This window comes from Thermobia domestica, chromosome 6, assembly GCF_964235325.1.
Source record: "Thermobia domestica chromosome 6, izTheDome1.hap1.1, whole genome shotgun sequence".
NCBI lineage: Eukaryota > Metazoa > Arthropoda > Insecta > Zygentoma > Lepismatidae > Thermobia > Thermobia domestica.
Window position 1 is genome coordinate 159,050,898 of NC_137459.1, and position 144,179 is coordinate 159,195,076.

Genomic DNA, 144,179 nt, shown 5'->3' on the forward strand with positions numbered 1-144,179 from the left:
ATCCAGACAGAGAACTGGTATCGCACAGCACAGTCGCACACGTGATCACCAAATTCCAGGAGACTGACTCTGTTGAAGATATGCCAAGTAATGGGCGACCAAAGACTGTCACCACTGAATAAACAGTAAGCCCGGTGATAGTATCATTTGTGAAAAGTCCTAAATGCAGTACCCATCGTATATCATTGGAATGTGGAGTAAGCCAGCCCTCCGTGATCCAGATATTGCACATCTATCACTGGCATCCTTACAAGCTGCACATGCTATATAAACTTAACCAGGATGACCCTGATTGCCAGTAGGAATTCTGCACGTGGGTTACCAAACAACAGGAACGGGATCCCTCGTTCCAAGGGCATACTGTTCACTGATGAGGCGTACTTAACTTTGAACGTTGAGGTCAATCGACATAACAGTCGATACTGGTGTGAAGTAAATCCGCACTGGGTTGACCCGAATAGAGAACATAGTCCAAAAAAGGTTACGGTGTGGTGTGGCATATGAGACACCCGCACCATTAAGCCATTTTTCATTACCAACACCTTAACGGTACAACAGTATCTCATATTGCTGCAGAACCTTTGTTTCCTTCCATATTGAACGTTTTCCATCTTATTTCCAGCACAATGGAGCCCCCACACACACAATATGGAGTTGGTGTACGTGAATAGTTAGATACACAACTTTCAGAGAACTTGACTGATCCGTCGCTGTAGTCCTGTGGAGTGGCTGCCCAGATTCCCTCCCCTAATGCCCCTTGATTTTTATATGTGGGAACATGTTAAACCGGTTGTCTATGCTGAGAGAATCCACAATTTGAGACACATTGAGGCACGCATTCAGCACCCCTGTGATCAAATTTCACCAGACATCCTCCTCCGTGTGCAGTCATATGTGGTTGTGGCGACTACAGTTACGCATTGCACAGGATGAACACCACATAGAACTTGAGTTATAGCATGCACTTGAGAGGCAATTTGCCAACTTTGGGCCTTTATAACTCCCTAACCCTCCCACATTGACCAAAAAATACACCACTGTATTCTTGAGCTTGAGCTAGTGTTATTTAATATGCCCCTTTCCTATTAAAAATCAAGTTGAATCCAAAACGACGGCTTTCAAGATGGTAGCCATGATTGACATACACCTCAAAAGTTGTGACCCCTCACTCAATATCAGTTATAATACTCACTATTTACTCGTTCCCTTCCGGCTTCAAATTATAAGGAAGGATTATTGACTGATCCTATATATATATATATATATATATATATATATATATATATATATATATATATATATATATATATATATATATATATATATATATAAGTTTTTAATGTAAAGTGCTGGGTATCCAACTATCCTACGTTGGAATTCCTGCTCTTGTTCGGTTTTAATCTGAATATTTTACCCTCAGTATTAAATTAAAACGCAACATTTAATTACGCAAGTGACTGCAGGAAAGCAATACGTTCAAAAGGCGTTTCCTTCGAGAAATATCTTTTAGTGCACAAGAACTCGAAATAAAACAGTGTCCTGATCTGTGTGAAAAAGTAATACTTTCAGTTGATAATTTACTAGTTAAAATCCTCCGTCTTCTCAAGGAAGGAATTGGGTTATGGAATGTATGTGAGCCTCTAACCCATTAGGATACCCATTTCAATGAAAGTGTAATGATAAGAATCCGTTATGTTGCTATTTTCCCGCCCACAGTCTCCACATGCCATCGATAATGCCGTCCCCACATCTTTACTAAAAGCAATGGAATAGGTCAAATAGACGATGAAAAGCAACGCCTTTGGCGTTGTCTGCCATGTAGATTACCAGGCCAGCTGAAACGCACGGGAAAAATATGAGATGAGAAACACCTTCAGCGTTTCCATGCCCACTCGTTCGATGAAAGTTCAGAAATCAGTCAAATAAATAACGAAGAGTAACGTCTTTGACACTGTCGTCCCTGTCAATGTCGATTCCCTAGCAATACCGAATGAAATGCATTAAGAAGAGTAACGCTTTGGCGTTGCCTCTTTAGAGATAAAGAAACGTGTAAGTAAATAACGAAGGGAAACCCGCTGGTGGTAGCTTCTGTCAATTCCGAGCCATCACAAACTGAAAAGAGCAAGAAGGAGCATCGCTTTTGGCACTTCTCCTTTTAAAGTAAAGAAACAAGTGAAATAATAACGAAGAACAACTTTGATATTGCCCCTATCAATTCCCGGGCAGCTTCAAGTGAAATGAATAAGGAACAGGAGTGTCTTTGGCGTTGCTCTTTTGAAAGTAAAGACGAGTGAAATAACGCTGCCAATTTGCGGTTCCCGCTGTCGACTTCTAGTCTACCTGACATGCATCTTCTTGCCTAAACTTAGGCTTAAATTGCATCAGTAATATCACAAATCATCTCAGCAACTCCAAAGTCCATGGATTCGAAACTATATAGGTCATTTTCTATTATTTTTGCACGCGTCTCCTTTTCACCCCGTAAGGGTGCTAGAGGTGCATAACTTAAATTTGGCCTTAAATGTTCTCATAAGTGTCGTCAATTATTTCGTCAACACCAAAAACTGTAGATTCGACACTAATATCGGTCTCGTCTTAAACAAGTTTCCATACGTTAAGTCTCAGCCTCATATCAATTTATAAGCCTAACTGTTCGTCTCTATTTTCATACCATTCCAACACACCATCTTAGGCTTTAGAGTGAGCACTCAATAACATAATGTAAAATTAGCCTTAATCGAATACGAAAATGTTGTTTCATCATGAATACTACATTGTGTATAGTCCGTATCAAAATATACACTCGTATATAGGTAATTTATAGCAAATATAGAGCGGAGCATAACACTGCATAACCATCTGGTAAATGACATGTCATTGTTCTGTTATGCAGTAATAATAAAAGAAAGTACATTGATTTTGTTGTGCGTTCTAAAAAGGCGCGAAGAACAATTGAAAGTGTGGGTCGCGTGTTGTGTCGGTGCTTCGATGAGTTAAGGAAGAGCGGCATGCAAGAAGGAAGCCCTTAAATCATGCAGAACTTCCTGTTGAGGCTGGGAGAGCTGCTTGCCCACTGAGTCCCCCCATAAACTGCGGCAGCTGATAAGAACCTTGTTAGTGGCTGACGGCTCTATTAATACTTGGCTCTTAGATAAGTATGACGGCCATCTAGTGTTACGAACAAGAAACAAATAACAGGAAACTTTGGGAAGCTCTAATCTGTTTGCTTTTCTCAAACAGAGTGAATCATGCTCCATGTTTTAGCTAGAGAGAGAGCGGATGATGTAAAGCAAAAGAAAAAAAAAACAAGACTCAGAGAAGGAGAATCATATAGAGAGACGGACGGAGGGGGAAACAGAGAGAGAGAGAGAGAGAGAGAGAGAGAGAGAGAGAGATGCTCTTTTAACGAGAATGGTTCTCTTAAACATCAAATCAAACATTGTGAATCTACAAGTTCAATATTTTGAAAGATTCTTCCTTATGGAAATGAACAATGCTTTGGAAACGGAATGTGCCACTTGATGCAGAAATTTGAAACTAACTAAATAAAAGAAGAGAAATTGAATATTTAAGTACTACGCACGTATTAAATATGGACTCTGAACGTAAAATTCTCTATGCAATTTTTGCCTATCATATGTTCCCTTTATTACTATATTCGTAAAATACAGATAGAAACCAATTGAATTCACAGTCAAGCTGTTAGCTCATTCATAATACAAGGCGGGCACTGTGACTCTGGTACGTGGAGTCCCTTGTTCGATCCCCGCTCAAGTAAGTTCGTGATGGACAGCATCATGTCCGTGGATTTTCTCGGAATACTCTCTTTCCTCCCACATTCTTATTCTACCAATTCTTCCATCATCATTCGCTTGCTTTATCATCATCTCCCATAGCCTCAAGGGCTAATCGTGTGATGTTAAACTAAAGATTTCATTCATAAGACACATGGTATTGAGTCATACTTTGAAGATTCTCAAGTGGATCCAGCGGAAGGTCTGAACCTAGTTTCAATGGATTGTGATCTTGGGGTCTAGATGACCCGATAGGTTATTTGTTCTGATTATTATCGTGAAGCAACGCTACAGTCACTACGTATGATGAATGAAAATTGTAAAATGTATCGGGAAATAAAATTTATTGAGTTAAATTCGTTCAAAACTGTATAATAGTGCAGATTTTGTTGAGCATATATATATATATATTAGTTCACTTTAAGCATTTTGTGAAGATTGATCTCTTATTCTTTATAACATAACCTATCAAAAATTCCTATCTTTAGCTTCACATGTTGAATGGCTAGTTTTGGAATCTTCTTGACAAGATTTCGTACACATGATCATAGTAGGTATTATGTCATTATTTGGCATTCCACTTGTCTCAAACAAAGAAGCTACATGCAACATGGTCTTCAGCTAAACTTTTCGTCTTCAAGAAGGAATTTTCGTTTTAACACCGTCGATCAACTATAGTCTCGTTCGCCTTCTCCTTCCTTTTCCTACTACCATACTTTCTAGCACATTTTTCATGATACATTTCCTTCTCAATTAATGTTCCAATCACTTTTTTCTTCCTTTTCCCCATTATATCTAAAAATAACCCCTATTCCCTCTACTATTTCTAATACATCCTGATTAGCTTTCCATTCGACTTTCGTACACATGTATTTGTTTAAGGAACACAAGTGGAACAAGGAGGACTACGGTATTTTAAATTTATATCGTTTTCATTCAATTTTGTGGTGTCACATTAAGATTAAATTCCAAATTTCGTCCAAAATTATATGACAGACCATCTATCTATTAAAATGTTACAATAGCAACTAAAACGTATTTTTCGTAATAGTAAAGGGTTAGGGATTTAGGGAATTCTCTATTCATCATTTGATTTCATGGGGATAATATTCCTAGCCCTAGCCATTAGAGGGTTACGCCCTCTCTTTGTCACAGGTGTTATTACACATTAGTTTTATTGCATTAGTTGATGGACTATGTACAATTGTGAAATGAAAGAGTTGAAAAAATATATAAACATGAAATCGTGTAGAAAAAAATTAAATATGAGTGCAGAAAAAAGAATGTATATATATTTATATATATACAATAAACATACATACATAAGTGCTGCAAGTAGGAACATTTTTTTAGTATGACTATTTAGAGAAAAGAGTATATAAACATAGAGTTGTGTTTTTAGGAATAAATATAATGCAGATGAAAGATAAAGTGCAGTGCATGCACGACACAATCACAGACACAGCGTTAAGAAGACAAATGCAGATTAGTTCTTCTTTCTCGGGGCTTCTCGAGACTGATGGTGACATGGGGAAATCCCAATGCTAGTGCTGAAATTATACATGGTGCAAAAGATGGAAACAAATAAGGAAGATAATCTGGTATATGATAAATATGGAAGATATCGCGCTCGTCGGCGGTAGGATGCTCAGTATTGAAATACAAAGTAAGAAGGACATTCAATGCTGTATGCAAGTACCTATACGGGGCGTCAGTTTCAGCATCAGCCTGTAAAGTATCAAGAAAAAATGGGTGTGAGACTGGCAGACGAGAGAGTATGTATTTCAAAAGGATATCGGCGAAATGTTGAGTCAGTTGAGGAAAATCGATGTGCTCATAAGTGAGAAAGTTGGGATATGGCAGCCTTATGCGATGCGCAAGTCGAATGGTATGACGTTCGAATATTGACAACCGGTCATAGAATTTCGTGGGAGCGTTGCACCAAGCTGTGTCCAAAAGTTAAGATGGGCCGAAGGAACATTTTATATGTATTTAGTAGCAATGGCGCGTTTAGGCTCCAAGTAGTCTCAGTTAGGTGACGTAGAAGATTGAGCCGGATAGTAGCCTTGTGGGATATTTTCTCAAGATGAGCCCTCCAATTTAGTTTGGAGTCGAATACAACCCCAAGATATGTAGCCGTTGAAGTAGGTTGAAGAGGATGATCATTAAGTATGATTTTGAGGTTTCGCGGATTGCGATGAACCTTGGAGCGGCGTTTCTGGGGTAAGAAGACCAACGCTTGTGTTTTCTCGCTATTGCTAGTAAGTTTCCAAGTTGTGCACCACTGCATAAATTCATTGAGAGAGGATTGAAATATCGTGCTGATCTGATGCACAGTCTTGCCGAGAGCTAGAAAAGCCGTGTCATCGGCATATTGAAATAAAAACACGTTTTGCATTGGTTTAGGTATATCAGAGGCATACAGTATATATAAGAGCGGACTGAGGGCGGGACCCTGTGGAACGCCACAATATGGAAATATAGGAAGTGAAATAGCAGATCCTATGTAAACATATCCTATACGATTAGTTAAGAACGAATATATAAAGCGTAAGTAGCAGATCGGGAGGTTAAGTTTCTGTAATTTTGAATAAGGCCATAATGCCAAACTTTATCGAAAGCCTTTTCAAGATCCATTAACACTACAGTACTCGCATGAAATTGTTGAAACATGAGTGCTCGCGCGGATTACTATTATAGTCCATTTGATAAATACATATATCTTAGTGGTTATCCAATCGGTATTTTTTAATTATTTTTGTGGGTTTTCACAAGCAATAAAGAACACAATTCAGTGCCAACATTTTGTTTTTTAATGCACAAAAAGAATTAGAAGGCAAAACTTTAGAATGTGTATGTAATTTACTATATTTTTGTAAATGTTCGTTTATTTTCTTACTATTTGATTAAAAATTAAAATAAAAGAGGAAATTTGCATTTAAAGGGTTAAAAACTGTTATGAAAAATAAAAAGACGTTGTTAAATTGTTTGCAAATTTAAATTTTACACTTGAAAACAAGGTCAAATGTAGGCAAAATTTTGGGTGTTTCAGTGATAAGAGTCAGTGCAAAGAATGTGCTTGTAGTCAGAGCAGATCCACTTACTGCACCTGAAACATCTTTTTTTTTGGGGGGGGGTACTCTTGTTTCTTCATCTTCCACAAAGAGGTTCGTAAAGTTCCATAGCTACAGATTGCAGGAAGTCTCTACGGTTGATCATAACATCATTGTTATTTGGTTTGAAAACAATGAGAGTGTTTACTCCAGCAACGTTTAACACGTGGAAGTAGGGAGTGAGTGGCCATCTCTGAGAATTCCTTGCTGTATAACACTGCCGACACAATTTGTCCAATATGGCAACTCCAAATGTAGTGTTGTTCTATCTTAATAACTATGCAGTGCAGGTATGATGTTATGACGCTGTGTTCGCATATTTCTTGGGTGCACTAGATCAATATACCATCTGGTAATTCTGTCCTTTCCGATGTAAAATTCTCCGTGAAACCTGTCTTCCTGTAAAACACCGTTCCTTAATTCATCCTCTATTTCTTCCAAATCGTCACTACCACTTTCTTCAGAGTCACTACTCGACAACATTTTCCTCTATTTCATCTTAGTCTTCTATACTCAAAACACTTTCGTCGTCACTTTCAGTTTCTGTTAGCCACTGTCCTATCTGTTTTTGTTCTGACATTTTAAACTAACATATATCACATTTATTTGAGCGAATAATGTGAAATAATACATTCAAAACGAGAACAGTTATAACGTTAGCCAGAAAACAAACTATCACGTCAGTACTCGCATGGATTACAATAGTAGTCCATGCGAAAATAACAATCCGTATAACATCAGTGCGTTGACTTTGGGTGCTATCATTCGACTAATGGTGCTCTAGGAATGAGGGAAGAAGGTAGACGACCGCTCAAGGTCACAAGTGTTGCCAACCCTCAGATACCAGAAAACTGAAACCCAGTGGACTACAATAGTAATCCGCGCGAGCACTGTAGTGTTAAGACGAGGCTAGATGGATAAGCCTTGTTATATTGATTTGTGATTATTGTAGAGCCGAAGCAACCGATCGTTAATGGGAAAGTATGGTCCAAAACCTGCTTGGTGTATGGGCAGTAAGTTATGCTCTTGGATATGTAAATGGAGCCGCTGGACAAGAATTTTCTCAAACAGCTTACTGAAGACTGATGTCAGTTGTATTGGGTGGTAAGACGTCACGGCGTGTGCAGGCTCATGAAGCTTAAGAAACATGCAGATTTTGGATACTTTCCAATCCACAGAGTAAAAGCCTGTATGGAGGAAAAGTTGTAGAGTGCAACAAGTAGTGTAAGTAAAGGGAGAGGAGCTTCTTTAATTAGCCGGTACGAAATATGATCGATGCCGGCTGCAGTATTTCGTTTCTTGTGAAGTGCACGTTGAAGTTCATGGGTAGTGATAGGTGCTGTAAGAGGATGATCGATATCTATGACGTGTGAGAGTGGTGGTTGTAAAGTTGGAATAGAAGACAGGTCTGTGAGTTGGCGAGGATTATATGATATTGCAGGCGTAAAGACTGACTGTAATTTGTTGCAAAAGCATTAGCCTTATCTTGGTCTGTAAATAGAGGAACAGCATTGTCCAAGAGAGGGTACGATATTTTAGTGCTTTTGCCCGTTAGTCTATGGAAGGCTTTCTAATAACGGCTTGGTGAGGCTTCAACGTTGAGTTTATTACAGGCGCTGATCCAAGTGCGACGTTTGTATGCTGAGATAATTTGTAACAGTCGGTTACCATTGTCTGTGTTAATGAAGACATTCTTCGTTGCCCGTTCGTTTATATTCTCGAAACTGTTGTCGTGATTTCTTTATTAGAAAGAGATAGTGTGGAGGCAATTTTGGCTTAGACGGATAAATTTTCTCCACAGGTATAGCTTGTTGAGCACCGCTACGTACGGCGTCTGTGATATGGTTGACAATATTATGCATTTCAGTTTCTGAAGTTGGTGGTTGAAAAGTGGAGACACTGATATTGACGGTGTATCGAAATGAGGAAAATCAGCTTTATCATATCGGTGGATAATATGATGTTGTAATTTTGATAGAGATGGACGAATCTTTTTAATGGTGAGTTTGATGGAACAGTGATCGCTCCCGATCGTGTCAAGAACCTTCACCTTACAGCCGTTCATAAGCGTGAGGGATGTGATTACTACAGCCGGGGTTGTTTGGCTAGCTGGTTGAGTGGGACCAGGAAGATTATGAATGTGAAGTTGTAATGTATTTGAAACGAAGTCCATAAAACGCTGTTTTTCTCTAGCGCTTCTGCTATGAATATTTATGTCAGCCATAATGATTATATTTTTAAAATTATGGGTTATATAATCGAAGAAAGTAAATGGTATTGGATGACCAGGGCGGATATATATGGAGCTACATTAACTGTAAGAGAAGGATAATATATGGAGAATAAGAGGTGTTCAGGAAGGTGTGCAAACGCAGTAGGATTGTACTGTCGATAAGGACGTTTGGGAGGAAAATCAATCAACACTCTTCCTTGAGCACGTGCGTGTATATCAAGCACATCGTTCACGCTGGTAGCCAGAAAGTTGTGTTGAAGAGCCTGGTTTTAAAGCTGTTTCGTTAAGGGCTACGATATCGATTTGTTCTTTAGGCTCCAGAAGTACTTTATGTTGATGGGAAGATCTGATGTTAAGAAAAAGTAAAGTCAGAGCCATAATATGTATTGCCATACTGGTTTTAGACTGCTGTTTCTAGAGGTGCGATGTGGAAATGAACGAAAGGTCCTGAATATGTTGCAGTAAAGTTGAGGATAAAGAGAGATTTGGCTGATGAAATGGCAACACGAAGTATGTGCTCAGGCTAAAAAGGAAAAGCATTTTGTAACACAAGGGTGATGTAACGAAGATCTTCGACAGAGAGAGGTTTTACGAGAGATTGTGAGGACGGAGTTGTTTTGCAAAGCTTTGAACTGGCACTGTTAGTTCTGGTCGCTCCGGTTCTGCACGAGAATTTCCCTTACTGCGGTAGCTGTATGTTGGGTGATTTTCGTTACAGGTAGAACAGTTCGGCTGTTGCTGTTGATTTTTACATGTCTTTGTGTCCTGAGGTTGACCGCAATAGCCACATTTAGATGGATTAGGGCATTGGTGGGTAAAATGAGCGTTATAAATTTGGCATTTCTCACACCGAAGTGGCAACGGCCCTGGTATCTTGGAAGGCTCGACACGATGAAGATAAGATCTCGGAAACTACAGAATCTAGAAAGATGACGTTTTCACTGATTGATTGCAAATTTTGTGTAGATTGTCCAGTTCTAATTGAATATTTAAAAAACATGGTCATTATTTCTTAATTACGTTTTCACGGGTACACTGGAAGTGTTGAAATTTAAAAAAAAAAAACTAAAACATCACATTCTACGCATTATACATTCCAACACCATATTGTTGTATATAGGGGTTTTATATATCTCAGGTGTTTGTTTCATGGCCAAATAATAATGAAAAAGGAAAGATAACCATTTCTCCAGTCTAAGATGAATCTTTATTGTTTGGAGTGTTTTGCCCAATGAACACCATATATAACTGACATTATAATTAATTGTATATATAATGTATTTGCTTATTACATACTGCATGCAAGAAGAAAGAAACCACTGGTCATACATGAATTAGAAACTCCAACCGAAAGTAGGCTCAAATCTTGCAAACGGTGCGAGATATTGAGAAAAAAATAATCGAAAAAATCTCCCCTTTATGATACCCCTTACCGATTTTTTTGTCAAGATGTCTTTCACATGTGTCTGTAAAGGGACATGTACAGATGTTGCGAGGAATGAGAAGGAGATTCATGCTCATATGCGAAACATTAGCTGTGTAGAGAGCGCAGGTTCAGCTAGTATATATATTAAAATGCTAGGTTTATATGTTTGTCTCCAAAGACAAGTTTATGTTTGTATCCAATATTTTCGACAATGAGATCTCGAAAATCACAAGTGCTAGAAACTTGTCGTTTTCGCTGGTCGATTCCAAATTTTGTGTAGATTGTCCAGTTCTAATTGAATATTTTTTTAAAAGACGTAACCATTATTTTTTATTACATTTTTTAGTAGTACACTGGAAGTGTTAAAATTTTAAAGAAGTAAACATCATATCCTACAAGTTATGCATTGCAACACAACATAATTGCATATAGGGGTTTTATATCTTTCAGGCATTTGCTTTATGGCCAAATGATAATCAAAAACGATGAATAAACGTTTCTCCAGGCTAAGATGAATCATTATTGTTTGGACTGTTTTGCCCAATGAACACTATATACTATTGGCGTTACAATTAATTGTGTATGTAATGTATTTGCTCGTATTACATACTGCTTGCAAAAGAAAAAAAACAAAACACTGATCATACATGAATTAGAAAATCCAACCGGAAGTAGGCTCAATCTTGCAAACGGTGTGAGATATTAAAAATTAATTTAAAAAATACACTTTATGGTACCCCTTGCCAATTTTTATCAAGACGTCTTTCACTTGTGTCTGTAAACGGACATGTACATATATTGTGATGAATGACAAAGAGATTCATGCTCATATGTGAATGATGAGCTGTGTAGAGCGCAAGTCCAGCTAGTCTATATATTAAAATGCTCGGTTTATATGTTTGTTTCCAAAGAAAAGTTTAAATGTTTGTCTTCAATCCTTTCGACAATGAGATCTCGAAAACCACAAGTGCCAGAAACGTGCTATTTTCGCTATTCCAAATTTCGTGTAGATTGTCCAGTTCTAATTGAATATTTAAAAGAAATATGGACGTTATTTCTTTATTGCATTTTTAAGGGTACACTGGAAGTATTGCAATTTTATAAAAAAGCAAAGCATCATATCCTACGAGTTATACATTCCAGTACCCCATAATTACATACATGAGCAGTATACCTCTCAGACGTTTGTTTCATGCCCAAATTATAGTGAAAAACGAAAGATAACTATTTCTCCAGTCAAACATGAATCTTTATTGTTTATATTGCTTTGCCCAATGTACACCATACATCACTGACATTTTGCTTATTACGTACTGCATGCAAGAAGAAAGAAAACACTGGCCATACACGAATTAAAACTCTAACCGGAAGTAGGCACAAATCTAGCAAACGGTGCGAGATATTCAAAAAAAGATCGGAAAAGTATCCCCTTTATAATACACCTTGCCGGGTTTTATCAAGACGTCTTTTACTTTGTCTGTAAAAGAACATATACAGATGTTGTGAGAAATGACAAGGAGATTCATGCTCATATGTGAATGATGGGCTGTGTAGAGAGCGCAGATTCAGCTAGTCCCTATATTAAAATGCTACGTTTATATGTTTGTCTCCAACGAAAAGTTTATATATTTGTCTCCAATTTTTTCGACAATGAGATCTCGAAAATCACAAGTGATAGAAACGTGCCGTTTTCTCTGTCGATTCCAAATTTTGTGTAGATTGTCCAGTTCTAATTAAATATTTTTTGAAAGTCGTCATTTCTTTGTTACATTTTTAGATGTACACTGGAAGTGTTGAATTTGAAAAAAAAAAAAAACTAAACTAAAATCATCATATCCTACGAGTTATACATTCCAACAACACTTAATAGCATACGAGAGTTGTATATCTCTCATGTGTTCGTTTCATGGCCAAATGATAATGATAAAGAAGGATAACCATTTCCCCAGTCTAAGATAAATCTTTATTGTTTGGTGTGTTTTGAACAATGAACACCATGTATCACTGAGGTTGTAATTAATTGTGTATGAAATGTATTTTTTTATTACATACTACATGCAAGAAGAAAGAAAAGCTGATATACATGAATTAGAAACTTCAACCGAAAGTAGGCTCGAATCTTGCAAACGGTGCGAGATATTGAAAAAAATCTCCTTTATGGTACCCCTTACCGATTTTTATCAAGACATCTTTCACTTGTGTCTGTAAGACAGATGTTGTGAGGAATAACAATCAGATTCATGCTCATATATGAATGATGTTCTATGTAGAGAGCTCAAGTTTAGCTAGTACAATTAAATCATATATTCTTATTAGTGTTACTTGGCTTTGAAGAGAGCTACAGTATAGAAAAATATTAATTTTCATCCAGAAACCAAATACAGTACATTGACTTTACGATTGTATCAAAAAAAAAAAAAAGAGTTAGTTATTGTAGTCACGGAAAGCTCAATTGTATTTGAAATTAAGTAAAATCATAAGTTTAATTTCCCAGAGCTATGCTCTGTAAGCTAAAATGATCGGTTCATAAATATAGGTGAGTGGCAACGCAAGTATTCATGGAAACGAGCTAGTTGGAACAAATAGGAGAGAACCCTAGGTCCTGTTGTCAATTAGAAGTTCATATGATCCAGGACCAAACCAATGACACTTCGAATCAGAGCTAAATCATCACGAGCTGCCGTATTGATCCCAACTCAGGCACAAAGGAGAGTAGATGTGTGCCGACAGCTGCTGCAAAATTCGCGTGATATGTGTTTCCTGAAACTGGTTGTCATATACGACGAAAAGTGAGCAACTTTTCGAAATCTGGGTATGCAAAAACAATGGTTGATCAAGGGCCAACTTCCTGAATCGGTCGTCAAGCAGGGCCGTTTCGAAATGAAAAAATGAAATGAAATGAAATCTTTGAGTTTTACGTCCTACGGTTATGCCGGTTAGGCTAAAGGAGACGATGATGATGAGAGATGAGTGAAATGGTGGAATGATGAAAGTAGGAAGAAACGAGAGAACCCCGAGAAAACCCACGCTCACGGTGTTTGTCCACCAGAAAGTTCACTTGGCTGGGATCAAACCCGGGACCCCAAGCACCAGAGGTGAACGCTCCACCACTGAGCCACCGCGGCCCCTAGGGCCGTTTCGAGTATAAAGTCATGCTCTATTTGGTCTAACTATGAGGGCGTAATTCACTTCATTCCTAACGGTCGTACCATCAATGACGATATTTATTCCAAACAGTTGGAGAAGATGTATCATAGTTATACCAAAAATATCGTGTATTAGTGAACCGAAAGCGCGCTCTCCTGCAACAGGATAACGGACAACAAAAATTTGCTCAAAAACGTAATAAAAAATTCAGGGATTCGACGGCATCTAACTGATGCACACCCGGTACATAGTCCTGACCTTGCTCATTTGGACTGCTCCTGTTTCGGTCCATTTCCTGAAGTCATGATGCTTCACCAATCAGCAGGAGGTGGAAACAGTAGTGACTGACTTCTTTGTCTCTAAGAATAAGACATGGTGCCGGCGTGGAATTTTAGAACTGGCAGGAAGGTGGCTTCAAACAGTCCAACACCCAGGTCTACTTTGAATGTTAACCTGCTTTCATGGTAATGAAATAAATAGGCGTATAGACATGTAGTGCACCAAAAAATTGTAAGACTTATGACTCATACTTGCAGATTTACAAGGTTTGAGTTATATACGGTAATAGACATTGTATTCTTAATAAAAATCAAACATAGGTGTAGTATACTTGCATGAAAGGCTGCGTAATGACAACCTTAGTTTCTTGGAAGATATATGAGAAGCTTGTTTCCAAAACCTGCTATTTGCATTCATTGCGATTGTACAGGACACCAAAAATTTTCCTCCTCTTTTCTGACGACACAAACTAATAAAATCTTTGGATTTCTTTAACGCACGTACAATTATTTGTTAGTATTGTTATTTTCAAGCATATATCTACTCATTTATATACTTATTATGTTCAAAATTCGGCATAGCATGTTTTGGAAATAAAATTGGCCTTTAGCATTTTTTTTTTTTTTTTTTTTTTTTTTGGAAATTAATATAACAATATTAGAATGTTTTGGGAATAATTGTATTCAAAAGCACTACTATTTACTTTCAAAGAAAGATAAGACTCTCGTAATACATTAATGTGTTGTTAATAACAGTAAATTATAGTTAATATAGAAACTGAACATCTTTCATGTTTGAGTATAATTCTTTTTATATAGCAAATTAATATATATATATATATATATATATATATATATATATATATATATATATATATATATATATATATATATATATATATTCATTTAAAACTTCTACAAAACAAAGGCTCTTCTTTCGACACAAATTTCAAACCTCCTTTGGGTTATACTGTATTTTTTTAAACGTTACACTGTGATATAGGACAAAGTTCGAGAAGGCAGTTACATCACAGTGTTATTGAAGTCACTGAGAGACGGGCCAATCAAAACGTTGTGGTGATAGTTACAAGCAGAGGGTTTCTGTAGAAAAGGACAACAACATTATAATATTGCAGCCTTGTAACACATGTACAAAAGTGTTTGACAACCGAGGTGGGAGAAGCCAGGAGCGGTGTCTGCAATGCACTAAGCAGAGTAGGTCGGTGGGCAGTAGCGTACGCAGGAATTTATTTCGGGAGGGGTCCAAACTCAAAGTGAGGTTATTTTATATTAAAATTCTTAAAATTGTCCCTCAAATTAGGCTAAATTTACACAAAAGTCGAAACTTCGGGGGGTTCGGACCCCCAGGACCCACCCCCTGCGTACGTCCCTGTCGGTGGGTCATGGTGGATCGGTGGGTCAGAGTGGGTCGGCGCGTAGTAGTAGGTCTCGATTTGTTTGCAGTGCGTCACGTCCTGTTGCCCCACGACCCACTCACAAACATTGACCTACTTGACCCACTTGACCTACAACCCACTGAACCATTCCATCTCTGTTGTGTATTTCATTAAAGTTATTCAACTGATTTGAATAATTATCACAGCATAGGTAAATACTGGAATTGAACCAAATACTGTAATTTCAAACTAAAAATTGATTTACACGTTATTGAATGATACAGTTTAAGTCTACTACACAGTCGAAATTTTTAAGTGCCGTGTAGCCTACATAAAAATAAACTATGATTATTTATTATTAATTCAATTTTTCTTTCTTCTTGAATTAGAAAATTATGGATTAAATTTACGAAATAATTCTCAGGCACATTTACATTATTATTATTAAGTAGTCTGGCTTGCGGCAGGTCTGGAACTAATGAGAATCTTTCTCTCCCCACTTTCTCCCGCTGAAGTTAGAGTCTGAAAATGATTCTTCCACGTTTCTCAATCTTCAGCTTCCATACCACATAATAATAATAATAATAATAATAATAATAATAATAATAATAATAATAATAATAATAATAATAATAATAATAATAATAATAATAATAATAATTATTATTATTATTATTATTATTATTTTATTATTATAGGTATGACTGAAAATACAAAGTTTCCTTGTGTAATGCTTTCCAGTGGTTAGGTCACTAGAGAGCAAGATCCCAGGTTCGATCCTGGGTGACGATACGTGTCTCGAATAGCAACCTAAAAAGTGTTTGAATCTCATCTCTAAGTCTCGTGAGTCCTGAAAAGAGTCAAAGCAATCCAATACAGACTGTATTGGATTGCTTTCCCCCACTTAAACTCAAAGCAATCCAATACAGACAATATAAGTGGAAGAAACCAAAAACATCAAGTACAAAATAAACTTGACAATTAATTTCTTTCTGTTTAAAGTTAAAATCACCTTTCTTAAAGTTATAACATCATAAATATGACTGAGAAATAAGGAAAGAGACCTAACTTTATAAAAAAAGTCTTTCCTATTGAGACAGGTCATGAAGGACCAAGAGGTGTGTGTGCAAAAAATGAAATGAAATTTCTTTGAGTTTTACGTCCCACGGTTATGCCGGTTAGGCTAAAAAAGACGGTGATTATGAGAAATGAATGAAATGGTGGAATGAAGAAAGTAGGAAGAAACGGGAGAACCCCGAGAAAACCCACGCACACGGTGTTTGTCGACCACAAATTTCACTTGGCTGGGATCGAACCCGGGACCCCAAGCACCAGAGGTGAACGCTCTACCACTGAGCCATCGCAGCCCCAGCTGTGTGTGCAGATGAATGCCCCATACTTTCTTGACTTTGATACTGACGAAAGTAATCTATTCACCGAGTCTTTCATTCCTCAGGTTGTCCCAGATACGCATAAAGAAGTAGGGTGAACCTCAGAAACGCATTGGAACGAGGAAAGAACGTGAAACAATTTCCTACCCGAACCGGGATCGAACCCGGCCAATCCAATTGGCAGATGGACACTTACCAACTATCCTACTGCGACTCCATGGTAATATTAACGCTAACAGCAAGAGATGAACAATTCGTGTTTCCATATACTATTATTTTAAAGTAAGATAAGTTATGGGCAAGGTTGTACATAAAATGCCGTACCATTTTCTCTGTTTCTAAAGATGCAAATGCTAAATACGTGTGTCATGAACGATGAGAAAAAAAAATAGTGTATTAATCTGATAAAAGTGTGGCAAGTGCAGCTTCCAATGCACCCTCTTGACTGGAAGTTTCTAAAACCAAACGATAAACAGCGTCATCCATGATGAATTCTTACTAAAAGTTGTGTATTCTTATAGAGTTGTGTACGAGATGAGACAAGCCAGAAGTTTCGTGACGAGATTCGAGGCGAGATAAAAAGCTTCCAATAGAAACATTACGAGGAGCAGTAGAAAAGTTTCCGGAATTTTGCTCTGGCTCTCTATTACGTGAGTACACATTTACTTAATGCTACAATGTAAGTACACATTTACCTAATTGCCTTCAAAGTAGGCAACTCCGGAACACATACACTTGCTCCACCTCTCCAGCAATTGCTGGAAACACCGACGAAAGGCCTATTTTCGATCTTCCGAAGTTCAGCCGTCGCGTTGATTATGATGTCTTCTACGGTGACGAAATAGGTGTCGATGCTGTTTTTCTTAAAACACTTTCACCGTAAATTGACTTTAAGGCTATTAAAGGAGGTATACTATCTGAAGCAAATTTTCCGAACTTGTATAAAAACTTGATGTTAGCACGTTGCTCGAACTGCGATAATGCACTAACTGACCACCACATAACTCCTCCGTACAGCTATACCACTCGTAAACTGATTGTTATGACCTGTTCACACTTGTCACATTCATAAATAGGGAACCTAAAGACTGCACTGTACAAGATTCATTGTGATTGCATCACAAATGTCAAAACTATGACAACATTCCAGGAACTTTTTGACTGACCCTCGTACAATTTTAATGACGAGATATCCTCAACTTTTGTTTTGTACGCATCCCTGATTCTTACAGTAAGAGGATCCTTCCTTTGTTTCTGAAAACTTTCCTCTGATAGTGTATTATCAAGAGAGCTCAATCCTAACAAAACATATGAAATGAAACTAATTCTAACATCGTTTTACAATGTTCTTTGAAATTAAACAGAAAGATGAAAGTTAACAATAAAAGAAGAAATCTCAGTACTGCTCATTATATAGTTTTGAAACTGCATAGGGGGTCTATAACTTACATAAAAATAACATTGTTACAATTTGTTAATAAACAATTTGTTAATAATAAGCGCCTGCTGTTTTTTATGAAATGAATAATTGAAGTGGACACACAGAAATTATATCTACACATTTGGTTGATTAATGACAGTAGAAAATTACTTTTACAGTAGTGTTTGATGCTATTTTTTTAAAAATAATTATATATCATTAACAGAAATAATGGAAAATATATTTACCCTTCATTGTATGTTTAGTGTTTATACAGGGTGTTTCGAAACAACACCGGTAACGTTTGGGAGGGACTCCTGAAACCAAGATATGACAAAATTTATAGACCAACCTGGGTGCACAAATGCTTCCTTCCGGAGTTATAGGCTGCCGAAAACATGAAAAAATGAACTTTAAAGTTCCATACCTCCAATACAATGGGACATACCGAAGTCGGGTCAAGACTTCACTGAAGAACTAATGTATACGCTATCCAAAAAATACATGTTTCAGAATCCTACGATACTCATGCTACAATTTTTATAGAGGGAGTTTGGCTACGAGCATATTATATGAAGTAATCACCAACTACCTCTATAAAAATTGTTGCAGGAGTACTGAAACTTGGATATGTAGAGAGAGCATCCTACTAATTCCTAAGTGAAGTATTGACCCGGTAGGTCCCATAGTTTTGAAGCTGTTGACCTATAAGGTTCATTTTTCATGTTTCCGGCGGCCTATAACTCCGAAAGGAAGCATTTGTGCACCCACGTTGGTCTATACTTTTTGTCTTATCTTGGTGTCATGCATCACCTCCCAATTTGTCGGTGTTGTTTTGAAACACCCTGTATATTTTTCAAAATTTTTGAGTAGGCCCGTGCCTTCCCGCTAAAGCGATCACTTCTACGGATCTAGTTTTAAAATGTGAGTGTGGTGGACAGCATCGTGTCCTTGGACTTTCTAGGGGTACTTCGATTTCCTTCCACACTATCATTCCACGTCTTCCATCTTCGTTCACGTACCTTAATCATGCGTCCCCCTTAGTCTTAAGGGCATAGTCGTGGGACGTTATACTGAAAGATTTCATTTCATTTCATTTTCAAAAATGTCAGATACAGATTCAAATTAATTTAAGAAGTCAATAAAACAAGTTTGGTATATTATATGTAACGTTTCTGTGTCCTCAAAGTGAATGTAATTAAAAGGAAATTTTCAAGTAGTGCTTTAAAAATACGTTCAGAAAATTGGAAAATTATTATTTCGTCAAAGAAGATATGCCATTATCAGGAATGGAAAAAGTGGCAAAGAATTCTCTCATTTAAACTTTAAAATAATTGGCCCTTTCAAGCGAGATTACATAAAAGCAAAAGTAATTTGTTTCGTCTCAACAGGTGTATTTTTAGTGGTGTCAAAGTTGAATGTTCAATGTACATTTCTAATTTATTAAGTACCAGTAATTTAATGTATCACAAAAAGGAGCCACTATCGAAATTTTGCTTCTGCCTTTTATTTTCTGCCTCGAGATGAAAGCTGCAATTTCTTGAAGTGAGTTCGAGAAATATTCATGGATCTGTCATTCTTAAATCGTGTTGAACCACTACTCCTAGCGTGTTGGCGACCTTAATTATACCCTGGAGACGTCTTGTACAGCTGGCGGCGGGTGTTTGCAGGTTTCATTCCCTTGGGGGCACGAGCAACCGAGCTGCGCCGCTTGCCACGTCTTATTCCTTTCTCCATGCCGCAGTTTCCTCCTGCTAAGTGCGCAGTCGTACCATGCACGTTGATTGGCTGCTGATCCAAGTGAACAGACGCTGACTCGCTTGCCGATTGGCCGATCTGTGTCCAACCGACAGCCACTCACAGTGCGGGGCTAAACAACTACGGCGCAACAAAATGTCTCACGCTTGCCTTTACCATCCACCAAGATAGATGCTTTTTTCTTTTCTTTTACCCTTATGTGAAGTCTAAGTTTGGCGAATGTAAATTTCATAGACCACTTATTTTCCTTACAGACATACTTTTAGAGTTGTTTCATATGAAGCACTTCAATATTTTAGTAGTAATTACTTGCTTGAAACTAAAAATTACTTATCCGAAAGTCGGAGAAAATAATCTACAACCTCTGTCGCGAAATTTAAAACTTTAGAAGATCTATTCGTTGCTTATTCGTTGGAGTCTAGACGGGGCAAGGGGATGCTATAGGGGCGTGAAATCAGGGCCGGCGAATGGGAGGTGAAGTGTCGTGGCAACTACAGACCGGAAGTCACCACATCGTGACGTAATCAGACCTGGGACAAGTTTTTCTTGATCTCTTTTTACCCCTTACTTTTTCGGGATTTATGTGTGGATAGTTTGTAGTGTCAGTTCGAACGAAAGCAGTGCAACCACGATCTCTGCAAACACGAGGATAAAGTGAAGCTATCAACAAGCATTGTTCACAAGGTGAGTGCGACGTCTTATAAACACGTACAAACTTAAGAAAGTGTTTCTTGAAAGAAGTTTGCTACATATTAATTGAATTTGAACGACACCTATAACTGTCTTGTAATTTTTATAAGTATGTACGTTATAGCTGCGGGTTCGGTTCTTATTACAATTACTTTCTGTCAATCAAACAAATAACGAAAAAAGTTCCTAATATTATTCAATATAAGATTTTTTGTCATGATTACGTAACTAATTATAAACATTACACAGTGTGATTAAATTTCATTGTAGGAATTAATATAGCCTACAATATTTAACTAGTCTAGGTTAAATTAAAACTAAATTTTAAAGGACATTTCAATATTTAGAAATTATACTGTCCAAAATAAACAATGACGTAATCTTTCTACTGACAACAATATTATCATTTGAAAATATGAATATGAAAGAGACGTTGCTTTAATTATAAAATAAGTATTATATAATATAATTGATGTTTATGTTATGTTTTCTAACTTACTTTTTTTAAAGAACACAATACATTTTTTTTAAGAATCTTGTAATTCCATCTGTTTGAAATTTTAACACAAATAGTTTATGAGCAATATATATATATCAGTACACTTGCCTAAGTTTTTCTTGTATGAATCACGCAATTCTAATAGTTTGAGCCTATTTTTTAACTTTTGGAGCGCTCAGGTGGAATTTAGCCAGTTACTTTTCCGTTTTTGTACGTCATAGTGCATAGCCTATCCATCCTTTAAATACAGTGAAAAATAATAACAAATAATAATAATAATAATAATAATAATAATAATAATAATAATAATAATAATAATAATAATAATAATAATAATAATAATAATAATAATAATAAATTAAGGCAATTAAAAGTAGAAAAAAATGTGCAGACCTAGTACAAACAAAATACTTGCGATACAAAATAAAATAACTCTTCAAAAAAAAAAAAACTTATAGCAATGAATTTAGAAATTTTGTTTAGTTCCCGGGATGTAGGTACCGGTATATACTTTACAAAATGGGGAGGGGTTAATAAAGAACTGTATTATTATATTATTAAAATCAAAAAGAAATTCAAGTCATTCACAAACTTAATATGCGCAGCAGAGCAGTAGGTTTTCAGTCTATTTTATTTTTATTGCTATGTTTTCAAATTTAGTATATTATTATTATTATTATTATTATTATTATTATTATTATTATTATTATTATTATTATTATTATTATTATTATTATTATTATTTAATTTATTAGATCACATGTTAAAATTATAGTATAGTTTTATATAAAACAACAGTAACAAATTTACACACCTTATTTATTTGTTTAATCATATTGCGCAAAGAACAAAACAAAAAAAATCCGACGCTTCGTCCAAAATACGGAAAAGAACACTCGTAAGTTTCTAACATGAATCGATACGGGTAATCTTGCGGCAGAAGTTTGTTTAAAGCGATAAGTCGTCTAAATGCACGTTTGTCAATGGTGAAAGCTGCAGTGGGGCAGTCTGTAAAATTACATGCCATAGTAGATAATAACTCTCGATAGCGCAGGATCTGATCAAACGGAGGGGAAAAATAACGGAAAGTTTTGCGTGGCCCGGGCTCATAAGTTATTACCTGTGGAGGAGATAACTGTTGGTTACCCTCGGCAGCCAAGAGCGCTTCTTTCTTCGACGGTAAATGCAGAGACGGCCAATAAATAGCTTTTACCAGCGTCCAACAAGCTGTGAAATGTAAATATACATAGATATATAGATATATATAACGCAGAGTAGAAGCTATGTTTGATTATAACAGTTAAAGTAACATCTCCAATATTGTTATCATTATCAGTCGTTAACATATTTAACACTGAATCCATAATACTTTACCATTACTTCGTCTTTTTATATGACATCCAATGACAAAAGCTTTATTCTTTGAATTGCGATCCAATTAATAATAGACCCTATATAACCAAAACTCGACACTATTTGTTTTTTTTTTCTATTGCTTAAATAAGATTGTATGTCATCTAGAAAAAAGAAAAAAGTAAAAAAAAAAAAAACTGTGTTGTCCAAAATTAAGGTGAGCATGTCTTCAGAACTTTTGTCACTGGTTTTACATCGGTAGTGAACATTTTGTTCTGGTTGTGGAAAACATTTTACGGTATATATTTCTTTTCCTTCTTTATCTTTTCTACTATTGATCTAGATGTGAAATAATATAGTTACTATTGTTAATACATTTAAGCATAAATTAATATGTGCGTAATGAAGTTAATACTAACATATTTGTCTAGGTTATAATGAGGTGTAATATTTTAACCGCCTAAAGAATTGATAAGAATACTTATACACAACATTGAGACAAAACTAGAAACTAAGTACTTTTTATGTATGTATTTATTTACTTATTATCATCTGTATATTGTTAATTACAAATTTTTTAAATAATCATGGATTTCTTACCACTAAACATGTATTTGAAACAAACTTTCTGAAAGACAAGCTAACTTGGCTTGAGGTCACATAATAGCAATAATATAGGCTTAATAATAATAATAATAATAATAATAATAATAATAATAATAATAATAATAATAATAATAATAATAATAATAATAATAAACTGTGTTAAGCCCTTCGCACTGGTCTAGTGGCTAGCACGTGCAACTTTCGTACACGTGGTCCCGGGTTCGACCCCCGGTAGGAAAGCATTACATTATGGTGCTTCGGATTCCAATTTAAACTGTAGTTCTCAAGTCTCATATAGTCCCGCAACTGAAAAGAGACGCTAAACTTCAACAAACAGACAATAAACTGTGTTGTGATTTCCCGTATTTAATTACAAAGGAAAGTTTTTTATATTAACCGTGCACTTTGTAAATCTTGAAGCACCCTTATTTAGCTTATTCACAATTTAGATTTCAACCCAAAACGTATTAAACAGAAGTTCACTCTTAATCTCATATTGATGTAACGGTTATAACAGGATTTGCCAGCAGTCGTTCCAGACGCTGCAATTATTACATCGAAGTTCTATCTTTTGTCAGTTTCAGCTTATAACATTAGTGATTTAAAAAAATGAAATATTAACATATATAAATGTGTAATCATTAGGTTCGTTAGATGTAAACGAATGAGTTGCTTGGAACAGATCTAATAAGCCCAGGCAGCTTATGTAAATAGTTGCGTAATTTAGGTTATCGAATATGTGCATTTTTTTAAGTCTTAGGGAACTGGCAGTATTTTTATGAAAGGGTATGATGCCATGTTCTGGTAGCTAGTACTCTTTTTTCCCTTTATTATTTGTAAAACGTCTGTACATAACAAGAGATTTAATATAAGGAAAACCATAGAATATAAACATGAATTATTAGCAATTCATTTCATTACATATAGGCGTTTGATTTGACGGAACATGTTCCCCATCATAAATAAAACAAAAATATTTACCTTTGTTTTGTAATTCTTTAACTTGGATCCGTAAATAGAATAATTTGATATGTGGGTCTTCTGTACCAAAGGAAAACGACAGATAGGAATGAACGAAGAGCTCTAAAATATGTATACGAGCAAAACAATTCACTTTTGGTTTCGTTGATTAGATGATTAATTAGAGTTTGGCATTCCACTCAGCAGCGAGGCTATATAAGATTGAACGCACGGGTTAAGTTGGAACCCGAACCACATGAACTTTCATCGGGATTAGAAATTTGGTCTTCCGCGCCAAAGACGCTTGCGCTAATGATATAGCTACGAGAAAGCTTAAACAACCCAAGTTTTAGGAACCATTCAATAGATCTTGATAATATTTTTAGTTTATCGGAATAGCTATTTTTTATACGAATATAATATAGAAAGTTATTTACTCTGTTTCAGCTTTCGTGAATAACTAGGTATATAAATATATGTTAATGGAATACTAATATGACTACTAAAGATTAAAACTACCTGGTGTTTACAGCCCAACAAGGCTAAATGGCTTATTACAAAACTGGGTTAAAAATAAATATAATACATCGGCGTTTTAGTAGGTGAAACCGTATGTTTTAATCAACAAAATTGACTACTGAAAATTATTCGAAATATCAATTATAGTTCAAGATGTTTAAAATAGCTGCTCTTTTGTTAGTCCGTAATAGATATATTACATAGAAAGAAAACTTGACATGATTGCCTATAAACGTACATACTGACAATTGTATAATGAATTATTTATTGGTTTCTGAACTGTCAGAGTGTAATCAAAACTAAATGAAACCAGTTTCATAACTTATATGGCGATATGCGTCTATCAAAATAGGCATACTACCACATAAACGTTTTTTTTAAATATTTTTCAGTGCATATGTAAAAATTTGGTTTGACTCTCGTTTAGAACTTAAATTCACTTACTCGATTTCACTATTCTTATGCAATCCATTTTTTTAATTGTACAGTTTATTGTGTTTTAATAATATAATAGTAGGTATTGAAAAAATAACTTTTATCACCATTTAAGATATTTAAAAAAAATAGTTATCTGTACAAATTTCCTTGCTAACAACGTGAAAATCGTATTATAAAATTCTTTAAAATTATACTACCATATAACAATAATATGAATAAATATTATGAAAACTAAAACAGAACAATGTTATACAAACTCAAAAACTTATGACGATCTTGAAATAGCATTTACGCAATGGAAATAAACAGAACTGTCCTTGAATTATATATATAAAAAAATAATCCCGATATTACTTCTAAATTTAATAACGACATGTGAGCAATTTTCTTTCTCTTAGAAACAATAATGATCATAAAGCATACTGTTTCTTCGTTAATTGATACATAAACATTATTTGTCTACGTTTCTTCATAGTTTCTTGTCTCTTGCCAAGTTGCAGCTAAGTTTTGTCGGCAAGTTCCGAGTCCCGTAACGCGCAAGGCAGAACATCACGCGCAGCGCTTATATTGGTCATATATTTTTTTTTCAAGAAAGTAGCAATCATTGAAATTCATGAATTACGAATTCTTTCAGAAAGCAGTATTATTTTTAAAATAGTGTATTTACTAACAGTCTAATTATGTTTTTATTTTGTACTTATTCTTAAGACCTGCAGAATATTTTCCTTCTTTACTGTGTTAATTTATTTCTACATCTTAACAAGTACGTTAAGTATCAGAATTAATTAACAGAAAAAAATAAAGTTGAATGAAATTAGCATAACATGACATTTAATTAGAGATGACACACATATAGGTTGCACTATGAATAAGAAAATAAATTGTAGTAAATTCAATAATCCAAGTTACTCAATAAACATATTTTAAGACTGATGTTTTTATGCAAGTAGGTTGAATACATTTATCTGGAATCACCAAAAACTTTGACTCCACAACAGAAATAAATTGAGAACATTAATTTAAATATTTTTACTTTTTAAAAGATAGCTAAGAAACATTACTTCTGTCATAAACTAATATTATTTCTGAAGTATGTGGAAACTTAACTTTATATTACACGAGTGATTGTCGGCAGCTAATTAAAATCAGTAATATAATTAAGGCGAAAATTAGTCTCTATAGATTTTGTAACAATACTAGTCGAAGAGGTACTGCAAATGTGATCTTAGTTATTTTCTTTCGTTATCGGTACCTAATTACTCATATTTCTGTATGAGTCACACTCAAATAACTACATTAACAAATAGTCTAAACTGAAATTGTGCTTTCAATTACAGTAGTGCAATTAGTTGATTGCTGAAACAAATTTTACTTGCAAAATAATAATAATAATAATAATAATAATAATAAATCTGGTTTTTCATATCTTAGCAAACTATAAAATCGTTACCCTACCTTACATTTTGCCATCTTAAACAACTGTGAAAACAAGTCTGACATCGCATAATAATAGTTGGTTGTTAACATAACCAATGGAAGTTCAATTTAAGTGTGTTAATAATTAAGGAAACAAAACGTGAAAGTAAGTTGTAAACAGTAATATCTTAATATTTTCCTTTTTGATCCATGGCTATTAAGTGTATTTTACAAATAAAAGATAGGCTCTATATATAGCACCCTCGTGTTCGACTTCTGAATGTCTGAATGATGAATTAAGTTATCTATAACAAAATAAAATGTGGTTAATAATAGCAGAAATATAAGCCAGTGTTAGTTTCTAAAAAGTAAATTTGATAGGTTTGTGAAAGTAATATATTAATTAAGGTTAATTAATCCTATAATCAAAACATCATTTTTTCAATAATAGGCCTAATTAATATTACAATATTGATATAATAATACTAATATGTTTTATTTTATTACAATATAAGTATTGTTTATAGAAAATACTAAAATCAAACATAATGTTTCTAGAAGTATCTAATAACTCTTTTAGTGCACATGATTCGAAGTTGGGTTCAGTATTTATTAGCATATTGCCCATGATTATAAAAAGTAAAACGAAGCAAATAAAAAGTAGTGTTCTACTTTCCATATTTATTTATTTATCTAAGCACAACTCTAACAGTAGTGCTATATTATAAGTGAAATATTAACAATGGAAGGTGGAACAGAACTTTCTGAACAAAGTTGAATAAATCACGTATATCAGGTACAACTTCAGCATTTATGCGGTGGAGCTCACAAATTCTCACTGTCAGAACAAACCTTAGTACCTTCAGCCGCGAGAAACGAAATACTAAATTCTTTATTACAAACTGTAATGTTTTCAATTGTATCAGCTTTGCTTATTGCATACTATAATTAAAAATAAACTAATCACTGAAGAAAGCAATTTTATTTATTATTACGAAGCTAATATCTTGTGACAGTTTCACCAAATAACCAATTGGCTTCATCAGGTACTATCTATGGGTTTGATGAAGCCAAGTGGTTAGTTGGCAAAACTGTCACAAAGTACTAGTTTTATAATAATAATAAATTGGCTTGCTTTAGTGAGCAATTAATTTATTTTTAACTATTAACTATTAGGTTGTAATTAATTAATATCAGTCATTATCGTTAAGTAGTATAACATTCTTCTATAAATATAGTGTCTAATGAATCTTGACACACCAGCTTCATTTTAGAAATTTGAAAAATATTTATTTGATTATTTGATTACATTTTAACAAAATTGTATAACTCAGCAAGCACGTGATTAGTTAGAATTCTTGTTTCACAATCAGAATTCTGGAACCGGTCTCACTAACATGGGTTGTCTGAAGGATTGTTGAAAGTCATGCCAGAAGAATACCGGGATGATACCTTTAAAATATGGGCTTTGGACGACTTACTTCCAAGGTTTCCTTTCCCCTGTTAATGCCTAAGTTATTGTTAATAACATTTAATGTTCCAGTGCTGTTTCAAAGGTGCTGAAATATTGTTAATGTATTTTTTTAAAAAAACAATCAAAAATTTAAATTCGCGCAGTCCGAGATACATTGTATAAAACACTGGAGCATTCAACTTTCTTATGGTAAATAACTAAATGATTATAATAATAATAATAATAATAATAATAATAATAATAATAATAATAATAATAATAATAATAATAATTCTACGAATGTATTCCGTCAATTGTAATACTGTAAAATAAAACTGAGAGGACTACGTAAAATGTTTCTTACTGGTTAATATTTACTGAGAATGATTGTATTTTATAGCAAACAACTGCATTAATATTGGCCTACTCATCTTAGAATAACAAAATTAGAAATTTAATTATGCCTTATTAAAGTAAAATTTGATCAAAATGTATCTATTTTAGCAGAATGTAAATTTGCAATTAATGCAACGTTAATATGTTACTAAAAAAGTTTTATTTTGTTGTTTTGTCATTTTTTAATTGTATATCGTTATGTACTTGTTATGAATTTAACAACGTCCTTTGCAACACAAAGGTTTTGAAGGACGAGATCAGCTATTCAAGTAGAATCTAAACAAATACTCAGGTTTCTGTACAACAAGCAAGAATTGAACTTAAGAATACAAACATTGATAGCATGTAGTATAGTCATGATGGTACCGGAAAATCATTCTTTATCAATTTATGTATGAAATTGAAATAATAATAATAATAATAATAATAATAATAATAATAATAATAATAATAATAATAATAATAATAATAATAATAATAATAACCACACAGTGTATCTTCTGTACTTGCAAATTCTCATACTAAAACTAGTTTTCTCTTGTTGCGTGAAATCCGAAGTGTGTAGATGTACCCAGGGCCGGATTTAAGGGGGTACACGTGCACTCCCCTTCGTTTTAAATATACACTATTTAAAAGTGAGAAGCTAGCAGTGAAAATAGCAACACTTTTCGAAAATTTCTGCTGCCATATTTCCGTTTAGGGCTTAAAAGAAAGCGGAGATTGCAAAAGCAATAGTTTAAAGTCCATTTTCTGAAGATAGAAAGAAATTGATTCACCGAGAGCTGACATTTAGTATTTCCAGGACAATTCCTCATTCACACCACAGAGGTCTAAAGGCATTTAAAGACTTGACATTTAATTCTAATGTACTGGTAGTTATTGTTGCACCCCCCGTCAGAAAATCCTGGATCCGTCCCTGGATGTACCTATACCGTAGAAAGGTTTAACATATATTTCTGTAATCTTTAGTGAATGAAAAACTAGGCCTGTTGGCGAAATTTGATTTTGTTTGTACACAAAGTTATGTATTCTCTTTTCATCGTTGTACTCAACAAGACGTTCACAACAAGACATACATCTTTATGTAATATAAGGGACGATATTCTTTCAGAGAATCATGAAAACATAACAAGCAAAGTAATTGTGAAGTGTGATGAGACAATCCCTTATAGATGTTAAAAGTTACTGGCAAAATTAACAAGCATAGGCCTGAGTTATAAAATGAACAGAAATGCATAATTTAACAAGTTGAGCTAGTAAGGAATTGAAAATAAATAGAATTAGTTAGAAATTAGTCCATCAGAGGGAACTTAGCGCCACTGACGATCAGTGTCACTGGGTGATCAGTGAATGAAAAAGTGTCATCTCCAGATTACTCATTAAATAGTCCTGCGTAAATGGGGAGGGGAATCTCTGCACAGAGTATACGTAACAAGGATTGTGATGGGAATTACATTACTTCTTATTCCCTTTAACCATTTTCTTTCTCCCTTTCCTTGATGTTATATCAAATTGAGTAGCTGAGTCGAAATAGCGTTTAACAAAAAAGTGTTCGAACGTGAGACCTATTCCAATTGATAGTTCTCAGTTAACTGAACAAATTGATATGAGTGGTTGGAAATCCTCATGCGCAGTTTTCGAGAAAATGTTGAAAAACTGTTTTTTGTAAACTTAAAATTGATTAACAGTACCCACACAACTTATTAAAATGAAACTTATACTGAAGCACACACTAACCAAGCACTTTATTATGACGCTAGCAAGACAACAGTACATAGTATACTTAATAGTATAGGTCTATAGGCCTACACCAAAATTATGATTACCTCTTAAATTTCGATTTTAATTTAATGATAATAATGTATTCCAAAGATAAAACATAGCCTTATCAATCAATAGGGGATATGAAGCTGAATAAAATGGCACGCTTGGGGGTAAAAACTCATGCACAGTTTGCGAGAAAAATGAAAAAAAAAATGTATGGCGTCAAAATCGAACTTGTTCGTTGACAGTCTGCTGCAGTTGATAGTTTCTATTAGAATATATTAATTCATTAACGGACTGTGTATGGAAAATGTATATTGTTAAGTAGATTTTTGTTCGATTATTGGGTTTTCTTGGTATACCGTGCTCGTGGATTTTCTCGGGGTTCTCCCGTTTCCTCCCACTTTCTTCATTCCACCATTTCATTCATTTCTCATAATCAACGCCTCCTTTAGCCTAACCGGCATAACCGTGGGACGTAAAACTTAAAGATTTCATGTCATTTTCTTTAAACGTTGATACATGCTCTCCATTGTGTTCGTACAATCACTTGATCAGCCTATAGTTTCTGTTTTGCTATGAATCATGTAATACGAAAACATTGTTTGAGATCTAAGTCTTACTTGAACTACAGTATTGCCCATGAGACACGGAAAACTTTTCGTTCCGTCTCGATTGCCGTCCCGAAAACAAGACAAAAATTGTCATGATTTTCGTCTAGTCTCAAATTTAAAAATGTACTTCCCGTCTCGTGGTTAACATTGTAACGTAAAATAGAAATCCCTAAATTAATAAGTATACCTGACAACAATGCAGCTAAAACGTATCATTCGTAAAAAAAAAAAATGAAATCTTAGAGTTTTACATCACACGATTATGCCGGTTAGGCTAAAGGAGACGGTGATGATGAGTAATTAATGAAATGGTGGAGTGAAGAAAGTGGGAGGAAACGGGAGAACCACGAGAAAACTCACGCACGTGGTGTTTGTCCACCACAAGGTTCATTTGGCGGGGCTTGGGATCGAACCCGGGACCCCAAGCACCAGAGGTGAACGCTTTACCACTGAGCCACTGCGGACCCCCGTAGCATACGTATTTTTTAAAATAAACATTTCTTGCACATATATTTTTATTATCTTTTCTCAAATGAATGGGACACTGAGCAAATAAAAAGGTTATTTGTTAGTTGCTTTTGCAACACGAACAAAAATTTGCTTCTTTCTTTTTTTATATATATTAAAAGGTTTCAACAAGAAATACTATTACATAGCCTGAGTTTTCGATATTCCTTTCATGTTCAATTAAGAGACAGAGTCAACACATTAATATCGGGTTGTAATGTTAGGAAAGAGCGTGGTCTAAAACGTAAGCTCGTCGAACAGAATTCACGTTTGCGCATTTAATAAATTATTCCTTGACTTTTTAGTTTCAATTCAAATATGACATTGCTTCAGTTTTTGTTCTAGCGACTTAAGGAAAATGGGATGACTGTGCAAATTATTTTTTTTTCTATGCTACCTCAATATAATTGGTTCTTTTTCTTCTTGTCCAAAAATACTAATACGTTGTGTAGAATACATAACGTGTTAGTATTTTCTGAAAGTCTCCTGATATTGTTTTAACCAACAAGAAACAAATGTACCTAATATACGTAATTGAAATGCACTAAAGTCGAGAGTTGTTTTGGTGATGGTTCCCAACTAAAATAGACAACGCAATTACTAAATACGTTGAAATGATGAAATTATTAACTTCATATGTATAGCACTTTTGAAAAATGAGCGAACTTGACGTGATAATGAGGTTATCCTGGCGTGTGTTTAAGAGAGTGTTGATTATTAATCGTGTAGCACTCTGCGGCTCTTGAGGGATGTGGTTACGAGTATTCGCTGTGCTTTCTTTCTTCTCCTCTTCAACTTTGTCTTCAGCGGAGAAATGAATTGCTCTCACGCAGTCTCTTGACATTTAGGAAACACTTGATGATGAACCATTTACGTTGTGAGAAAGGATTCCATTACAACCAGGAAATTTCTATGGAGAAAGTAAGAAATGTTATTTGCAATCTTTATATGATATAATATTTGAAAACGACTAACATAAAGGGTATCTAAGAAAACCACATTTCATCTAATTTAAGGTGTTAGACAGTGATTTCTGTCATTAGTATTCCTATGTGACTACTGGTAGTTTTATTTATTTATTTATTTATTTTTGAAGGGAACACATCTTATCAATCCGCTGGTAATAAGCCGTTGATGGGATATAGTACCATCTATTGAAGAAATTTTGTATCACTTTCAACTGTCTGGTTGCATTAGTTTGTTGAAGGCAGTCATTTGAACGAGTCATTGTGTGTTGAGATCAAATAGTGCATGACAATTGTCCGCTCCACATTGCTGTTGTTGGAGGGACTGTGGCCTTGACGACATTCAGCTCCTACCCTACAACTCAGATTTAGCACTACAGCCTTAGCAAAATCTACGTGTGGACCGGAGAATTGTCATGTAGTATACGAGTTCAGCCTACAGTGATTTATTCAAATGACTGGTTGGAACGAACTAACTCAGCTATACAGTTGAAACTCATACATATATTATTCCATAGAAGGATAATGATTAGAAATTAGATTTCTGGGCTTTCGGTATCTATGGCCATTTTAGCCCGTCAGGTATGAGTGATGATGCCCCTCGGCGATCACACTATCCAGGAAATTGGGAAAGGAAGGAAGCGCCTTGGGCCATTGTGTTAGGTACTATCCCGGGATTTCTCTGATACAAATGACGAAAACCCAGGGAAAACCTCACTCAGGATGACTGGACAGAAAAGACTTTTACACCTTTCCGACCGAGTGTCTCCAACGGGAATCGAATCCGTGTCTTCCGTTGAAGGCACTACACGTATATCCCATGGATTCATACCAATGGTACGATATTTCAGTTCTTTAGGCCAAAGAGTTTTGGAAGTACAATCGTAGTTGACAAAAATAAACTCTATTCTATCAACTTTTATATAAAAATTAACACGTTTTCGTGTCATTGTGTTTTAATGCCCACATGACGTTTAATGCCCGAATCACATGAACTATTAATGTATAACAGTATATAGGCATCCAACGGACTTCAACGACAGTGCATTTTAAGATTTTTGAAGTAACTTTAATCAAGATAGGAATGTAGTGAATAACACAAATAACTTAGTAAATAGGAGAAAGCTAGTGCTACTCTCTTTACAGTCAAAAGCTGTGAAATTCACTAACAACGTCATCACATGTTTAACGTATTGTTTCTTTTATTAAAATCACACAGTGAGATTAATAATATTGTGTTTAAGTCCGTCCGTTACTCCGCACGATAATTCTTGTAAAAATGTGATTTTTTTTTAAAAAATATATATGTTTTTTGTAAAAGATAGCTAGAGTGATTATCTTGAACGAGTCAATCTATTAACATATTAATGGGTAACGGTGATTTTCACGGTGGCTATCTATAACCCATATTGTATACATTGAAGCTAATCTTTGAATTACGTTTTCTGCAACATATAGTTAGAGCGATTATCTCGACCCCATTCGTTAACAAAATGAATCCGTTAACATTTTGAGTAACGACGACTTTAACGGTGGCTATTTAGCTATGTCTCACAACCCATGCATGAAAGCAAATTTTGAATTATGTTTTTTGCAGTAGATAGATAAAGCGATTATCTCGGCTGATTTCGTTAATCGAGGGAATCCGTTAACATCGTAAGGGATAACGGCAACTTTAACGCTGGCTATCCATATCTCATACATGGAAGTGTTTACGCGATCCTCTCTACTGTATTTATTAAAATTTATTTATTTTGAATTTAACAGTAAGGTTATATGAGACATAAACCCGATGTGCAATCACGACCAAAAGTTTATTTCAAATATACATACGTTAATTTTTATTTTTATTTTAAGCCCTTAACCCAAGAACTTTGAGTATATATAGTTAACACGAAATGTGAACCAAGTAAGTTCCTATCAGAAATTGAAAGCAGGGTCCCAGCACCAAAGGTTTCAAAAATTTTCAGATTTTTTTTATTGATTTATTAGAGTTTAACAAGCGTTTTCAGGAGCATTGCGATAAAGAGCCACGTGATTCCATGTAACAACATTGATTTAATCACATTATAGGACATTTTTATGGTATTATAGATACAACTCATTGCTATATGACCTGAGACTAATTGCTTAAAAGGAGATCAGAATCACTACACGGATTTTTGTCCGTGGCAAGCACTGTCACGAAAAAATGGAACCCGGGACCATACGCGCGAAAGACATAGGCTACATATTCGTCACTTTTCCACTAAGGGGCAAAAAAGGATTTTCAGCTGAAAAATAACATTGCTAATACATGAAAAACAAGTTTGAAAATTTATTTTACGATTTAAATTATCAGAACTTGAAGATAAATATATAACAATAAAATTTGACTTTTTAAACTCAAAATGTTATTTTCTTATGTAGAAAAAATGCCATAAATATAAGGAAATATAGGGTTTAGCAAATGCTTTATTATGATGTTCAACATTCTGAAGTATTCATGCTATAATATTTATATTTTTCTATAAGCTGACCATTGTGAAATCTCTGATGGGTTGTATTACACATGAAAAAATATTTGCTTTCCTCAGTCAAAATTTCAATGAAGAACTGGTTTACCCTTCTAGCATAAAGGCAGCTATTGTTATAAGTCATGATCTAATTTCATAATTTTCAAAGTAGATTAGTACATTTTCTTAATCTCCAAGGTGCACTTAATTGTTTCATATTACCCTTCTTACAGAGTACTAGTGATAAGATTTCTCAAATTTTTGAAATTGAATAAAAATAAATCAAAATATGGAAAGAACTATTAAGTGATACAGTAAAACGGAGATGATTTTCTTGTCGTGTTAAGATATTTTCCCATTGAAATGTTTATATGCTGTAAGTGGGAGTTCAATATATATATATATATATATATATATATATATATATATATATATATATATATATATATATATATATATACATTGGCGGATCCAGGATATGATCAAGGGAGGGGCTAAATCATAGTTTGCAGCTTTAGCTAGTGTAAAGCAGGATTGAAGCCAATTTTACCCAGTGTTTACCTGAGCGTCAAGGGGAGGCTATGGCCCCTACAGCCCCCCTTGGATATATATAAGGTTTTCAAATAGGATTTGTAGATTTAAAGGTATGATTTAGTTATTCATATAGAAGAACTGAAGAAAAATCGTTGAAAAACTTATGGTCGGTCACGGTTCGGAACTTCCTGGCGATCTCAATCAAAATATGTCTCAACCACCTTGTTACTGTTTTGCAAGTATTTCATACATAGATGTGTAGATGGCAGAATGCTCTGCCACTTGTGGCGCCATTGCGACAAGATAAGAATTAAGTGATTCCATGTGATGTTGATGGCGACAGAGGTAGCCATTTCTTGATCATGAAGCAATAGCGTTAGTCGTTCATCTACCAGATCTGAATGTTGTTATTCATTGTCACTTATTGTTCCACGCACCCTGTGCTCCCCAGTTGTACTGCACTAAATTATAGAGATGGATTACGCTATGAGAATCAGGGAGAACGAAGATGCTTTCCTACTCAGCAAAAAAAAAAAAAAAAAAGTATATGCATACTAGCAGGATGTCGTATTGGAAATTGTTGCTGTATTAGCCGTTATGCCTAATAACTTGCTGGGTGTTTCTCCTCTACCTGATGTAAGGTTTTCCCCTACCTCATTTCACCTGAATGACTTTGCGCTCTACCGAAAGCATGGCTGCTCGCGGAATTTTTCGCCCCCGTCAGGAAGTTTGTCCAATTGAAAAAAAAAAGAACGCTATAAATGGAGGAATTTTCCTATGTCAGCAGTCCCCGCTTAAAATCCATCGTGTGTGTAGGAACCACAGGGATTCACGTACCCCTGAATGGATCCAATTTTTCCAGACGAAGCAAAGCTACATCAAGCAGTTATTTATTCTTCTCGGGAAATACCATCGCTGGTTTCACTCAACCTCTTCAAGTAACAATACATTTTTAAAAAGAGAGAAAACAGATATACCTTTTTTTAAATGTAATTTGAAAAGCGCAAATTCAGTATTTCTTTTTAGTTTTGTTTAAATCTTTGCCTATGCACACTATATACTTAGGTAACAATATTATTTCAGCAAACCACGTCTTTGTTATGCACTTTTTAGCTCAAGCTTTTCCAATAGAGCAACCTAGCAAATCTACAGTTAAATATTATTTTCTATTTATTACATATAGTTAGAACATGATGTTAAGAGTGCACTTTGGAAATCTTTCATTCCGTAGTCATTTAAGTCCAATATACCATTCAGCTCATTGGTCTCTCATCGTATAAAGTAGGCTCTAAAAGCAGTTTTTCCCCCAAGAACTAGCTATATGTGAAATAATAATAACAATAATCACATCATTGTTTTCTGTTGAAGTTCCTTACCAGTTTGATATATTGTGCCAACCTGCTTATGTAGAAGAATCTACCTAGTCAAATAAGAAGAATTTTAAAATGGTTGTCATGTTATTGATGTAATCTAACAGATCTCCCTTCTCCTTATTTAAGTATCAGGATATTTTATTGCTTCTTGTTATAGCCGGTTTTTGGTTTATGTAGGTGTTCATAATCATTTGTGGACAACCTTGATTTTTTTTTTTTTGTGTGTGTGTGTATTCATTATAAATGTAACGCCAGTACACGTATTTCGATTTCTTCTGAACCTATACATTGTTGGTGGAAACAATTTTCAGATCCAGTTCCCTTACCATGTAAGTATATTTTCAGTTGCGATCTATAAGGTATCGAAATATACTGTAAATACGAATATATGAAGATTTAAAAAAGTCGTGCAATTGGAAAACAGCAGTGAACGGTAGAACCTCGAAAAACACACGAACAAGCCAACGTCTGCCACGAGTTTACTGGCGCGAGAGATCCTGGTTTGATTCCCGGTGGGAGCTCATGTGGTTCAGATCCCACGTTAAGCTATAAGCTCATTTCTCATACAGCTTCAGTGCTAAAAGAACACTGAATTCCAAAACAACCGATAAAGCTACAATTTCACATTAGATAGCATAAAATCAGCAACCGCTTGAACCAGAAGTGGAATCTTTACGACTGAGCTGCCACGTTCCCTTGTTCTTCAAAATAGCACGTGATACCTGTAAGGATGCGCACGAGACGAGTCGAGACAGGATTTTCCTGACAAAATTCGAGTCGAGACACGGCTCTTCCAATTGAGCAATATACAGTTTTCGAGTCGAGACATCACTTTTACAGCACATTTTCGAGACGAGACAGCCACAAATCTTGTCTCGTTCTCATCCCTAGAAACCCGGGGACATATCACATCAACCGCAATATTGAGGCAAGAATTGCTTAAAAAGAAAAGTAGGATTTGTGTTTAACAATAAGTAGCAGGTGTAGATACTGTTTTGTCTGTTCTATAATATTTATTATTATTCCAGTTATTCATGATAGTAATTGTCTACATGACATAATCATGCACGCTTTTGCTAGGATATCAACATATTCACGCATACAAATTCGACTCACGCAAATCTCATGTTCTGCGCGGCTTAGTTATGAATTAGGTGTTTTTATCTTTAAGTTTCACACGCATATTGCTCGCGCTAATTGAAATCATTTGGCGTACAATTTCAACGTCAACAAGTTGTCATTTTTAACATGCTTTGACAAACGAAGTGCTACTCGTATGAAAAGCTGCGTAGTCACACGAGTACAGCTGATGGAGTCGTAGTTTAAAAAAAGCATTGAAGTTTTGAAGTTAGATATGTTTATATACAAACTACATATATATATAGTGTTCTAGAAATGGTGCGTATGGACAACAGAGCGCTTTTCTTCATGTCAAAATAAATAATAAATGGTATACAGTATAATGGTATACACTCCGAAGCCTCCTTTGGCCAATGGGAGATAAAAAAATTTCACTGTGTGGCAATGTCGTAGATTTACTTGGAACTATTAGCTTTACTCTATGAGTTCATCAGGCAGTTATCGACTACCTGCCATCTATAAAGAATCGATGTAACTATTTGATAGATTGGTAGATTTATCTTATGGCTCTTTGTCTGCGACGTTGCTACATAGTGCAATTCGCATCTCCAGACGGTGGTCCGAAACGTATTAATGATATATATGTATTTCCTTTTATTTTGAATTGTAGAACAGTGCTCTGTAGTCCGTGGGACTCATTTTTGGTCGCCTACGCCAAAGGTGCATACGCTAACCGCTTAGCCACGAGGGAGCTCAGCTTTGAATTCTCATATAATTGGCATCATAATCATAATCATAATCATAATTTATTGCATCCGTTCATCGTCATACAACGAAATTGGACATGTCATTTATATATATATACCAGTATACATAAACATACATACTATTATTACATATAGATTCTTATGGTTTCACTAATTTACTTACTATACATTTAATTTTACGTATACGAATTATTTTCTACATATTCTTCAACCGAGTAAAAGCAATGTTCTATCAAGTACCTTTTCAGTTTGGATCTAAAGCTATTGACAGAGACCTGATTTTTTATACATGATGGAAGTAGATTGTATAATAGAGTACCTTTGTGCGTAACTGATTTATTGTATATATTTGTCCTATGTGCATGCAAGTGAATGTCGTCTTTACTTCTTGTGTTATAACTGTGAAAGTCTTTGTTAACAATAAATTCACTACTATGTTTTTTCAAATACATTAATATTTCGAACAAATACATTGAGGGAAGAGTCATTATTCCAAGTTCCTTAAAAATATTTCTGCAAGAAGAGTTCCATTTAACTCCTGCAAGTATTCTTACTACTTTCTTCTGTAGTCTAAAGATAGCAATACATTTAGGTGCCTTTCCCCAGAACATCAAGCCATATTTTATTGTAGAATGAAAATTTGAGTAATTTATACACTTAGCTGTTTTTACATTAATCTTATCTCTTACACATCTAATTGCATAGCATAGTTTGCTTAGCTTACTTCTTACATGTTCTATATGTGGTTCCCAGTTGAAATTATTAGATATTTTAACTCCGAGAAAGGCAGCAGTTTCTACATATTTAACTGTTTTATTATTTATTTTTATTATTGCATTGGCTTGATTACTTTTACCATTGTTAAAATTTAAGGCACATGTTTTATTTACATTAATGATTAGGTCATTTTTATTCATCCAACTTGAAAGTTGGTTCATTGCCGTTTGGCAGTTTAAAGCTAATTCGCATCATGTAATCTTCACATGTAAACAAAGGAGTGTAAAGTACATATTAAACAAACTGAAGTACGGCGTTTCATTGCCGCTCTTCCCGGACAATGTTACTTTTTTTTTTTCATATTGAAAATTTTCTTCTGAAGCTAAGTTTTCGTTCTTCGGTCAGAAGTTCATCTTCACACTAAGACTAAAACACCTGGCTTTACAGCTCATGAAGGATTGCCCAGACTATGTCCAGACACATTGTTTTAATTTAAGTAATGTTTGGTTATCCCATCAAATTCCATCTCAGTTATTTCATGCTTTATAGACTGGAATTTGATCCTTCTTAATTCAAGTTGCCCCCAATTGTCTCACAATGCTGAATGAATACAGACAATTCTTTGTTCTCAATGATAATCGAGCACGGGGCTATGCGTGTCAGTACCAAAGACGTATTAACAGCTTGGCTACATACGAAAATATATATATACTTTTAAAGAGGTACGTTTGGCACGTGTACCTTTCCATGTTTATAAAACGATTTTTATGCCCTATTTCTTAATTTTAAGTACATTGTCACTGAATTTTAGAATGGTTTTATGTCTAAGAAAGATTCATACCTATGAGTTTGGAAATTATATGAGTGTTTAGTCTTAAACGTGAAAACGTTTACTATTTAACAGAAGTTATTATTGAACTCGTAGAGACATGAAAATTAATATGCAGGGTAATGTGGAATGAAGGCGAACTCTAGACCTTCCTGTTGTAATGGAGGATATTACTAGTAATGTATACGTAGCAACTTTTATATTTTTCACTTCTTTGTTTAGAAAAAAGTAACCGACTGAACGTATATTATAATCTGCTGTACTTCTTCTTTTTTTAAGGTAAAATCGGAATTTTCTAGGTACAAACTAACGTGAGAGATGGATGGACTTGCGTCAACGTGGGTAAGCATTTAATTGGTTATTTCACGCGACGCATGTTCGGATAAACGGCTATTTTTTTACACCAAGTCTAGGTGTTCGTTTCTTTTTTTTTTCTGTTTCACCCTGCGACCGACTATATACTTCCCCTAGCGATAGTCAATGTATAAATTTATCATGCAGTTAAAACAATATACCATTGCAAGGAGGTTGGACGCTATAATAACCGTAGCAGTTATCGTTGAGGTTACCCTTTTTAACCTTTGTTTCCATAATATGTTTATTCTAGCGTTACTCATGGAGTCCGCGGAACTCCTGAATGTTAATTTCAAGTATCACATCTTGTCAACGTAACTCTCACCAAGGGTGATTTATGCCTACCGTTCACGTGGACCCAGGAGCTAGTATCTTGTCAGAATCAAAGAGAATTATGGGTGGAAACGGGACTGTTCCGATGTGGAAGTTGATTAGGAGAGATATATATTGAAATCTTCCGTTTATCTAGTCTCCGAGCGCCGTGGTTTGCGTGCGTAAAACTCACTGAAGCATTGCACCTCTCTGCCTTTCCATTTTGCTCAAACTGCCGAGCGAGTTGTGGGGGAGAAGTACCTTCCCCTTTCTCTCCCGACCAACCCCTTCGCCTGTCTTCCTCAACTCGTGCACCTGGCACGTCCGGAGAATGAGCAGTCGGTCAATTAGAGCAGCGGGGCAATTTGGATTCGGTTGTCCATTGTTCAACTACAGAGGTCGGAAAATGTTTTAGAAATATGTTTTGTTGATATGGCCTCCTTGGAACCCCTTTCTTGAATCCTAGCTAGAGAGAAAAATTACACTCTTTAAATATTCGGGTTTCTGATTGTTTTTCAAGTGATTACAAAAAAAAAAAAAAAAAAAAAAAAAAAAACAGGAGTAGAAAAGCAGTTGACAAGAAAAGAAGGAAACAAACATTATTTTTAGCATCGGTTTGCCATCACAAAGACAATCAATTAATTCTAGTTCGGTTTGGTAAGTAAGAGTGTGCTAGGGAACGTATTGTTGGCATTGTGTTTAAATTCTAAGATATGAATTTATCCTAATGTTAAATATTTTATCGCTTCATAAAGTAAAATATTAGTAGTATATAACTTATTCTTAACACTTTCTGAACGACCGACGAGCTATGCCCATCGCGAAACTAATTCACAGTAGGACAAACGACGGACATAACCCGCTCATTGCTTGACATTGCTATTGCGAATGAAATATCGGCTATACTTGCAGCGTATCTAATGTGTACATTTATTGTAACAACTTTGTTCAAACTTGAGCCGCTAGATAGCACTACTATATTTTGTCAAAGAGGAAACTTATTTTAACACGTGTCTTGTTCCCTTTTATGTTGAGAATGGACCAACAGAATAAAGATTACTTGTTGACAATACCTGCGCAATACGCATAAGTTCCAATACAGTGTTGTAACTTTCTTTCTCAAAAAGTGTTAACAAAACAGGTTTCTAGAAGTAAAACCATCATTATAGGTAGGCCTATAACAAGTCATACATCTTTTAAAAGAGGAAGCTTTTTAGTTTTCAGAAATGTTCCTGACATAAAACAACTCTTTTTTTTAACGAATTTTCCAATTTTCGAAAAACACCAGACATACTTCGTCTACTGAAAAAAAAAAAGGATTTTAAAGTCCATCCACAAAATGCTTAAGAGTAGGTCCACGTGTCATATAGCATTTGTGCTGAACGGGACGCTAAATTCAAATAATAATAATAATAATAATAATAATAATAATAATAATAATAATAATAATAATAATAATAATAATAATAAATGATATATTTGAGTTTTACGTCCCACGGTAATGCCTGCGAGGCTAAAGGAGACGGTGATGATGAGAAATGAATGAAATGATTGAATGAAGAAAGTGGGAGGAAACGGGAGAACCCCGAGGAAACCTACGCACATGGTGTTTGTCCACCACAAAGTTCACTTGGCGGAAGCAGGGTTTGAACCCGGGACCCCATGCACCAGAGGTGCGCTAAATTCATATCCAATCAACATGATAACTAACAAGTAGTTTGGCGGGCTGGTTGGATAGAACTCTTTGTGGTTTAATAGTATATGAGTTGAAGCAAAGTTTGGCGAACATTAGATGATATAGCTTTTCGGCGTATTATAAATATTGTAAAAGGTATTTTTCTAATTAAGGTTTATTTTGACTTGTAGAATAGTGCTCTGTGGTCCATGGACGCCATTTTTAGAACACCCCATACATACATACATACATATATATATATATATATATATATATATATATATATATATATATATATATATATATATATATATGACATGATTCAAATATTTTACCATGGAGATAACATAATTATCTTAAATCTTGTTTTGGGAAAACAAACAAAAATAACTCTAATTCAGTTCAAATAAATGGTTCCAGCATCGAAGAAGGAAATGACGTGACTCAGAAGTAGCTAGTATGTGCCGCCATTCAGAATCATTCGATTAAAGCCTAACGTTTGTCATCGAAAATTTTCTCCCTCAATCTGATAAATGATCAGAAGTTCAAGATACAACTTGAGTAAGTTTTAAATTTATTAATGTTGTGTTGTGGAAGTAAACTGTATGTTCACATCTAAACACATTATACTCGTTTATATGTGCTAGAATGTTAGTTCAATTATGTAATGAATGAACTATATAATACAGAACTATACATAACGTCAACAATTCGGAATGTTAGTAGAGCATCTTTGCATTGAATGTTGAAACCCTTCTGCTCATAGTTCACGCACACAAAGCGGAAATGTTTGATTGGAGGACAAACTTCAGACTATTTCCGGTGTTGAGATTGTATGACGTCATCAGAAAACAAGAGGGAGGGAATATGTGGTTACGGCAAGGGAATAATAGACTTCAGCGAGCGATTAACGAAATTGGTGTGTGGTCTTTCATGCCCTCAAGCGCTCGGCTTCACTACGTTATCAAATACCTACAAAGCTCTACTGTTTTACCACACTATTTACGCTGTCACTTATGTTACTGATATTAGGGTAAGCATTGATTTAGCGCACTATATACATTTTGTAACGAAGGTTGAAAAAATGTGTATGTGTGTGTGCTTAATAAATGCTTGAACATCAATAAAATCTATAGCTTTCTAGCATTTATCTTAGTCGACTTTTGTTGTTATTCATACGCTCTGTCTTCTTACATAGATTATTGCATGTTTCTATATTCATCTTATCAAACAAATTTACTACTACCACTACTACTGCTGCTAATAATACTGACTACTACTACTACTACTACTACTACTACTACTACTACTACTACTACTACTACTACTACTACTACTACTAATAATAATAATAATAATAATAATAATAATAATAATAATAATAATAGGAGCTCCTCCTTGGCTAAGCGGTTAGCGTACGCGCCTTTGGCGCGGGAGACCCGGGTTCGATTCCCGGTGGGAGCTCATGTGGTTCGGATTCCACGTTAATCAGTAGGTCCACGCCTCATATAGCCTCGCTGCTGAAAAGGGACGTTAAACTCAAAATCAACTCAACTCAATAGTAATAATAATAATAATAATAATTGATGATAATAAAAGAAGCAAGTCTTTTCCTATTAACAGTTTCCTGATACTGTTTTAATAATTAATTTCATTTCAATTCATCGAAAAATTTAAAACAGTCGGAAGTAAGAGCTTTTTTTTTTTTTTTGTAATGAGATGAACTCTTTCAGATTAACGTCCCACGATTATGCCCTTTAGGCTAAGGGAGATGGATGGTTAAGGCAAGTGATGATGGAAGAATTTGTGGAATGAGAATGTGAGAGGAAACGAGGGTACTCCTAGAAAACCCACGGACACGATGTTGTTAACTATAAACATACTTAGCCAGGGTTCGAACCAGGGACCCCACGCATCAGATAATTACTATACTACTGAGTCACTATGCCCCCTTCTTTTTTTTAATGTTACTGTGCCAGAATAAACTTTCGAAAGTTTACAATTATTACTGGAAAGTAAAATAACATAACTTGCAATGTATTGACATTTTATTTGTTCTCGATAGGATGAAGCGTTGTAAATAGTTGAAAATTTCCATAATTGTTCTCCAAGTTGATTTGTATTCAGTATATGACTACCGCATTTTCCTTAACAAGTCACTCTTGCTAAAACATTCAGAACAGACTTACTGTAATCAAAAAGTAGAATATTCCACCGAAACAGCTATCGTGCTTGGAGGGAAGGGCGACAATTTATGGAAATATAAAATTATTATTTACTGAGATGTTCCTCAGACACTGCTCTTCAGATTATATCTTATCAAAACTAGTATAATAATAAGATAAAATGCATATTTGGAAGTTGAAATAAAACAAATAAAAAAAATAATAATGTAACCCGCAATAAGGAATCTTAACTTGCTGTCCTGCAAGTAATAGTTGAGCGCGGTCTAATTCAGTATTAATTACGCATTTATTTTTATAAGAATAATTCTTATTCGGTCAAGTTGATAATCAAGTGTTCATTTTAATAAATAAATAACTTGCCAGGTATTCTGGGAAAACAAATATACTATTTAGAAGAAATTTAAGATAACCTATGAGGCTCATAAAAGTGAGTTGTTAAGTTATTCACCGAAATGAAAATCTAGTGTACAAGTGGGTCAAAAGTATTAGGATAGTCAAATAATTAAAAAAAAACACGCAACAGACAGGAATGAAATGTCCCTACATATGTTGTAGACAAGGGGAAGGAATGTCGCAGATCACACCACGTTTCCGAAGGCCACCTTGAAATCCGCCATCTTGAATTCAACTTCAAAATTTCAAATGAAAAGGGGTGTGTGTGCGACATTACATATCACTAAAATTTGCTCAGGAATTCATATATATGGTTATTATTTTTTTTTGGCTAACTATAACGGCTTTTGAGATTTTTTTTTTTACGGTATTTCCCTTTATTGTTCGTTTCATCTTCACTAATTGAAGGTTGTTCTCATGAAAGCTGAACGCATAGATATTGTTTTTATGTCAAATGAACGAAGTGTGAGAGTCGTTGCAGTTGATTTCAACCATTGCCATTCTGAAAGAAATTCTATCTTACACACCACAGCTGCTATCCTCTTATCCAAACTCAGGAATACAGGAGCTGTTGAAGACAGGACTCGGCCTGGTAGACGAGAAATGACTACTGACGAAGCAAAAACAGTAGCAGTATTGGAGTATTGGTGACTGTTCACAAAAGCCTTCAGTCAGATGCTGCAATAATTGCAACTTGTACGGGTACCATTTATTAAAGATTTTTCTTACGGAGGTACTACTCACGCCACTCTCTATGCACATACGTCGTGTGCTTCTTTGTGACTTATCTGAACAATCGCCAACACTGCTATAGTTGTTGCTTCGTCCATATCCGTTTTAGGTCTACGCGCCCGGGCCTTGTCCTCAACAGCTCCTGTATCCTTGAATTTGGATAGGAGAGTAGCAACTGTGTTGGGTAAGGTATAATTCCTTTCAGCATTGCAATGGTTGAAATCATCTTCGATGACTCTCACACTGGTTTGGGTACAAAACCTCGCAGCGACAACCTCGCGGACCAAAACCTCGCCTCCCAAAACCTCGCGGTCCAAAACCTCGCCGGGCCGAAACCTCGCCTGGCCAAAACCTCGCCGCCCAAAACCTCGCGGGACAAAATCTCGCCTGCCCAAAACCCCGCCTGGCCAAAACCTCGCCTCCCAAAACGTCGCTGGCCAAAATCTCGCGGGGCCAAAACATCGCCTGGCCAAAACCTCGCCTCCCAAAACCTCGCGGGCCAAAACCTCGCGCCCCAAAATATCGCCATACCCAAAAACTCGCCTGACCAAAACCTCGTTGTAATGATCTCGCGACACAGAATCTCGCCTGGTCTAAATTAAGCGAGACGTAGTGTCGCCTGGGAAGAAATGTCGTCACTATAAAACTTCTTCATAACGACTTCTTCAATGTAGAATGTTCTATATATTATTATATGTATATATTTAGTAATAACACATAATTACATTAAAATAATGACAAGAAAAATTCTAATGCATGCTTTGGAAATCTATATATATAGGCCTATATATAAATTAAATGACTATGTTTGTTACATTATACCTCTTGAGCCATACTACCGATCTCAATCAAATTTTCAACATAGATGAGGTTCGAGCCTAGGATGTCTTTTATAATTTCACTTTGTCGGCACAACAAAAGGGAGGGGGAGTGGGATATACATATACAGAGGTTTTGTTCCGGCGAGATTTTGTCCCGCGAGGTTTTGGGCGGCGAGGTTTTGGTCCGGCGAAATTTTGTCCCGCGGGGTTTTGGGCGGCGAGGTTTTGGCCACGCGAGGTTTTGGTCCGGCGAGATTTTGTCCCGCGAGGTTTTGGGCGGCGAGGTTTTGGCCACGCGAGGTTTTGGGCGGCGAGGTTTTGGCCACGCGAGGTTTTGGCCCGGCGAGATTTTGTCCCGCGAGGTTTTGGCCGGCGAGATTTTTGGCGGCGATGTTTCGGCCGCGAGGTTTTGTCCGTATCCCTCTCACACTTTGTTCATTTGACGTCAGAGCCATTTCTATGCAATATGCTTTCATGACGACCATCTTTAATTAGTGAGCCTATAACGAAAAATAATGGAAATACAATTAAAAATCTCGGAAACTGTTAGAGCTAGAAAAAAGTCCTTAGCAAACTTTAGAACTAAATGAAGTCTACACTAAATGATGTCTAATGAACACACACATTTTCATTTAAAACATTTAAGTTAAATCCAAGGTGGCGGATTTCAAGATGGCCGCCGGAAGCGTGATATGTTGTGGCATTTTCACCCTCGCCTGTAACATGTATAGAGAAACATTTCATTAATGTCTGTCGCGTAATTTTTTTTATTGTGTTCCACTGTACTAAGAATTTTGATCTACCCTGTAGTTTGGCAACATTGATGATAAATCGAATAAAATGTTACAAAAATGTTTCTAAAAATGACAGAGTAACCATTGTTGTTCTGATAAATTAATTGTTAATCATAATTTTCTGTGAATACAACATTCTACGATCAACAGCAAGTAATTCGTTCTGACTAAAACAAAATAGCATGCATAGACTTGCTGGCATCAATTGGCTTATGTTGAGTACACAATTGAAAATGTATAAAACATAGACGAAGACCGAGTATTTTGCCTTGTGTTGTTAGCTTTGTAGTTCGTGTGTGAGAAAGGAAGTCTATGGAAACGACATCAGTAATGCTTAAGCAAACACGCCATTTTTGTTTCTACGACAACGGTAACACATTGGTATAGATCGAATCACACGCTATGTCTGGCAAAATCCTGCTCTCCTTCGAACACATTTTTTCTTTTCAAAACAGTTGTATTTATTGTTTTCCTTTACACTCTGCTTGCCATTCTCATTTGATTCCAGTTTGTTCAAAGCAAATGCAACCTCAGAAACACAACTCGAAACATGAAGTGAAAAAAAAAAAAAAACAACGAAACTAGTACGCTGAAGTTATTGTTCAGGCAGAAAGAGATCATTATACAAGAAAAAATCAAACTTTTTTTTTTTTTAATGTTCGCTGAAATATAAGCAGGTATACTTCAACGATATGTATATTGCTCATATGTATATTAATAACTACACATCATACTTCTCTCATATAAGAACGTACATTTTTATGGACATTCATTTTGTTCATCTTTTATAAACAGATCCAAAGTAAAATATATCTCCTAATAAATATATTTTATTAAACCTTTCGAATAAACTGATTATTAACATTATACAGCGTAGTTTGTATTCCAGTAAACTGTATTATACGTGTCAGAAATCTAATATGAATCAAATTCCAAAGTTATTGACAGAGCCAGTCAACGATGTGGCTGACTGTAATGCCAAGTGCTGGCTCAATTTGTGACTGTAGATTACATTAACATAAAAATAAAAGTAAATATCTAAATTTTGGCATATATGTTATGTTTTGTGAATTGAAACGAAGCACTTAGTTTCACGCTTATATAATTATGATAAGCACTTGACAAATAATACTTAAATATATAAAAGAGAAGTCCTGACTCATTGACTGATCAACACCCATATCAAACCGCTTAAGCTAAAAACTTGAAATTTGGACTAAGACATAGGATTTGTAATGTAATGTTTCACTAAGGAAATATTTTTGGAAATTGGACGGGAAGAGGGGGGGAGATGAGTGGCAATTATTTTGTTAAAATGTCCATATTTCGGAATTTCTTAATGTTAGAGGCATGTGGTTTGGTACATGGATTTCCCATTTAAAATAATTAGATAAGTCTTTTGACGTTTTCTTGATATTTGACTTAAAAGGGAAGATAAAGCAGTGAGAAATAAAAAGAGATAGAAATTACAATTATTATAAGATGACCATATTTCAGAATAACATAAGATTGGAGACATGGAATTCGGTATTTGGACTTATCGTTTAAAATTACTAGATACGTGTTTCACTGTTATTTGAAATTTGCGCGAGAATTAAAAAAGGGTGCGGGAAGAAAACAGAGTCAGGGTTGCAATTGTTTAAATAAGTTGGTGATATCTCGAAATCCTTTAAGGTTATATACGGATATACAAATTGTCAACTTTCTGACAGGAACTATGAAACTAAATTCTAATTGACATTTTGTCTTCTTGGTAGCTATCAATCTCTCTGTTGGCACAACCTCGCGTGCAAGCGTAGTTTTTGTTTCACTTCCTAGTAATTGTTTCCAACACACTCGTCGCTCATACCGTTCGCCTGAGAACACCAAAGTCAAGCAGTGATCAGTCTGATCAGTACTTAGGCCTATACGGGTGACTATGGAATGCCAGACAGCGTTGGATGAAGAATTGGGGAACTACCCGAAAGAAAAAGGTGAAAGCCAGCAACAGTGGCGATGAGAATAGTGAAATAATATTGCCTATCATTCACCCTCTCTTCCCGACTGACAAATTCCAGAATATTCGGAATAAGACTTCCTGGCCCTCGTTCCAGTAAGTTTAACTTAGTTTAGTGGCAACTCTCGACTTCGTTTAATACTACCAGTCGCTAGTACATAAAAGCCCTATTTTACTAACCGGATTGTACTTGGGATGACTTGTGTTTGTTTTATAGGAGTGAAACACTTTTGTAAGTAAAACTGCGAAACTCAAAACTTAGAAGATTATGTGGTTGCCGATCCAAAAGAGCTAGTAGACAAAGTTTTTAGGATTATATGTTTCTAAAAGTCTGAGGGGAAGTTTTCTTGTTTGAGATTTTACATAGTGAGTCATTCCTCTCTCCTACTCTTGTTCACAATTACAGAGTAGATCGGATCAATTTAGGAGGTGAGATAAGCAATAAAATGATGGAGGTAGGCAGCAGAGCAATATAGCCTTTAACCATTATTCTAAGAGTGTTCTTCGAACAACGTATGGTTTAGAGTTAATAAAATGCAAGTTTCTAGCATTTGGAGGGCTGCACAGTGTAAATCATATAAAGCCAGCAGGTGACTGAAAGTGTGGGGAAACTCTGTAGTAACTATGTGTTCACCTCTTGGACAAACACGTGTGTAATAATTAAAACACTCTAGATAAATATCATTGGGTGGGAAATATTACATCATGCAACAAACACACTCATTGCTGTAGCAAACCATGCATGTTTTCATTGTCATATCACCGGAAAATCTGTCACCTCCTATCTGACCAACATATCACCAGTTTGTCAACCATAAATACATTTTTTTAATTCATTTAAACTTTGTTGTTCAACCGGACAAATTATTTTTTTTCGTGTTTCTTTTTTATCATCTTTTTTTTAGAAGTTGTATGCTCGTAAATCAGTTTGATTGCTACTTTGTGTTTAATTACGTAGAGAGTAAACACCAACATTAAATACATCGTGTCAACTGGTAATTAGCAAGTGCTTATATTAGAGAACGTAATTATTTGAATTTGTATTACCACCTAAAATATCTATATTTGTTTCTCCTGTAATTTATTATAATTACATTATATCAATCAAAATGTGGGAAACTTTTAGTCATTGCTGTTAAAGTTTTCCGGCTTTTTTCTTAGTTTCAACGGATAAATACAATAATGATACCTTAGTCATTTCTGTTTTCTCAGTTTCTATTTCGGTGGTGCGTTCTAACACTACATTCACTAAAACATTTTCGTAAGTACCGGTATGCCATAGGTCTATTTTGTTTTTAGCAGGGTTGGCTGGTTTAAACCATTTTTTTTAACTGGTTTACAATAAAAAACGAAAAATGTTCGTAAAAGGGTGTGTTCATAAAATCTTGAAAAACACACATTTTTGGGTTATCACGTTTCATTCCCCTATATTATAGTATTATATTGAGACGTAAATTTCCCATTTATTACTCAAAGAGATTAAACTACAAAAGCAAGTTTATATATATATAAGTTTATGAATGCTTCTTTTGCAATTTTTTTATAGTTATTATTGTTATGCAATTGCAATCGAAGCAAATTCTAAATATTGTTTCGTTTTAATAAGTTTACTATTGATAAACTACATCGAAATGTCGTCTTTTTTGGGGAGTGGGAGGGTCATACAAACCTCACGAGAGGCATTTATGGAAATCAGAAGTATCTTTGGTATATGTTTATGTATAAATTGGTCAGAGCCAAAGTGGACTCAAATAATTTGTATCTTTATTCACTTTTCTTACTGATATGAAAATTAAATCGTCGTATTTCTTTAACTTGGACTAATAAAAGTCGCAGTGAACTTACTTGGACTAAATTAGTTCTTCTGTATTCTGCAGTATTTTGAAATTGTCCATTTGTAATTCTGTATAATGGTTTCACTTCTGTAACTGTAGGCCTATATCTTTTTGTCCTTCTGAAATGACTTGATAATTATATTAACAAGTATGTAAAGATCAGTACACCGTATTTTTATCAGGAGTCCTTCGTGAGTGAGTCGGCAGGCGTATCGCATTTATGCCCAATTAGTCCCGGTTTCGAGTTCAAATGGAGGACAATTTCTCTCAGATATAAGCCGAAAAGCCGTTTGGATTCCGCTTTAAGTTTATGTGACCCCTTACAGAATAACCTGGTTGTTGCATTACCACCATACACCATACACCAATAACACCAAGGCAAAATAAACTTATTTCTATTCATATGTGATATAAATACATAGAGCAAATTATTTAAACAAAAAAAACTGGTTTAAACAAACAAACAAAAAAACGGGTTTAAACCAAATAAACCTGTTTTTTGTTTTTGTTTTTGTTGTTGTTGTTGTTGTTTTCAATAAAAACCATGGTTTTTGCCAACCCTGGTTTTTAGCTCCCGGCGTAAGCATACGAGAGCGTATAGTTTCACTCCAGGTGTCTGTGTATATGGTACCTGATTTCTCGGTAACTACTGGTCGGATCTGAACCAATTTTGGTTTGCAAATACCGTGTCCAAAAGAATAAACAATGCTACATTTGTTGGCCGAGTTCGGCCAAGGACAGACTCGTCTCTTCTCGATTCGTTTTTTATGTGGTATTTTATAGGCAGTTACTGTTCGAATTTGAACGAAATTCGGTGGGCAAGAAGTCCATCATCTAATGAATAACTATCTCTATATTTGGTAGCTGGGTTCTGCCTCCAGGCTCGGTTCACATTGTATCTGGAACTTTTAGGTAACTACTGACCGGATCTGAACCAAATTTGGTGGACAACAATGGCAAGGGAAATAATAATTCCTAAGTCTGGTGGCCGGGACCGGCTCCGTTTGACTCGCCTTGTATGTGGGACTTTATTCATCGGTAACTATTACCCGGATCTAAATTAAATTCAGTGGGCAAGTAACGCACGTATAAGGAATGAAAATCGCTATATTTAGTGACCGGGCTCGGCTAGGAACAGTCAGCTTGACTTGGCTTACCTTGCATGTGGCACTTTATTTCTCAGTAATTAAACACAGTATCTAAACCAAATTTTCTGTGTAAGTAGGCTATGGTCTATGCTATCAAACTTGCTATATTTGATAGCCGGACTCGGTCAGTGACAGGCGCATCTCATCTTGGAATTGGTACTTTATTTCTTCGTAACTACTGACAGGATCCAAACAAAATGCGGTGGGCAAATAGCCCATTGACAAGGGAATAATAAACTATATTTGGAGGCCGGGTTCAGACAGGGAAAAGCTCGGCTCGACAACAGTAACTGTGTTCCACAGCTTTTCATGCCGGGAACTTTTGAGTTCGGTTCACCTAGGCTTGTAATTTGTAGCTTAGTATGTGCAGGCTTAGTGAGTACAAGATCTGACGATGAAGTTCGCAAACTTATTCTATAAAATGTGCTACAGTACCAGCACCTACTCCACCCTCCGAAGAATTTTTGGGACTCTATTTCCGGGATGACCTTCAGAGCTGCCGTTGCATTAGCTCATCTCATCAATATCATCAAAATATCTCCCTTTTAACATTATTTTTATGTTTGGGAAAAGAAAAAAAAAGTTATTGGGGATGAGCTCAGGTGAGTACGGCGGATGGTCTACCAGTTACTTGATTTATGGTTAAAAACTCCCGTATGAATAGTGCTGTATGGGCAGGCGCATTGTCATGATGGGGAAGCCGAGAGTTTCTCACGAAAAGTTCTGCTCATATGCGTCTCACTTTCTTACTCAATCTTTGCAGCACTCCCACATAGTATACTTGGTTGAATGGTTGTTGCCGTGGTACAAACTCATGGTGTACGATCCCGTATATATATATATATATATATATATATATATATATATATAATGTTATTAACATCGTTCTCCACAAGACAAGACGATTTGGAGACACGAATTTCTCTTATTTTAATTTCTATCATATCTTTTTTCTCATTACCAGAAGGAAGAAGAAAGAATGTTAAAACGGAATTAGAAATAAGTAATTCGTAGATTAAATATTTTATAGCAAAAATATTATGTTGACATTAAAAAGTCTGAAGTAGGACATTTTAGAACACAAAAGAAATGCATTTAAGTAGAATGTTGTAGGGTATTTGTAAAGTGCACAAATTTGTGATGTTTGACATGAAAGTTGGGTAGTATTTTTGAAGTTGATTCCATCCTAAAATCTAAGACCTTAATAATAAAATACTGTCAAGAAACGTGTGGTATGATACCTATCGAATTGAGGTTAAAAATCAGTAAACAGATATAACAGTTGTCTGGGCAGCCATGTATATTTTTAGGGAATTAATATCAGGAATTTTTCCTTACTCACACAAGATTAGCGCTAAGATTCAATTTTTTACGGCGACATAGGCCATTTTTTTCCTACTGAAGTAGATCTAAAAGTGGACAAAGAAACGTAATTTAATCCAATTTGTATATTGATCATGGAATGTTAAGAAATTTCAGATTAATAAGAGATGGACGTTCAATTGTTATTAGTCAGTTTATGGGGCAAACAGTATGAATTATTTTTAAACAAGAGAAGTTTCTGAACGTTGGTTTTCTTGGCAATGGAATAAATATAGCAACTGTGTTTAGGAAAATAGTCCATTCAAATTATTCCTATTATCCTGAAATGTGTGTGTTTGTGTTTATATATATAAAAAAAAAAAATAACGATCTCGCCAAGATGATGAGAACGGAAAGAAAATGAAGAAAGATTAGATTTGCAGGATTTTTTTCTCTTTCTTTCTCTTTTTCTCTTTTTCCTGCAGCAGTTTCCTGGTTGTCGTGGCGGTGAAAGAGCTCGATACCTTAAGAGCTGAAATTGGTAGATGATTCCAATCTCCAGCCATTCACGGAGAAAAGGGCTCCAAAAATGGGTTGATTTGACGCCTATAAATGGAATGACTCTCATGTAATGGGGCACAGTCTGAGGTGGGAACGTCTCTATTTGCAGGTTGAAGGGGAGATGCTTTCTCCAGCAACCAAACAACCTCGCTAACACGACTTCTTGGCGCATTGGTTCCATTCTTATCACCTTTTTTTGACCACGAGGGAAGAAGATCCTTCCCTTAAAAAAAAAAAAAAAAAAAAAAAAAAGCTTCGAATCTAAGGCGTTTTGAGATTCTTCCCTCCGCTCATCCGAATTCTGACACGAACAGGAGTAATTCAAATCGTTTAACTATCTATATAGAGAGCAGGGGGAAAATCATAACGATTTCCTTTTGATGGCGAAGTATTATCCTATATCACTTCAATTGATAGTAAATACTACCCCCTCTTAATGTCGAAAATGAATACGGGAATGTACTATTTAAAGAATGCATGTGCAAACTCTCTATATATACATATAGCATCATTGTATTGCTATTTATTTTTCAATGCAGTATGATAATTGCCACCTTGCAGCAGAAGGGAAAAGAAGTGAAGATGAAATTATACTTATTTAAGATAATCTAAATTTCAAATATATAAAACTTGAATCAACTTGCAGCACTACATAAATACTATTTTAATCTAATTATATTCATCACGAACTTGGTTTTTGTTTGATGATATACTAGTTGTTGCGCCCAAGCCTTCGGTTCACTGTACATTAAATTTTAAAATCGTGCTAAATAGCTTTTTATTTGCCCTAATAATACGCAACAAACCATGTCCATTTCCGTATCATCACTATCCATTTACAAATAAGTATAAGGGGTCTACTAAATTGAAATAATGCAGTTTAAATTACAATTAAATCGTCACAAAATGTTCCTGTAAAATTACACAAGTATCATTGTTTAAATGTAAATATGGGTACAGCCCTTGCTCTATTTTGGAATTATTAAATTAAAAAAAAAGAAAAAGTTTTCAAGTAGCAATTAAATTGTCACAATAGCTTTAAATCTGCAAATTTTCTACACGCTAGTGTCATCTATTGGCATTAGACAGACAATTTAATTGCAGACCGTGGCGACGAATGGGTCTGCTCCCCTAACATGAAGCAGTCGAATGAAAGGGACGAAGACAGTTAGGGAACTCGTAAGGTGTATTATGGAGGTGTTATTCCCAACAACATCCTCGGGGACAACATTTGGAAGACTTCACACGGAGAAGAAACATTGAGAAACTCTGACGAACTGAACGAACGAACGAACTGTAACACGTGTCGCCCATGAATTTGATATTGCCTAAAGCAGTGTTTCACGTGCATGGGAAGCGTTCCGAACCACAGACAATGCTGTGCGAAAGAAATGTTGTGGTCAACCACGGTCAACTAAAGCAGCAAACGACCGCTACATTGCGCAACAGGCAAGAAGAATCCGATACCAAACAGCGGGTGCAATTGCAAGCACGCTTAGCGAGGTCAATCCTACGTTTTACAGTAGCACGCCAACTGCATGGGAATGGCATCTTTACCCAGCGGCCATTACGTCGTGTTCCGTTGACACCCGTTCATCGGATGCACCGTTTGCAGTGGTGCCAAGAACATTAGAACTGGACCCAGGAGTAGTGGGGTTGCATTCTCTTCTCAGATGACAGAAAACTCAATTCGAATTGTGAATTTGGACGTATACTCATATGGCAATAAGTAGGAACACGCGATGAACACAGGAACATTACCGAACATGATCGTATTAATAGTCTAGGTGCTTTTGTGTTTGGAGGCATAATGTTTCATGGGCATACTGGCCACCTAATTTTTGAATGCGGTACACTCATCGGTCATCGTTATTGTGAATGTACTCTTTCCTCACTTGCGTCTTTCCAGAGGTGCAGTCGGAATTGACTTCATATTTATGGATGATAATGCACGCTTGCATCGAACAGCACGAGTGGCGGAGGTCTTGGAAAGAGAGGATACTGGACTGGCCTGCCTGTTCGCTCAACTTGAATTTCCATTAAACATGTGTGGGGTGCTATAGAACAGTATATCCCAACCATGTGTCTCGTAATTTCAGAATCTAAAAATTCTAAAATTTTAAATAATTATTTAAAATCGATTTTGAAATGAAATTAAATGAAATCTTTGAGTTTTACGTCCAACCTTTATGTCGGTTAGACTAAAGGAGACGGTGATGATGAGTAATGAATGAAATGGTGGAATAATGAAAGTGGGAGGAAACGGGAGAACCCCGAGAAAACCCACGCACACGGTGTTTGTCAACCACAAAGTTCACTTGGCGGGGGCTGGGATCGAACCCGGGACCCCAAGAACCAGAGGTGAACGCTCTACCACTGTGCCACCGCGGCCCCTTAATCGATTTTGAGACAGATTGTACGAATCAACGCCTCCAGGACAGCAACAGTTCTCAGTTCTGCATAGAGTCACTACTTTATAGAGATTTAAACTACTATAATTTGTATCAATATTAATAAAAATCAAATAAATGTGTCGCGATTTAGTGGATGTTCAATAATTGTGTCGTAAATCAAAAAAGTTTGGAAAGCAGTGCTATAGGAAACCTCTTACAGCACATGCAGATCCACAAAGAACCATCGAGCAGTTGTCTACAGAACTGGTGAAGGAATGGATACTACAACCACTCATTATCAACCTTGTAAGCAGCATGAAAATAGGTTACAGAGCATGCATCACTGTTCATGTTGATCAGACACCATTCTAAGAACAAGTTTACTCTTATAATATCCGGGAGGCCATTACAAGTCGCAGTACCTTCAGTGTAACTTATTGTTTCTGTATAAGGAAAGTGTCATTTTTGTTTCTCTAATCAGGTGTTTCTTCCTGTTCTTTCCTATTTCACACTGTAGTGCTACTTTCTATGCATGGTTCAAGTTTCACCGATTTGTCACGTGAGAGTGACACAGTATTCGAAACTTATTTTCGTTCTTAAGTTTTGCACACCACTGTATGATATGTAAGTAATTTTCCGATATACAGGCTTTAATTGTTGTTTCTTGATTTTCTTTAGCGTATTTATATCTCATATAAATTTGAGCTTATTACGTAATTATAAGTGATTTGTAATAATAATAATAATAATAATAATAATAATAATAATAATAATAATAATAATAATAATAATAATAATAATAATATCCAAAATCACGATACTTTATGCTGCATTTCGACATCTTTCTCATTTGCATTCTTACTGCATTAGATATACGACATGTATTTCAGGTGTTCGTGATGCTGTGGGGCCTTAAATTGTGACACCAACAGACGATACGATCCAATGTGGTTTTGTATTTTCTTAGACTTCCACACTATGCAATTCATAAGTATTGGAAACTTTATAGAACGACTATGACTGTCTGTCAGTCTGTAGAGATATCAGAGAAAAAACGGTAATAAATATCGAGGAACGGTTTTTTTGAAGTCTATTCAGAGTCTCAAGAATAGACTCCACCTCGTATATTCCAATCGAAAGTGGTAAAAATGACCGATTTCCGGGTTTTAATTTTGATCTTTAAAGAGCGAGATTTGTAAGAGTTAGCGAGCAACAGCTTTCAGACATAGATCCATCAATCCAAGAATGATTTTAACTCTACTTTTATTTATCTATTCGAATTGGATAAGGTAGAAGTTAACAATGTCCGATTTTAACACTGATCGTCATAGTGAAATAGACGGTAATAGTGACAAACTGTTTTTAGATATGGGTTAAGCATCGCAAAAAGGAAGTATAATTTCACACATTATTTCTCTATTGCAACCGGAAATAGCACACATCAACTATTACTTCCGGTTTCAGCGTTAATCTCCATAGAGTAAAAGAAGTAAGGTGTAGCGTGTAATGGCTGCAAGCGTCCGAGACCAGGTTGGTTCTACTTTTGATCTTATCGATCTATTGCAACCAGAAGTTTTAGATGTAGTAGGCCTACTTTCAATTTCGGTACTGAGTTCCTATAAATTGGGAGGTTATCCATAGTTTCATACTGCCAAACGAAATTCACTCGTTTTCTATGTAGATGTCAAATTAAAATAAATAAATAAATAAGTCGGTATAGTGCATTGGCTTTCTCCATTCCCATCTTTTACTTAGTATGCAATTCCATTACACTTTTCCTGCTGTCTCCTAAGTTATAAGAGGTGATTAAGATAAACTGGTCACACAGACATTAGGTACTTATTATCATTATTATTATTATTATATTTATTAGTTGTAATAATATTAATAATAATATAAAACATTCACACTATTTTATAGTAACTTATGCTTGAAAGAGTTACAGTGAAGTAATTGTGTTTATAGATTAGAACACCATAAAAACAGATAGTGTACTTATATAGAGTAAGTAAGCACACTAAGCAGAACTTCTTTGTTGCTAATTAATGACTTAATTTTCAAATAGAAATTTATTATCCTCTGAAACAAATCTGCATTATTTTTTTTAAAGAAATATAACAGTTAAAACTCATGTGGTAAATAAATATTTAAAGTACGGAATATGACACTTGTAACGCAATACGAATTGTTCTTCCTTTTAATTACACTGTATTTATTATCAGAAGTAGTTGCTTTGTGTTGTTGTGTAAAGTCAACAGAGTAATAGATGAGAGAGAAAAAAAGAAGACTACGCATGTTCTCGATCGTAAGTTAGTATAGAGACCTACAGAGTAAATGAGTAGTTAGTTCTGTAATGGCACGTTGGAAATGCATCCAAGAGAACAACGTCAATATTAGTCGACGTGTTGCAGAAATTGCTCCAAGTGACAGCGTCAAAGAACCTTCCGATGGAACATCAAAGTAGCTGTAGGAGGAGAGGAGCTGAAAATGAACTTCGAGGGAGAAATTTGACCAAAGATAAACTTCAATATTTGTACTCACAGAGTTTGTTTACAGATTTTATATAGAGGCCTATCAACTTCCACTTCTGCTACGCTGAGCAAAGAAGGTACAGCAATGATGGACTTCAATGCTGTGTAGAGAACTTGATAAAGTACTTAGATGCTAACTTTGCGACTAGCTTTTTGTTGTTCTTCTTTTTATTAATATTTATTTTATAATGATAACAGAATACATCAAAGCACACCATAGCTAAATAGAATTCATCCACAAGATTATGTGAGAACACGATTCAAAAATCCTATTCAGCAAACAAAATAAGTAAATGTGCGACGAACGAAAATATTTTGAACATTTTAAAAATTATGGAAATGAAATAGTAATACATAGGTTCTTGTAAGACGTTGTAGATTAGATGAAATTATCAGTATGTTACAGTAAAAGACAAATCGAACATATTCATATTTAGTGGGAAGTATTAATAAAATACCCTAAAATAATCATTGTAATTAAGATATTTTTGTTTCTCTATGTTCACAAAAAAAAAAAGTTGAAATACAGAGCAGACTATTTGAGCGTTACATGTCTGGTAAAATGATTTATTTATAGGCGTACCATCCTAACACAATAGTACCATGTTTGAAGACAAATTATGAAGATTTGGTACGAGTCATGCTGTCGGATTTTCACCAAAATAACTTTAGAATACATTTTAGAAACTGTTTTTTGATATATGCACCGAGATTTTTGTTTTCTAAAAAAAAAAGAAAAAGAAAAAAACATATATTGAAAATCTCAGGTATAAGGAAAAGGAATTTCTAAGTTCTAATAATAAGAAAGATTTCCTGAAATGTAATAAGTATTTTTAAACTTTGAGTAAGAATTTAATTTATATTGAAGACTGTAGCTGCCTTGGTATAGTAGTCTAACAATCTACAAGAGAAATGAGAAGGGAATGTCTTAAAAAGAATCACATCATACAAATAGAAAGGGAGAGCCTTATTTAGCGGGACATCAGTAATTATATAATGGTCTTAATTGCAGTCCCAAACTAAGCTTTTCAGTATGAATTTATTGTTTAGTGAAGTGCTTTATACTCAATTATGCCTCTCTCTTTCTCTCTCTCTCTCACACACACAAACACATACACACATACACCCAAACATATACACAAAGACTCGGATCTACAGAAGAAAAACCCACACATACTTAGTTCTCTTATTCAAAATATTTAACCTCTCATTCCTCACTTCACCTTTCATACATGGGTATCATTTTGTTTTTGACGCTGATTTTTGTTGTTATTGTTTGAGCTGCGCACTTGCTTATAAAAGTCTCGTTTCAGCTTCTAGCACTTGAAACCCATGAAAAGTTCTTTCCCTTGATTACGTTTTAATTCGTTGATTCCATGGAAAACACAAACATTGTCTGCCTCGTCACAATTCAAATCTTGTACAGCCATTGTTTGAGCGGTGAAAATTCTCCATTCCTTCTTAGCGACTATAGCACCCTTGATTCATATAGTGTGAGTTTCTACTGCAGAGCAGTGAGCCAGAAAGAATTGTGACAGAAGCTTGCAGCCAATCGTCGTCCAGGATTCAGGAAACAGACGGTTACCACAAAGAAAGCCACTTGAATCTCATCTGCTCCGCCGATTCATTTGTTAAGAGAAGGATGCTGGGAGAAAGGGCAATGGGCCAGCCGGCTTTTCAACAACTTGGCAACAACGGTTGTAGAGTCACATAACTAAGAGATCAGAAAAGAACATGTTATATTAGGCTACTGAAGGAATTGAAACATTGTATATGTCACAGAGTCATGTTTTTCTTGCTTATTGTGCACATCTGTTAGAAACGTTAAATTGAGTCATCTTATCTTATATATATATATATATATATATATATATATATATATATATATATATATATATATATATAGAGAGAGAGAGAGAGAGAGAGAGAGAGAGAGAGAGAGAGATTTATTCACATAAAGTGTTTTACGAAATTAGTTTATGGTTGGTATCATTAATGCATAAAACTTCCACAAAGCTGTTAATTTAATTATGATAAAACATCTTGACATTCGAAAAATTTGTTTTGCTATGTGATAATTTTATTTCCATTTTTCGGTACCATTTTCTACATATACATATTCTCATTACTTGTAGAACACGAACTATAATTATTGACTCTACCGAGAAAAACAATTTCAATTATGCTTTCAAAACTATCTTCTTTATTTTTTTTTTAACTAACACAATTCAGCCTTATTCACAAAATTATGTAAATTCTAGTATTTTAGTGGTTTCCTCAAATTCCTAGCTATAATGACAGTAACATTGTTTTCAATCTATCATTAATTCGGATGCAAGGATAATTTCTAGGGAATGATGAATGTAACAATTGTACTATGCTACAGCAAAAGTACCCAGCCGATCGAGCTGAAATTTAGTACACAGATGAAAAATGAAAACTTAGAAGGTATGAAAGAATGCTGCTCAACATAGGTTGAGGGATGATTAACATAAAGCAAAAAAAAGAAAGAAAAAGAAAAAAAAGACAAAAGAAAAAGAAAAAGGAACTCATACGTAAGTGACGTCATTTATATATATATTGATATGTTAAAATTTTCCTTTTTTTTTCTTTTGGCTGGGTTAAACGATATAAAGCAGCGTTTCCCAACCAGTGTGCCGCGGCACACTGGTGTGCCGTGAATGAGCCGCTGGTGTGCCGCGAGGAAATCGAAACAAAATTATTAATAGCTATCAAATGGCAAATCATAAGGAAAAAAATGTATATTCGTATTTCACATTACTATGAATCTACAATTTTAAGTTTCATACCGTGTTACTTTTCTGTACATTTTTAATGTTAAAAATCTATTTGTTATCATTGTTATGGCCATTATTGCTTCTTTCTTGTTGCAGACTATTTCGTAACTTGAAATTTTAAAATATCATTCAGTCCTTTCGACAAAGCAAACATGCATACAAATTACCTACATGTGTGTTTTAAAAGTACAAGAGATTTATTTGTTCGTTCGTTATTTAGTGCTTCCTTCTTAGTGAAAGGTTGGATACAGTTTTCGAAAAAGAAAGCGTATTTGTAAAAACCTGTATCCAATATTTCATTGCAATTGTTTTCTATTTTTAAATTAGAATGAAAAATAAGCATAATGATTTACCACGGGGAAAAAACAGTGATCGTGCTTCTTCTCTGTGTGAAGGAGATCAGTAATTACAGAAAAAAATACACGGTATTTTATATTTACAAATAATATCTATGAGTGTGCCGCGAGAATTCAAATTACACCCATACTGTGCCGCAAGTTGAAAAAGGTTGGAAAACGCTGATATAAAGGTTAGTAAGATTCTTCCTTATATTGACGTATATAAGGGAGAAAATATGTACTTTTGAACTTGAAACAACACCAATATAGATCGTAATTAATTTTATTAATTGAGAAACGTGGATGTGTAGTGTAGAAGTGATCGAATGTATATAACTGAGTATTATCTTAATTAACAATTTATATCTTCATCTTTTACCTGTATCTTCACCATTTATTGCCCCTCTTCTCCCTAGTAAGTTAATACCGATCCATCCAATAACTAAAACGTGGATCGAAGGTGACAGATAGCGATCACTTTTAAAGATATGATTAATCACTTATTTTGCAACGAAAGACGTTGCTAAAAAAATATTAATCTTGGAGACAAACATGGGCGGTTTCAGGATTCGTAAACAAAAGAGTTCGTAAACTAAACGATAAGCAAAACTGTGCCCCTGTATATTTATACAGAATAAATATTGATTACACAATTTCACCCCGTGTTTTATATTAAAAATACCTTTGCCAAATGACATGACTAATGTAGAATTTACTGCATAAGCAAACCAAATGCAAAATCAACGTTATTTTTGCGTAAGTGTGTAACCTATTCTTCTTCGTATTGAATTTTAATTTTAAAATTTCTCACTTTTTCATTGATTCATTGATAAGTTTGTTAATAAAATTTTCTCTGAAGTATTTCTTCTAGTGGACAATGTATCAAACTATTGTTTTCACAATAATAAATATATGTTATTTACTGATAGTAAACAAAATACAAATAATAATAACCCCGACGTCCAAGAAGCAACTTGAGGCACGGCCGTACCATCGTAAGTTCCTTGGAGCCACCAGTGATGACAAAGAAATGAAGAGCTCAATTCCAAAAGAGCCTAGGTCAAAAATGTAAATTTTTTCGTGTGTGTTTCCACCATTCTATTTCTGTGAAATAAAAATAAACTACATAAAAGAAAATTGTAATTGCCTATGTTTCGTAAAATAACGGTGAAATTATCATCTATAACAAGAGTTATATAAGCGTTTCTAGGCATGAGTCAGAAAATAACTTCAGAGAATACTGTTGACTAAGGACATTTTGGAAAACAACACTGTTTTCTTTTGCCTACAATTAATTTGATTTATGGAGTTTTGGCATGAAATGCAGTTTAATATACGGAGATGTTGAAATAGAACTTAATAGAACCAATATCTCAAAATTGACAAACATTGACTTAGGCTTGTTTGGAATCTACACCTTAAAATGTCTCTCGGAATACCATATGTTGCTTTGCCTTGATCCCAAAGACTTTAAGACATCTCATTTCAGCAACTCAAAAATGTTCAGACGTCATGAGGGACTCTACGACACATTCTTAAATACTGATGGTGATTTGAGCGGTTCCGTCAACTGACTCGAGATACCAAAAGTCAGCCTTCTGATTCTGAGCATAAGATTAGCACAAACACACCACCAGTTTCACGTCAGCTGACGGAAGTGAGACTATTTGTAATTCAGACCTTTCAGCCAAAAAAGTCTTTGGTACTTAGTCACCTGTGACAAGAGAACGATTACAATTAGCTGCATTGATGTTTCAAAACAAAGTCAAGATCGTTCTACAAGGAAAAATATTGTGAATGATTTCCGCGATTTCCTGAAGAATTGTTACCAACAAGATGATAGAGCAACGTATGCTTGTGTTTAAGCTCATTTTCGATAACCGTAACAAACCTTCACAAAGTTACAGTTCTGACTCTGGTGGTTTTGTTGTGGCGTTCTGTAAAATGATACCCCAAGAACTGGCTGTTTACAAAAATTGGATGATGGTTGAATATATTTTTGAATTTCGCGCTTTGTTAGCTTACGAAGTAATATCTGTAAAAAAAAATAAATAAATAAATAAATAAATAAAATAAAATAAAATAAAATAAAATAAAATAAAATAAAATAAAATAAAAAAAATCCCAATATCTCAGTTTAATGGATTGATTCACGATCAGTAACTTTCTTTTTATGATGCATATATTTTTCAATAAAAAATAAACTTCTAGAAAATCTATTCGTCTTCGTTATGTAATTGTTCCTAATTTCTTTATGGCTTCCTCAATTTTATGTCCCACTTTCCTGACATTAAGCTCACAAATTGTGTAATGGAATGAATGCGTTATGAGCTTAGAGGGACATGGTGGCTCAGTGATAGAGAGCTTACTTCTAGTACCTGGAGTCCCCGGTTAGATCCTCAGTCAATTAATTTTGTGATGAACAATATCCTGTCCATGGGTTTTCTCGGGATACTCCCCTTTCCTCCCACCATCTCATTCCACCTATTCTTTCATGATCATTCACTTGCTGCAATCATTCGTCTCTCTAAGCCTAAAGGGCATAGCGTGGGACGTTAAACTATAAGATTTTGAGTTACGAGCGTACTGGCAAGGAATTGTGTCATGAAAATGCGGTCGTATCCCATCCGACGGAATACAGTTCAGTCACGTGTTCCTTGAACCTAGTATAGCATTAATATGGCAAAGCAATCTAGTTCAACGTTTTACATGTATTTGTTGGTTGGATTGAAGTTTAATGTGCCTTTCAGCAGCGAGGCAATATGAAACGCGAACCTACAGATTAATGTGGGATCCGAACCAAATAAACTCCCAATGGGAATCGAACCCGGGTTGCCGCACCAGAGGCATGCAAGAATATTTTGCATTACATGTGTATGGAAATTCACTTTTAAAAAATGGGACATAATTTAAAGCTTTTGTTCTTGACCAAATTACAGTCTACAGTTTTAACATTCATATTGTTGACTGACGCTAAAATAGAATATATGTCAGAGAAATACTTCCGCAACTTTAGCTAGCTATTGATTTGCTTGTACAGTAAGCAAGAAGATTTCCATCTCAAACCCTATATGTTTATATCTACTATATAACGAATCAAAGCTATTCGTAAGGCATGAAATATTAAAATATAGATGAAAAAAATAGCCAAAGGGGAGAAAGTTATTCAAAGGACCAAAAACTGTATTATTGATTGTTACAGCCGTAAGCTCTATATAGCTACATTTATCAAGAGTGTGGGTCTTGTTGGACATAATGAGGTAAGTGAGTTCAAAAGACATCCACTCAGAGACACATATATATAATATTATTTAGTTATATGTGGAAGAAAATAAAGAACAAAAAACGGTTCCAAGACGATTTCCAAGCATTGGGCTATTTGAGAAAGATTTTGTTTGTAAATTACAAAATTATTTTTCTGACATGTGAAACTTCAAACTGAAAGCATTAGAAAATAACAGCTTTTATCCCCCCCCCCGAATAAAATAGAGAAAGAAAACAACATTATTTACAAATGATCATAAAATGTACCTGAACTATCTACTGATAATATGACAGTGTCTACTAGAAGAATTTTTTTTTTTAAAAAAAACGTTAAAATGTGTTAAAAGTTCTGATCGAATCAATTTTTGTTCCATTTTCTTCGTAGTTGTTATAGCTGTAACATGTGCATGCATTTAATATTAATCTGAGCTCCTATCTTTATATTAGTATGTGAGTAAGAGTTACCTGATACATAAAAATGTCATACATACTGTTTTTAATTAATTTGCAGACACTTTTTCCTCCTCAATGGTGTTATTTACAGGGACGCATTACGTGGAAAATGAGCTGCGTAAATGTACAAATATAATGTGAGAGTATTCAGAAATGTTTGTAGACTTAACAAACATTTCATCATACTAATTAAGCTTAATATTCACTTCTGTGTGATTTTCATTTAAATTATTTAGAGAGCAGTTTTATTTTTGACCAAACATAACATTTACTCTTTAACATGACATTATTGATATCAGCGAATGACATTTTAAGAATTATAAAATAAGTATAGATAGTAGGATGTGATTGGATACATTCTGATTGCTATATCGAAATAAATCACTATTGCTTGAAATTAAGGCTCCAAGTATTTGTGTGTAGCCTGTGAGGTTTAAGAATGAGAAGGAAATCAGTACTGGTCTTAATTCAGTGAATTACAACAACATTTACTAGTGAAAGTAATATGAAATAAAGGCAATGGAGCAAGTGGTCAGCACATTTACTTTCTCTGTGTGTGTGTTTAATCCCCAGTGAGTTTACAAGCTGGACTAACTGACAGGAAAATTGTCAAAAGTGAAATATTTAATTTTTAGGGGGTACAAAGGGAGGATGAAGAATTTCCCCGTGTTATTGGAATGGATCTTTTTTGAACTTATAATCTCATATTTTAGGTACTTGGAATTAGAATAAAATCTTGAAATTTGATATGCTTGTGCGTTTTCATTAGCGTTACCTAAATAAATAAGTGAAAATAAAAATTTCCAACTATAGAATGGTTATATGGGAAACTGAAAAATCTTTTCCATGTTATTTATAGCAGCTAAATGAGATACCTTTTACACAGCAAAATTATTGGCCACTTCCTGTAGGGTTACAATGATTAATTTGACATGATTGTAGCTTTTTCGGGATTAACCAACAGAAAAATTGCCAAAAAGTGATTTTTTAAAAAATAGGGGATTTAAAGGAGAGATGACATTCTCCATGTTATTTAAATGGACCTTTTTTGGACCTATAATCTCATATTTTAGGTACTTCGAAATGAAATAAAAACTGGAAATTCGGTTTGCTTGTACGTTTTCGTTAGCATTACCTAAATAAACCAATAAAAAATTTAAAAAATCTAACTTTAGAGCGGTTTTATGGGGAACTGAAAAATCTTTCCCATGTTATTTATATGGGACGTCTTTTACACCCCAAAGTGTTTAGGCACTTCCAGCAGGATTAGAATGATGAAATTTGGTATGATTGTAGCCTTCCGTGACTAACCGACAGAAAAAAAATGACAAAAGCGAATATTTTAATTTTTTAGATTATTTCAGACGAAGAAATTCCCGTTATTTAAATAGGATTTTTCTTGGAATACAAAATCTTATCGTTTAGTTGAAACAGTAAAAGAAACTTGAATTTCGGTAGAATTGTGTGCTTAAGAGGTGCGAGGCCCTAGGCCGAGAAAAGGCAAGGGGTGGGGCGAAGCAACCAGCTGGACAAATTCAGGAAATATGAAGAGCAAATGCACGAAGTTCATTATTGATGCAAGGGTAGATGTACATAAGAGATGCGAGGCCCCCATCTAGCCAAAGGCTAGTCTAATATAAAATTATCCATTATGGTTCATAAAGTCTAGACACTGAAAATGAATGCTAAAGTTCAATGAAACACATATACGAAACAATGTTAAACGTTCTTATTTCGGTAACACAATACAACTAATCTGAAACATATATTAAAACAAATCATAATCATTCATTGTATCTACTTGTTGTCTTGTAAGTCTTGTAAAGTACGCATATCTCATTCGACAATAGTAAATATATCTTACTAACAAATAACGAATTTGAAGTTCGTAGGGCAGATATTCGTATACTAGAACACACACAAAGACAAGTCAACGGAAGTTAACTGTACAATTGCATTTATTATGTGGCTTACTGTAGGAATAGTTTTTCTAGTCTTATACTATGTTAAAATCGAATTGTGTGCGCGCGTGGTTCATTATACGAAGGAAGAACTATTAAAAAAGAAAGAAAGGAAAAACTTCTGCAAATTCAATCCTTTGACAGGTGGCAATCAAAAGAGCGTCCAAACTGACGTTCGTACTGAGTCAATGCTCCTGTAATTCAATCTCTTTTCACCCCAACTCCTCTTCTTTATTCGAATGGTACAATGTACTATGATAGCTTGCCAGCTGCTTGAGATTTTTGCAAAATGAACTCTTGCCTTCATTCTCAGTTCCTTCAAGGAAATACACGTGATTATAATCAAAGAATAAGCACTTACGTACCCCAAGTCTATATTCACACATACAAGTATATTATACAACCCCTTGTAGAAAGCGTGCAGAGACCAACTTCCGGCCACGTGTCTGGATCTCATCAGAAGCCAAACTCCACGTGCCGGGCCACAACGGTTCTTGATACCGTATACTGTCTCCATTGGTCCCGTTTGCTCATTCTTTTTGTTTGCACTTAATATTAGGGTCTACTTATTTCTCATTCATAATGAATAAAAGACATAAAGTTGAAAGAAGTGAAAAATTACTGTAGATAGAAAGGTTCTGTATATAAAGAAACTTCTATATGTAAGATTTCATATATGTACTAACCATGTGTCAAATTGAGGGAAGTAAGTGTGAATTTAAAATGGTCTGCTGACGGAGAGAAATGAAAGTATTCCGGTTTCAAAACGGGTATGAGGTAAGAAGTAATTTAGTCACCTGATAATCTGGAGATATTTGAATCTATAACAGTAGCTTGTCGTCCTGACTTTCTGTGAGCCTACAAAAACCAAATATTTGGAGGCGGTAATAATAATAATAATAATAATAATAATAATAATAATAATAATAATAATAATAATAATAATAATAATAATAATAATAATAATATACTAAGTTACTAATGCCATAGTAGTTTTATGTGCCGGTACTGGTATTTAAAGAGTGACTAATTAAAATATTCGATTTGAAACTCGTGTTCCATTTGTTAATATCCCATCATATACAGTAGTTTTAGCTGCATAATTATTCTATAATTTCTGGTATGTCAAGCCATACACACTTTTCTTCTTTAATTTTCCTATTTAATCATAGGCGCCTTAGCCTTCTGCTGCTCTTAGGTGGAGGGAACCCCGCTGGGTCCTTCGCCAATTGCATGGCGCAATATAAAAAGTAATAGTGTCGATGACCTAATATTGTGAATAAAATGTATGATTATTCTCGATTTCTGCGATGTCATTGTTTACAAATAACGGTATTACAATGAGCTGCTTAATATAGACATAAATCTCGTTAACATTAACAATCAAGAATAATGGGGGATGATATTTTGTTTTTGATTTTTTTTTGTTTGCCATGAATTTTGTAAATTAATTTTGAATTTTTCTTCCGAGATGATTCCTAAACCATAAATTGAGCAGTGAGTCAAAGAGCTTGATAATCCACATTGTACTTCTTTTATTTACCTGGTGCACTTCCCTCAAAATAATTTATTAATTGTCATCAATACTGTATTAACAATTAAGCACATTAAGTCTTTGAATAAAGATTAATAAAAAAAGGGAAACTTGAGAAGGTCGTAGGAGGCACGATGACTCAGTGGTAGAGCGCCTACTTCTGGCGCTTGGTGTCCATAATTCGATCTCGGCTAAGTAAGTTTTTGGTGGATAACATCGTATCCGTGAGTTTTCTTGGGGTATTTCTGTTTCCTCCCAATTTCTCATTCCACCAATTCTAGCATTTTCATTCACTTGCTTAATCGTCGTCTCCCTTAGCCTAAAGGGCATATTCATGGGACGTTAAACTGGAAAGTTTCAATGTAGGCATTGCAGTGGCAGTGGGTTGTTCATAGTTCAAGGAGAAATGATGATAGGTGAACAGTAGCCATTCTTAATTAGATATCAAGGGACAGGGAGAGACCTAAGAAATGTTTATACACCAAGTGATGTGATGGAATCAAGAAGCACTGGGGTAGTTGGAAAAGAATTGCAAGAGATTGATTGGGAATAAGTACCCGAGAGACATTGGGTTGACAGTGGTTCACAGCAGTGGATTGACAATGGTTCATTAAGTTACATACATACACACACACACACACACACACACACACACATATATATATATATATATATATATATATATATATATATAAAATGAGATGTTTTTTGAGTTCATCTATAACTTTCAATTTATATTCGACAAAATCAATTGATCCGGAATTATTGTCATTTTGATTAGTTTAGGCCTATTCTTTACTGTACTTAACATCTTGTGTTCATATGGTAAATAAGCAGGTGACTTGGTTTGAGGTTTCACATTCATATCAGCGCCGAGGATCTATGAAAGTGGACCTAAACCTTAATGTGAAATCGAATCCCATGAGCCCCCAGCGGGAATCAGATCCAGTCTCTAGCGCTAAAGATATGGCCAGGAAGGAGTTCGATAAAATAAGTACAAAATCAGAAACAATTGTGACAGTAATAGCTAATCAATATATTTCTAACATCATGTTATAAATTCTTTCCTAGCAAGCATAATTCGTCCTCGCGATTTTGTCATGCGTTTGCCAGTTACCATTTTAGATACTGAACTACGCATTTTGCAGACTATGAAAATTGAGAAAGTAATGCGCCGATTACTTGCCAATGATGTTACTCAAGAAACACAGGAAGGTGAACACTGTGCAAAATTGTAATTATTTTGACGTAATTCTCCTGTTCGGTTGGTAACACTTCTTTTTTAAAATCATACTTGAAGGAATATGCTTCCCTCAAAAGTTGTCCACTCTGAGACAGCTATTTATTGTTAAATTCTTGTTAAATTGTGTGGAGAGTAACATTAAATGTATCTTGGTTTCATTTATATCTATTAACCTTATGACAAGAATATTCTATTAGAATTATCGACCCAATAGGGATTTCATTTTTACTTGCATACTAATAGTAGCTGCCCAAAACATGAAATTAAAGTGGTATGTGCGTTCCTATTAGAAGTATGTTTCCCTGTTAGAAGTATGTGTGTCACTCTTAGAAGCATATGTGTCAGTGTTCGGAGAATGTCAGTTTTAGAAGTATCTGTGTCACTGTTAGAAGTATGTTTGTCACTGTTAGAAGTATGTGTGTCACCATTAGAAATATGCGTGTCACTATTAGGAGTATGTGTGTCACTGTTAGAAGTATATTTGTCACTGTTAGGAGTATGTGTGTCACTGGTAGAAGTATATTTGTTACTGTTAGAAGTATATTTGTCACTATTAAGAGTACGTGTTATTATTAGGAGTAAGGGTATCACTGTTAGAAGTATATTTGTCACTATTAAGAATATGCTTGCCACTGTGTGTGTGTGACCGTTAGAAGTTTGTTTGTCATTATTAGATGTATATGTTTCATTATTAGGAGTAGTGCGTCATTGCTAGAAGCATGTGTGTCATTGTTAGAAGTTTGTATGTCACTGTTAGAAGAATTCAGACAATAGACCAAACCTGCTACTTAACAATATGTAGTTTTCGTGTACAGCATATTAATAAATAACGAATTTATTCCAGCATAATTTAAAATATCAACTGCATGAGATTAGCAACGAACAACATACTTTTTAACGTCATGAAAATGTGTTTGGTTTTAGGGATGCGCACGAGACAAGATTTGAGACTGTCTCGTCTCGAAAATATGCTATAAAAGTGATGTCTCGACTCGAAAAATATATATTTTTCTATTGGAAGAGCTGTGTCTCGACTCGAATTTTGTCAGGAAAATTGTGTCTCGACTCGACTCGAGCGCATCCCTATTTGGTTTCGAAAACTACACATCAGAATTTAGTCTTAAGTATGTCATTTTGTTCAGCTTGATGTGATCTATTGATTAATGTATTGCGCATCTTTGAAATAAAGAAGCTCCCTCATGGCTATGTGGATAGCATAAGCACCTTTGGCGCTCGATTCCAGTCGAGATCTCGCTTGGTTCGGATCCCACGTTAAGCTATAGGTACAGGTATGTACCTATACTATTGTCTCTTGCTAATGTCGTGATAAAACCTTAATTAGCTTATAGTACTTCAGTGTCAGTTTCGTCTTAACCCCTTACCGCATGCCGTACCATATATGACAATACCCTTTTTTCACTTTAACTTTTTTGTGATTTATCAAAGGCATCAAATGACTGTTTTATCTTCTGTGTGAGATATTGACGTGTATGAATAAGAGATTTTGATGTCATCTGGCATGTTCTGTGAGATGTAAGTGTGCCATATATGGCACTTACCTATTTATTGTCGGAATTAAGTGAAAAATCTAAAGTTCGAGTTTTAATTCATTTTTCAAGTTCACATATGAGGATTTCCAATTCTGATTATTTTTTTTTCTAAAAGAAAAAATCATGCAGAAAGGGGTTAATAGGTGTCGTTGTATTACAACATCAAGTTTTAAGTCGAGCTCCTTCGTGGCTAAACGGTTAGCGTACGCGCCTTTTGCGTGGGAGACCCGGGTTCAATTTCCGGCTGGAGCTTATGTGGTTTGGATTTCACGTTAATCAGTAAGTTCCGTCTCATATAGCCTCGCTGCTGAAACGGACGTTAAATTCGAAGTCAACTCAGCTTTTATTTCTAAAAAATACTATTTCTCTCAATCTTCTCAAAACCTGCGCATGAGGATTCACAGCCATCCATATTATTTATTCAGCTCAATCAGATCAATCGATTGGTACATGCCTCATCTTCAGATATTTTTTTCTCTGTTAAACAGTTCGTGACGGGGAGAAATGCTAGCCTCGACGCTGACGTCCCCATTAAAACTCAATCAATCAATCCGTTAAACACCAATAACAACAATATATAATTTAATATTTTGTACCTTACAAGTTTTTTTAAGTTCTTGGAAACTATTTCATGTTGATTCTAATTAACTACCAATTAGCTTCCAGAACAAAATAAGAAATCAACATTTCTTTAAAATAAACCATTAGAATCTATGTTTTATAGGCTAATTAATATCGATGGCTGTCATGTAAAATTGCATATCAATAGGGTGGCGCTATAAGGAAAGGGTGGAAAGAACCGATTTAGGTATTGCTAACTATAAGACTAAACTAATAAGTAAAATTTACAAATCTTAGATGGGGTTAAGCCGAACAGGCAGATATTTGAAGTTAAGGATGTATGGTCAGCACACAACGCTTTCCTTTGTCGTTTTTTCCTTTCTTTCTTCACTGAAGTCTGCTACATCTTTCATTGAATTCCTAGCTCTCTAACCTTCCTTATGACGCTGAGTATATTTATGAACATATGGCAATGAAGGATAACTTCTGTGCAGAAAACTCTTTTACCCAAAATCAGAACGTAGCCAAACGGTGGAATTAATGCTAATAAGGATAACGTGATTGTATATAGCAAGCGAATAATGATGAAAAGGTTACTTTGGTAAATCAATATTGTTGTGCGGAAGGACCGAAAGGAATGTCAGAAAGTGTGATTCAGTGGGGAACTAAAGACCGCCAATACATGGGGTTTACCGAAAAAGAAGAAAGAAAAAAAAAGCGATTGGGAAAAACTTCCAAACAACTTAATGCAATTGTTCGTTCTGAGTTTTTCTGTTGTCAACGATTTAGAGCCGATTTGCTGAAGGTGGGGTTGTCAACCCATTGTCACGTGGCGTGTTAGTCTTTGTGCGGACAACCAACAGAGGATTAGAACTCCAGCTTTTTTTCACAAAGAGGCAAAACACCCTGAATTACAAGTAGAAATACATTTCATTAAATAGTATTCGGATGCTAGGCGGGAAACGACTCATGGCCACTGAACTACAGTTGAAAGAGACCTACATTTTCTTGCTATTGATATTTTTTTTCTAAAATGTAAGAGATTCTTTCCCACTAAAATTGTGAAAAAAGATTTACTTTATTACTACAACCATTGAGAACTGAACTAAAAATTCCACATTCTTTACTTCAAAAGACGCGCCAAATAATATGTGTGTTCAAAAACTCAAAAAAATACAAGGCCATATCCATGAACCACAAGTACATAGAGTACATCAGTTACAAAGTACTTATACATCAAAAATGACAATTATTTATCTGAAACTTATACTAAACTTGCTTAATAATAAATTATAATTACAGTAGTACTTTTGGTATCTGATACATTGAGGTGATGTGTCCAGTAGCTATAACAAGTTGTTCATCCAACCAGAGCCGTAGCTAGAGATTTCGGCGCCCGGGGCGAAGTAGAATTCGGCGCCCCCTACACTCACCTTACCAATAATCCAATAATTATATATATATATATATATATATATAAAGAAAAGCAGTTTTTGTTGTTATGCTACGCTGAATTTTTATTAATCTTCTTGGAAAGGCATTGTCATTGCAAAAACCAAAAACGATCATTATGTATCCTTTTTCAAATAAGAGCTGTTTTCAAGAGTCTTATTTTGGGCTTTTTGTTAAACTTGACAATATTACCTTTGTTTGTCTACAAATTCACTGGGAGATCAGTTAAGGAAAGTTGCTACTATTTACAACGTTTCATACTATCGATAAGAAATGAAATTTCAATACACTAAAAACTATGTGCTTTTAAATTGTTCGAAATGGGTGACAGTAGACCCTAATAATTGTAAACTTTTTAATTTTATTCTGTATGTGACCACATCAATCGCATTTTAATTTCGATCTTTTAACGGTAAAATATATTTTGTGAAATGTAATGGAAATTCAGAAGGAGCCTTCTTTATGAATTTTTAAATATTGATCTATGGAGCTGAAGAATATGTTCAATGTTTGTACTTGAAATCCAAAATATACTTTGGCTACTAAATATGTCTGAAATTATAGTAATTACTTAATTTCTTAATGAATGAAAGTTCCGAATTTAAGGTACTTATTATTAATTAACATATTAAAGTACTCTAACACGTACATATATAAAGAATGTGTGTACTTATGTTTTGTATGTATGTAGATAGATAAAAACATCACACAACTAGACACGTATGCTGCCGTCCTAAGCGAAAAGACCTTAGCTCCACATTTTTCGAAAATCGAGGTATTGGTATGGGAATATTCGTAGTACAATTCTGCATCTATCTAAAGTGAAATTGACGTGATTTGACCAATAGGTAGGGGGTAATAACGTCATGAGTTCAAAACTGCAACTGAAAATAAGCAAAAAGACCTTAAGGGGAAATGCATAAGCAAAGATATTTAACTGTATTACCACACAAATTTTAGATCGTGAATATATATTTAATAAAGTTTTACTGAAATACAACAAATCTGAACGTACAGCCTAAGCCAAAACACGTTTTGCTTATTTTCTCGAAAGTATGTGATATGGAGTTAAGGCTTTTTCGCTTAGCACGCAGTATGCACAAAATAATATACTGGCGATACAAAAAGTTGATGAAAAATAACCCAAATAAATTCCTCCAAATTGGAAGCATTTGATATGTCAATGGAATTTAAAAATAAATCATTGGTAGTGATAAGTGTCTGAAAAAGTCGAACTTCGTTGGGCTAATTTCTGACCCCTTAAGCCCCTATCCTACAACTGTTTGAAGTTCGAAAATATTATTGTTCCCCTCGTTTACCTTTATTTTTAACATTCCCGCACATACAGCAGCTTGAATGTGTCTCTTCACTCTTCTCACTTTCATACCTTCATTCTCACCGTCACACAATGGGGCCAGGCGTGACGTCATATTATGTGGTGCTCTCGTTTCGTCAACTTAAGATCTCTCAGGCAATTCTTAGCAAAAACTCGAAAAATGAAGTAAAAGATTGACTCGACATAATTTGTTATAATGAAACCATAATAGTGTACACATAAGATAGTATACAGGAAAAGAAGTTATAGCAGTTTACAATGAACTCATGGGACGTGTAAATTTGGTTATCCGCCGAAGCCGGAGAGGCGCTGCTTAGTGACAGAAAATAGGAAATTGACTTTGAATGCAACTATTCCTACATTGCGTGTAGATATTCAGTGGCTGGTAAACATGGTGACACGGCCAACATGTATGTATAATTTTGTATATTTAAAATGTAGATGTGATGTGTAGTCAATAATCATATTTGAAATGATGCTAATATTTATCATATCCCTATGATAACCCCCTACTAAATATCATATTTGGAAAATGTTGTGGTACTGAAAGCATATAGCTATTGTCAAGCGATAGAATGGCATTTTAGTAGAAAATATGGCATAATATGTCTGTAATTTTTTAATATGTCGTAGCGGAAACATTGTGCTTACTGTGTGCAAAGAGAAAACCTGCACATATTTGCACTTTTGAGAAATTTAGCGCATGAAAATGTTTAAGGAAAACCGCATTATGGATGCAATGCTGCTTTTGAATTGAGCTGGGATAAATGTGAGAGCAAGTGTTAGGTTATTAGACGTGTGATCCCCATGCACGCAGTGACAAAGTTGAATATAGGTCGATTCTAGAATTTTGAACCCAGATCTGGTTGGGGGCTTAGCCCCCAGGACCCATCTTGTTTCTAACATCTAGTCATACTTCTCTGGCATTCACTAACAGAACTAAACTCTAGTCAAACGTATTTGATTAATGGTGGCGACATTTTGAAACACCAATGCTAAACCATCTATGGCCTATAAGGTAGAACCATATTAAAAATGGTGTTGATCAATTCACTATTGTGTTTTTTGTGATGCGTGCACAGAAGTGACATTGGAATCAACTGGAATGAACCTCCGCTTGCTCCAGCTAAGAGTGTTCCGATCAAGCTCTGAAATGAGCTCACGTAATACACGATGCAATATATGAAACAACTTGAACAGGTTACTGATGCTTGTAAATCATAATGGGCCTTATTCAGAGTCGTTCTGACGCTTGATTAGTGTCATACTCAAGAGTTCGACTAACATATGTTTCCTGCAGTAGTCAGGCTTTTAGTATGACGCTAATCATACGTCAAAACGACTCTGCATAAGGCGGCATATGTTTAATATATCTGATAATATATTCATATCGAGAACTTGTGATGAGATAATTTTTATGTATTGAAGCGTCCTTGCATCTTCATTGTCATAACGAATCCTCCACAACTTTGAAATAAGTTTGAGAAGCAAGAACTTCTCTTCAATTTTATTACTCTTCAGTTGTAAATGAATAAGTACACTTTTCCTTTCATGCGTAAGAATGTAAGCCAATAGTGAATTGCCAAATCAAAGCATATTACTTATGCGTTTATTTATGCCAATCATATAATCTGTTAAACAATTTAGGAGCGAATATAAGGAATATTTCCTTTTATGATGTAAAACTCTGTTTTTGATGAAATAATGTCGAAATAACATTATTGTAACCACTGCACATACCGAAATAATTGGTTTTCTTTCAATTTTATGCTTCATATTGCGAATTCTTATTTTTGCAAAGAATTCAGTGCTTTGGCCCCATTGTGCGTTGAGATTAATCTGATTGGGTAGAAAAACGTTTTGAACTAAGCAAACTCATCACTGTCAAAACACCGAACACGACTTCGCTCGTTTCTGATTTTGAAAATGCTCCTGCGCACACTATAAGTCATTACTCGGCAGTGGATTGCGAGCGAAGCGAGCAAGAAAATTTTTAAGAAATCTACGTATTTCATTGATAACCGACAGCAATATTGATCGAATAGGACGCCAATACTTTCTGGGGGCGACTCGTCTTTTACTCATGTCCAACACCACTTTTTCTTTCTCCTTGCTCGTTCGGCGCCCCCTTGCATCAGCGCCCGGGGCGGGCGCCCCGCTGGCCCCCCCTTAGCTACGGCTCTGCATCCAACTTCAACAAAATATTTAACATATATTAGTACATGGAGGCACAACACCAATATAAAAAGACGAATAAACAGTGAGAGATCTATATCTTGCCATTATTAATGGGGCAATAATAGCAAGGAATGTTAATGCAACGGTTAAATTATCCAGAATACGATTAACAGTTTAGGAAATGAATCTTTCATGAACAAAATACAAGTGCTTTTTCTGAATAAATCTCTCCATCTACTAAAGATTATCAAATTATGTGGGTATGACAACTCATACATTATAAATGGATTAACACAATATTTTGTTTAATAAGAATATTATTATTGTTATATATGGAACGAAAAAGAAGGTAAATTTCAGAAAATATTCGAACAAAAATCATGTAATGTACCTTTGTTTTGTTTAAAATGAACAACTAATATAGCAAATTCACCAAGAAATTCTACAATAGTATTAAACACGGTGTGTGTGGGTTTTCTTGGGTTTTCCCACTTTCTTCATTACACAATTTCATTAATTTCTCATCATCACCGTCTCCTTTAGCCTAGTCGGCATAAACGTGGGACGTAAAACTTAAACATTTCATTTTCACTTTCTGCAATATTATTGGTATTTGGAGTTTGAATTTGAGTTGAGCGTAGCGTCCTTTTCAATAGGTAGACTATATGAGACGTGGACTTAAAGTTTAACATGGAATCTGAACCACATGAGCTTCCGCCGCCGGGAATCAAACCTCGGTCATCCGCGCCAAAGGCGTGTGAACTATCCACATAGACAAGAGGAAGAATAGAATTAGCATATATATATAAAATTTAAATTTCAGATATTTTTTTGTTGTTTTTAAGTTATTAATTAAACTTCAAAGAAGTAAACACGATTTTAGTGAAAAGCCTTAACAATTCAACCAAACCACGAACCTGAATTAAAGCAAAACAGTGTTATATAAGTACAATAAATCTCTCACACTTTACGTATATATCCACGTTTCCCAAACTGTTCCTCCTAGGCACTGAACGTCTTCAAATAAACTACTCTCAATGTTTCGCGATGAAATAGCCAATGACTTAAATGAAATAATGTTAAGTGCGATAAGAGTTTTGTTCAGTGCTTCGTGACGCATTTCTACCCTGAAAAGTACTCTAAGATTCAAAACATTAGAGAATAACTTGTTTACAACAGTATTTTTGAAACAGAAGAAAAATAGGGACAACAGGCACACAACACATGATCTTTCACTGAAGATTACTATCACAAGAAAGTCAGAACGAAGGAAGAAATTTTTCAAATCAAGTTTCACGGGGAGGGGGGGAATTGACTCATGTTGGCTTCGTTACTAGATCTTTTGTATCATTCACAAATGAATGAAGTCTTACTGTAACAGTACTTGCAGCCAAGAAAAGAAAACGTATGAATGGAAGGGAAATCTGAGATCCCTTGCGACAGAGTCTACGGATACTCAGTCTTTTCTTATTCTTGAACAGCATCATATAAAGATCGAAGAAAGTTTGCTGGACCGCCTATAGGACAGGTGTGATCCACGTGCCAAATGAGGCTACACACGTGGCTGTATTGTTCCATCGCTTCCGTTCGGGAATCATAGAACAATATGAAGGAAGTTCTAACATCTTTCAATAGAGTTCTACGCCTCCCACATCATATTAGAACTTGAATCTGACTGTCTTCTGCATCGTACTGCCACTAGCTCCCTTCAATACATTCTCCATATGAAAAGATGAAGAGAGCGAGGGGTAGAATTCCGTAGTCACTCGGCGCCCCAGATGCCACGTCAATTACGGGAAGCGGCTTTTGTGTGTCCTTCGAAAGACACGAGCTCTCTCTCTCTTCCTCTCTGTCTCTGTTCTCTTTGAACGTTGCTTTGGATTGTATGCTGTCGTTGGACGTTTTCTCAAGTGCACTAACCTCTCAACGGAAGACATATTAATGAGGGAGGAGGCTTGCATCAAAAACAGATGGAAGATAGATAGAAATGGGTTCAAGATTCGAATGAATAAACAGTGTACAAATCTCTAATTGTTGTTGAAATACCATTAAGTAACTCACTGCTGATTTCTTTGGCTCTTTGCTTCTTTCCCCTTCTATTGACACAAAGACCAGAATAGAGTAAAGCTTTTGTTCCGAATAATAGTGTTCAAAAATGTTCCCCTTCTCAGTCTTTTCAGAATCCTTTAGTTATGGGCTATGCAAAATTGCATATTAAATTTTGAACCTCTTATTTGTCGGTTACATGTATTCACAAGCTTGTATCACATTGTTTTACTCTTAGCTCTAAGCACATAAATAATAAGGCATAGCCAGGATAGGCAAATAGTTTCAACCAGGGGCGGATCCAGGACGGACTTTAGGGGGGCCGTGGGTTGTAATACTGGTACTTAGAGCTACTTTAAGAGCTCCAAACTCTGGGATGGGTTTTATTTATATATAAAATAAGGAAGTTTTTTCTTCTGGGGGGTCGATCGCCCCCTGGATCCACAACTGGTTTTAACATGACCAAGTTCATTATAATCAATAAAATAAAATAATAAAATAAAATGTTTAAGGTCATGATAAGCTATTTCATTAGATTTGCGCTTATACAGCTTTATGCTCCCATTTGAGAAAATAAGACAATGAATATCTCGCATTAGATAAAAAAAAAAAAAAAGAATCCATTTCGTGGCCAAGTTCCTAATGCGAATCCTTTTTGTATATGGGGTCCTGGGTTTCATTCACGATTAGGGTCCTACAAACAAGAGTAATGGTTCGGATCCTACATGAAACAGTAGGCCCCGTCTCGTATAGATTTGATGCCGAAAGAGAGACATTCAATTTCTCTAAAAAAAATCAATCAATCGATAATGAAAGATTTAATTTTAACATTGTGCGTTTATATCATGTAAATAAAAAGACAGTGTTAATGCAAGTAAATAATGATAGAATTGCTGATATGAAGATGATAGGATAAAGTATGGAAAACCCGAGAAAACCCATAGAAACGATGTCATCTACAACAAGTTTATATGAACTAGGAGCAAACCAGGAACTTTGTATACAGGGTGAGCACAAAGTCGCTTTTTCGAAAACAAATATTCATCACATATTGAGAAAAGCAACTTTTTGCATTCTAAAGTATAAGCCCTCTACTACTATGAATCTTCTACCACTGCAGCTGTACTGCTTGTTTAGTCGAATCTTGAATCCATTTCTGTCTCTCACCTGCTTTTCATGCAACCTTCTCCCTTATTAATATGTCTTCTGCTGAGAAGTCAGCATTTGGTAAAACGTACAACGACAGCATAGAATCCAAAGCAATGTTCAAAGAGAACACACACACGCATATATATATATATATATATATATATATATATATATATATATATATATATATATATATATATATATATATATATATATAGAGAGAGAGAGAGAGAGAGAGAGAGAGAGAGAGAGCTCGTGTTTTTCGAAAGACACACATAAGCTGCTTCCCGTAAATGACGTGGTATCTGCCGCGTCGAGTGACTACGGAATTCTATCCCTCACTCTCTTCATCTTGTAATAGGTGAAGAGACCTGATAATCACTTGTAAAATATTCCGATTTCAAACGTAGGTTTAATATTATAACATATTATAATATAATATTTTAAGGAAATGTTAATCACATGTTTGAGGTTCATAAAATGTTCAACAAAGAATAAGATTCTTGGTGCACCGAGCTACGAGATGCGCACGAGACAAAATTTGAGACTGTCTCGTTTCAAAAAGTGTCATGAAAGTGGTATTTCGTCTCGAGAAACCTGTATATTTCTATTGGGATAACTATGTCTGGTTGCAAAACACGTCACAAAACTTCTATCTCATCTCCTCTTGTCTCGTGCATAACTCTTCTTGCTACAGTAAAAGCACTATTCCACTGAAAGCCTCAAGCAGCCACTTATTCATTTTTATATTTGGCGGCATCAATTTCAAAACTGCATCACTTCTTTTCATAAATTTAGTTTGTTGAAAGAAAGTTAAAGCACGAAACTAGACACGACAGTATTTGTGTGAGTGACTATTCAGTTGAAGTCCATTCCAAAGTACAAGCAAACTGCTTCAGAAGATCTTTATAAAATAAATGATATTTGTAAACAAGAGAGAAAAAGCATGGAAGAAAGCAGGGGTGATGAAGTAGTGTTTACTGCAAACGTTTCACTATGTTGTTTAGCATTTGCCACATTGCATGTACGATGGAAATATAAAAGTATTGCTTTCAACTACAACCAGCAACTCTTTCTTCCACTACGTTACAATGTATATTTTAATGTTTTTTTTGTTGTTGTTTTATTCTCCAATTTGAGCCGAACAAATAAAGAAAATTAAGAAAATACCAAAGTTTGTACATGGTTACTTCATATCAGTCAAACAATCTAGCTTTCTACGCGAGTTTTCCGTTTTAGTCAACAACAAAATCAATATGATTTCTTTAATCAATATAGAGACCCATATGATTTCTTCATTTGAATTAAAACAATTAAAACAAGCATGTATAGTTATTTTATATGATATACTCATCTGAACCAAATTAAGAAAATATTTGCAATGAATTCAGAGATGTTTATTCTTCTTCTGCTTATCCACAAATCTCCGCACCCAAACCAACATACTCAGAGTTGGCATAATTAAAATTTGTTCATTTCTTATGCTATAAAGAATCCGATAATATCGAAGATAGGAAAAATATACAGATCTTGTGGAAAATCACTTATCGTACTCCTTCGAATCTAGGCTCGGTAAATTTCCCTTATGCTTCCTTTATAAGCTAATATACATTTCATTGATTTGTAGATGTATCAGAAATGTATTTTCGTTTGCAAATTAAAAGAACCCTATATTTTTTAAAGAAACTTTTCATCCAACAAAACAACACACAAATATTTTAGGAGAATGTGCTTTTTACCAGATCCTACAGAAGAAATATTTGTGTATATTATCTAGTACAAATAACATGTGAAACAACGGTTAATTAATAATAATTGTAAATAAGAGTGTATATTAAGAAATACTTTTATATATATATATATATATATATATATATATATATATATATATATATATATATATATATATATATATATATATAATTATAATGAAACAGTTTATCAGGTATACAATTAACTGATATCATAATAAATTTATGGAAAATATACTGAAAACTATCAGCAGGTGTATACCTGTTGTGTTCAAATAAATAAATAAAATAAAATTTTTCTCGTAATGAGTAAAATGCAATAAGAGAAAGACATGACAAAAAGAAAAAGAACCTCAAGTCACTACTAGTTCAGCGTTATTTCCCAGATGAAGGTAACGTAACTTAGGATAGTGTAAAGGGCAAATATAAGAATTAGCCGCTTAAAACAGTATATTTTTGCTAATTGCATGCAAGTCAAGCACAAAATCTCATGACGTAGAAATAACAGGTTGAAAATAACAGAGAATTGCGTGAAAGTAATGAATGAAAGTTGAAATTGGTGATAACCTCCGGAGGGAGAATTGCTTTTTCTTTCTTTTTTCTATTCTTTTCTTTTCTTCTTTTCTTTCTTTTCTTTTCTTTGTTTTTAGCAAGTAATGTACTAGAGCAAGAACATACCAAGAATGATTTCACACGTAATTAATAAATGTCATACTAAGTACCAGCAAGCTCTTTGATCACGCACCTTCAGAAAAACAATTTCAAATGTTATGTCAGGAAATGGTGTAAGTGAATAAGTGTCATGTGCCTTTCAAAGAGGTGTGTATGCTTAGCATGAGAAAAATTACTCACTTACACAAACACATATCACCAAAAAAATCTTAAGTATATATTCATGCGTTTGATGTCATGAGGTACAAATATTGTGAATTAACTTGTTTCACTTCAAGTTGCGATAACGCACGCAAGTTTATAATTCAGGAAATTTCATTCAGTGAGCTTTATTTGTAATGGACATGAAAGCCTATTTAGACAAAGCAATACTGTGGGGGAGTTGTAGCAGTTAGATTGAAACTAAATCTGTTAAATATTTATCGGATCCATCTATTATAAATATTTAGTGGATTGTACGATATTAATCTATCTGTCAACAAAATACCAAGCAAATTTATTTACTGTATATATATAACTATTATTTTACTATGATATTCTCTAATAGCTTGCATTTGAATTTCATTACACACATTTTCTTATTTAAATATTTTTTTTCCTTGGCGATAATTTGCAGGGATAAACAAGAATGGAAATTTGTATCATAAATCAACATTAATTTTCAATTTGAGTTATGAACTTGGAGTTATGGAAATTTAAACAAAAATACAGGTTTAAATAATAAAATACTACTACTACTACTACTACTACTACTACTACTACTACTACTACTAATAATAATAATAATAATAATAATAATAATAATAATAATAATAGTGAAAGATCGTATCTACTTACCATCAAGGTAAGGATTTAGGATTTAGGATTTAGATTTCTGGGCTCCAAGGTAAGTAAATAGCTCAACTGCAGAATACATGTAAAATAAGCAGTACTTCAACTAAACAACCAGGAAATGCGTAACACAAGTTGTATATATGCAGTTCTACATGTACTTCTTGCTGCTTTTGCGTTGTGTACGTATTTTAAGATGTTTCACTTGTGTTTTAGTTAACTGTTTTCTGAATCTTTACACCCTATGGTTTTGTTCCAGAGGTTAAAGAAACATATTAGAAATCCGTTAATAGGATAGTGAAATCGTAACAATGATAGATCTATACAGGAATTGAACCTCCGACAAACACATCGTTATGCTCACCAGGCGAAAAGTTGTCAATGGTGTGCTCACAGAACCTATTTCAGTTGGAACTCGCAAATATCATCTACTTATCTTATTATCTATTTATAGTGCATAAAAATATCAATTCTCTGCTGTGCCCTCGTGTAGCGTAGTTGCTCATGGTCTCGCTTTTGGTGCGAGCGGTCCCTGGTTCGATTCTCAGTAGGGAAACTCGGTTGAAAAATTGTAAAAGCTTTTTCAGGCCAGCCACCCTGAGTGAAGTTTTCCTGGGTTTTCGTTATTCACACCAGGTAAATGCAGGAATGGTTCCCAACATATAGGTCCCAGGCCGCTTCCTTCCTTCCTCAATCCTTTCTTCTGTCTCTTTGCTCGGATAATGTGATCGCCAAGGGACGTCATCCCTCATACGTGGACGTGCCTTGCTAACATGACCATAGATGCTGAAAGCCGGAAATCTAAATCCTAATCCTAATCAATTCTCTACAATCCTCATCCCTATTCTCTGGGCTAGATAACTATTTCCTCAAGTTCGATTCCCAGTGGGAGAATATCTTATGTATTACATTGGTTCAAATCTTACTTTAAATTGTAGATTTCGTCCTACATAGCATCGAAGTTAGCAGAGGATGTAGACACAAATCAACCAGTCGATTCACTGCACGTTGCCTTCTACTCAGTTACGACAGAAAACTTACGATATACCGCATATCATATACCGCATATCTTACTACTAACAAGGCAATAACTGCCATATCTAAAGCAACAAGTAAATACTTACCTTGTCATGATAAAATCATTACTAAACCACATTTTCAGTGAGAACGAAACATACCACTACAGTAACAATGGGATACTTGCTTCTCTTACTATACATATTTTAATACTATCAAGAAAAAATAACTTATTACATATTGTTTAAGGTACGAAGGTACATATCTAACTGCGTCTTCTGTTGAATTATTGAATATGGAAGGAATCAAAATTTTTCAACTAATTGAAGTTAATAAAATGTTATTCTCATTGTTATTTTATTTGGACATGATCTCAGTGTATCTACTTTATAGAAATTATATTTAGAAATGGAGCGAAGCTAAAATCACTGTTATTATACAATATCCGAAATATTCTGCTTGCATTAAAATGAAGTCGACAAATTTTCCAGCTTCGCTTGCTACTGAGGCTTAACCATTTCGCAATTCTACTGAAATGAATTGAAAATCAATATCTTCTTTACCCTCTTTTTTTGCTCATTTCTACGTTGCCTTTACAAATATTATGCAAAAGAAATAGTATGTGGTGTGAACAAAGTTCCTTTGGGTTGAAATTGCAAGAAAGCAGACAGAATGAAAAGGTTACACAAGTGATGAAGAAGTCTTAATCCAGGTGTCATTTTCATCTGGAATCAGCGGGAGAAAGGAGGGGGTGGAAACCCAATTCCAAACCGGAATCAGAAATCCCTGCCGAGAGAACAGATCGCACACAACTTGACAGCCAACGAAAAGAAAAGAGTCTGATCAAGAAACGAATAGCAATCCATCAAGGTTTTGGCCTCCCTACAGAGTCCCTCGCAATCTTACACAGACAATAGGCTCTTTCTTCAAGTAAAAAGGGATTAATTTTCCAACGCACAAGTTGGCTAACCGCGCTTTCTGTTTCGATTCGTGGGACTTAATTACTTCCCCGCCGCACCACTCGAAACCGCCACAATCTTTCCATCTCCGGCGAAAGAATACCAACAGTGATGCGACAAAAACTTCGCTCCAGGACGTCAGAGACGCCATCCATTCCATTCCATAGACGTCCTTCCTTCTATTCCAAGTTCCGTAATCAGGCTTCTGTACTTTCAACGTTGAAATGCTCCTTGGAGAAGAACGGTTAGTTCACGTGCGTCAACAGCCTTTCTGCGCCAGAGACACGTGGAAAGTTATTAGTCGAATTCCGATTATTATGTTCAAGCTCTTCACACTCTGATCATATTTTAGGTTAATCCAAACTTACTTAGATGTTTGAATTTGCTAAGAAATTAATATAATACGTAGAGAAGGTATGATACAATGCAAATCATGTATAGCCTACGTAAATGACAGTATCAGAGATCTTAGTTCTTTAACTTTTGTCATTGATGGACAAATTGAAAATCATTCACTAGTTGTCAACTTTTGGTCTGCTATGACAAACTTCTTAAATTACAAACAAATGTTACACAAACAACATGGCTCATCTTAAATTAGTAATGAATAACATTGAAATTACTGTCAGTTACTGTTTAATTTAAAATTCCTCTCTTACGCTTAACTGTATTTTTACAACAATTCCAGAAAACACACTTGGCAGTAATTAGTTGTATTCCTTTTACTGAAATATCTTACAGTGTGCGGTTCCGTGTTATGTATCGAAAAAGTGGATTTTAAGTAGAGGACTAAGAAATTAATACTAGGTCACTTCAAGAAATATAGTAAGTCGCTAAATTTAAGGTGAACTGTGATTTTGTATGGAGAGACAAAGCGATGCGATTATTGCAGTTTCCATTTTGAATAAAGATGGTTAAAAAGTAGTGAAGAACAAATGCTCTAAACATGCCTCTATTCTTCTCTTTTCTGGTCATATGAACAGTATCATGAAATCAAATAACAATATTTGTAACTCAAAATTGCAATGAAAATTTTAAAAGTTATAAATACTTCATTTCTGAAAATTTGTATAGTGAAATCTCAAGAAACAGAATGATAAAAATTAGAATTACTAAAGTCACCTTAATATTTATGAACGCTCAATAGAAATTAAAATTTCTAATTACGGCTGCAGCATCAACGAAATACAGAGTGGCCCAAAAGTAGGTATACAGTCCCATATTGATCGGTTATGACATTTTATATCATTTACTTATTTTTATCCATATGGGTATTGACTTAGTTTCTTCCTTATCTATTCTTAATTTATTTTTACTTATACCTTAAGCTCGGAACAAACCAATGCAAGCCAAGTCATTATCTTAATAAATTAAAATGTCATACTTAATCGATGCTGGACTGTATACCTACTTTTGGGTCACTCTGTATAAATATCTGCCGACCATCGTGCGAATTTCCGCATAGACATTTATTGTTGAAATTCTCAAATAGTACGAACAATTATAACCCTTACGCACCAAAAATTCACAACATTGACTTTGTTTTATTATTACGTAGGAGTTTTAAAAGATTCTGTTGCGAAACCTAGTTAGTAATACAATCATTGGAAGATCTATAAAGAGTGAAATATAATTAAAAATATCTTGATTTTGGAATATTAGAATATTTGTGTTTCTTCTCAATTTTCAGATATCTTAAAATCACTGACTCCCAACCTTATGGAAGTACATTTACTAATGATTATGCTGATGTTTAAGTAGTATTTTGGCTACGGAAAGCTCATAATTACATTTTACGACGTTTTGTATGGGCGATACATTAGTACTACTTCCATTCTTATAGCCTTTTATAACAAGAATCTCAAAATTTGCTAAACAACTCCTACAGGGGCAAATATACGCTAGAATCTTAGAAATATCGCAGTTAAAGCACTACGAAATATACAAACTTTGTATGGAATGACTTTGCTGTTATTGACTTTATTCTTATATTTAAGTAATAGGTTTCAATGATTGTTTGTAGAGTTCTATCATTAACCCCTATAGAAAGTAAGAATATTCATTTGTGTATATGGTAACACTGTAAGTCCCGTGGATGTAGGAATTACTTTCTGTGAGATTTAAAGTTACACTTTAATAACTTACTGTATATTCTCTAAAACATTTAAACGTACTGAAAACTGGTTAAGCCAATTAGTTCTGAAATTAAAAAAAAAAAATCAATTGTGGTGACGACAATAGATCAAAACCTTAGGTTGATATATAGTTTTGCAAATTTTGTAGAATTAAAAAGGAAACTTTGATATCTCCTTTGTTACCGTAGTTGACTGCAGCAAATTGTTCTATTGTTCCTGTATCATATGTGTTGCTCCAGCACATACGCGTTTTCGGCGCAGGCGATTCCCGGCGGGAGCTCATGTCGTTCGGACATCACGTTAAACTGTAGGTCCACATTTTATATAGTCTTGCTGCTGAAAATGTCACTAAACTCAAATCAAATTCAATATATAATTGCTTCGTATTTTATGTGAGCTGGAAGTGTTTAAAATCCCATAGTCAATTCCTAGGTTTCCTCCAGAAGAGGATAAATGTTCTTCTCAATAGCGTTGGCAATATTTTATAGTAAAATATGTTTACAACGAAACAGCATTTTGTTCTTTTGAAGTAGCAGTAGCCGTATTAGTCACAGACAACACCATAATAAAAATAAAATAAAACATTGACCACTTTTTTTTTAAAAAAAAAAAACTTTTTCCAAGGCAGTTTTATGACCAGGGAACATCAAACTTCGTTACAGAAGAATATATAAGTACATTTTAATATTTATTTGGTGTCTAAGCTCCTTCGTGGCTATATGGTTAGCGCACGCGCGGTCAGTGCGGAAGGCGTGAATTCAATTCCCGGTGAGAGCTCATACGGTTCGAATTCCACACTAACAAGAAGGTTCATATCTTAAATAGTCTCTGTACTTAAATTAGCAAGATGTGGTGTCTAGAGTAAATTGCCTTATGAAGCAGTCTTTTGCTTCAAAGTGGGAAAGTTTCTGTTACGATCAGAAAAAAAAAAAAAAAAACGGAGATGAGCCATTTTCTCAGTAACTGTGCAACATTCATTCTAAGTAAAGGAAGGTCATGGATTATATCCTTTCTTAATGATCAATGCAGTCTAAAAAGAAAGTGCTCCAGAAAACGGAAGAAACGCGTAAGCGGAAGGGACATTTCTCCAGTCTGTCAATATCTGAACCACAAAGCTTTTCTGATAGTGATACCTAATTAAAGGTACTGGAATTGGTTTCTCCTCGTATGGAAATAGAATTCATTATTTCAGACAACTATACTTGTTTCAGAACATCTCATAAATATGGAGAGAGTATTTTTTCACAACTTGTAATTACCCTGTGTCTGCACTGCTAACAGGATATTGAACGACGATAAAGGAACACATCATAATACAGACAGTGACAGTAACCAGCCATTCACCATATGCTGGGATTTGTCAACTCGTGATCATTGTTACTCATTTGTTATTTTGATTGTTCTCCGTTGTCGACACATCCATAGCCTCTCGAAATCAAAGAGGGGTGAGATGGGAGTGAAGGATCGGAGGGGGTGAGGTGTGTAGATGCAAGGGTGAGGGAGCGCCATCTGCTGTCGGAATACAGACTAGTAACTGTTAATTGGCCGTGATTACCTTGTATCAACGTCCGACGAAGGGGGTAAGGGGGAAGCAATAGAGATCGCTTGCTTGGCTTCTCTCCATCGGCAGACGCAACCGCAAACACCAAGAAGGGAGCGTGGCCTTTCCTGTGACGTAATTGAATCTCGCCAGAGTGTTGCCAACTAGAATAGCACAAATCATTCTATTTCCCTTATGTTACGAAATATCCGGCTAATAATTATTGAGAAACCTTTTTCTTCTTAAATAAAACATTAGCAATGATTTTAATACTTCTCTAAAGTTTCATAGCATGAGGAGGAGATATTTAATTGACTTCGTGCCTAAATTAGCATTTTTTGCATTTTGTGATTTTAGTTAATGTATATTTTCGCTCTATTACACTCTCTGGGTGCGAGGGAATGTAAATCAAGATAAATCATTCATCCCTCAAACTGCTCTATGCCTGATTAAAAATGTCGCAGACAGCAGTAACATACGCAGAATTTATTTATTTATTGCTATCAACACAACAGGCATAAGCCCAATTATAGTGTTGGTGTATTACATAATACATTTACAATAGTTTTCTTAAACATAGAGTTCATATTACATATGTCAGTTTCTTTGTGTTCGATACATATTTTGTTATAAGTAGAACACATTCTCCAGATTGGTGATTTTATTAATACATTGGTCCTTACTTTTCTGCAATATAACACGCCAGAGTTATCAGGAAGAGTTTTAAGTATCGGGACATGAAAATTTAGTGTTGATATGAGATCCGTACAATTCGTTAAGGAAGGAGGTCAAGCTCCCAACTTAACCTTATTTTGGGTGTTTGTATAAATCTGTTACAGTTTATTTTTGTATAGTATCTTGCTCAAGGGGGTTTAAATCCTTCCTTTCGTATGCTACTGGAAGAAATTAATCTTTAATCTCTCTCTTTCCCCCTCTCATATATATATATATATATATATATATATATATATATATATATATATATATATATATATATATAGATATAGATATAGATATATAGATATATATATATATAGATAGATAGATAGATAGATATAGATATATATAATTTTTAAAAGTAATTTTCTTGACAACATAATTAATTTTCACTATTTATTATTCCTTTGGAGGGACAAAAAGAGAGGAGAAAGAATGGTGATTCTGAAATAATAATAATCGAGATTTCAATGTATTTACACGTTTCATGGCCTGTAGATACAGAAAAAGTGACTTTTCGATGTCTGTCCGTCTGTTTGTCCTGATGTCCACTCACCTAGAGGCCATATCATTCAATGTATCGAGACCAAATTTTAAACTTAAGGTTTTTATGTGATTCATCAGGGAAGTTTTTTTTTTTTTAATTTTCTTCCTACCTCTAAATTAAGGGTAGTTCACTGAAGGGTGAAAATCAAAATTTTCGATTTTCTCAAAAACGGCTCTATCGATTTTGTTCATATTTCATTAATCAGTTTTCCAATAACAGTCTTATATTATGGCATAAGCCATATCTCTGAAGAAAAGTGGGGAAGGGGTAGTTTACGCTTGAGGGGTGAGTTTCAGACGATTTTCTCAAAAATGACTCAGACGGTTTTGTTCATCTATATTATAAAATTGAAAGTGACTATGTTTGTGACCCTTAAACTCTTGAGCCACCCGATCGATCTCAATCAAATTTTCAACATAGATGAGGCTCGGACCTAGAATGACTTTTATCATTTTACTTTGATGGTGCAATGTAGGAGGGAGAAAGGAAGATATATATATATATATATATATATATATATATATATATATATATATATATATATATATATATATATATATATAACAAAAATTGAAAGTCTTTGTGGCTTTGTCACTCTTGAACCACCTGACCCAGCGGCACTTTTTTGCAGTGGTGCCAAAAACATTAGGACTGGATCAAGGAGTGGGCTCGTGTTCTCTTCTTCAATGAATGCAAATTTAGTCTGACTAGTGATTCTGGGCATACGCTCATCTGGTGCACAAAATAATCCTACAACATTGTTGAACATGGTCATTTTGGTGGTCCAGTGTTCTTGTGTGGAGAGGCATAATGTTTCATGGACACAAGACCTCTCGATTTTGGAATGCGGTACACTCACCAGTCAGTGTTAATTTCATATTACTCCTTCTCCACGTGCGTCTTTTCAGAGATGCAGTTGGCCCTAACCTATTCGTTATAGATGAAAATGTGTTGAACACAGCCGGTAGCGAACCTTTTGAAACGAGAGGATTTTATGTGAATGGACTGGCTTGCCTGTTTCCCCGACTTGAATCCCATAAAGTACTTTGAGATGCTATAAAGAGACGTCTTGCAGCATGCCAGATGCAGTAAGGACCATCAAACAGTTATCAATAGCGCTGAGGGGTAATGGAACTCCATATCACGATAACTAATTATAGATTTTGTTAGCAGCATACGTATGAGCACGTTACATAACATGCATTGCTGTCCGTGGTGATCAAACACACACACACACACACACACACACACACACACTTCTAAAGATAATTTCACTGCTGTAATGTCAGGGGAGGGGGCATCGTGAGTCGCAGTGATTTCAGATTAAGTAACGGTCTCTGTATAAAACTGTCTGTTTTGTTATTCTAATTGCATCTTTCTTGTACCATACTACTTTCCATACATGGTTTGAGTTTCGTCAATCTATACTAGCTGGGAATGACACGGTATGCGAAAATTTCTTTCCTCCTTAAGTTTTGCACACCAGTGTATATCATGATATGACATATTTCAAATTAATAAGAACCAAGTCACGGGGGACTGAAAGGTTGAGCTGTTCCCATAATTTTCATTCTCAAAATCTGCTTATAGAAAATCACATCCAATCACATAGATGCTTTCCAAATGTCGTTTGCTCTAATAATATCTCAAACAGTTCCACAGATATGCAAAATGTTTAGAGATTGTTATATTGCTTGAAACTATGTATTTGTAGATTTTTTTTCTAACTTTTGTTTCTTTCTTTTGCTTTTGCTTTTGCAACTCAACAGCAGTAGCTTTTCGTAGTTGTAATCATGACAAATTCTTACAATTGCGCAATTTTAAGCTGTGTTGCAAACTTTAACTATGGCTATCGTATCTCCGGAATTGATTGATGTATTAAATTGCTGTAAACGTCATTATCGTCTTTACATCTACTGAAAACCATATTCTATGTGGCTCGTTGTGATACTTATTCATGTTTTGTTTCCCATTACAAACCTTCCCTTTCTTCTCTTATTTTTATCTGATGTTACGTGCATGTATTTTTTTTCAGTGTTTACTTGCAGCCCCAGTGAATTCGTAAGTTCCTCTAGTTCGTTGTAAAGCTTCCTGAGTTCGTATTACGTTCTCGTCAAGATGGCGATGTCATCTGCATAGGCGCATATTTGGCTGGTTTTATTGATAATTGTGCCCCTTTTATCTATTTCCCGTATTGCAATATGCAAGGCTATTATGAATAAAGTTGTTGGCAGCCCGTCTCCCTGTTTTACTCCCTTTTTGTACTCGAATTCTTCTCCTACTCTGTGTCCTACTTTTACTTTTGCTGTAGTTTGTTCCAGGATTATTTTAACTAAGTTGCTCAGTTTTGGGAGGATCTTGAAGTGTTCTAGTCCCTGTAGAAGACCATTTCTATCTATACTGCAGAATGCTTGTTTGTAGTCTCTAAACAGAATGTGTATATCTATCCTATGTTCGTAGCACTTTTCTATTGCCTGTTTCATCACAAGTAGCTTTTCTGTTGTTTCTCTGTTTATTCTAAATACACTCTGGTACTCTCCGATTATTCCTTCTGTAAATCTCTTTATTCTGTTATTAAGTATGCTTGTGAATATTTTATAGACTGTGTTCAGTAGCACTATTCCTCTGTAATTTGAGCAATTTGTTTTGTCTCCTTTCTTGTGTATTGGATTCAGTATCCCCACTTTCCAATCTGATGGTAGTGTTTCTTCTTCCCAGAGTCGTCTGATCATGTTGCCTATTTCCTTCATCATCTCTGTGCCTGCATATTTTATTAGTTCCGCTGTTATATTGTCTTCTCCGGGGGCTTTGTTGTTTTTAAGTTTCCTGATAGCATTCTCTACTTCTTCATCGCTTGGTATTTTTACTTGTTGATGCTCTACGATATTTCCTCTCTCCATTACTTCCAATTGTAGTGTTGGATTTAGCTGCTTTTTAAAGTATTCCGTCCATCTTTGCATGATACCCTGTTCATCGGATATTATGTTTCCTTTTTCGTCTTTACATCCAATCGGTTGTGCCTGGAATAATTTATTCATGTTTTTGACTGCTATGTATAATTTTCTTGTTTCGTTTCTTCCACTCATCTCTTCAATTTCTTCTATTCGCTGTTTTACCATGTCTCGTTTCTTATTTCTACATATTTTGTTTGCCTGCCTTCTCATTTCTTTATATGCTTCTAAGCATGCTCTCGTTGATCTTTGTATCATTTTCTTTCTTGCTTCGTTTTTCTTTCCGATTGCCTCTTGACATTTCTCGTCGAACCACTGTTGTCTTTTTGTTTTTTTTTCCGTCGTCCTACTGTTTCTTCTGCCGTTTCTGTTATTATTTCTTGGATTTTATTCCATTGTCCTTGCACTGTTGGTATTCTTTCTTCTCTTGATTTATGTGCCCATTTTAACCATATCCTGCATTTATATTCCTCTTCTTTTTCCTTCTTTTTTTGTTGGTCTAATGTCCCATTTTGTTTTCGTGTTTCCCCTATATACCAATTTCCTACTGATCTTCTCTCTAAGTTTAGCTTTGACCAGATAATGATCTGTTTCGCAGTTGTATCCTCTGTAGCTTCTTGTGTCCATTATAGATGAGGAGTGTCTATTGTTAATGAGAACATGGTCTATCTGATTGACCGTCGTGCCATCCAGTGACGCCCACGTTCCTAGATGTACTCTCTTGTGAGGGATGCATGTAGCTTTAATCGTGAGATTGTTCTCTATTGCAAACTGAATGAGTAGGTTGCCATTGTTATTACTTTCTTCGTGCAGTGAATGTTTTCATGTAACTTTGATTCGTGCATCATTTCTTCCTACTTTTGTATTGAAGTCTCCGATTACTATTACTATGTCGTATCTGGGTATCCTGTTATACGTCTCTTCTAGTTTCTCGTAAAATCTTCCTTTACTGCCATGTCTTTGTCTTCTGTTGGGGCATGTGCTATTACGATGGTGATGTTTCTGAATCTTCCTTTCATCCTTAGTATACTTACTCTCTCGTTTATAAGCGTAAATTGCAGTACGTTATTTCTGACATGCATATCTATCATAAAGCCTGTACCAAACTGACCGGTTTTTCCTTGTGTTCCGCTGTAGTAGATAGTGTAATTTTCGTTATTAATTGTTCCCGTGTCTGCCCATCTTATCTCTTGAAGTGCTATAACATCTATGTCCTTCATGACTATTTCTCGTGCTATTGCTTTTGCTTTACCTTGTATTAACATTGATTGGACGTTCCATGTCGCTATACTCAGATCCTTCTGCCGTTTTCTAGTCCTATCTATTGAATCCTTTCCATTTTTCTTAGGCTCCGGTTTCTGTTTCTGAACGAATTATATTTTTCTGTGATTGGGTAGTTAGCCCTATACACAACCCCCAACTTGGAGTACCAGGGGTTTTCTGGCGGGGTTCTCTTCTAGCCTTTGTGGATCTCTCCACTGAAAAGTTAACGTTGACCCTTTTGTGAATAATGCCATTTTCCACATGATGTATGAGGAGATACTTGTTACTTCTTAAAAGTGTAAATGGATCCTTTTTTTTCTCTTTTATTAATACACACAAAACACGTAATTTGATTAATTAATCCGTTTACATATTTCATATTGATAGATTTCAGTGCGTTGTTTCTTAGGACTTTATTCACGTCAACCATACACCACTGGATTAATTAGTTGGAATGGGATTTAAATTCCTTTCAGCACCGAGCCTATAAGAGTCGTAAGTCTACAGCTTAAGGTTGGATCCAAATCATGATTTCCGGCTCCTCCGGATCCAAATCATGATTTCCGGCCGGGAATTGAACTCGGGTCTCCTCTGCCGAAGACGCGCACGCTAACTATATAGCCACAATGGAGTTCACCATACCACTAGAGTCAATACTGAAATATCAATTACGAAAGACATGACACATAAAGAAAACTTGGTTCTTTAAATCGTTGATGTAATTTCAACGCATTACGTTTACAGGAATAAGTTACACGTTACAAATCGCATATTTATATGCCTAAATATAGAATATGATACAGTAAAAATCAAAACTTTACACATAACTTGTGTGAAAGGAATGTAGACCAAATTGATCCAGATCTTTGTTCCTTGTTAACCGAATTTCTAAAATATCCACAGCATGCGTGTACGTGTGTATTAAACGTCAGGGTATGATTTAACATATCTCAACACTCGGAACAATATTTCCAATGTTAAGCAATATTTCTATTGTCTAGCACAGTGTTTTACACACGTATACTTGGTATATGAGGAAAATATTTAAAAAAAAATACATGTATATATATTTACAATATGAGGCACAAATAAATTCAGAGATTAATAGTTGTAGGTGTTTTGTTGTTCTAAACAACATCCAAACTCTGAGTCTCTCTCCATCTCTTTAGAAACATCTCAATGAGCAAGCAACACTTGATGAAAGATTAAGAGCGGGAGGATAAACGAGGGGTCACAGAGATTTTGTGAATCGGCCTCTCCCATCCATTGCCCTGTAGCCATTGAAGGTATTGAGGGAGGGGGAGACAGTTTATCCTATTCACCGAGCCAAAAGCGGCGAAGCGAAGGGGGAAGAGAGAAGCGGTTACGAACACATTTAGTTGCCTCCCAACATGTGTGGTATATCGACAAGAATTAGAGCATCTCCCACAAAGAAATATTCACCGAACCATTGTCATCGACAATGCAATACACCATTGAATAGCGCGACCCAGAAGTACAAGAAAGGAAGTGACAACAGCACTTGCATGCATTAGTGTTTGTGCATTAGAAGACTTCTTTATCATTCATTAATCAATATTCGTCTGTGAAACTTCTCAAAAGCTCAAATTCAGATGACACTTTTTTTTTAAAATTGTTATTAACAAACTTGGTGATTATAAAATTGTATGTTCGTAAAATAATTACGATATGAAGATTATGATATTTGTTAAGATGACGATACGAACTGAATAATATTATAACTTTTGCTGTAAGTTCCAACATTACATGTTTTGAAGGGCATAAATGATCATTACATTAAGCAGAATATATTAGCACATGGAATGGCAATTAATAATTAACATTATAAAAAAGAAAGAAATTGAGAAAGTATTCACGATAGCAAAAGTATTAGTTGATTAACAGTTTAACTTTAATTTGGAAAGAGCAACATTTGTTATGTGGACATTTAGTATAATTAACTTCCTCGTGGCTAATCGGTTAGCATACTGTCTTCGGCCTGGGAGACCCAAGTTTGATTATCGACGGGAATTCGTGTGTTTTGAATCGAACGTTATATGTCTACATCTAGTATAGAATTGGTGCTGAAAGGCGCATTCAACTAGAAACTGACCAACAAATTCACTGTCATGGATGGAAATCTACCCACATAGGTAGATAATTAAAAAAAAATGTGCAAATGTATATGATGAACGTTCTTCTTCAATTGTGACTATGTGTATTCAATTGAAAACTTTTAGAGCTTTTGGTGAATAAAAAGTGAATCAAGTAACGCAATTTGAATTTGTAAGAAAACTTTGTATTAAAAAAAGTGCACCGTGATCCATCAACTAACACAGTATGGCCAGATCTACTAGAGAAAATGTGTCATATCTCTAATAAAATGAATATATCGTTGGTGGGATGTGCACTTACAAGAGTAACGTTGCGAGATTCATTAACGACGTAATGTTTAAATACCATTTGATTCATAGAAAACTTCGGGTATCGTGTGTTTTATGTAACCTGAAGTAAATTTTGGAACTGATTTTCTTATTTCAATATTCTTATGTAACACACGAAATGGAAAACAACAAATGTTATTTGCGGCAACCTCCTTACGCTGTAACACTCTCGAATAATAATAGTAAAAAATGTTTGGTTATTTTTGTATAAGTCACTTCAGTTCAGAGATTATACTTGATGCGCTGAGACGTTATGCTTTCAATGTGTTTCAAAGTGACAAAAGTGAAAGCGTGTTGTATGGCGATATACTGGTTGACTTATAAATGTGTTTGCTAGTTTCTATAATTTCTTTTCCATAGGTCCCAGTTATGTGTTGCTGAAATTATTGGTAGATATATGCGACTGTTTTCAAAAAATATAGCTTATACTCACCCTTATATCTTCATTACATCCCTGAATTAAAGTATATGTATGGTGAAGTATAAAAATATTAGGCAGGTATACGCCATATAGCCCCACATGCCCTTCATTACATCATTGATAGGTTCGTAGTGTTAAGTTTTTCTAAGATACTCTCTCAACACTAGCGAGTCTAAGGCCTGTTTGACAAGGAAGCATTTTTTAAGAGATTTCTTGTAAAAATCTTATCATTACCCTATTGTGTAGAGAAGTCTGTTGTTCAATTGCAAATTACTGTATATCATTTAATGCATTGATGGATTGTGAAAGATTCGAAGGAAGTTAGGACATAATCGACCAAAGTTAACTATAATCAGGAGATGAAAAGTAATATCTGTCGAAATTCGAAAGTTGATTTAAGGCAATAAATGGCTGACAGAATATAAAATGAAAATATCATTGGTTTGCTTTTCATGCCTGTTATTTGAAGGAAATTAGCAGTGGACCTAAAAAGTGTAATATATTTGGGGCCTTTGCTTGAAAAAAAATAAACAAGCATGAGAACTATAGAAAAACGCATGAATACTATCTGAATTCTACTAATGTGAGCACCAGGGACCCACCCACACGGGGGTCCACCAAGTTCGGATCTCCGTCGAAAGTGTGTAACTTGACATACATTTGTACACTTTCATATTAGTACTATACTTGTTTAGTACAGGAATGATTGATGAGCCTAAATATTTCGTCATACACTTCATCTGTACTTTTTTCTCTTATAAAAACATTCTTATGGAGAATATTCTATAGGTGACAGAACTTAACAATTAGTTATCGTTTTTCGTCTGTGGAATTACACAGGGTCAATAGAACATAAACGTAATGCCTTGCAGTATTGAATCCCTTCAAACTTTGGACCAATCGCAACAAAAGTGTTTGGGTTCACTCCTGGTAAACGCGCCAACTATTCTATCAAACTCATTTTCATTCTCATTTTTACTAGGGCTCATAATAATCTTGTAGAAAAGAGTCATAGTCGCTTACTTTTGGTTGATTTTGGGTGTGTTGTATGTCTCTATTACGAGTTTAAAGTTTCAGATAACTCTAATGTTTTCAGTGGTTTGGTTGACTTTATGAAATCTCTTGCTCTCCTCATTTGACTAATGACTAGTGTATGCCTTTGGTGCACAAGTCCAAGAAACTCAGACCATTTAAAGAAAAAAAGGACTTGTTTTAATCTGTACTGTGCTGGCTTGTCAATTAGGTTCATTTAATTGAATCAGCTCTCCAGTTGCCTCGTGATGGCTGCTCAATACAGAATCCTTTGTATCCAGTCAATAACCAAACCTGGAATCACTGATACCAAAACCACATGTGTAGACGTGCATATCAATTGTGCACAGAAGGGGTTATTCTCATGATGACATTTTGCAAACTTATAACGAACTCAAATTATTACAGAGATGTAATGTATCCTGACGTAAAAAGTTAGAACTCCAGATTATCCTGGGCACTCACTGTCAAAATCCTGACTGAAATTCTTACTGTAACCCTATATTTGATATATCTGAGCTATACAAATGTAAAATTATGTAAAATTGTTCTGATTAATGAAGATAATAAGTAATATCAGTACCAATTTTTTAAAAGATGTATTTACTGCAATTATAAGGCCAAATTGATATTGCATTTCGTAGGGAATTATTGCACTTCAATACATTTTTTTTTGCATGTATCCGTGTCAAATAATTTACACCCATTCGTAAGATATTTATTTGTTATTTGTTTGACGTGCATTTTTTTCAAATATTTAAAAAAATTGCAATCTTTGATTGTAGGTAGTACGTTAACTTTGACAGAAGGTGTAAATTATATATGAAACATTGAATTTATGCAATTCAGCATCACATCAGGTGCATATAAAATATATTTGCTGCATCTAAATTAATTTGTATAATCACAAACCCATCTCCAATTGTGTTTTGCTGGTAATTTTTAAGTTATTTCCAATTTGGTTAAATAGTTGAAAGTTTTCCCTCTCAGTAGTGTTTGTATTTATTTATTGCAGATTCTATGGATACGGCTACGTCTTAGCTGTTAATAAAGTCTGCCTCACCTTCCTGATGCAGCCCTTTCTTCCTGGAGTAATGGCGACGGAGGCGTCCGTAAGTCTTACACCTCTTTGGTCGCCTGTAGGAGAGAATTTAAGCAAGGATCAAGGGGAAACAAAGAATGGCCACGAGCCGGTACGTACCACGACTCCTCCTACATCTCCTAGTAGTACCCAATCTAGCAAAGCAGAACTTTTGACTTTCTCTATCGCAAAAATTATGGAACCAGCTCCGAGTAAGCCGCGTTCTAAACCTGTTGTGTCCACAAGTACTACTTCCTTTCAAAATAATTCTGACGATGCTTCAAAGAAGAAAGCAACTATACCATCCGAAATTACTCCATTGCATCCAGCGGTGCTTCCTCTACCTCAGCTTCCTGGTGGTGGACTTAGCCTTCCATTTCCAGTTCCTGGATCGGCAATGATTGACTCTGCTTTCAAGAAATACGTTCCATCTGGAAGCAGTTCTTCAACGTTTGGAGCAGTTGCAGCAACAGGATTTAGGAGTCAAGATTTTCTTCAACAATATCCTTTGCTCTATTACCATCCGAGCACAGCAAGTCATTTGCTAGGTCAAACACATTCTCACAGAGGACGCCATGGAGAGTCTATTGCTACAACGGCAGCGGCTACTGCAGCGGGACTTGCAGCATTACAGAAACTTGACCTCTTACGACTATCTGTGAGCTCCTACGGTCAGTCTGGATTTAGAAGTCATCCTCAAACGACTAGTCTTCACACCCATATCTCACACACTGCAGACAATTTGTCTACTCGCAGAGACAATATAACGACTGAGGAAGAAGAAAATGTTAAAGAGGCATCTCAAAGTCGTCGAATAGTTTCTTCCCCGATAGCTAGCAGTTCTAATACCTCGATGTCGGAAACAGCGGAGAAAGATCGTCTACCAGTTGAAGTGTTAAGTAGTGGAAATACGGAAAGCGAATCACAGGAAAAATCAGGGTTTATTGTGCGAAACAACAAAAGGGTAAATGGTTCTAATTTAAACAGTTCCACGGGTGGAACCAGTAATTCTGAAAGAAGTGTGGGGAATGTGGGGAAACAAAAGACTTTCACCTGTCCCGAGTGTGGAAAAGTTTTCAACGCACATTACAACTTGACACGGCATATGCCTGTTCATACAGGAGCTCGTCCGTTCGTGTGTAAGATATGTGGTAAAGGATTTCGACAAGCATCCACATTATGTCGTCATAAAATTATACACACAGCAGAAAAGCCACATAAGTGCCAAACTTGTGGAAAGGCGTTCAATCGTAGCTCTACATTAAATACCCATACAAGAATCCATGCTGGATATAAGCCGTTTATATGTGAATTTTGCGGGAAAGGCTTTCACCAAAAAGGAAATTATAAAAATCACAAACTTACTCATAGCGGGGAGAAAGCGTATAAATGTTCCATTTGTAGTAAGGCTTTTCACCAAATTTACAACTTGACTTTTCATATGCATACGCACAACGATAAGAAGCCATTTACGTGCAAAATTTGTGGCAAAGGCTTCTGTAGAAACTTCGACTTGAAGAAACATATGCGAAAATTACATGACAGTGTTAGTCTAGCTGCTTTAGGAGGCGTCAGAAATAATGTAATGGTTAGTGGAAGTCTAGGCGGAGCTAATTCCGTTTCAGCAACCCTGACTACAACTACTGCACAACCTTCTTTGCGGAATCTGGTGGTGTCTTCAGCAACTTCTCCAACTGCTTTAGTACATTCATTTCCTCCAACATCGGCGGTTGGTACAGTGGCAACCGCATCATTAGCTGCAGGCATTCATGGCGCAAGCCTTGGGCATCCAACACCTACCAATCATGCTTTCCTTACACCATTTTTGATTCCCCCTCCAGGGCCGTCAGCATCTGCGTATATATCCAAGATTCCTGCTCTTTTATGACCATCATCGTCTCTTTAGCTCTGAATGTTAATGTCTAGGAATTTCTCATGAAATTTCCTCCTCGCTTCTAAGTCGAAAGTAAACTCATCAAGAAACGCCCTAAGAAACAAGTGAGACTAAGGACATATCAAGAATCTCTGATACATCCGTTTATAAAGCTGCTGATAACGTCAGAAAATAACGCATTAGTGTTCTTTGTTTTCAATTATACAATCTGTACTCGTAACTGAAATTAAGTGTAAATGTTTGTGGATCCAATCAAGCTAAGAAGTTACATTGACCGGAAACTTTGAAGGAAGAAGTTAGAATAGATCATGTATCATTGAAGGATTTCTTTCTTACTTTTATGGCAGACCACGTAATAACAAAATCTGATAATGCAGTACTTTCAATCTTCAATGTATTTCTAAAGATTGTTACTCTCATTAAAAAAAAATACTGCTTTTACACTGTATATTATTTAAATGCTGTTTAAAGAGTATGAACAGTAAATAACTACATCAGATGTAAGGTATTTTATAATTTTAAAGATACAGCCCATTATAATATACGATTACTTATAAGAAATGCTTTGGAAATACTTAACACAGAAAGCTGTTTGGAATGTTATCGAAATATAAATTTCTGCAAAAACTGTTCACGTTCTGAATGTATTTCAAATAAAGAAACGAACATTTCAACGAATATAATCAAGTAATTATATAGATTGCTTAATTGTTGGTATTCTTTAGCGATAATTTAACAGACTATAAGCAACACAAAAAAAAGTGTTTATATCTAGGAGACTAGTACATGGATGTTTGTTTCCAGATTGCACTGAAACATATCTAGTCAATTATATTTATACAAGAGTTTTTTTCTTCACAAAACTAAGTTTTTAAATCAATAAAAATGCAATATATTTGAATTTAATGGCAGAATAAAATCAGGTGTTTAAGGAGACAGCATTTGAGAATTTAATGACAGAATAAAATCAGGAGTGAAGGGAGACAGTATATGTGGTATATTTGATTCTGCGCATTGTTTTGTTACTATTTAATAAAAGGAAATTTCGATTATTATCAAACTGCTTATATACTATCAACAGTTATTTCTTACAGAAACATGAACATTATTGTACTTTATGCGAAATGTATGTTTTAACCAAAGATGAGGAAATAGTTCTATTCCAATATTCTAGATTTACGAATAGCTATTCTCAGAAATTATGTATTTTATATCCTAATAATCAAAGCAGTTTTATAACGAGGAATCAGGAGAATATTTCCTTGCTAAGTTTCATTTATTAAATCTGATCATAAAGCAGTGGAAAGGATTGTATTGGAAATGAAACCTATGTAAGGTTTGGTTAGGTTTTGTAGACTTAACAATTGTAACAATTATATTGACATGATATTTGGAAACTCGAGTACAATACCAGTAAACCTTTAGATTTAAGACGGCGTAAAGAAAGTAATACTATCTGCTTTACACTTCATTTTACTTGAAAATGATAGTTGGAAAACAAAAGAAAGATCATTTTCATTATAATTAAATTTGTCATTCAGATAAACAACCAAAACGATTTATTTTCCACAAACGTTTACACTACGTATAACGTAAGAATAAAAGGAATGAAAATTCAATGCAGATAAGAGTGTTGAAAAAAATTAAATATCTTCGCAGACATTATTTTCCGTTTATTTATTTTATCTTTGTCTTTTGTTGAAATAAAAACATTTTATGCTCTTTGATGAATTTAAATATAATATTGTTATTTACGGATCTGTATTATATTGCTTTGCTGTTCTATATCTGCCCTTAGAATGTTACAGAAATTTCAAATTGGCAATTTTTCTCAATGCTATCTTTTTCTTGAGTCTCCTGACAGGAGGGTCGCGTGTTTCTCGCTTCTTTCTTCCCTTCTTGCGTCTTTTTCATAGAAATATCCCAGTAATCCGCCAGATGGCACTGAATAGAGGTACCGTGGACACCACAGGTGAAGGAACCCTCTCGGCTAGAAGAGGAGAGCATTGTAGGAAGGGATTTAAGCTCCTCCTTGTCCAGTCACGTGGAAAGACCGTAGAACCCTCCCAGGATTTTCCATCTTCTCCACAGGCCATTTTCATCTCAGTCTTTTGCTTTATATTACATAGAAACAGCGATGTTGCCAGTTTTGCTTCTAAACCATTGATAAGTGAAATAAAACGTAACAAATTTCGATATGTGGACGTCTCATATAGCCTAGATGCTGGAATGGGACTTTGAATACCAAAACAAACAAAGAAACAATATGTTAAACTATAAAATAGTTATACATTTAACAAGTACTGTAACATAGGCCAATACACTGTTAAAATTTCTGCTGAAAAGTAGATAAATAATTGTCTTTCGAATAGTTGAATCTGATTCAAATCGAATTCAGTCTACTTGTGAACAAATGTGAGAGCTCCTGAAAAGTTAGATTTATTTATTGGGAGAAGTATGTCGAAGTTGGAATATTTAGTTGGAAATACGATATTATCTTCTAAAACTTGAGCTAAATTCGTTTTAAAAATGGTTCTAATTATTTTCTAAGAAAATATACGGAAACAAATACGAATAGGCCTTTTTATAAAATAGATTGTGTTAATAAAAATAGGCTAACTACTTTCCGCTGCTTAAAATCCCCCTTTTTAAATATTGTTGTTTCAGAAATTGCTTTGATAATATTTTGCAGTCCTATTCACTGCTTGAAATGAATTCTATTACATTTGCAGAAGTACGAAAAGAATTGAAGACAATTTTCACTTCATGTTAAGTGTTGGACTTAAAACGTACAATATTTTAAAGTAATGTGACTCTTCTTTGTCTGCAGAAAAATTTCAAACTGTGAAAGAAAAAATCTTATTCTCTTCTTATACAAGTATAAACACGAATTATTGTACAGCATGTTTGTAAATAACGACTGCGGTATATAGAGTATTATTTATAAATTCCAATATCTACATCAGTGTAGAAAACAAATTGTAGATCTTTACCTCTATGTGTGGGTGAATGGATATATGTATGTGAGCTATTTGAAATCATTATGTGAAGAGTTGCGTTACATTCTGACAGAAAAGGGCATTGTGCAGGTTATAAATATTACTTCCTATATATATATATATATTGTGTCGAACGTTATTGTATAATCAAATGTAAATTAAAAGAGTGTTGTATCATCGTGATGTGTTTTACAGATTGTTCCATAAAATCTGTATTTCTCAAGAAATTGTATTTATTGTACATGAACAGGAATATAATATATATAAATATATATATTATAGAAAGATATCATTATAAAAATTTTCACCTTAACCAATTTTGTTTTATTTCTCAAATACCGGCTCACTTTATGGTAATTGTCTCAAAAATAAAATATCTTAGACTCAGCACCAACAAAGAGGAAAGAGAGAGAGAGAGAAAAAAGAAAAATATAGTATTCTCTAGAGTACTTTATTCTATTGGTACTGTATGTACAAGAACATTATTAAACTCTAAAACTTATATGAATTCAAAACTAAAATTACCCACACTGTTTTCTTTTTAAATATAAATTCTTTTAATCTTGTCTCCTACAAGTGATAATCATAGCAGTTCTTCAACATTAATTTTCTGTGGCACAGTTCGTTAATACTGCTTCATCAGATATGCAAGTTTTGCAGGGATCAGAACTTAAAAATTGCCTATATGGAACGTGGCCAATACTTCACATTAGATTTGTAAATTGGAAAGTATATCATGTTATTATTTTCGTGTGTTTGAAAATCAATTTTGTTTTATTCTTTACTTGAAGATTAAGTTGATTATTTTTGATAAGTTGCAAATCTCACAAAAAAGAAACTTAAGAAAGAAAAACTTTGTAAGAATATGGCCAGGATAATTGGATGGCAATTTTACCAACTTAGCATTGAATATATCAGACATCGATGTTTTTTTTTCTCGTATACATGTAGCACGGACTCTACGTATTCGCTCGTATATATACGGCTACAAACCGGCAAGTTTGGGAAGCACATAAATATACCTATGGCATCCATAAATTATTTCACCTATTCTTAATATTTCAGGCGCTAAGAATCTCATTATTCCATTGTTATGCAGAACCACCTCTTTGACAGATGATTACAGGAGCCGAATAGTATTGGTGGAAGTTACGAAATACAACAAATCAGGGGATTATCATATTTAGTACTTGGGAAAATATAGCCGTGACAGTTAGTAGTGATTAGATTTTGAGAATGAATTTTCAAGATAAGAAAACTGAAAGACAAGAAGCAGAAGACAAAAAGTCAAAGTCGATTAACAACAACAAAGACAAATACTATGAAGAGATAATTACATATCAAATGATCAACTCATCAAATGATAATGAACACATGTTCACAAAATGTGGAGAAAATGAACGGGACGAACAATATAAATGTAAAATATAATTTTGCCGTTATTACAGCACAGTACTTGCTACTTATTAGCTTCTAATTGCTTTCTGTTCATTGTTAGATGAAAAAGAGTTCTGTTGTAAGCCACACAGTCCAACAGAAAGTAACGAAAGTTATGCAATACTGTATTCATCTGAAGAAACATCGTACATTGGAACAATATAACGCAAGATCAGAATTAGCATTAATAATGATTACCTAAAAATCAAGATACCATTTTTTAAAAATGTATATGGCTTTAGAGAATATCAAAATTTATTCAAGTTCGCACATCAAGTGACTCTCACACAAAGATGTATTTTGATCGTTAATTGCTTCCAGTAAATTATGATTTTGAAGGACATATATACATTTGATATTTTTGAAGCACTATACAATATAAAAATGACGTTACTAAAAAATAGAGCTCATACCAAAGTTAGTAATCTTCTAAAGTAGAAACTATTAGAACATACCTATAAATTTCATCGGATAATAAATCAAACAGACATAAGAATATTATTGTATACATTTTGTGAAACTAAACGTAGTTGATTACTGTTTAACACGTATTTTGTAATGCTTTAAGGACTATATCTAGCAAAACAGAAAGAAAGAAAGAAAATAACTTAGTTTACTCCTCACAAAAAAATATTGTGATGTTATTTATCAACCAGATATAAACTACATTGAACAAGAATGAAATATGTTAAAAATGATATTTTAATAATTTACAACATCTAGCAAACACTTGATAGCCTCATCATTCTACCTAGATGGAAAGTATATTCTACGAACAAAAATTCCATACATTGATCATATAGAAGTCAGAATATATCAACAAATTGAAAAATAATAACGAAAGAGCTAAAGAAGATATTAAAGTAAATGTTTTCACAACTGTATTATCCATCCATTATTTAAGTTGTGTTCAAAGTGGAACAGCAGACACGAATCACCCCCAGCAAAATTTATGTGTAATGTTGTACCGGTTTTGCTAGTACTGTTTACTTTACAGGTTTTTCGTAACATTTCGAACATTTTGTGAGGAGTGTATTTAAATTTTATCTGCTAATTTTGTATCTTTGATATCTGAAGTAAACATTCGTAATATTAAATTTAATGTACAAAGTTTAAAATAATAATTTTGGGGATTTTCGGTTTCGAGTGGCTTGCAATTTAATTAATGAAAAGAAATATTTTGGTATAAACGAAATAACATATGAAAGTTATCAAAGTGCATTATAAACAAAAGTACTTTTAGAAGAATAAAATTAAGTAACCGTTTTTCTTTCTTTTTTTAATAATGTATTGCCTCATAATGAAACAGCTCAAAATGAAAAGATGGACTAGGAAATGTTTCGGTAAACTGAAGGAAGGTGGGGCTGATTTTCTTAAATCACATCAACAATATATGATTCTTGATGTTCACCACATTACTAAGGACAATTTATATGGCAATTATGTGCAAAACATTTTACTGAAGAATTTAAATTCAGATGGAAATAACTACTTGCAAATAATTGCAACAAGCGTATAATTTTCGTGGAGTCATATAGGAAGAACTACGGCTACAGATTGAAAACAATCGATGGAATGGATCTTCATTTAGAAGGTACGCATTTTTATTATTATTTTCATATTCTTATTAATCTTAGTTATATAATAAAACAAAAACCTTTTGCGTTAAAATGTTATGTTCCTGGAACACACTGACGGAAATGGTAAGGAATGTTGCAATGTAATAGAAAGGGCCATAAGAAACTAAGGACATTTTAAAAGTTTGGTAACAGTTGCTAATAAGTGGTAAAAGCTGCAAAAATAACGGAAGTAATATTGTATTGGGGATTAAGAATGGAGGAAAATGTTTTGGTCACATCTCAATGACGTCCGCATTCTTGAATTTTACGTAATTATCTTAAATGGAAACTATAACATGTGATGATACTTTAATAACATTATTTTTCTTTTTGTAGTAATTTAATGTCACTTTTATTTTGCTCTATTGCTAACCATTACGAAGTTATGACCATTTCCTTGTGTCCCCAACAAAATAAGTTGTTAATACGGAAAGGACCATGCATTGTTACATGGCGTGTTGAATGTGTTCCCCCATTTCGGTTGATTGTCAGATGTATTCTGAATTATCAGTCGCGCAAAACCTTGTGTGAAGTGTCAGCTATAATGTTGGAACATGCGTCTAGAATTCATGTTACTTGACATGTTGAACACCACCAAATTTCATCGCATACACAACATACTTCGCATGACCCCACAGGTAGTAGTTCAGTGACGTCAGGTCACGGAGACGAGGGGCCACTTCACAGTACTTCGAAGACAAAACCACGCATTAAGAAACTGCTGATCGTGGAACTTACGGAACAACTAGTGTAATGAGGTGAGTCTACATCGTGCTGGAAAAACTTAGAAAATGATCCATCCTCCGATAGCGGTAACGGGAAGATTTTTTTCTAACACGTACCGATATAACCCATCATCGTAAGGGTCTCGTCAATGATGGATGGACCCACAATGCGACGTTCTCATACGCCACATCACACAATTATCTTACCAGGAATACCTGTGGATGCGCCAAACCGATGTGGATTACTATCCAACCAGAACTGCATGTTCCATATGTTAACCTCGCCCGACACCTAAGATTTTACCTCATCAGTAAACAATACAATGCGTGATTTTGTTGTAGAACTCTGTGTCCCATTGAGCAAATTCCAGACGACGATCTAGATCATCTACTGTAAGGTGCTGGTTGAGTTGCAGTTTATAAGTGCCACTTATTCACTGACATAATGCGTATGATTGATGTGCGATTAACACCACTTTAATGGATTACACTAACACTATGTATGCTTCTTTCAGGACTATTTCGGAATGATGCCAACACTATCACAATTGTTGTCTCTTCAGTCGCCGTACGTGGTCTGCCAGTCTTGGGTCGATCTGCCACAGATCCAGTTTTTCGGAACTTCTTCAGCACTTTGAATACAGTACCATTGCTGATGGGAGTTATTTTCATGTGACTGTGTTAAAAATTGTCTGCAATCACCCTGGTGCTTCGTTCTCCATAAATCATCACGACCTCAATGCGCTTTGCTTCGTCCAAGCCATCTTTTGCTAGTAAATCACCTGCAACGATACAAACAAACAGCCATAACTTGGTAATGGTTCGCGTTAAGGCATAAGTAACAGTGCCATTCAATCTCTACAAAGATTTGCTATTAAAATATCATATTCCGTGCTATGGTCTCCATTTACAACATTTGAGCAAAACTCAAGATGGCGACGTCATTATGATATATCCTCAAACATTTTCCTCCATTCATATTTCTCACCTATATTGTTACTTGATTATGTTTTTCAGTGTTTACCACCTCTTCGTGTGTTTCAACACTTTTGAAACATTATGTAAAACCAATGGATGGGAATAAAGCACAAAAATAAATTACAAACAAAACTGTAATTGCACAAGTGGTTCTAGAGTGTTGTGAGATTTCTTTAGCACTGATGAATATTTACACTAAAAATGTAGTTAAAAAGAGTAGACATTATTTTGGTTGAAGGTTTAAAAAGCGGAAGGAGAGAAAGAAAATTAAAGAAAAAGTTATTTGCTTGATGAAATACCTTTGATATTGTAATCTGAAAAGATCATTAATTAATTGTTAGAAAACTTGCGGAAAGTGTGCGGAATGAACATAAATGTAAAAATAAATAAATAAAAGAAAATAAAAAGGACCAAAGTAATAATGGTTAGTGACTAGCAGTGATAAAGTGTTTTATTGACTCCGCGAACCCCTGACACGGAAGGCTCAGAAGCTGTCAGTTCCGTTACCAATCTCGGTGTTCCGGAGTGAAATGGGAAGACCCGTGACTTAGTCTGATCCAGTGTAACTCGGAGACCATAAGGCAGAGAAAACCACTTGTGTAATTTTAACCAACATCCTTATAGTCCTCCTCTCGATATTCGCACTAAGTCTATAATTTTCTTCCTAGTTTTCTTTATATGAGTGTGTGTGCGTGTGTGTGTCAAACTACTACACTTACAGATAACTGCAAGGGCGATCAGCGTATAAGCGCGTGAGAATCACAGAAAACAGAACTACTACATGCTTTAGTAATGAGGAATGTTAACAATTAAACGAGAGTGAGCGTTTAAAATGGCATTTGTCACATAGAATATAATGCAACTGAATCCAAATAGTGTTTGTTAAATTTTTGTGTATACTCTATTTTTGAAGTGATGGTATTACTTTATAAAGTGGAAAGGCAAATATACATTAAGTTCTATTTGAAATATTCAAGATGTGGTGCCTACTAGGTGGCGCACGAATAGTTGACACAAGTAATTTTAGAGTATTACACAAATATTTAGTGTTACAGTTAAAACAATACAAAAATCACCTTTTGGAGCCCCTGCAAATACGAATAGTCAAGATCACGGAAAGTTATCGCTAGCCTGCGGTGCCAATTAAGTTTATCACAATTCTGCATTATGAGGAAAATAATAGATCAACATGCACGTTTGTCCGTATTGCAGCGAACGAAAGTTTTTGATTTTATCTAAATCTACGTGATTATTTTCTGTTCGTTATTTAAAGGACAGACTCTACCGGATAAACCTCCAAAATCTTTTGCAAATTCGAGCTCGCATAATGCAGTTGTGTAGTGAGATGTGTCTCAGAGTGGTAAAAGTATGCACCGCCGCCTTCGCGTGTTTGCACACGATATCGACAAAATCGTCGGAAGCCTCGATAATATCGATGTCGGTGCCGGCGTACTTTGCACGCGTCAACGACAATGTCGGTGGAAGCCCCTACAATATCGTTGCCGGTGATGAGCGAAGTAATCGACACACAATAAATTATGCGCTGTGTTTCTAAAAATCTTCATATATGAAAACAAATAAGGGTAATAATAATCGGTATTTTTTTTTTAAACAAGGACTACAAAAACTGTTCTTGTGTGGGAAACGGTACAAAGCTTAGAAAAAAATATGCCTAAACATGTTTAGATTTAACAATGCCGTTTTAAATAGATTTCGGAAACATATTATTTTCTTTTCGATGAGAATTGATGCTGCGGTGCATTGAAAACTATATTAGTTTTAATTTTTGTTGAAACACTATCATATATAGTGTGTATGTATATTATTTTGTTTTCCATGCAATTAACACTAATGCCATAGTCAAGGCCGGAATTAGGGGGTGCAAAGGTGCACGTGCACTCCCCTTCGTTGTAAATATACACTATCTAAAATTAGAAGCTAGCAGTGAAAATAGCAACACTTTTCGAAGCTTTCTGCCATCATGTTTCCTTTTGGGGCTTAAAAGAAAGAAGTGCTTTGCAAAAGCAATAGTTTAAGTCGATTTTCAAACGGTTGAAGGAAAAGGATTCACCAAGCAAAACAGTATAACATTTGTCAAGTACTGAAGAAAACGGAAGCCAGGAGGAGAGAAGATACAGCGTGATTCAAAATGATGTGAACGATAAGGAAACGTTCTATAAGTAATAACACTATCAACAATGAAATCTCTATGGAAATACTTTCAATATTATCCTCAAGTTTTGTTTGGAACGAGCGTAGTAGTTTAAAATTTATCCGCTAGGTGGCAGAGCGGTTACTTCCAAGATGGCTGCCTGCGGTGCAGAGAGAGCATTTTGCGTTTTACAGTTTCACGTTTGTCAGTCTGTTGTTCAACGCAAATTTCGCACAAAATTTCATAAAGATCCACCATCAAAGAACTTCATACGTAAGTGGTATGACAATTTAACAGAACGGGATGCATTTGTAAAGAAAAATCGCCCGGTAGGCCGTCTACTTCTGAGGCAGATGTCGAAAGGGTTCGAACCAGTTTTCAACGCAGCCCACAAAAGTCAAAAGGAGAGTTAGCAAAGAGCTTCAAATGCCTCAAACAACTGTTTGGCGTGTAGTGCGTAAACATTTAAAGATGTATCAGTATCGAGTATAGTTGTTACAACACTTAACATCTAATGATCACACGTGTCGCAAGACTTTTTGTGAGTCATTTAAAGAGTTGTGCAATATTGATGAAGAGTTTTTGTGCAAACTTTGTTTCAGTGATGAGGCTACGTTCCATGTGACAGGAAGAGTGAATAAACAAAATGTTTGTCAATATCGGGGGCTTGGCCGTCAGCGTCTGCCGTGTCGGAAGATCGGCCGATAATGTCCGTGTCATGTGCACGCTATGATTTGAGTACATTGAAGTCGATTCCACCGCCAACATTATCGGCGCTTCCACCGATATTATCATTGCCGTGTGCAAACGACCTTCCGGTGAGGTTATTCGGTGTAAAAGTGTCCACATTGAACATGTGCTGCATTGAGACACTTTTCCAGGAATGTAACAACCAGTAAGTACTAATATAATCTTTTTTATTCCATTACTAAAAGTAACATGTAATATTTTAATATGTAAATTATTCGTGCGTCGCCCTGTATAAAATAATGTCAAATCGGGAATCGAACACGTGATTGGAGCTCGAGTAGCGAACATCATTAATCCACTACAAAATTCTGCAAATGGTGCCGTAAGAGGTATTCCAGGTGAGAGGTATTCCACCGAGTGACAGATTCCAGGTCTTATTGACCCAAACAAAAATAAAGACCAAGTGACTCAGGTAACCCTGTGATCCGTCCATCACTGGTGACAAGCATGTACTTTGAGAGAAAGGAGAGTAGAAGAGGAAAGCAGGTTTTGGTATGTTATGTAAGTACTATTATTATAGAAAATATGAAATATGAGTAGGAAATAAAAGCAAGCATTTAGGAGTAAAATAATGCGTATTTTGGGGATAATAAAATGAAGTAAAGAAAAGATTCGCCAAATGTTTCGTGCAGAGCATTATACTCAACGAACCACGGAAGTGAGTGTTACGAAAAACGCTATGAAGTGCTACTGCAAGAGTTCGAAACATGGACATGGAGGATAAAAGAAAAAAACAGCCGGGCGGTGGGAAGAATTGAGAAGGGGAGAGTAATATTGGAGACAATTAGAAAAGAGAAAACTAATTAGTTAGAACATTATTTGTCCAGAAATCATCTCACGAGAGATGTGATAGAAGATATGGTAAAGGTAAAAGAAAGAGGTGAAGAATATTGTAGATAATTGATTAACAATATTAAACAGTGCAATTATTTCCTCGAAGTGAAAAGATTGATGCAGGATCGAAATGGATAGGTGTTCTTCAATTCTCAAATCATTATGATGACGTCTTTGAAAATAATGTACAGAAACATTAGGGTTAAATTCAATGTTTAACCCTTTGACATTCAAGTGCAGGTGTATTTGCATACCTTTGAATTTAAGTAACACAAACAGTATTACAATATATACTTCACAACGCTTTTTAACCTTAATTTATCTATTTTTGTTTCATTACAAAAATATATATTAGCAAACGGTGAATTTACAGCATTTTAAATAAACCAATGCGTGCAGCAATCGTCAAATCTTGAAAAAATTCGTATCTTTGTCTTTAGCGGGACATTTATTATTCATTTGGTAAGGAAAAGGTTAAATATCTTTAATTCTTTTGGTAATGCATATTGCACCATCGTATCAAAGTATACACTTGTAATTATGTCGGTAGCGCTTCCAAATTTATTTGAAAACAAAATTTTCGTGTATTATTAATAAGTTAAGCTTGCAATCCATGGAAAAACAAGCCATTCAAAATGGCAGGCAAAATGATAATAATCCAAAAGCAAAAAGTAATGCAGTTAAATATGATCAGTGATAGGGACATATGAAAAAATAATTTGACAACTTGGAAATAATATAACTGAAAATTAAAAAAAAAAAAAAAAACTTGCAAGTAATCATGTGTTTTCTGTTTCTTAGTTACCCATAGTTAATTTACAGTGATACATGATATTTTAAAGCTAACTACCCCGACTATCTGTCAAAAATTTTAGCATAAACTCATTGTTGAAGTTCAATGTAGCGTAGCTCAAAGAATACGATTGATATTCATATACTAATAATTGCTATTAAAGGAACTATGAATCATTATCTATTGAACTTCAATTGTGTTTCTTACGTTGTTGTTCTATGCAGAATCATAACCAACATATTTATTTTTTACTACTGTAATTCGTCAAATTTTTACTAAACAATCGTATTTTGCAGCTTGTGACGTTAGTAGACTTGAGATTACAATAAAACCAAGAAGTAATTGTCAGAAACTACATGTACATAATACATTGAATGTCTTCCCTCTTCTGTTTTAGACAAAGGATGTTTCGGCATTTTAAAACATTTTGCGTAGTTTCAGCTATGTTATTCACTTTCCTCAAACAACGCCACTGTGAATCCGTCATTGTAAGACATAACAAACTTAATATATTCACTCTTTAGAACACATGGGTATCACATAGCTATTGCACTTCGTATTATTCACTTTCACACTAAGCACCTGTGTGTAACCACTCACGTTGCTTCCTTTGGGAGTGCATTATGCCCAATGCCACGATTGCTTGCATTTTTTTTAAATATTACTATTTCTGCTTTTTCCATATGCAGCATGTCGTATGGACTGAAATAGTATGACGTCTCATTCTTCCACAAGGTAACCAAAAATATTTTTGCCATTCTAGAGCAGTGATAAACAAAGAGCAATACAGTGGGTGGTACGTACCCTTAGGTTAAGAAGTAATCTCCATCAGCATCCAACGCCATTTGTCAACGTTCCTGCAGCTGCATAAGACCTTGGTGGTAATGCTCGGCTGTCGTGGATATCAAGAGGTCCACGACTGTGTTCCGCAGGTCTCCCTCATTTGCGAGGGATCTCCCAATAAAGACGGTTGTAATCTGTTGACGCAATGTCCAGTGAATATGGTGCATGGCACAGTGTCTCCAGGTCTAGGTTGCTGAAGGCTCTTCTGCTTCCTATTTGCCACATGTAGCTTGACATTGTCGTACAGGAACTGCACACCCTAGCGATTCACCAATGATGGATCCCTTTTGCTGCAATGCACGGTGCATGTTTTTTGCAAATGATGAGAGTAGAGGTCAGCAGTGATGGTTTGACCAAGTGGCAGAAGCTCGTGATGGATTACTTGCCTACAGTTGCACCATAGAAAGAGCACAACCTTTCGTGGGTGCAAAGGAGGTCTTGAGGTGTGAGGAACAGGGCCACGTGGTGAGAACCAATGTCTAGTACGCTTGGGAGTCATAGAAAACTTACGTTTCATCACCAGTGAGCAAGTGATCAGAGATGGATGTGTTCTGTTGCCGAGTGAGCAAGGACAAACAGATTATCACTCTTGTTCCTTGTTGGCTGCCAACAATGTGTGGGATACCCACTTGCTTAGCTTGTATGACTTCCTCATCCCATGCAGGGGCTGTCTGGCTGTTTCAGCGGAAACATGGAACCTTTCTAGAAGTTCATTACACGTTAGACCTTTGTTTTCCTCCATGGCTGCTTTCAGAGCATCGTCATCCAACACATATGGTCGTCCACTGTGAGGTTCATTCGAAAGGCTCACATCTCCCGAACGGAATTTCTGGTATCAATGCCTGGTGGCGTGTTTGTTCACGGCATTCTTTCCAAATGCCTGGCTTATGCGACGACTTCAAGCAGCAGTTAACAGGCCCACTTAAAGTCATACAACACATACACGTGAACAAACTGCTTTTATACCTCAATGTCTCTTTGAGACTGGACGAGCTATGACTTCTGTATGTTTGCAACTTGCCAATATTTCTAAGGTCGATGCTCAAACTAACTCCCGATCGCTTGGCAGACAAGTGCGTCATTTCGTTTCCTCTTTGTGAATGCATGATTAATGGCACGTCAGAAACGGCAAGAACTTTTTTGGTTACCTTGTACTTGCCATGGTGATTGCCAGTTTCTTTTCCAAACAAAGCGGGCTCAGCAGTCTAAATACGAAGCAAAACTGGTGATGCGTTATGTTCTGGATTGTAAACATCAGAGTAAAATAAATACTTGTGTTTAAAAAAATCTAATGAATCAAACTAAAGAAAACGAAACAAGCAATTTAGTAAGTAATGTTTTAAATATGACAAGAATTGAAGGGGCAATCAACGAGTGTACATCTTTTGTGAAAATTTTCCTTTCATATCATTCATTTTGTTGAGTTGAGTTGAATTTGAGTTTATCGTCCCTTTCAGCAGTGAGGCTATATGAGACGGGACCTACTAATTAACGTGGAATCCGAACCACATGAGCTCCCGCCGGGAATCGAACCCGGGTCTCCCACGCCAAAGGCGCGTATGCTAACCGCTTAGCCACGAAGGACCTCATCATTCATTTTGTGTTTATACATTTTGAGGTTATATTAAATGATGGGTTGGATGCAAGAACTAGGTAGGTCCATTTTTTAGCCTAATTGAGATTTGCACATGTTCCAGTAGGAAAATATCGCTCTACATTGTAAGCAAGAATCATGTGGATCCGATGATTATATTCAGTGTTATAATGTTAAAGGAGGTACCTGATACAGTGTTCATCGTGAAGTTATGTCCTTGTATCTTCTTCTTAGTGATTGTTCGAAGAGAGTGTTTGTTACAGTCAGATTATGGCTTTTGCAGAACTCAACTAGTCGTGCACCTCTCCCAGTCCTGTCTCCTAGGCCATTCCTTCCCAGTTACATTCTTTTCTTTGCATTCGCCGACTACTGCGTTTCAGTCACCCATGATGATTAAATTGTCATGGTGTTGAACTTTCATCAAAACTTCTATTTTCTCATAGGTTTCTTCTACTTTCTCATCTGTGTAGCTTCATGTAGGCATATATACTTTGATTATCGTCATAATCCTAAGCTCTATTGCTATCTCCAACATTACTATCATTTCATTGTATCTCCAGCTGCCTACAACTTTCTGTCCTATCTTCATATTCAAGGCAAAATCGACTCTTGGTGTACCGTTTACAGCTCCAAAATAAATTATTCTGAAATCCACAAGTCCCCTCCGTCAGGCCACTTAACTTTGCTGATTCATATATATAACTGCGTTCCATTTCTTTCTTCAGGTTTTCCAGTTTTCTACACTGTAACAGCTATCGCATATTCCAGGTTCCTATCCTGCAAGGATTTCGTTTGATGACAACCGAGGAGGCACTACTTTCTTTCCCTCCACTGCCGGGAAGGCCCCTCTTTCAAAGAGTAGTGTCGTATTCCCTAATATAACATTTTCTTCTTATTATTTCCATGTTGTTTTCTAAGGACTGAGCAAAGGTGGTGGTGTCCAAAGTCCTTCCACCTCGCAGTGAAATAGCCATAGAAGATATACTGCTCCTTGCTGTTTTCGTCCATATTTGAGCCTTGCCGATGTCAATCATCTTCAGCCTCAGTGTGTTAATGTTAGAGCAGCTGCCAAATAAAATAATTTGTCTCTTCGTCTAGCTACTACCCCTAAAGATCTGTCCGGCATGGGAAGCGCTCTGATAGCGAAGCCATCTCCGACAAAGCTCTAGGGTTCATTGGAGTACGCAAGCCCCCACCGCGGCAAGATTGAGATATTACCAAAAAATTTGAACTCATGGGTACCACATTACTTCAGACCGGGAAATAGGAATCAACGTCTGAAAGTACACAATTCTTTGAGTATAAGTAATAACCGGCAAAGTTTCCTGCATCGCATTTTCATTTCGGATGAAAAATTGATCTGCTACTACAATCATAAACGGACAGAAAGATGTTGGATCGTGATCAATGTCCAGAACAATTCACAAACCACCTTACCAGCTACAGAGGACTTTGTTGTTGGTATGGTGGTCTATGATTGAAATGATTTATTATGTCATTCTCTGACGTTGTAAGACCATCAAAGGCGGATCGTTACAGCGCTAAATTCTATGAAATACACGTAAACTTGTCAGCTAGCGCTCAGCAATAGTCAACAGACATTTTGCCCTCATGTTAGACAACAATGCTAACTCAAATTCGGTGCAAAGAATTGTACAGGCTCTCCATGAGTTACAGTATGAAACCCTTCATCACCCACTGTATTTTCTCGATATCTCTTCCACTGATTACCACCTTCCGGTGAAGACTTCTCCAAAGACTCCAGACTTCTTTCGCCACGAAATCCAATCGTTGGCCGACCGATTTCGAAAGTGTTTGTGGTTGCAGACGGCTAGAATATTGATTAGCCAGATATTGCGTTATTATTTATTTTTGCATTTCAAAATGACGCACATGGGCGGATATTTCATTCGCACCAACCTACTATTTTGGTTCCATCAAATGAGAGTATAATAAGTGTATTTTTTTTTACGATTACGTTACTTCTGTCAATTTCCCCCTTTTTTGTGGATTGCTTCTTTTAAAGAACTTTTTACAAAAGGTCAATTTATATTTATTCTATTTCATATTTCCATTATCTGTTGTATCACCACCTGCCACCTACATCTACTCCTTAGAGCACCCTCTATATCGTTTTCCTCCGATTTTTACTATCACTACTTTCCCTTAAGAGTTCTTCTCCCTTCTGTTTAAAGTAAGTTATCGTTATGTTTACATTCTTAGTTGTATGAGCTGTACCACAAACATTAACAGTTGCCGTTATGAGTAGTTAAAATTAATCGTTCCTTATTTCTTGGAAGTAAAGAAAGTAAACACTAAGTTTTGACAGCCAAAGAGTCTATTTCTTTCTGTCTATCACTGTAGTATGTTTTTGTTTGTCTTTGCTATACGTTTTATTTGCAACAGCACAGTTGTTTGCGACACTCTCAGATCCTACACATATGAGATTGTTTGAAGTAATTTCCATCTTTCTCGTCTTCATACATAAACTAACGTGTGTGTCGTGTCTGGCACTAGATTTTCGCATAAAAGTGAGCCATTTAGAGACACAAAATTTTGTACACAGATACGCTGAGAATAAACACGTGACGTACGTAAAAATGTATGTTTTATGCGTAAATTTTGTGGTTTTTGGACTTAACGTACGACTATAGGTAACATCCTGCAGCAAACGTATAACTGAAATCGTATGCTTTAGAAGTACTTTCCGTATAAGTGTTCCGAATAAAAGTAATTCTGTGCGAAAGAAAGAACTGCATATAGGCGGTCAGAATTGCACATACAGATAGTCGCATGTAACATATGGCTGACGTATGTAATGTACGAAGGACTCCTATTTGCCAGATATCCTTTAGCTGCATGATGTAACCTATAGGCGGGAAAAAGGGCAATACGTATGCAGCACATGGATAACATGTGCTCCTACAGATTTCCGTAATAAACATATGGATACCATATATTTGTACAATATACCGTTGTCCAGATAATGGATTTTTTCAGTGTAGATCTTAACCAGATCTAATCGCATGTTAAGCCGTTTTTTATTTCCATTTTTTTTACTGGAGGGGTGGTTGTCAGAATTTATGTCAGTATAAATGTATTATCGGTCAATGAAGTGAGTGTACACCTGTTTGTGCGTCTGGTATTCTTGCACTAACTTGTGTGGAAAATATGAAAATAAAATGAGTCAAATCTATAGTTTTGTGGGAAGAGGCAATGAAAATTTGGAATACATTACGTAAATTGTAAATACGGGCAGAAGTTATTAATATAAATAATGCGTAGTGTAGATTAATGACAACATAAGACAAACACGAAAAATTATATGAAATACAAGAAAATATAGAAGACTCGAAGTGGTGACACAGAATTCAATTCCTGTAAAGATATCAGTGACAACGTATTCAAGGCAAAGTGGTCGTGATCTATTGGTGAAGGTAACCTACTACGCATCTAAAGAGCCTGAGTTCGAACCCACTCGAAGCGTTCTTTAATATTCATTTGTTTATTTTCACGATTTTTCATATGTCAAACGTTTTGGTTTTACTATATTTAAGGTAGAAGAGCCATTATCGTTGACGATAATGCATGTTTTACACATGTTGACCAAAACATTTTTTCTGACAAGAAAGACCACAACATATATCTCGTCCACGTGGTTGTTAACAGTTGACAATAGCGTGGTGAAATTGTGTCTAAGATCACAAAGGCAGAGTATATCTCAAGTCACGAGAACATTTGGTTGTAACCGACAAATTGTTCACAAATATTTAGATCAACGCCTGGATGATGGAGTTCAATGGATCAAATCTTTGCCTACATCAGGTAGACCTAGGACAATAACTGCAGCCTAGAATGAAGCGCTCATAGAAGGTGAGGAACAATCCAATATGACATACATCTATTTTGTAGGAAAAGGTTGTAGAGAACGGCTGTTCCCACGAAACCACGTGGGAAAGATAAAAGGCAACCTGCCTGGGGAACTGTCATCCTACCAGCAGGATCTCATAGAGATACACAAAGCGAGACGATTACAATGGTCACAGCAGAACATTGAACTCCCAAATGTATAGAGGGATGTAACTATGTGTTAATGCATGACAACGATGGTGTGCATACTTTCAGTCATACCCAGGCGTGGCTACAAGAACACTCAAAATTCATCTACATGGACTGGTCTCCATGGTATCCTGATCTCAACCCAATGGAACATCTGTGTTATTTCATGGTGCAGACATGGAAGGAAACGGAGAGGGTAGAAACCAGGCGGTCTAGAAGTCCATATTCTATATGTATATCAGTACTATTGCAGCAACCCAGGCAAATCTTCTGCGCTTGCTGCGAACACGCAGGAGCGACAGCGTGCAGATATGCAGCACGCGGAGATTATACTAAACTTTAATAGCAATGTTTCGTTATCTATTGACATGATCATTTGTAGGGGACACAGTGGCCGTGCATGTGAGTTTGGTGGTGTTCCAACATCGTGACCGTGGATTTTTTTAGGGTTCTCTTGTTTCTTTCAACTTCATCATTCCACCACTTTCATCGATCCCAGTCGCTTGCATTCGTTATTGTTTTTTAACCTTAGTTTATTTATTTATTTATTTATTGGACACCTATTACAGGAAAAGAATATTCCCATTTACAATAGGCTTACATAATTACAAGCTTTATAAATAATGAAACACACAACAAAAAGAAAAAATAAAATAAACATGCAATTAACATCGCAAACTTGAGAAAACACAAGTAAGAGATATATTTATATTAATTCCTCCAATAAGAAATGCAAATATAAAAATAGAACCTAGTAAAGACTATAAACCCATCCCTTCGTGAAAAAAATGAAAGAAAAACAAATAGAGCATAACAAGAATATAAATATCCAAAATATAAATGTTGAAATAAGATTTCTGTCAAAAAGCAGAAATGTTTTCACCTCTTTTACTTTCAAAATACCATAATCAATGTCAGGTTCGAATTACAAGTCTCTTATAATCAAAAATTATATTGAAGAGTATTTACATAGACTGAATAAGGCATAGCAAAATCTAAGTCGACATTCTTCTGTATCAGCTTGTTGTATAATCGAAAAACTCTCGTAATAGATGAGTTTAAATGTGCCATAGTTTGAGACCTGTTGCAGATAAAAGGTAATCGATTTCTTGACTTTTTTGATTTCATATTAAAATTTAATAACTTTAGACACTCTGAACTGTCGACAATTCCGTTCACTAATTTGTAGAAGAAAATTAGCTGAGAGCGCTCGTGTCTAGTTGCCAATGAACTACAACCAAAAATACTCAGAAGAGTTTTGTACGATACCTTTGCTTCATAAGAATTTATATTAAAAACCTTATAATACAGATATCTCAAAAATTTATTTTGGGTACGTTCAACCTTGTTAATATAGTTTCTGTAATAAGTAGCCCAGACTATAGAAGCATAATCAAGTATACTTCTAACAAGGGTATTAAATACAGTTATTAAAGCATGGACATTGTGGAAGTCTCTGGTGTTCTCCATTACGAATCCTAAAAGCTTAAAAGCCTCATTATATACTTTCTCAATATGTACATTAAAAGACATTCTATTATTGATCATAATTCCCAAATCATTTACCTCTTGGCATCTTTTAATATTTAAGTTATTAATCTTATAATCAAAATAAGTGGGATTATCTTTTTCTTGAAAAGGTTATTGCAATACATTTATTGATATCGGAATGCAGTTTATTTTTAAGACTTCAGTTTTAACAGCTATTTAAATCATCTTGAAGCTTCCAAACATCATTAGGTTCTCTTATTTGTCTATACAGTTTCATATCATCGGCGTACAATAAACAATTTGAATTTTTAAGAACAGACGACAAATCATTGATAAATAATACAAAAAATAAAGGTCCTAAGTTAGATCCTTGTGGCACATCTGAGTAAATATCAAATAAAGTAGATCTTTGATTATTGAACACCACATATTGGTTTCTGTCTTTTAGGTAAGATGAAATCAATAAAGCAATTGTTCTGAAAATCCAAAACTAGGCAACTTCATAATTAATATATCGTGATCCAATTTGTCGACAGCTTTTGAAAAATCTGTATAAATTGTACCAACTGAATGATTATTATTGAGGGAATCTGATATATACTGAACGAAAGTAACAAGATTTGTAACTATTGATCTACTGGGATAAAAACCATGTTGATAAACTGATATATATGGTTTAACATGATTAAAAATTTTATTATAAAGGATGTGTTCAAAAATTTTAGATATTGTAGAAATTAATGAGATTGGTCTATAATTTTCTATTGCTGTAGGTTTTCCCTTCTTTAATACAGGATGGACTTTGTTAACTTTCCAAACATCAGAATAGAGAGAAGTTTTTAATATGAGATTATAGATGTGATATAGAGGTATCTTCAAAACTTCTCCATATCCCTTAACAATGTACGAAGGAATTAGGTCGGGACCAGAGGATTTAGACAATATTAACTTTTTAATGGCATTCACATAACCTTGTTCAGTAATGGAATTGATCACTAGACAGTTAGGAACATTTAAGATGGGAGAATAATACCCATTATAATTTGGACGACATGAAGAGTAAACGCTTTTCAAGTATTAAGCAAAATTATTGGCAATGGCAGAATCAGAAGTAAATGTTTGATTGCTATAGTTGAATTACCGTGGGATGTTAAACTAAATTATTGCTTTTATTTTTTAGTTTCACGATCATTTGTAGTTTTGCTTCTTACTCACATAATCATTAAAGTAATAACTCTGGACATGTGACCAAGAAGTTCTCGTTACGTTGTTGAAAACATCATTTTATTTTCACGTTCTACCTATGTATTATTTCTTGCAGAGAAGGAAATATTTATTACGCATGTGTTCTCTCCATCCGCTTTGTATATACATAGTATGTGCCCTATCTAAATATCGAAGTTTCAGAATCCTGCAATACTTCCGCTAATTTTTATTAAGGTAGGTGATGAGTACTCGAGCCAAACTCCCTCTATAAAGATTGTTGCATGAGAACCTCAGGACTCTGAGACATGTATTTGTGGATAGCGCACATGTCAATTCCTAAGTGAAGTCTTGACCCGACTACGGTAGGTCCCATAGTTTTAAAGTTCTTTTTTTATATATATTTCCAGCAGCCTATAACTCCGAAAAGAAGCATTTGTGCACACAGCTTGGTCTATACTTTTTGTCTTGTCTTGGTGTCGGGAATCACCTTCCAAATATTGTCGGTGTTGTTTTGAAACACCCTGTATATCAGAAGAATTCGATTTGACATATGAAAGTGAATAACTGAGTAACTAAATCAGTTTAATCACAATCTTTTAATTATTTCACTACAGTGCGCGAAATTTCCTATTTTCTATATATTCTTGTGAACTGTCTACGTCACCCATCCTGCACTTGCCCAGCAACCCCATCTCTTCTGATACCATCTCGTCTAACGACTTTGTAGTCACTGATTTCTACAATACAGTAAAACCTGCCTTCAACGGACCCTTTATTAAACGGAAAACTGTCTTAAAGGGAAATATTTTATGGTCCCATGGATTTTGGAGTAAAAGACATGTAAAAGTCCCTTCATTAAGCGGAAACTGTGTTATGCGGACAACGGAAAGCAAAATAAACCTTTAACGGAAAATTCTGAGTTTCAGACTACAACGTTTAGAAAATTTTTAAACATCCTGTGAGAGGGTAAACATATACTGTCTGCGATAAATAATTCGTTCTTTTGTTAAATCTTTATGGGCATTGTTGACCTTCGTCAATCACTACTCATATTCAGCTCCTACAATTTTTCGCTAGTCCTACGTAGCATGTCAGCTGTCAGTCTTCTTTGTGGGCGTACTTCTGTTCCGCTTGTGTAGCAACTAGCGACAGCCAACAAAAATGAGAAGAAAACTGACAAAACAAAGTTCTGGAAAAAAGGAATTGAGGTAAAGCAGAAGTTATATATCTCCATCACGTGTCGTGAAAACAAGGGGAAAAGCGTTCAGAGGACTTTCAAAATTCCAGAGAAAGCTTTCTGTGCCCTGAAATATACCGCAGCCAAGTATTAGCAATGTATGCAAAAAATCCTGCTTGACTATTGGGAAAAATAAAGGAAAGAGTGCACAACATATTTTGTTTATTTTAAGTTTTTTGGGGTATTAATCCGTAGAAGGAAAAAGTACTGTAATTGAACAAGTTGCGTAAATCAGTATATTTTCTCATTATGTCCGTTATAAGCATATATACTTTTTTAACGGAAAGGTGTATCTCCATTAAGCGGAAACCTGTCTTTAACGGAAATTTTTGCGAGTCCCGCTCGATTCCGCTGAAGACAGGTTTCACTGTACAAGAATTTCCGCCATTTAAAGCGAAACGAGAATTCCTATCTTACCTAATCCCATCTCGCCTAAAATTGTGACTGGGGAATTTCTGTACAAAATAGGGAATTTCTGTACTAGATTATTAAGCACCAGGACTACGAAAGTGTGAAGTCATCAAGCGAAATCATAATCATTCGTTATCCTTTCGTAGTTGGTCTGAAGGAAAGGTTCCATTTCTGATTTTGTCAATCTATTGCAACCAATAGTTATAGATATTCTACTTCCGGTTTTAGTATTGAATTTCCATAGTTTGGAAGTCTACTGTACAATTACAATGTGAAACGAAGCCCCCTGGTCTTGGGTACTTATTAAAATAATTTTAAATAAACAAATGAATAATAATAATAATAATACTAATAAAACATCCAGGTTGTTTAACTGCAGACAACATGATGTTCTATTATGGTACAGAATTACATTATTAATGCCTTTTGTTTACCGCTATATAAAGTTTTCGTTTATTGTAACCAACAGAGCGTACTGTATATCAAGAATGTTTTTTTGAGGGAAGAAGCAAGCTAGCAAGGAGAGAAATGAAGCTATGCTAGACTCGAGGTTCTATCCAACAAGTAAATAAAAGGATCCCAGGAGTTGAAATGGAACAGTTTCCTTCACACCTGCCAGCAAGGCGGATTACAGAGCCCACATGGTCACTGCCAGCCTTGTAATCCGATTACAAGTTCCGCTTTGCGCTGCTTTAAATGAACGCTAAACTATAGACACCACCGCAAAAGGAGATGCTTTATTCTATCTTTATGTAGTTCTCGTTCTAAACAGATTATTTCTTTGTGATTTGACATGTGTTAAAAGCTTTACGCATGTATTACTGTCAGAAATTATGTCTTGTTGCAAAAGTGTGTTTCTCTCCTTGTCAATAGTATTTGTTGTACAGTGCTTGACCTATCATGAGGGAGAACAATGTGTTGAGTTTTCAAATTTAGTTGAATAGTTATTAACTGATGACATGTTCGATGTTTCTAATCATAGCATGCTAGAGCATTTCTCCCAAAGAAAAGAGAAAACATCTCTAACATTAGAAAAAATATATACATCTAATGGGTCAAGTGAATTGTTTCTTATTAATATGTAGTTAGGTTGAAATACTGCGTAATTAAAAATATGCGTATCAATAACTATTAAGTTTCCGTACTGCAAAAAAAAAAAAAAAAAAAAAGCATAATTAGTTTTAGAAAATCTCTAATATAAAAAGCTACACGAGCTGACTCACTGACATAAAATCACGTGTACTTCCGATTAATGTGGAAAGTTGAAATTGGGCATGCTTATAGCGTTAGAAGAGATACCAACAGGAAAACTGTCGAAAGCATAATGTTTACCAGTGATGTTTACATTTTATAACATTTTTTTTTAGTGAACATCTGAACATCTGAAAATTTATAGGTTTCGATTTCGAAAAAAAAAAAAAAAACTTCCTTTTTTGAAAACAGAAACCGGTTTTCCAGTTTCAAAACAGAAATTAATTTTCAATTTTCGAAATCAAACATCACTTATAAAAATCGAAATTGAATTTCGGTTTTGAAATAATAAAATGGTTTCAAAAATCCAACAAATATTGGCGAGTTCGGTCATTTCTTCATTACAAAAGTAGTTCCACTCAAATAAGGGTGCTCGAATTAGGAGGAATGGTACACTGAACCACAAAAGTATCTCCCTCCCCCCTATGTGCTGTAATTCCATTATTGGGGTCCAGGTCATTTGCAGTTCTGAGAACGCCTAGACAAATGCATCCCAACGTACACGTAGCTTTTCTAGGCACTGACAGCAGTTGGTAGCCCTGATCCAGGTGTTTTGCAGGTAAAATTGTAAAGTAGGTAACTAACGAAACAGTTCTCCATTCTAAGATGAGTATTTTTATTTCTCTAAGCATACAGTATATAAAGAAACAATACATTACGTACACAGCATTATTGAGATTAATATATGGTATTCTTTGGGAAACACGATCCGAACAATAGAGATTAATCTTAGAATGGAGAACGTGTTCGGATCGGATCGGATCGTCTTTCCCAAAGAACACTATATATTAATCTCAATATTGCTGTGTACGTAGTGTATTGTTTCTTTATATGCTGTGTGTTTAATCAAGATCGGTCTGGTGGTTCAAGAGTTATTAAGTTTAATTTATTTTATACATTTCTCCCCTCCTCCCCCTCCCCTAAGCTATACCGTTAAAGTGATATGATAAAAAGCACCTAAGATTCGAACCTCATCTATGTTGATATTTTTAAAGATCGGTCAGGTGGTTTAAGCGTGATGAAGTCACAAAGACAGTCACTTTTATTTTTATTTTTTTACATGTATCTTCCCCCTTCCCTCCCCTTCATTCACTGTAAAAGTGAAATGAAGAAAACATTCCACGTCCGAACTTTATCTATGTTGAAAGTTTGATTGAAATCGGTCGGGTGGTTCAAGAGTTAAGTTTTATTTATTTCTTATATATCTGTCCCCTTCTGTCCCCCTCCCCTTAGGTCTACAGTTAAAGTGATATGATGAAAACTACGTCAAGAGTGAACTTCATCTATGTTGAAAATTTGATTAAGATCGGTAGGATAGTTTAAACATGATGAATTCACAAAGACAGTCACTTTTATTTTTACTTTTTGACATATATCTCCCTCTTCCTTTCGGTGTACTGTAAAAGTGAAACGAAGAAAGCATCATGAGCCCAAACCTTATCTATGTTGAAAATTAGATCGAGATCGGTAAAGTGGTTCAAGAGTTATTAAGTTTAATTTATTTTTCTGTCCCCCCTCCTCCTCCTCGAAGTTCTATTGTCAAAGTAAATAGCTAGAAACACTCCCAGGCCAGAACCGCATCTAGGTCGAAAATTTGATCGAGATCGGTCGGGCGGTTCAAGAGATTAAAAGTCACAAACATAGTCACTTTCAATTTTATAATATAGATAATATTGCAAAGTAGAGACTTGGCTACATATTTTATATTTTATGAATTTTCTCATTGGATTTCGTCTTTTTGCTGAATAATCAACACTCCATTTGAGTGAGGGAAATATCACCCTGTTGTTTTTTATTTGTTTACTTGCACGCTACACCAAGCCTGGATACTACATTTCATCTTTCTGTATCTACGGGAATTACTCTAAAAGTTTTGATGATCATATGAAAGTAAGTGAATAAGTGATGAGGTCAATGATCTTTGCGTATTAACATTTACAGTATCAGGTTGTCGGAAAAGTCATGACGTATTTCGATAAAATATTACAAATGATGATTTGTGGATATATTAGAGTTATTCGGATCATGCAGTAGTTATGTCATGAATAGCTAAGATGTTGAGTGTTTCGTGTATTAATATTGTTCTTCGTTTGGTTTGGTTTTACAGATTTGACCAGAAATGGCGTGGAAAACTTGACCCACGACCCACTACCGTGTCCCACTCTGACCCACGACCCAACATGACCCACCACCCACCGTGACCCACCACTCACCGTGAAACACTGACCCACCAAAACACATCGTCATCAACTCTGATATATGATCCACGACCTCTTGTCTACAGACTAAAGAGTTTACACTTGTAATAAAACCAGGTTGTGAAATGCTGAATTTCAACGATCAATCGCTCAAGCACCGCTCTGTTACAATAACGATAGATCTGACCTTTACGATACAAAATGGCAAAATGTTTGTCATGGACAAAATTACGATGAATTTGAAGTAAATTGTCATGGCCTGATTATTTCCTTGTTGAATTATGGATACTTTTCAGTGGAAAAACAGATGAAATTTGAAAGTCAAAATCAAGTAGACCAACGTACAGAAGCTTACATTACAAATTTTATATATTTTTTTTCTAACAACTTTATGTGTTTATTGCCCTGTGCTCTAAGCGCACCATGTAATGAGCAAGCTTCCGCAATTATTATACTAAAAAGCGCATGGTAAGCATATATGGATATATGATGCGAAGCACTGTATTTCTTGTTGAGTTGAGTTTATTTTGAGTTTAACATCCCTTTCAGCAGCGAGGCTATATGAGACGTGGACCTACGGATTAACGTGGAATCCGAACCACATGAGCTCCCGCCGGGAATCGAACCCAGCCCTATCTTTTCTTTTTCAATTTTTTCTCAACTACTATCGATCGTTGCGATTATTTTTACAAACTAACCCACAATAAATTTACCACATATAGAAAGTCCCACTCCTCCCTATAAATGAGAATGTTAAAAAATGCTAGGAAACGTTCTGTTCATTTTCAATAAAGCGTCAATATACTGAATTTCAGCTCCGTAAGTTTAACGGCTTTTAAGATACTTAATTTCTTTCGCAAATATTCGGATCCCTACTGTCCCTTGGGATATTATTATAATGAAAGCAATATGATGACATCCCAGTTTGGATTAAGGCCTAACTATATACCAAACGTCATTTTATTTGACTGCAATTTGGCCCTGATGAATAAGCACACGTAGTTACATTAATTTTTTATATATATTCATATATTACAGTCACTCAAAAATGTATTTTTTCCTGTAGTTAACTCATCTAAAAACTCACAGGCTGTGTGTCTCGAAAGCTAAGTAGTAGTATAAGCCCTATTGCTATTATTACAATTACAAATATAAATATCCAAAAATGCCTCAAGTCCTTATTTTACTTAGAGATACTCATATCAGTTAAGTAAACAGAAGCAAATGTAAAAAGGAAATAGAAGCCTTGAAAGTAAAACTTAAAAGGGAACCTATCCAAGTGTAACTGTGACTTCGAGTCGAAACTATGGCCGTTGGATACCTTGTCCCAAAAGAACATAACACAAAAAGGGATACATCCTTGATTAGAAAAATGTTAGAAATTGAGCCCCATACTATACATTACAAAGTCAGATTCCGGGTCAGATTTTACGGAAACGGTCGGGTAAGAAAACTCAGTGAATACATATCAAATTAGTGTGGGGAGCCCAGCACCTTTTGAACGAAAACTTTGTGTCCCCGGGGCACCCCCAGGATCCCAGACGGGGTCCAACTCAAAATTTGCAAATGGGAACCGGGGGTCAAGTAGCATATTGTATGAAAGCTATTGTTAAATAAAAGAAGATAGAACAAATCTCAACTCTCTACACTTGAATAGGTTCCCTCGTTAGACAAATTCATCAGTGTTCAGAAGCACATTTTTAAATCACGCTCAGCCCTATTCATAGGAGTTAAATACACGGTTCTGGTTAGTTTGAGTTATCCGTTTCTCGCCACGAACCAGTAATATAGCAGAAATCAAGTGCCTGCTACAGGCGGTCTTCGTGGCCGAGCGTACTAACGCTCTGGGCTAGTACTTATAATTTTTTTTTTTTTTTGGTGTGGATTCAAACCCGGGCCAAGGAAACTGTTTTATATTTATATTTTGTTTTCCAAATTGTCATAGCACGTTTTTCATTAAAATAAGATGAAAATAATACTAAAAAAATGATTTAGTTACCTTGCGTGTGCAGTTTGGCTATACGAATCCACAGTAAAAGAAGAAAAAAGTAGTAGTAGTATTAGTAATAGTAGTAGTAGTAGGAGTAGGAGTAGTAGGAACAATTTAGAAGCCCCACAGGGCTCGTTTTGTTCCGCCTTGATTGCCATGATATAATTTTAACTTCAACTGCTTCTTCAATTTTCTTCTTCTTCAATTCCAGTAAAGTGACAATTTTCTTCTATTACTACTATAAAGCACAATACATACACCAGAAGGTTTGGACAATTGCAAACTGCAACCAATCAGAAACTTGTTTCAGTTTCTATGGCTAGGGTAGAGGGTGAAAAACATATGTTCAGAAGATGCTGTCTACAATGCAGTGAGCAGAGTGGTTCTGTGGGTCAGAGTGGGTCATGATGGGTGGTGGGTCGCAGTGGGTAACTGTTGGTGGTGGGTCGCAGTGGATCACATGCTGTTGACCCCCGACCCACTGACTCTCTCAGAAAACTGGGCCCACTGACCCACTCCAACTCTGAATTTAGTTAAGTTTTAAAAAAATAATCCAGTGCCCTGAAACACCAGATTCCAATCAGTATGAGTATCTGTGATGTCTTAAAGTATTGGTCTAAGCGTTAATTTCATAATGTTGGGGCCGTGGGTTCGATTCCGGCTGAGAAAATTAAGGAAAATTTTATAATTTGCAATATTGATACTTCTGATGTATATTAACATGAATAATATTCGATTTCTCTGGGTCTCAAATCTGAGACGACTTCGCTCACAGGTGAAATGCCAACATCATAAAATTATGTTATCCGTATCAAGCTTGATTCGTACTGTTTGGGAACGTAACGTGTCTGGACAAGAATTGATGAATATATAAGTGCTAAACACCTGCTTACTGCTGCAGTATGGTCCAAAATGAGTTAGTAGCTGTGCACAAATTGCAAATAGTGATAGAAGTTACAACTCTAGTCGCGAGAATGATCCTATTTAAGATGTCACCTCACCTTTCTACCTAGAAGAAGGGCGAAACAAACTGCATTACTGTTATCAGCTAACAAATATTTATATTCCATTTCTTGTCATAAAATGATAATTCTATCTGTAAATCCATAAACGTAATAATATTATTGCGTTCATGTGTAAAGCTAAGAAACATATGACATTCTGTAAATCTTTTCTGTTCCTATGAATACCTCCGACTATGCTACTTTTTCTTTCCTTCTGTGGTAATAATAATAATAATAATAATAATAATAATAATAATAATAATAATAATAATAATAATAATAATAATAATAATAATAATAAAGGAATAACAGAATTACAATACCAATTACACAAACATTACCTTCCCATACAGAAAAATTAATAATTGCCATGACAGGAATTTAACCCAGGTAGCTGCAATCTGAGTTTCCTGCTTTCACATTTTTTTTTAACAAATCGCCTCAACCGGAGTATTGTTCAGTAGTAGTGGTCCGCGTATATTGCGTCGAGTCAGCAAAAATTTTTGTGACGTCATAGGTCAAAGGTCAATGACCTTGGCCCGGGGTCAATGACCTAGGGGTACCTAGGACCACCCCCTCTAAATTTTGGCAGGGGTACCTTGGCCCACCCCCTAAACTTTGGCAGGGGTACATAGGACCACCCCCTTAAATTTTGGAAATTGCCAAATTTAAAAACTGGGTGTGGTAGCCTAGAACCATAGTATGTACCTCTATCAGTATTGGGTGTCTATGTCGTTCCCTTTTATGGGTAAAAAATTGCCAAAAATTTAAATTTCGGGGGTTTTTGACCTAATTTATCCCCTTTGATGAGGTATTATTACCCTATATAGTTATATGGGCGTATACAGGGGTCCATTACCTTTCATAAGACATGGGTATATTAATGCACCCCTTGAAAAATTTGGGAGGGGGTACGTTGGCCCACCCCTTAAATTTTGGAAATTGCCCAATTTAAACATTTGGTATTATAGTACCGGACCCTAATATGTATCATGATAAATTTGGGTGGTCCACCTCGTTCCCTTCTAGGGGTACACAATTGCCAAAACATAAACGTAAGCAATACGTTATACCACGTGTTTTGTTTCGACCTAAGTTATCCCTTTGATGAGGTGTTATTACCCTATATGGTTATATGGGCGTATCCAGGGGTCCATTACCTTTCATAAGACATGGGTATATTAATGCACCCCTTTAAAAATTTGGGAGGGGTACCTTGGCCCACCCCTTCATTTTTAGAAATTGCCCAATTTAAACATTTGGTATTATAGTATAGGACGCTAATATGGATCACTATAAATTTGGGTGGTCCACCTCGTTCCCTTTTAGGGGTACAAAATTGCCAAATTTTAGTACAACCACGTGTTTGGTTTTTAACCTAATTTATCTCCTTGGATAAGGTCCTATTACCTTATATGGTTATATGGTCATGTATAGGGGTCCATTTCCTATCATAAGACATAGGTACAATTTTGCACCCCCGGGAGGGGTACAATGGCCCACCCCTTTAATTTTGGAAATTGTTCAATTTAAACATTTGGTATTACAGTATAGGACCCTAATATGGATCACTATAAATTTGGGTGGTCCACCTCGTTCCCTTTTTAGGGGTACAAAATTGCCAAAATATAAACGTAAGCAATACGTTGTACCACGTGTTTGGTTTTTGACCTAATTTATCTCCTTGGATGAGGTCCTATTACCTTATATGGTTATATTGTAATGTATAGGTGTTCATTTCCTATCATAAGACATAGGTACATTGGTGCATCCCTTTCAATTTTAGGAGAGGTACGTACCTTGGCCCGCCCCTTAAATTTTGGAATTTTTTTGATTTAAGCATTCGGTATTATAGTACAGGACCTTAATATGTATTATAATAAATTTGGATGGTCCACATCGTCCACTTTCATGGGTACGAAATTGCCAAAATATAAACGTAAGCAATACGTTGTACCACGTGTTTGACATTTTGACCCAATTTATCTCTTGGATGAGGTCCTATTACCTTATATGTTTATATGGTTATGTATAGGGGTCTATTCCCTATCATAAGACATAGGTACATTTGTGCACCCCTTTAAAATTTGTTAGGGGTACCTTGGCTCATCCCTTAAATTTTAGAAATTGCTCATTTTATATATTTGGTATTATAGTACTGGACCCTAACATGTATTATGATAAATTTGGGTGGTTTACCTCGTTTCTCTTTCATGGGTACATGTTATATGGATATGTACAGAGGTTTATTACCTTTATATGTTTATGTTCCCTTTTAAATTTGGGGAATTATCAAATAACAAAATTCGGTAAACCTTTTTCTAGGACCCATTGGTGTTCCTCTTATGGCCAAATATTCAAAATTTAAAGGTTATTGACCGGCTTTATTATTGAATAAGTACAGGATTTATTACTTTTTCATAACACACAGGTGTATTTGTGTACCAATCTTAAATTTTGGGAGGGGTACATTTCTTATTGTCATATCAATAATTGGTAATTGGATAGTATCTCATTCATTGGGTAAATCATTGTGATCACGTGATCAGTTATTGACCTATGATGGGATTAGGAGTCCAGGACATTGGAACATTGAAACTTTGTAGGATAATTTGAGAATTGCGTTATTGGTTTTGGTTATTCCCACCAAATATAAACGTAAGCAAGACGTTGTACCACGTGATTGTCCTTGATGAGGTAGTGTACAGGGATTCATTTCCTTTGTTGTGGTACTTCTTAAGTTTGAGTACACACACTTCTAGAAAACAGTTGGTTCTACTCAGGTAAACAATTGACGGACATTATTGACATTATTGAACATATAATGATATGATTAACTCTAAGACTTAGGTATATCAAGAGAAGTATTCTTTAAATTTGGGAATGGTGATAAACAGAATTTTAACATAAGGTGCGAAATTTGAAACAATACATTGAACTTTAGTCACAGCTCATAGTCTAAGATCATTGGTGGTGATTGATTTGAAATCTGATAGCTAACCTTATTGAATCTTATGACTCATAGACGAAAGGCAATATATGCTACAACACTGGCAAAGTTATTGTTAATGCAATTTGATTGGTTGATCACTATCTTTGCTGCAATCTGATTGGTTGATCACTATCTTTCGTGCAATCTGATTGGTTGATGATTTTCAAATCTTTGCTGTATTCAGTTTTAAGTTTTGTTTAACATTTAAAAATCTTGGTTTCGTTCAACATTTTGCACTCACTGATAAATATGATCAAAACCGTTTATTTGTTAATCGAATAGTTAAAAACCGGATAAAGTTTGACGGTTAACCGTGAAACGTAAAATTTTTTAGTTTGAAATTTTTTTGCTTGAAATTTTTGGTTTGAAAATTTTTTCGTTTCCAAATTTTTTTGTTTCAAAATTTTGTTTGAGATTTTTTCGTTTGAAATTTTTTGTTTGAAAATTTTTGTTCGAAAATTTTTTTTAAATTTTTTTGTTTAAAACTTTTCGTTTCCAAATTTTTTGTTTCAAAATTTTGTTTGAAATTTTTTTCGCTTCAAAATTTTGTTTGAATTTTTTTTGGGTTTGAATTTTTTTGTTTGAATTTTTTTTCGTTTCAAAATTTTGTTTCAAAGATTTTTGTTCTAAATTTTTGTTTCAAAGTTTGGTTTGACATTTTTAAAAGTTTGTGCACTTATTAGTAAAGAACTGGAACTGTTTAGAACAAAAACCTTTGACAACATTGTGGTGCAATAGTACACGTCAGAACCTGGGGTTGTACTTGAAATGAAAAAACACAATTCATTGAAATGGATCATTTTATTACACTCCACATACATCCATACCAGATAGTGGTTCTGGATATTGTCGATACAATGTATTTTGAACTTCTTGCACTAGTTTGTCTTTAGCATATAATTTTAATTCCAGTTGAAGTCTTTTAAGGTCTAATGCAATATCAATTGGTGGAAACTCAATGTCCATTTGATCACAAATAAACTGTTTATCAATACAGGTATGCACCCACGAACGATGTTGACAACCATCACAATATCTAGATACATGTTGTACAATATGCATAACACATTTTTCAAAATAGTACTTTTTCAGGAATATACTAGTTTTGTTGCACACTTCCACTGCATGTTTCACACACTGAAATACGCTGATGAATTTGTTCCATTCAGTTTGTGTTAGATACACCATATTGCGAGGGACATGGAATGTACTCTTTTTACGTAACAGCACCATCTTCTCTTCGAGGACTGTACGCAGCACCACTTCATGATATGAGCCTAATGATTTGACTATGGTCACATTTAGCTCATCATGAAAATAATCGTTCATTTGGTCGATTCGTGAACATAATATTTGCCATTCTTCACAGGTCAGTTGTACACCAAATTGTTCTGCTTTGCCCAATCGAATCACAGGTTCAAATGTTCTAGCACTGATACCAATCATCACATGTTTTGTTTGAAATATATTTATTGGATAATAGCTTGCGAAGATGAACTCTTTATCGTTAGAAGTACACATCTTTCCTCCTGAAAAGCACTTGCTCAAATGATTTCGTGGGATGACACTGTATTTGCTGGTTTATAGTTATTGCTGACGTCATTGGTAAGGAATGTGCTGACGTTTGAATTCATGATTTCATCACAGTTGCTGACGTCATGCCGACCAACCAAATTCATACAACTACAGCTGACGTCATTGGAAAGAAATGTGCTGATTCATGATTTCATCACAATGGCTGACGAATCTGGCTGTGTACTAAATTCAAGTTGATGACTTCGACCCAAGAATCCTTTGTAACATAAAGATACAGATCCAGTATTTAAGAAACGCAGCAGTTCTTCTTGTTTTGATGGTTCCATGGGTAAATATCTTGCTGGTAAAATTATATTCTTATCATTTTCAAGCTTCACTACGATTCTTAATCCAAACTTTGTAGGGATCATTTGGCTAGCTAAGATTCTATAAGGTACATTCTGTTGTAAATCAGTAATCTTGGTAAATGATTTCATCACATCACGTGTGTTTAGAAACTGCAGACAAGTAGCCATGATGACGTTATCATGAATACTAACTCGAACGATACTTATATATGATGCAAAACTGATGACGTTGCATTATCATGTTCTGACGTGTACTATTGCACCATGATAAACAACGTTGCCAGATGTTTTTGTTCTAAACAGTTCCGGCTAGTGCATACCTGTATTGATAAACAGTTTATTTGTGATCAAATGGACATTGAGTTTCCACCAATTGATATTGCATTAGACCTTAAAAGACTTCAACTGGAATTAAAATTATATGCTAAAGACAAACTAGTGCAAGAAGTTCAAAATACATTGTATCGACAATATCCAGAACCACTATCTGGTATGGATGTATGTGGAGTGTAATAAAATGATCCATTTCAATGAATTGTGTTTTTTCATTTCAAGTACAACCCCAGGTTCTGACGTGTACTATTGCACCACAATGTTGTCAAAGGTTTTTGTTCTAAACAGTTCCAGTTCTTTACTAATAAGTGCACAAACTTTTAAAAATGTCAAACCAAACTTTGAAACAAAAATTTAGAACAAAAATCTTTGAAACAAAATTTTGAAACGAAAAAAAATTCAAACAAAAAATTCAAACCCAAAAAAAAATTCAAACAAAATTTTGAAGCGAAAAAAATTTCAAACAAAATTTTGAAACAAAATATTTCAAACAAAAAATTTGGAAACGAAAAATTTTAAACAAAAAATTTTAAACAAAATTTTAGAACAAAAATTTTCAAACGAAAAAAATTTCAAACAAAAATTTCAAACGAATAAATCTCAAACAAAATTTTGAAACAAAAAAATTTGGAAACGAAAAAATTTTCAAACCAAAAATTTCAAGCAAAAAAATTTCAAACTAAAAAAATTTTACGTTTCACGGTTAACCGTCAAACTTTATCCGGTTTTTAACTATTCGATTAACAAATAAACGGTTTTGATCATATTTATCAGTGAGTGCAAAATGTTGAACGAAACCAAGATTTTTAAATGTTAAACAAAACTTAAAACTGAATACAGCAAAGATTTGAAAATCATCAACCAATCAGATTGCACGAAAGATAGTGATCAACCAATCAGATTGCAGCAAAGATAGTGATCAACCAATCAAATTGCATTAACAATAACTTTGCCAGTGTTGTAGCATGTATTGCCTTTCGTCTATGAGTCATAAGATTCAATAAGGTTAGCTATCAGATTTCAAATCAATCACCACCAATGATCTTAGACTATGAGCTGTGACTAAAGTTCAATGTATTGTTTCTAATTTCACACCTTATGTTAAAATTCTGTTTATCACCATTCCCAAATTTAAAGAATACTTCTCTTGATATACCTAAGTCTTAGAGTTAATCATATCATTATATGTTCAATAATGTCAATAATGTCCGTCAATTGTTTACCTGAGTAGAACCAACTGTTTTCTAGAAGTGTGTGTACTCAAACTTAAGAAGTACCACAACAAAGGAAATGAATCCCTGTACACTACCTCATCAAGGACAATCACGTGGTACAACGTCTTGCTTACGTTTATATTTGGTGGGAATAACCAAAACCAATAACGCAATTCTCAAATTATCCTACAAAGTTTCAATGTTCCAATGTCCTGGACTCCTAATCCCATCATAGGTCAATAACTGATCACGTGATCACAATGATTTACCCAATGAATGAGATACTATATAATTACCAATTATTGATATGACAATAAGAAATGTACCCCTCCCAAAATTTAAGATTGGTACACAAATACACCTGTGTGTTATGAAAAAGTAATAAATCCTGTACTTATTCAATAATAAAGCCGGTCAATTACCTTTAAATTTTGAATATTTGGCCATAAGAGGAACACCAATGGGTCCTAGAAAAAGGTTTACCGAATTTTGTTATTTGATAATTCCCCAAATTTAAAAGGGAACATAAACATATAAAGGTAATAAACCTCTGTACATACCCATATAACATGTACCCATGAAAGAGAAACGAGGTAAACCACCCAAATTTATCATAATACATGTTAGGGTCCAGTACTATAATACCAAATATATAAAATGAGCAATTTCTAAAATTTAAGGGATGGGCCAAGGTACCCCTAACAAATTTTAAAGGGGTGCACAAATGTACCTATGTCTTATGATAGGGAATAGACCCCTATACATAACCATATAAACATATAAGGTAATAGGACCTCATCCAAGAGATAAATTGGGTCAAAATGTCAAACACGTGGTACAACGTATTGCTTACGTTTATATTTTGGCAATTTCGTACCCATGAAAGAGAACGAGATGGACCATCCAAATTTATCATGATACATAATGAGGTCCTGTTCTATAATACCAAATGCTTAAATTGGAGAATTTCTGAAATTGAAGGGGTGGGCCAGGGTACCCCTCCTAAAAATTTAAAGGGGTGCACCAATGTACCTATGTCTTATGATAGGGAATGAACACCTATACATGACCATATAACCATATAAGGTAATAGGACCTTATCCAAGGAGATAAATTAGGTTAAAAACCAAACACGTGGTTGTACTAAAATTTGGCAATTTTGTACCCCTAAAAGGGAACGAGGTGGACCACCCAAATTTATAGTGATCCATATTAGCGTCCTATACTATAATACCAAATGTTTAAATTGGGCAATTTCTAAAAATGAAGGGGTGGGCCAAGGTACCCCTCCCAAATTTTTAAAGGGGTGCATTAATATACCCATGTCTTATGAAAGGTAATGGACCCCTGGATACGCCCATATAACCATATAGGGTAATAACACCTCATCAAAGGGATAACTTAGGTCGAAACAAAACACGTGGTATAACGTATTGCTTACGTTTATGTTTTGGCAATTGTGTACCCCTAGAAGGGAACGAGGTGGACCACCCAAATTTATCATGATACATATTAGGGTCCGGTACTATAATACCAAATGTTTAAATTGGGCAATTTCCAAAATTTAAGGGGTGGGCCAACGTACCCCCTCCCAAATTTTTCAAGGGGTGCATTAATATACCCATGTCTTATGAAAGGTAGTGGACCCCTGTATACGCCCATATAACTATATAGGGTAATAATACCTCATCAAAGGGGATAAATTAGGTCAAAAACCCCCGAAATTTAAATTTTTGGCAATTTTTTACCCATAAAAGGGAACGACATAGACACCCAATACTGATAGAGGTACATACTATGGTCCTAGGCTACCACACCCAGTTTTTAAATTTGGCAATTTCCAAAATTTAAGGGGGTTGTCCTATGTACCCCTGCCAAAATTTAGGGGGTGGGCCAAGGTACCCCTGCCAAAATTTAGAGGGGGTGGTCCTAGGTACCCCTAGGTCATTGACCCCGGGCCAAGGTCATTGACCTTTGACCTATGACGTCACAAAAATTTTTGCTGACTCGACGCAATATACACGGACCACTACTACTTCTTCGCCACTGGAACCTCATGTTCTTTCGCTGTATTCCAAACACTACATAGACACGAACACAGAAATACTGAAGACAGTTAAAATTCCGACCTTGCTCTTCAGAGGAATTCGAACTCCCAGTGGATTGCGCCTCATGATCAGAAGTCGAACGCCCGAGATCACTTGGCTACTGCCACCGACTCAATTTGCCACAAACTCCTCATATGAATATAAGAAAATAACCTAGTTGTTATTGAACATAAACATAGAACTGTCTATTTCTACACGTGTTGATACAATTCAACGAATGTGAAAATAATTTATGTCGTCTTTTCTTCTTTGGAAATTAGAAGTTATGGTAAAGAAGAAATGCAATGTAAATCGTGAGTTCTCAACTTCTAACAGTCGAGCAAGCGTTGAGCACTATGGATTAACTTTGAGCCTTCTAAACCTGAATACTGTTAGTAATGCCTGCTGCAGTATCAAAAATGATCCCTGAAACTTTCAAGCATTTTCTGATTCATGTGTGATCAGTGTTTTTATTTCTTTGAATATACAGTATATAATGAAATAATACATTACATTCAGCAATATTGAGATTAACATATGATGTTCATTGGACAACATGCTCTGAACCAGAGAGATTCATCTCAGAATGGAGAAATGTTTCATGCGTCATCTACTCACGATTTTGCTTGCATAAAGACCTGACTCAGTGCTACCAACAGCTGTCATAGCCGAGAAAAGTTACGTGTAAGTTGGGTTACATCTGTCTATGCGTTCTCACAACTGCAAATGACCTGGACCCCAAGTAATGGAATTAGAGCACTTAGCGGGGGGGGAGGGGGTAAGAGATACTTCTGTGGTTCAGTATGCCCTTTCTTTCCTTTTTTTAAGATGACCACTTCCCTAGTTTGAAACATTTCCTATATAATCCGTGCTCGAAACGAGACATATCAAACGCTAGCTTCGGTAGTCTATATATTTTGGATATGAATGTTTAAGGATTTAGAACTTAGATTTCTGGGCTTATGGCATCTATGGTCATTTTGCCCGTCACGTATGAGGGATGACGTCGCTCCACGATCACACTATACAGGGAAAGGGAAGGACAGAGCCATAATTAGAGATTACAGGCCTTTAGTGAAATAGAATTCGGCGCCGCTAGATTCACCTTACTAAGCTTTTCTTTTTCTTTCTTTCTTTCTTTTTCTTCTTCTTTTATTTTATTTTTTTACATATATGAGAAGCAGCTTTTGTTATGGTACGCTGAATTTTTATCAAGCTTCTTGGATAGATCATTGTAACAGCCAAAAGTCATCATTATATTTTCAAATAAGAGCTGTTTTCAAGAGGCTTATTTTGGACTTTGTGATAAACTTGACAAAACTACCTTTGGTTGTATTCATATCCACTTGGAGAACAGTTATGGAAATTTACAACTATTGACAATGTTTCATACTATCGGTAAGAAATTAAATTTCAATACATAAGAAACTATCTATACATTAAAATGTTAGGTTTTTATGTTTGTCTCCAAAGAAAAGTTTATAGGCCTATGTTTGTCTCCAATCCTTTCAACAATGAGATCTCGAAAACCGCATGTGCTAGAAACATACCCTTTTCACTGGGCGATTCCAAATTTTGTGTAGATTGTCCAGTTCTAATTGAATATTTAAGAAACGTGGTCATTATTTATTTATTACATTTTTATGGGTAGATTGGAAGTCTTGGAATTTAAAAAAGCATCATATACTATCAGTTATACATTCCAACACAGTATAGTTGTATACAAGAGTTGTATATCTTTTAGGCGTTTTCTTCATGGCCAAATGATAATGAAAAGCGAAGGATAACCATTTCTCCAGGCTAAGATGAATCTTTATTGTTTGGAGTGTTTTGCCCAATGAACACCATTTATCTCTGACATTATAATGAGTTTTGTATATAATGTATTTGCTTGTTACATACTGCATGCAAAAGAAAGAAAACACTGATCATACATGAATTAGAAACTCCAACCGGAAGTACACTGTAAACAATTACCTTCACATTTATTGATCAATTATCGTCAATTCTTTCTGCCACGGTATTACTGTAAAATTTATGGTTATAGATCACAAAAAGGTTATATTTATGCTATATTGCCATAACTTTAACACTAATAACGTAAATTTTTAGAGTAATAGATTGGCAGCCAGAATTGATGCTAATCAATCAGTAAATGTGAACGCAATTGTTTACATTGTAGACTCAAATCTTGCAAACGATGAGAGATATGGAAAATAATAATCGACAAAAATCTCCTCTTTATGGTGCCCCTTGCCGATTTTTATCAAGATGTCTTTTACTTGTGTTTGTGAATGAGCAATGACAATTATATTCATGCTCATATGTAAATGATGTGCTGTGTAGAGAGGTTCTTTTTTTTTTTAATGTTCGAAGTAGATGACATCATTAATTTCCAGTAATAATTGTAAATTTTGTAATAATTTTATTATGTATGTGACCACACAAATAGATTTTTGATTTCGACATTAAAAATATTTTGTGAAATGTAACGGAAATTCAGAAGGAGTCTTCTTTGCTAGTTTCTCGATATTGATCAATGGGGGTGAAGAATATGTTTAATGTTTGTATTTAAAATCCAAAATATAGTTTGGCTACTGCATACGTTTGAAATTATAGAAATTACTTAATTTCTTAATGAACGAAAGTTTTGATGAATGTGGTGAATTTAAGGTTACTTATTTGCAATTAACATATTAAAAATACAATAATACACATACACACACATATATATATACGTATAATGTGTGTATATTTTGTATGTATGTAGATAGATAAACGTATCACACAACTAGGTGCGTATGCACTAATATTTTCTATACATACATACATAGATACATACATACATACATACATACATACATACATACATACATACATACATATCCTGGCGGTACAAGTAGTTGGTGGAGAAATGATCCCAATAAATTCCTCCAAATTCGAAGCATTTCGCATGTCAATAGGATAAGAACAAGTCACTGGTAGTTATCAGTCTTTGGAAAAGGCGAAATTCGTTGGGTTAAGTTCTGACCCCATAAGCCCCTATTCAAGAACCCCGTCAACTTCGAGAATGTTATTATTCCTCTTGTTTTCCTTCATTTTTATCATTCCCGCGCAATCAGCAGCTTGCGTGTGCTTCCGTGTTTCTTCATTCCTTCCCTTTTCACATCTTCATTCTCACCGTCGTGATTAATCCGATTGGGTAGAAAAGCATGATTAACTAAGCAAACTCATCATCATAAAAACGCCAAACTCGTATTTCAGACTTTGATTGTTTCTGATTTTGAAAAATCTGGCGCGTACACTGTAAGTTATTACTCGTCACCTTGTATATCATATATCGTCATTAACAAATCATATATAACAACTTCGTTTAAGTAATAAATACAAACTTGCTGTGGCTCTTGTTGAAACGAGTTGCATGCGTTTGAGTTGCATGCGAAACGGGCAAGATAATTTTTAACAAATCTATTTCTTTGCAAACCGACAACAATATTGATTTAATACGTCGCCAATACTTTTTCAGGGCGACGGGGCGCCAATATCGTTACTCATTTTAAATACTTTTTTCCCTTTCTTCTTGCTCGTTTTCAAAAATTAATTTTGCCATATTTAACATGTAGAACAGAGCAATATTACAAGCAGTAACGTAGCTGGCATTGCTTTTAGAGCACAGTAAAAGAGCTATTAAAATTTTGAGGGGCAGCTGTGTTTAATGTGTTTTACTAAATAAATAAAAAAAAATAACACACACACACACTAATCATATATTGAGCGGCCGTGATTTAGTTGGTAAATCATTGATATAATATTAAGGTTTTCAGGTAAAGTAACGGAGTTCTATTATATACCAAGGTAGATCTACATCGGGAGTTTTAAAAGTTGCACCCTTGCCCAACGGAGGGGGGATGATAGAGGGAAAAAGGAGGACGAAAATGTCATATGACATATATCTTTCGGAACCTTGTTTCAGTGCTAGAGTCCAGTAAAAATATGATAATGTGGCAATGTCGCAC

General features: G+C 35.0%; 1 protein-coding gene across 1 annotated transcript; it reads left to right on the forward strand.

The window, feature by feature from the left end:
* Positions 1 to 20,370: 20,370 nt before the first annotated feature.
* LOC145688288 (uncharacterized) lies at positions 20,371 to 105,690 on the forward strand. Its single transcript, XM_081762283.1, has 2 exons — positions 20,371 to 20,641; positions 100,124 to 105,690. The coding sequence occupies exon 2, from the start codon at positions 100,179 to 100,181 to the stop codon at positions 102,075 to 102,077; it is 1,899 nt and encodes a 632-aa protein (XP_081618409.1). The 5' UTR covers positions 20,371 to 20,641; positions 100,124 to 100,178; the 3' UTR covers positions 102,078 to 105,690.
* The last annotated feature ends 38,489 nt before the right edge of the window (positions 105,691 to 144,179 follow it).

What these genes read in the sequence shown, in the direction of transcription:
- LOC145688288 (XM_081762283.1), top strand. Translation starts at nt 100,179, where the DNA reads ATGCAGCCCTTTCTTCCTGGAGTAATGGCGACGGAGGCGTCCGTAAGT.